This window comes from Rhinoraja longicauda, chromosome 12 (genome assembly GCF_053455715.1).
Source record: "Rhinoraja longicauda isolate Sanriku21f chromosome 12, sRhiLon1.1, whole genome shotgun sequence".
NCBI classification, from domain to species: Eukaryota; Metazoa; Chordata; class Chondrichthyes; order Rajiformes; family Arhynchobatidae; genus Rhinoraja; species Rhinoraja longicauda.
The window spans coordinates 5507653-5651831 of NC_135964.1; the positions used below are offsets into that span (position 1 = coordinate 5507653).

A 144179-nucleotide genomic window follows, 5' to 3' on the forward strand; every position below is an offset into this window, starting at 1 on the left:
AGCATGATTTTTTCACATTTTTAAGCGTGCGTGCTTACTGCTAGTCTATCTGAGGTCGATGGCTAGGAAAATAACTGCAGATGCTGGTTCAAATCGAAGGTAGACACAAAATGCTGGAGTAACTCAGTGGGTCAGGCAGCATCTCAGGAGAAAGATGGCTGGTTTCTTGACAGTGGAAGCACTTGTTTTCATGAGAGATTTTTGCCTCTGTCTCTCAATCTCTCTGCCTCCGAAAGAAGAAAACCCTTTGGAAACTCATTTCTACAGGTAGTAAAAGTGTTGTGAATTTTAACATTGATTTTTCCTACTTTCATTCAATGTTTCTTTCCCTGTTTGATTTGATTCCAATTAAATTGTTGTGTCTGTTTTCTTTTTGTTATCAAATGCTGTCAAATCAGCTTGTAATTATGTACTTCCAATATGGTTTTTTTGCCACCATATTTTGAGTAGAAGGAAGTGAGAAAAAAGGACAAAATGGTTGACATTGTAGACTCTGGACCATTGTATAATGTTTCTGTGTTAATGGATGGTCATATCGGATCAGCAGCACAATCATTCAATTAAGAGTTTTTTCATTTTATTCATGAAGTTACTAACATGATTAAAATTGCGGTCAGAATCTCCACTGCCTGTTCTTCTTTCCATGCACATACTTATTTTGTTCGCGTGCTGATAACTACATACTGAAATTGTGCAAAGGAAGATTACTATTTTCTGATCAGGAGGATCTTTAAATGGCGTATGTGGCTTTGTTTAGTTAGCAGGTGAAAGATCGAAAGGCTTAATTTCAGCCAAGATTAATAGAATAGCAACTTCCCATTGCAGCCACAAGTTCTCATTGTAGCATTGTCATCAAATGATCCCTGCTGCAACTTTAGCAAGGAAACAGGAATGTTTGACTCTCATTAGAATATTTGGCTCTATTTAAATTGCCAGACTAGCGATCCAGAGGCCTGGACTAACAATCCAGGTTTATGAATTCAATCTCGCCACAGCTGCTGTCGAATTTATATTTAATTAATAATATGAAAATTTGATATACACAACAACTTTGTGTAAAAAAATAATTTGGTTCACTACTGTCCTTACCTGGTCTGGCCTATGTATGACTTCACATTTCCCCCATTTTGATGTCCTTTGTAAAGGCAGAGTGAGCTACATAGTTGTGCTCAGCCCCTACATTGCGTTTCAAGAACATGGCAGACCATCACTTTCTGATGGGCAATTAGGGATGCTCAATAAAAGCTGGCTTTGCCCGTAGCTCTCTTGCGGCACAACTGTGCAGCAAGATAATGTACTCTATGTCGAAAGAGGAAACTGGGTTTTAAAAACACCGAGACTGAATGTTGATTGTTCACCTATTAATAGATTACGATTTATGTTTAATCAAGTATAAACAGGGAACTAGTTGCAATACCTGCCCTCCTTTGTAGAATATGCTCATTCCATCAATATATTGACCTTTGGAAGAAAAATCAATCTTTGTCAAAGTTGTGGCCAATGTCCACAAGAAAATATGAGCAGGCGTAAGCTACCAAAACCTTCAGGCCTGCTCTGCAATATGATCATCAAGTCAAGTCAAGTCGAATTTATTTGTCACATACACATACACGATGTGCAGTGAAATGAAAGTGGCAATGCCTGCGGATTGTGCACAAAAAAGAATTACAGTTACAGCATATAAATAAAGTTAATAAGTTACTCTAGTGTAGACAAAAATTTAGTCTCTGGGGTTATAAAAGTTGACAGTCCTGATGGCCTGTGGGAAGAAACTCCGTCTCATCCTCTCCGTTTTTACAGCGTGACAGCGGAGGCGTTTGCCTGATTGTAGCATCTGGAACAGTCCGTTGCTGGGGTGGCAGGGGTCCCTCATGATCTTGCTTGCTCTGGATCTGCACCTCCTGATGTATAGGTCCTGCAGGGGGACGAGTGTAGTTCCCATGGTGCATTCTGCCGAACGCACTACTTTCTGCAGGGCCTTCCTGTCCTGGGCAGAGCTGTTCCCAAACCAGACTGTAATGTTGCCGGACAGGATGCTCTCTACAGCCCCAGAGTAGAAGCAATGAAGGATCCTCAGAGACACTCTGAATTTCCTCAGTTGTCTAAGGTGGTAAAGGCGCTGCTTTGCCTTACCCACCAGTGCGGCAATGCGCGTTACGCACGTCAGATCCTCTGTGATGCGGACTCCCAAGTATTTAAAACTGCTCACCCTATCCACAGTAGACCCATTTATCTCCAGTGGCGTGTACGTCCTTGGATATTTAGCCCTTCTGAAGTCCACAATTAGCTCCTTCGTTTTAGTGACATTCAAGAGGAGGCTATTGTCCTGACAACAGAGTGCCAGATCAGCCACCTCCTCAAAGTCAACTTTATTGTCAATTTCCAGTTAGTTTACACAGACAGAAAATCGAAATACCGTTTCCCACAATCCCGAGGAATAAAGTGCATTAAATTAAGTTAAAATTAAAAAGGCACAGCAAACAATAATCAATATAAAATATAGTCACTTCAATGAAAAAAAGATGAAGATGAATATATTACAATAAAAAAATAATGAACAGTAGTGCAAAGCCTGTCCATAGCAGCGTTAAAAAAAAAATGTCTGGTGCTGGATGTGCGTGTGTGTGGGGTGTTAAAGTCCAGGTCCAATGGGGGCAGGGGAGAGAGGAGGGAGGGAGGGGAGAGAGTTCAGCATCCTGACAGCCTGGTGGAAAAAAACTGTTCCTTAGTCGGGTGGTGCTCGACCTCAGGCTGCGAAACCTTCTCCCTGAAGGCAGGAGGGTGAAGAGGTTGTTGGAGGGGTGGGAGGGGTCACCCACAATGCTCAATGCTTTGCGGGTGAGGCGGGTGGTGTAAAGGACCAGGAGTGTTGGGAGTGAGGCGCCAGTGATCCTCTCAGCAGTGTTCACTATGCGCTGCAGGGTCTTACGGCTGGAGGCTGTGCAGCTTCCGAACCACACAGTGATGCAGCTGCTGAGGATGCTCTCAATGGCGCCTCGGTAAAAAGTGTACATGATGGGTGTGGGGGCTCCCGCTCTCTTCAGTTTTCGGAGGAAGTAGAGGCGCTGCTGGGCTTTCTTGGCGATGGACGTGGTGTTGTTGCTCCAGGAGAGATCCTCGGTGATGTTCACCCCCAGGAATTTGGTGCTGCTCACCTGCTCCACAGCAGCACCATTGATGGTCAGTGGGTGGGGGTGTTGGGTGTGCGTTCTTCTGAAGTCGACAACAATCTCCTTTGTTTTCTCCACATTCAGGAAGAGATTGTTGTCTGTGCACCACGCGGCCAGCTGGTTCACCTCCTTCCTGTAGTGGGTCTCGTCGTTGTTGCTGATGAGACCCACCACGGTTGTGTCGTCCGCAAACTTGACGAAGTGGTTGGAGCTGTGGGTGGGTGTGCAGTCGTGGGTCAGCAAGGTGAAGAGCAGGGGGCTTAACACACATCCTTGTGGGGCCCCCGTACTCAGCGTGATGGTGTCCGATGTGTTGCTGCCGACCCGTACAGACTGGGGTCTGGCAGTGAGGAAGTCCAGCAGCCAGTTGCAGAGAAGGGGGCTGAGGCCCAGATTTGTTAGTTTACAAACCAGCTGCTGGGGGATGATGGTGTTGAATGCTGAGCTAAAGTCTATGAACAGCATCCTAACATATGAGTTTTTAGTGTCCAAGTGGGTGAGGGCTGGGTGTAGAGCAGAGGAGATGGCATCCTCAGTGGACCGCTTAGCTCGATATGCAAACTGAAACGGGTCCAGGGAGGGGGGGAGGTTGGATCTGATCTGCTTCATGACCAGCCTCTCGAAGCACTTCATGATGGTTGAAGTCAGCGCTAAAGGGCGGTAGTCGTTGAAGCAGGATGGAGAAGACTTCTAGGGCACAGGTATGATAGTGGTTTCTTTGAAGCACGAGGGAACAACAGCCTGGCTCAGGGAGATGTTGAAGATGTCTGTGAGGACATCTGTGAGCTCAGCTGCGCAGTCTTTTAGCACATGACCAGGAATGTTGTCAGGTCCAGAAGCTTTTCGGGTGTTAATCCTTAACAGTGTGCTCCTCACACTGCCTGGAGACAGACAAATAGCCTGGTCGTTGGGGGGTGTTGTTTTCTGCGCAGGTGTGTTGCTCTGTGCTTCAAAGCGTGCGAAGAAGCCGTTGAGGTCGTTCAGGAGAGAGGTGTCACTGTCACAGGTCTGTGGTAAGGGTTTGTAGTCCGTGATAGTCCTAATACCCTTCCACAGGCTCCGTGTATCTCTGCTGTCACTGAAGTGGGCTGTGATGCGCCGGGTGTAGTGTTGTTTGGCTTTCCTGATGCCACTGGAAAGGTTGGCCCTGGCTGCTCTGAGACCGGCTGGATTGCCCTCTCTGAAGGCAACGTTGCGGACCCTCAGCAGCCCATGGACCTCCCCTGTCAGCCATAATAATAATAATAATAATATATTTATTTTATATAGCGCCTTATCACATGCTCAAAGCGCTTTACAAATACATTTAACATAAAGACAAACAGACAAACTATCCTGACGGAAAAGCGGCGAATACTCAACGCCAGCGTCCTCTCACGTCAGGGTCCGGCAGCAGACATCAAAAAGCACAAGACACACAGATACAATTTTTTACACAAAACAGCCATCACAGTGATTGCTCTAGGCATACCCTCACTGTGATGGAAGGCAAAGTCTTATCTCCTCCTCATTCTTCTCCCGTGGCGCCACGAGGCAGTCGAGGCTCCCAACCCCTTGAAGCCCCCACCGGGCGATGTAAAGTCCCAGGGCCGAGCCACGCAGGGCGATGAGAGTCCTGAGCCCCCACCGGGCGATGTAAAGTGCTGCGGCCGAGCCACGCAGGGCGATGAAGGGCCTGCGGGCGGGTTGATTGTACCTCGCGCTTCGGGGCGGTCGAAGCTGCTACGGTTGGAGCTCCCAAAAGCCGGTCGCCAGCCAGGGACCTGCGAACTCCCGATGTTGCGGTCTGCAGGGCCCACGGCCGAAGCCTCCGAGATGGTAAGTCCAGGCCCTGCGACCGGAGTCTTCGAGGTCGATCCCAGCTGGAGGCCGCCGACTCCACGATGCTAGGCCGTAGCGCGAACGGAGATACGACACGGTAAAGGTCGCATCTCCGTTGAGGAGGAGATTGAAAAAAAGGTTTCCCCCAACCCCCCCACCACCCCCCCACCACCCCCCCACATACACAGAATTAATAATAAAACAAAACGTACATTTAAGAACGACAATGACAAAAAAACACAAAAAAAAAACGGAGAGACTGCCAGTGAGCCGCAGCTGCAGAACACAGCCGCGGCTTCTGGTTAACCCGGATGGTGATGGCTCTGGTGTGGGTCACATCATCAATGCATTTGGTGATGTAGCCTGTAACTGTCTCTGTGTATTCCTGAATGTTGGTTGTGTTGTTGTATGTTGCTGCCTGCTTGAACATGTCCCAGTCTGTAGTCTCAAAGCAGTTTTGGAGTGCAGCTGTGCTGTCCTCTGACCACACATGTACCTCTTTTGAAACCGGTTTGGTGACTTTCACCCGGGGTCTGTATGCCGGTTTCAGCAGAACGGTGAGGTGATCAGAGAGGCCGATGTGGGGGAGGGGGGAAGCCTTGTATGCTCCTTTGATGGTCGTGTAAACAAGGTCCAAGGTGTTGTTTTCTCGTGTTGGGAAATCAACATGCTGGTATACTTTAGGCATGACAGTTTTTAGGTTAGCATGGTTGAAGTCCCCAGCTACGATGAGAAAGCCATCTGGGTGTGCTGTCTGCTGCTCATAGATGGCCCGGTACAGTTCACAGAGTGCCTCCTCTCTGTCCTTGTTGTTGGAACTGGGAGGGATGTAAACAGCGACTAACAGGATAGCTGTTAGCTCCCTCGGGAGGTAGAAAGGCCGGCACTTCACAAACATAAACTCCGCCAGCGGTGAACAGTGTTTGTAGACCAACACAGCGTCCCGACACCAAGCATCACTGATGTAAACAATCACACCGCCGCCGCGAGTCTTCCCCCCGCTAACCGTAGCTCTGTCCGATCGGTAGCATGTTAGCCGGTCGAGCTGAACAGCGGAGTCCGGGATGTTGTCATTAAGCCATGTTTCCGTGAAAACGTAAACACAGCATTCCCTCACCTCACGCTGGGTCGACCGGAGAAGTCTTATAGTGTCCATTTTATTGTCCAGTGAGCGTACATTAGCCATTAGCATGCTCGGAATAGCCGGTCTGTGTGGGCTAGCCGCTAGCCTAGCCCGGATGCCTCCGCGCTTACCCCTCTTCTGCTTCCTCTCACACCGCCTGCGGCGTCCCCTCCCGGTAGGCCTTCTCATCATTGTTGGAGATCCGGCCCACCACCACAGTGTCATCAGCAAACTTGATGATGGAGTTTGAGCTGAACCTGGCCCCACAGTCATGTGTGTACAGGGAGTACAGTAGGGGGCTAAGGATGCAGCCCTGGGGGGATCCTATGTTCAGGGTGAGGGAGCTAGATGTGTGTTCCCCATCCTGACCACGGGGCCTGGCGGTGAGAAAGTCCAGGACCCAGGCACACAGAGGGGTGCTAAGCCCCAGTTCCAGCAGCTTCTCAACCAGTGTGCTGGGGACTATTGTGTTGAATGCTGAACTAAAGTCAATGAACAGCATCCTCACATAGCCCCCCTGGTTGTCCAGATGAGGGAGAGCGTTGTGCAGAACCTGGGAGACCGCATCATCCATGGACCTGTTCGGACGGTATGCGAACTGTATTGGGTCCATGTTGCGAGGAAGGAGGGCATAGATATGCTTCTTGACTAGCCTCTCAAAGCATTTCATGACAACCGAGGTGAGGGCCACCGATCATGACTGATTTACTGACCTCAACTTCTCTTTTTGCCCCAGTTCCCCATTAATTTCAAAATATGCATCTATCTCCACTTTAATTATATTTAAAGATATGGCCATCTTCACGCTCTGGGGCAGAAAATTCCAGAGATTCGCTACCCCCTGAGAAGAAACTTCTCTTCGCCTCTGTTTTAAACGGCCTGCCTCATCTCGTAGCTATATCCTCTTGTTGGTGACTCTCCAGGTCCAGTTCTGTAGAAGTGGATGATCTGGGAGAGTGATGAAAATAATCAGCTAGAAACAAGTAATAATTTAAAACACACTGTACAGTGGTGATTTAGTAGGACACTTTAAATCAAATATACAGAACATTTGGAGGTAGACACAAAACGCTGGAGTAATTCAGCGGGCCAGGTAGCATCTCTGGAGAGAAGAAATGGGTGACGTTTAGGATCTTGACTGCCTGTCCCGCTGAGTTACTCCAGCTTTTTATGTCTCTCTTCGGTTTAAACCAGCATCTGCAGTTCCTTCTTACACATACAGAAGACGTGTATGGCTTGAAACATTGTCATGGTATAGGCCAATCTGCAGAACACCTTCACGTGATACCTGAAATAATAAGAAGTAAGATGGATTAATATTTACAGAATGGAACAAGGAGCAGGAATAGAATGGAACAAGGTGTGGAGAGGCAGGTAGGTTGGTGGTATCTGGCCAAATGGTGAAACGTTCAGGAAGACCTGAACTGGCAAACGCAGTGTGACCTGGCACAATGTTGAAACTATTGCTTCCGCACAATACTAAGTTGTCAAGAGCAGTGAAATTCTACTAATATACGATTCAAGAAAGCTTTGTTTTCGAATTGAACCAAAAAACTTTGTTTTTGAATTGAACCATAGTCAATTTGATCATTGAACCATATTCTGGCTATTCTGCTGAGTTCATTCGGATCACCTGATTTCCTACGATCGTTTAATGTTGGAACTCAGTTGCTCTGCTTAACATTGTTCATACTTAGGTTTAACATTGTTCATACTTTTTTCCACTTCATCGTATCAACTAAAGTCTGGGCTGGTAGATTGTTTAGATGTTCATGTACGAGATTGTGAAGATTTCACCTATTAAGTATATTCTATGGAATAATTAAAAAATGAGAAATCAGATTTTCTCTCAGAGGGGTTGGCCTGATATAAATTAGATTTTGCAAACTCAAATAGTTTAAAATTGAACACAATACATAATTTAAAATACATTGATTAATATGTGATCTAACTACATGAACCCCTCCCCACCCCCACCCCTGTCTTGATGGATTTATTAAAGCCTGTTGCTACAAACAAACATACAATAGTTTATTAGGCAACTGAATTAGAACCAAAGATAATAGAGCAGAGCAAGATAAACCACTCGACCCTAAAAAACGTAGTATGTCATGGTGCCATTTTAGTAGGCAGAAACTTGCAGAAACTTGCAGAAACGTTTTTTAAAGAAAAATAACAAAAATCTGTGAATTGATAGATGAGATGTATTCTTCATTTTTATCGTGTCATCACACATACTGTTCCCCCAAAACACTGATTACACCACGAGAGGCATAGCGAACGGCGGGGTTTGCCTATTAAAATGGCGGACGTTACGCTCCTTTGCGTACTACACTTCAGTATAGCGATCTCAGCGGAGTGCTCCAATATCTTTGATTAGAACGGATGGGTGGGTACATTCTTGCGTTTGCTATTGTGCAATGTTTGTCAGAAAGATTCATGGAAGGACAGTTTACCTCTCTGCTGTCATTTGACTTGCCTCATTTGTACTTGATCATAGATATGCCACAAATAAGATCAACGATAAACTAGCAGCAGGATCCCTCCTCTTAATCTCCATTCCTGATTGCTGCACATGAACAAACATTGAGTTGAGATGGAAATACACCTGCGTTTCAGGGTCGACCTGGGATGAAAGGCTACGTTTCCAGTGAGGGCTCACGAGGAGAGTGGGGAGTGAGTGAGAAACTGAAAAGTAATCAGGCAACCCTGGAACTGAATCTAACCACAGACAGCTCTTCCATAAAACCTTATATTTCACATATGAAACACTACTCTTTAATTCTCGATTCTTGGCAGCAGATGTATTGCCCATCCCTTGTTAACCAGCAATGTTTGGCATTCTTCTTGATTTAACCTTGTAGGGGGTAATCATAGGGCAACCACATAGTTGAGGGATTGGGGTTAATTCACAGGATACTTTTACGATACAAAACCTGTGACCAGTGATATTCTGCAGGGATTAGAGTCATAGAGTGGTACAGTGCGGAAACATGCCCTTCGGCCCAACTTGTCCACACTGGCCAACATGTCCCAGCTACGCTAGTCCCACTTGCCTGCGCTTGGTCCATATCCCTCCAAACCTGTCCTATCCATGCACCTGTCTAACTGTTTCTTAAACGGTGAGATAGTCCCAGCCTCAGCTACCTCCTCTGGCAGCTTGTTCCACACACCCACCACCCTGTGTGTGAAAAAGTTACCCCTCGGATCCCTATTAAATCTTTTCTCCTTCACCATGAACCAATGTCCTCTGCTCCTCAACTCCCCTACTCTGGGCAAGAGACTCTGTGCATCTACCCGATCTATTCCTCTCATGATCTTATACATCTCGAAAAGATCTCCCCTCATCCTCCTGCGCTCCATGGAATAGAATCCCAGCTGGGACCCCTGCTGATTGTTATTTATAATTGGCAATGTGATGTAAATGCAGATAGTGTGATTAAGTTCACAGATGACACAAAATTTGAGGATATTGTTGGATAGCAGGGAGGATGGTCATAAAGTCACACAGCATGGACAAGGGCCTTTAGGCCTAACGTGCCCATCTACACCCATCCATGTACCTGCACAAAATGTTTTTAAAACATTGTAATAGTACCTGCCTCATCTACCTCCTCTGGCAGCTCGTTCCATGTACCCACAACCCTTTGTCCCTCGTGTTTCTATTAAATCTTCCCCCCCTCACCTTAAGCCTGTATCCTCTGGTTCTTGATTCCCCTACTCTGGCTGAAAGACTGCTTTTATCTTATCTATTCCTCACATGATCTTACACACCTCCGTAAGATAACCCCTCATTCTCTTGCGCTCCAAGGAATAAAGTCGTAGCCTTGGGCCCTCAAGTCCTGGCAACATCCTCGTAAATCTCCTCTGCACCGTTTTCAGCTTAACAACAGGGTGACCAAAACTCAATACAATACTCCAAATGTGGACTCACCGAAGTCTTGTACAATTGCCACATGGCCTCCCAACTTCTATACTCAACACTCTGACTGATGAAAGTCCATGGGCCAAGAGCCTTCTTGACCGCCCTATCTACTTATGCAGAGGGGATTTAGCAGGATTTTGCTCGGGATGGAACATTTCTGTTACGAGGAAAGTGTTTGTTTACCTTGGAGTGGAGAAGGCTGATGGGGGACCTGTGCATAAAAATGAGGATTGTGGATAGTGAGGAAGTTTTCCCCTTAGCAGAAGTATTTATACCTGGCAATGGGTGCAAGGTGAAGGGTAGGAGGTTTAGAGGGGATTTGAGGCAGAATCATTTCACCCAGTGGGTGGTTGAAACCTGGAAATCACTGCCTAACTGCCTAACCGGTGCAATCACAATATTGAAGTATTAAGAAAAGCACCAAGGCTTTGCGGGGAATGTTGGGAAATGGGGTTAATGCTGATTAGGTGGTCAATGGCTGACATGGACACTGGGCTGAAGTTCCTGTTTCTGTGCTGTATATCTCTGAGTAGCTTACTTCCCTGAAGAAAACAATTACAGACATTTGGGAATTCAACGCAGCAAAATTGCCTTCAGTCCGTCTGTCTTTGTGTTTTTATGTTGTTTTTTTTGTCTTCATTGTAGTGTAAATGTGATGTAGTTTTTTGGGGTTGTGTACTATGGGGGGAACGGGAACTGTAAATGTAAAATTGTCTCTTCCGAACGGAGACACGACCTTTTGTTCTGGGTGGTGTCTCCGTTCCCGCTGCGGCCTACCATCGGCCATGCACCTGGAACTGGTGGCCTCCACCTGGGACTCGCCAGTGGAGGCTTCGGCCGCGGGCCGCGTGGACGTCGGAAGCTCGCAGGCCCCTGCCCTGGGTGGGGGCCGACATCGGGAGCTCCGGCAGCGGCCGTGGACCTTTCACCGTCCGGCGCGGCCTGAAATAGGCCGCAGGATTTTCTCCGCCCGGCGGGGGCTTCAATGTCGGGAGCCACGACCGCCCCGACGTTCAGCGGCAGCGGCAGCGGTGGCGTCTATGCCCGCCCTGAATTGCGGGGCTTGGGTCGGCCTGCTGCGGACCTTTCACCGTCCGGCGCGGCCTGGAACATGGCAACTTCAACAGCCTGACTGCGGGAGAAGACAGCAGGGGAAGAGAAAAGACATTCTGGCCTTCCATCACAGTGAGGAGGGGACTGGAGGAGACCCACTGTGATGGATGTTTCTTTTTGTTTGGTGTTGGTTTATGATTGTGTGTGTTATTGGTTATTTTTATTGCTCTTATTGTTGGAATGTGGGTAATCTTTCATTTCACTGCACATTTATGTGTATGTGACAAACAAACTTGACTATTGATTATTTAGATTTAGATTTAGATTTAGAGATACAGCGCGGAAACAGGACCTTGGGCCCACCAAGCCCGCGCCGCCCAGCGATCCCCGCACATTAACACTATCCTACACACACTAGGGACAATTTTTACATATTACCCAGTCAATTAACCTACATACCTGCACGTCTTTGGAGTGTGGGAGGAAACCGAAGATCTCGGAGAAAACCCACGCAGGTCACGGGGAGAACGTACAAACTCCATACAGATGGCACCCGTGGTCAGGATCGAACCTGAGTCTCCAGCGCTGCATTTACTGATGGTTGGAGATGAGTTTGTTTTTCTGGGTTATTGAACGAGACCTCTCCATTATTGGGCTACAAATCATGATGCTTATGGAGTGAGAGTGCTACTGTTAAATTACTAACATAAGAAATCCATAAGCTGTTGCCAAGGGAGTCCGTATTCCCTCAGGGCCTAGATTAATGCATCCATATTTTTCCTCTCATATGCTAACTCCAGAGCACCATGGAGCTCTGCAAACATCCTGTTCCTTTTGATGTATATCATTAACTATTCCGCACCATTAATTGTTGGCAGGTTTTACCACATGTTGTTAATAAACAGTGAAATGATGTCCTTATTAACTAGCATGGAAATTCACTTTGACTACCTTGGCAGTCACCTCACCCCCTATGGATGTGAACTATACACCACTACCAATGGCCATGCCATGAAATAACGCAGAGTTGTGATCTTCTACAAGCCAATCTCAAGTGTACGACCAAAAATACTGTGAACACATCTGGTGACCCATCAGACACCCAAACACTCTTGACTTCTGCTATACAGCTGCGTAGCAGTAGAGTTGTTGCACAATGGCCCAAAACAATATTTTAAAAATAGATTAATTTGTTGATCGAGTAAACTACAGTTGTTTCTTGTGGGTATTGTATTTCATATTGGTCCTTTTTTATGGCTTCTCTATGACTTCATCGAATCACACAGGATCTTTGCTTGCAAGTAACCTGCAACTAAGTGAAACGTTTCTCTTTCTTCATTGCCCACGTCTGATCATTGGGCAATCCATGTATTCTCCAGCAAGCAGTTCACTGTGATTGGAGTCAATTACCTTGCTGCTCCTGAGCTGTTTTAACCTAATTATGTTTAAGATTAATCTACTGGGTCTCACTTCATAAAGCACCTGCTTATGAGATTTTTGCAAATCGTCCCAATATTAAAGACAATCTTCTCCTAAGGAAGGGCTGCAACATGAGAAAGTGGTCGAGTAGGCGGCACGATTAATGAATGCAAAGTTCACACGGACTCTCATGGCCTTAAAGTGATTTATAGCAATGACTTATTAAAAACAATGTACAGATATTTATTGGTATTTTGAAATCTGCTTTGCTGTCCATTCGGTGCCATTTATCCATGAACAGATAAATATCAGCTTTGAAACATTGTGCATTTTAAAAATGAGTTTAAAACTTTGCACGCAGAGGGGAGGTCCTCCATTGTTTGACATCCTCTCTCAAATCACTCGAACCATTTCCAATCCCCTTCGTGGGGCCTCTTGTTTGAGCACCTTACAAATTGCGAAGCTAGAAATTTATCCTGAGTTTCAGCGCTGGAATTAGCTCCAGGTTCCAGAGATTGAAATATGTAAAATGCATTGTTTGCATTGCTTGATGTTCCACCCATTTGGACGTTGTTGGTAAACAGATAGAATTTGCTGAACACCTTCGCTCGGTCCGCCTTGGCCTACGCGATCTCCTGGTTGTCAAACGCTTTAATTCCCCCTCACATTGACCTTTCTGTCCTGGGCCTCCTCCACTGTCAGAGTGAGGCTAAATGCAAATTGGAGGAACAGCACTTCATATTTCACTTGGGCAGCTCACCACCCAGGGATATTAATATTGATTTCTCTCACTTCAAATAACTCTCGCATCCCCTCTCTCCGTCCCTCCACCACCCTCGCCGTCATTCTAGTTTCACGGTCGTCCTGCTGAGTTTCACTGTTTGTATTACTTGCCTCCCCCACAGCCAACAATGGACCATTATGGGCTCCACCTTTCCTTGATCATCATTGCTGGCTTGGATCTGTCTTTTTGTATATCTTTCTTTAATTTGTTCTATATACTCTCATATCTCTCAGTTCCCTCTCCCCTGACGCTCAGTCTGAAGAAGGGTCTCGACCTGAAACGCTACCTTTTTCTTTTCTCCAGAGATGCTGCCTGACCCGCTGAGTTACTCCAGCTTTTTGTGTCTACCTTCAGTGTCAACCTTTACAATCTTTGATTGTTTGCCTCTCCGCTGCACCTCCAAGCCACCCCGAGCCCCAACATTTACTTGGCTTCTCTGGGCTACCCTGATGCGCCTAAAGATTAAGCAATATTTATATCTCAAGATTTTTTTACTGGAAAGCAAGATTTTGGTGCAGAATTGCCTCAACCCCTATACAATAGCTATCTTTAAAGAAAGGAAATAATGCTAAGGTGCTAGTTAATCCAAGAAGAATAAGAAGAGCTACACAGGAAGGGAATTGCCAATTAAGAATCAGTTAGACAGGTACATAGACAGGACACGTTTGGAAGGATGTAGGCCAAACGACAGGCAGGTGGGACTAGTGTAGCTGGGACATGTTGGCCGGTGTGGGCAAGTTAGACCAAAGGGCCTGTTTCCACACTGTACCACTCTAATGATCTTCAGATGCCAGGCAATGACTAAGATCAAAGAGCGATGAATATGTTATCAAAGACACGGAATGTTTGGGAAGCAGAAAGGCCTCACTTTCAGTGCCTGCGTTTAAGTGCAATAAATTGGAATCTAGAGTTCAAATGTTCAGTTGTGATCATCTGCCCTGTAGTAAATGCATTGGAAACTTTTAAAAAATGGATAATAATATTCTTTGTGTTATTATTTGGCAGTTGAAGCTGTTCAGGATCTGTATCCAAAACCGGCTAATTTTACATTTAATGTCTGAAATTCAAAGTTGTTCTAACATTGTTTTTGTTAAAGCTTAACAACTTTAATAAGTGTAAATACGTGAGTGGGGAAAACAATTAGATGCCAGCAACCAGTTCACTTAAGCAATGGATCTTCAAAGTCCAGACCAAAGTCAAAGTAGATAAATGTTAATTATTTAATATGCATTCAATTGTGACTTACAGGAAATGCCTTCAGTCTCAGTAAAGGTCACACTTCCACTCTTGGATCAGTGAATCCATTCTTCCCTTCATTAATGAGAACTGGTTTCTCAGTTCGAGTATGCCAAACGAGGATCTGCAAAATGATCACATATAACAATAGCAATGTCAACTCTTTTTCTTTTGTACTCAATGATTCAAACCACTGCGCTGGCCAGCCGTTTGCTGGATTAACCTTGTTCGAGGGCAAAGGAAGTTTAGTGAGTGTGACCACAAGTGTTTTGCTCAAAGTGAAGCTACCCGTCCTGTGACAATGGTTTGACTCCCTGTCAGAGTCAGAGAGACCACTGTTTAGTTTCATTTATTACTAGACAAAGTGGACCCGTTGGGCCCAAACCTCTCCTGCATTGGTGCAGCACCCTGTCCTCCCCCCCTCCCCTCTCTCCTCAACCCCCCCTCCCTTCTCTCCCACTCCCCCATTCCCCCTCCCTCCTCCCCTCCTTTTAAAATTTAAAATGTGAATAACGTAAATAATATAGCACCGATTTCAATAAAAGTACTTGCAATATCACTAAAGTGACAATGGTGAGTAAGGTGGGCCTAAAATTGTTGCGCTATCGTGTACCGTTTTGGCTGAAGTTCAGTCACAAACAAGATAACAAATGAGTTTTAGTATATAGATTGTCGAGTGTACCGAGGTACAGTGAAAAGCTTTTGTTGTGTGCTCTCCAGGCTGCAGAAAGACAATACATGATTACAATCGAGCCAATTGCAATGTATAGATACATGATAAGGGAATAACGTTTAGTGCAAGGTAAAGCCAGCAAAGTTGGATCAAGGATAGTCCGAGGGTCATCAAAGAAGTGGATAGTAGTTCAGCACAGCTCTCTGCTTGCATCATGAATTTAAAATCTTCAGTTGTTGAATTAGCAAGGGTTTTATTCTATTTTATTTCTCACTCTACAATATTTGATTCGTAGCTAAGAAATTGCAATGTAATATTTAAAACTAATTCTGCATAACTTACATTGAAAACCATCAGTTTATTGGCTAATAACTTTATTCCCACCTCAAACCCAATTAGAAATTTGCATCATAAAATCTTTTGTGTAAAATACTGGAATATGAACCCAAGAGTTGTCCATGAACTCAGCATTTGCGTCTGATCTGCCAAATCATAAAGTCATAGAAACGGACAGCACAGAAATGGGCCTTTCAGCCCAACACATCCATGCTGACCTAATACTATTTGCCCACATTAGGACCTGAAAACTGTGACCACCACGATCATGAATAGCTTCTTCCCAGCAACCATCAGGCTCTTGAACACGCCACAACACTGACCTGAGCAGATAGGATCTTCAATGGACTGTGTCTTTAATTGAACTACAGACTCCATTTTATTTTGTACTTGACCAAGTGGACCCATTGGGCCCTAACCTCTCCTGCATTGGTGCAGCACCCTCCCCCTCTCCCCTCTCCCCTCTCCCCTCCCCTCTCCCCTCTCCCCTCTCCCCTCTCCCCTCTCCCCTCTCCCCTCTCCCCTCTCCCCTCTCCCCTCCCCTCTCCCCTCCCCTCTCCCCTCTCTCCTCTCCTCTCTCCTCTCCCCTACCCCCCTCCTCCCCTCCCCCCTCCTCCCTCCCTGCTCCCTCCCTCCACCTTCCTCCCCCCTCTCCCCCCTCCCCCCACTGCATCCCCAACCCACCTTATCCTTTATCCTCCATCCTCCCCCTCCCTCCCTCCCCCTCCCTCCCTAGGAGATAAGATTTAAACTTTAAAACGTGAATAACTTTAAAAATATAACACCGATTTCGATGAAACTTCTTTCATTAGCACCAAAGGGACGACGGTGGGTAAGGTGGGCCTAAAATGTTTGCGCTATCATGTACCGTTTTGGCTGTAGTTCAGGAACAAACAAATGTGAGTTTTAGTATATGGATTATAATGGTGAGCTAGTATTACAATTAGTTTACTAAATCTTTGATTATTACAGGCACACCATGGATTTTCCGGCACCCTTGGGCCCAGAGCCTTGCCGGTTTATCCATTTTGCCGGGACAACAGAGGTCACGTAATAATAATTCAACAATACACCTCTGATCCACTAATTAGGAGCCAGCGCTGCCGTCGCAGCTGCGGCTTGCCTGCAGTCCGTCTGTCTTTTGTGTTTTTTGTTGTTTTTGTCTGAATTGTAGTTTTAATATGATGTAGTGTTGTATGTTATGTTTTGGGGGGGGGGGGGTGGGAGGGAACGGGAACTGTAACATTCTCTCTCCAGAACGGAGACGCGACCTTTGTTCTGTGTCGTGTCTCCGTTCCCGCTGCGGCCTACCACCGGCCATGCACCTGGGACCACCTGGGTCTCTGGTTCGCAAAGCCCGCGGTCCGGACTCACCACCTGCGGCGCTGGCTGCCTGCGAATGCTGCGGGAACAGCTGCGACTCGTCTCCGGAGGCTCCGGCGCGGGCCGCGTGGACGTCGGAAGCCCGCAGGCCCCTGGGTGGGGGCCGACATCGGGAGCTCCGGCAGCGGCAGAGGCAACGTGTTCGCCCGCCCCGAATCGCGGGGCTTGGGTCGGCCCGCCACGGACCTTTCACCATCCGGCGCGGCCTGAAATAGGCCGCGGGATTTTTCACCGCCCAGCGGGGGCTTCAATATCGGGAGCCCCGACCGCCCCGACGTGGCAACTCCAACAGCCTGACCACGGGACAAGACGGCAGGGAAGAGAAAAAAACATTCTGGCCTTCCATCACAGTGAGGAGGGACTGGAGGAGACTCACTGTGATGGATGTTTCTTTTTGTTTGGTGTTAGTTGTGATTGTATGTGTTATTGCATTTTTATTGATTAATCTTATTGGTCTTATTGTTCAACTGCGGGTAATGTTTCATTTTACTACACATTTATGTGTATGTAACAAATAAACGACTATTGACTATTGACTATACCCCTCTCATGCCTCTAAAGTACCTTGGACTCTTAGAAACTTAAATAAAGAATTGACAATTAACAAAGAAGTAAACAATTAGCTCAGGACGGAGGCAAGCATCCTGAAAGAGCATGCACCATATGCAATTTTTCATATTTTTGTCTGGATTAAAGGAGGTGCCGAACCATCAGTTGCCGTAAAATCGGTGGTGGACCTGTATGAATCAGCTGTGTGCTATTGCATTTTCAGGCCTATTCAGTTGCAGCAAGTAACAATTTCATTATTCTTTTGTTGGTACATTTAACAAATGAACACTCTTGATTCTCAAATCATCCTATTCCTGATAGATAAACTGCAGGAGTTCATCAGGGCAGGGTCCTCAGACCCAACCACATCCAGCTACGTAATCTACGATGAAGGGGAAAGCATTAGGATGCCTTCCTCTCTTAGAATGAACATTTCCCCTCCCACCCGTGACCTAGCTGTCCCACTAGTCTGTTCATCTAAATTGGACTGCTTCCAACCCGTCACTCTATCCTCCCTTGCAAAGCTTGTCTCCGCTATGAAACCTGCAACCTGCCCCCTTGATCCTGCCCCCACTGCCCTTTTGAAGGATGTCATTGCAATAGCCGGTCCCAGCATCCTCTCTATTATCAACAGTTCTCTGGCCACTGACACTGTTCCAACCTGTTTCAAGCACGCGGTGGTCCAGCCCCTACTGAAAAAACCTAACCTAGACCCCACCTTGCCTAGCAACTACAGACCCATTTCCAAACTGCCATTCCTGTCAAAAGTCCTTGAAAAGGCAATTCTACACCAAAACACCATCCTGGAAAGTTTCCAGTCAGGTTTCAGAGCCCACCACAGCACAGAGTCTGCCTTGTTGAAGGTACACAACGACCTGCTTCTCGCCATCGACACCGGCGACTGTGCAATCCTGCTCCTTCTCGACCTCAGCGCAGCGTTCGATACAGTGGACCACACCATCCTTATTGACCGTCTCCGGTACGCGGTTGGCATTGATGGCACTGCCCTGAGCTGGTTCGTTTCCTACCTCAAAGATAGGAGTTTCGCCATCAACATAGGCAGTTATTCCTCTGCTCCAGCTAGCCTCTCCTGCGGAGTTCCACAAGGCTCCATCCTAGGCCCCATTCTCTTCTCTCTATACATGCTCCCCCTTGGCCAAATCATTCAAAGGCATGGCATTTCTTTCCACTGCTATGCCGATGACACACAGCTTTACCTCCCCCTGAAACCCAACAACCAGTCAAATTTAAACAGCCTCTCACACTGCCTTGAGGACATAAAATGTTAGATGGCACAGAACTTCCTCCAATTAAACGAGAGCAAGTCTGAGGTCATCCTATTCGCCCCCCCCCCCCCCCGACTCCATCAAATCGATAACAGGCAGTCTTGGAAGCCTATCCTGCCTAGTCAAACCGCATGTCAAAAACCTCGGCGTGATATTTGACTCTGCATTAAAATTTGACAAGCAAGTCAACGCTGTGGTAAAAGCCAGCTTCTTCCAACTTCGTATCATAGCTAAAATCAAATCTTTCCTCCAATTCGACGACACTGAAAAAATCATTCACGCTTTCATTTCCTCCCGCCTAGACTACTGCAACTCCCTATACACTGGGATCAGCCAATCTTCCCTGTCTCGCCTGCAACTGGTCCAAAACGCCGCAGCGAGACTCCTGACGGGTACCCGTAAAAGGGACCACATCACGCCGATTCTGGCCTCTCTCCACTGGCTCCCTGTACGGTACAGAATCAACTTCAAGCTCCTCCTATTCACATATAAAGCCCTAAATGGACATTCCCCCCTACATCAAAAATCTTCTAACCCACCTCTCTAACTCCAGGTCCCTCAGGTCGGCCGACTTGGGGCTACTCACTATCCCGCGGTCTAGGCTTAAGCTCAGGGGTGACCGCGCTTTTGCGGTTGCAGCTCCTAGACTGTGGAACAGCATCCCTCTCCCCATCAGAACTGCCCCCTCCATCGACTCCTTTAAGTCCAGGCTCAAAACCTATTTCTACTCCCTAGCATTTGAGGCTCATTGAGGAGGCGCTGTGAACTGTGTTTGTATGTGCTGTTATGTTTGCGTGCTACTGTATGTTTCATTTTTTTCCTTAGTACCTAATCAGATGTACAGCACTTTGGTCAACGTGGGTTGTTTTTAAATGTGCTATACAAAATAAAATTGACTTGACTTGACTTGACTTAATTCATCAGTCCGCTCTTTGCCAGAGATGCTGCCTGTCCTGCTGAGTTACTCCTGCATTTTATGTCTATCTTTACACAACGTTAGATTCTATTTGCAACTTCTTTGCAAATAAAGCAGTTCATGTTTGCGTGTGGCACAAACCAGGCAATAGCCATGATAGCAAATAATGTCTAAGCCGCAAAAGTGTAATGGAAACACAGAGGTGTGGACAAAGAAGAGCAAGAGTTGTCCAATCGGCACCGAGCCTGCTCTCCCATTCAGTGCAATCACAGATTAGCATCTACTTCAATACCATATTTCTTTTCTCCCACACTGCTTAGGGTGACTTTTGTGACCAGAAATCTCTTGCCCCCCCTTCTTGCGTGCATCCTCAACCTCCTACAGAAGAGGTTTACGCAGGTTAACCATCCTTGCAGGGAAGATGTTTCCCCTCATTTCAATCTAAAGCAACCTTCATGATTCACCATTCGAACCATTTATTTCCTATACCACCAGCACACATTGTCTGCCACGTGCACCGTTTACAAAATATGCTGTGGTTTTTGACAAGGAATCTCTCAGTCTCAAACTCACAATCACAACCACATAAGACAATTGGAGCAGGTGCACTTTCAGAGGTTCCCCTCCACGTCTCACATCAACCTGAATCAGGAATATATTACTGGTTCTTTATTGACAAGTCTGAATTCTCTCTCCCCCCCCTCTCTCCTCCCCCCTCTCTCTCCCCCCTCTCTCTCCCCCCTCTCTCTCCCCCTCTCTCTCCCCCCTCTCTCTCCCCCCTCTCTCTCCCCCCTCTCTCTCCCCCCTCTCTCTCCCCTCTCTCTCTCCCCCCCTTTCTCTCCCCCCTTTCTCTCCCCCACTCTCTCCCCCCTCTCTCTCCCCCCCTTTCTCTCTCTCTCACCCATCCCTTAACTAGAAGAGCTGCAGCAGTTCTAGACGCTGGCTCACCATCGCCTTCTCAAGACAATTAGAGCTGGGTGTCAAATACTGCCATTTACTGCTGGCCTTGCAAAGAAATTAATTTTTAAAAATGGCACTAAATGGCCAATGATTTGCAGGCTCCGACAATTCCTATCACCTACATTAATCCAACATTGCCTGGTGTTCTTGTAGATTTAGAGGTTTGTTTTGGTGGTCATGGGTTGGGCTGGTTGCAGTTCACTGTTCTCACCTGCTGTCATACATTGCTTATAGCAGGAGAGGACGTTTAAAGACCAAAACCCTAAGAGTTTCACCAGGTGAAGGTTAGGAAATTAGTAATGGACTACACCCCATAGGAATGGTACATTGATTGTGAACATTACAAACAACATACATTAACTTTAGATAGCTCCTCTGTCCCTCCCTTCCCCTTCCCCTTCCCATTTCTCACACTGACTTCCTGTCTCCACCTATTTATTCACAAAATGCTGGAGAAACTCAGCAGGTCAGGCAGCATCTCAGGAGAGAAGGAATGGACTCCTGTCTCTACCTATATCCTTTCTTTGTCCCACCCCCCCTGACATCAGTCTGAAGAAGGGTCTCGACCCGAAACGTCACCCATTCCTTCTTTCCTGAGACGCTGAGTTACTCCAGCATTTTGTGATACTTTACACTGGCAATGTCCCTGGGATAAAGGGATCCAAGAGTTCATTAACAATTGACCACTGTTTCTCAGTCATGCCTATTTTTGGACATGAGCTCAAAAGGTTGAGAATGAGTGGCTTGTCTCTACTGATTGACTTTCAATGTCATGGTTTGATTTGAGTTGATGGAGTGATACACATCATAGAGGTTTGCTTGAGAAAGAGTAAATGAGAGTAAAGGATGCTATTGTCAGGACAGTCGCCTCCTCTTGAATGTCAAAAAATCTAAGGAGCTGATTGTGGACTTTAGAAGGGCACAGCACCCAAGGACATACACGCCACTGGAGATAAATGGGTCTACTGTGGATAGGGTGAGCAGTTTTAAATACCTGGGAGTCCACATCACAGAGGATCTGACATGGACAACACACATTGCCGCACTTGTAGGTAAGGCAAGGCAGCGCCTTTACCACCTTAGACAGCTGAGGAAATTCAGAGTCTCTCTGAGGATCCTTCAATGCTTCTACTCTGGGGCTGTAGAGAGCATCCTGTCCGGGAACATCACAGTCTGGTTTGGGAACAGCTCTGCCCAGGACAGGATGACCCTGCAGAGAGTAGTGCGTGCGGCAGAACGCACCATGGGAACTACACTCGCCCCCCTGCGGGACCTATACATCAGGAGGTGCAGATCAAGAGCAAGCAAAATTATGAGGGACCCCTACCACCCCAGCAACGGACTGTTCCAGCTGCTACGGTCAGGCAAACGCCTCCGCTGTCAAGCTGTGAAAATGGAGAGGATGAGACGGAGTTTTTTCCCACAGGCCATCAGGACTGTTAACTATTATAACTCCAGGGACTACATTTTCTTTTCTGTATTAATTTTAATTTATATGCTGTTATTGTAATTTCTTTTTTTGCACAATCCGCAGGCATTGCCACTTTCATTTCACTGCACATCGTGTATGTGTATGTGACAAATAAACTTGACTTGACTTGAGACTTGGTTGGAACATTACTCTACTTTAGTGCAGTTTGAAGCTTTAGGTTCCAGCTCCCTTAACGTTACAAGTTCCCGCAACAGGCTGGTCTCCTGGTATCCTCCCTTGACACCATACAGCTGGAAGTTGGCTGAAGATTTCTCAAGTATTAGTTTAACATTGATTGCAAAGCCGGCCATGTCAATGGCGAAAGGTCGATTTGGATCAAAGACAGTTTTCCAACCGACGACTTTTCCTGCAGTGTTCACTTTGGGAGATTCGTACAGCAGTCCACCAACAAAAGACACAGGCCATACCGATACCTTTTTAGTGAATCGCATCTGAAAAATACGAAATAGAGGGAGTTAGGCTTATTATAAACTGCATGTCTTTACTTTTACAGCCTGACAAATATAAAACTGAAAACTTTATTTGACCATTTACTGCATTTGTTAACCAGCTTTATCTATTTGATTGTAGGGTTTCCCCCAAGACACACAGTAGCTATGGTCTGCTTTTTGCCTCTTCGACAACTTTTCAAATGCTTTTAGGTTTTCCACATGTCATTTTATGTATCCTAAAAAAAAAACCTGTTGGTTTACTTCTATAAAGTCACAGATTTCTGTTTTAATAAAATGTGTTTCATCTAACATCATTCCTAAAGTTTATCTCAAAAACACTGATTTCTGACCGTGAATATTTCAAGGCTTTACTGACAAAAACTAGCAAATAATATTTATTCTCTCCAGATTCTTTTGAATCCCCCACACATCCTTAAGCACAACTTTACCTCAGCCAACAATGGTCTTGCACAATCTTGGTCTTGTTTACCCAGATTAACTGATACTTAATTGCATATGTATTTGTTGTGTTGCATTTAATGTGCCTGTTATGGCGAGTCTGAAGGCTTGTACTTTGTTAAAGAAGTTTATTGCGGTAGCAATATTCAATTACAAAGGATAACAACCGAGATTACAGACGACCATTAACTCAAACTATTCACATCGAAGTTCTCTTCCCACTCCCTGGTTTTGGGCGCCAAAACCACCACGTGACCTTGCTGGCCAATCCGAGGGTTCGACTCTCAGGACCAATCCCTATGGTCGCTACATGACCCTCCCCAGAACCCGAGGTACGGAACCTAGCAGGGAGCCGGATTTCGCGACCAGAACGAGTAAGGAAGGGGGCTGCAGGAACCACAGGAGCAGGGGGTCCCGCGTCGGGGGGAACGGCAGGAGGACGGCCCCGTCGAGGGGGTTGACCGACCAGGACAGGGCGGTCCTGATCCAAGCGTGCAGGTTTGAGCCTGGACACAGAGACGAGCTCACTCCTGCCCCCAACATCCAAGGTAAAGGTGACCGTCCCTTTACGCAACACACGGAACGGTCCTTCATAGACCCTCTGCAATGGGGAACGATGGGCATCCATACGCAGAAACACAAACTCGCAGTCCTTCAAGGCAGGCGGTTCATGCACCATGGAACACCCGTGACGCGAAGTAAGAACCGGAGCCAGTGAACCCACTCGCGCCCGGAGTGATGCTAAAACCGACGGAACCGAGGGCTGCTGACCAGAGGACTCCGGAAGGAAATCCCTGGGCACTCTGAGTGGCGAGCCATATACCAGTTCCGCAGACGAAGTGCCGAGATCCTGCTTAGGAGCAGTACGGATGCCCAAAAGGACCCAGGGCAGCTGATCTGCCCAGTCAGGGCCGTCCAGCCGTGCATTGAGGGCAGCCTTAAGTTGTCGGTGAAACCTCTCCACGAGCCCATTAGCCTATGGGTGGTACGCCGTGGTCTGCTGCAACCTGGAACCGTACAGCTCCGCTAGCGTAGCCCAAAGGGTAGAGGTGAACTGGGACCCCCGGTCGGTGATGATGACGGACGGAACACCGAAACGGGCCACCCAATGGAGGGCCAGGGCCCGGGCACAAGAGGCGGCGGAGGTGTCGGACAACGGGAAGGCCTCCGGCCAACGGGTAAATCTGTCAACCACCGTGAGTAGCTGAGTGTAGCCCCTAGAGGAGGGTAAAGGCCCAACTAAATCAACGTGAATATGAACAAAACGGACCGCAGGAACCGCAAACTCCTGCACCGGAGGTTGGACATGCCGGTGAACTTTAGAGGTCGGGCAGGGCACACAGGATCGGGCCAAAGCGGCTACCTGCTTCCGCAGGCCATGCCACACAAACCTAGTGGCCACTAAGGCAGAGGTGGAGCGAATGGACGGGTGCGCCAGCCCATGAATGGCATCAAACACCCGACGCTGAAGGGCCGCCGGCACCACCGGCCTGGGGCGGGGAAGGGAAACATCACACCAGACTTTTGTACCCGCAGGCCTGCAAGCCACTTGGGTCAACTTCAACCCCGAAGTGGTGGAGTGATATGCTGAGGCAGTGTCTGCCAGTCGCTGTGCCTCCGCAAGCTCCTGGAAATCTACCTCGCATTCCACCGCTGAAATTGGGGGAATGGCTGGCCGGGACAGGGCATCAGCAACGGCATTAAGCTTACCAGCGACGTGTCGGACAATGGTAGTAAACTCTGAGATGGCAGTCAGGTGCCGCTGCTGGCGGGCCGAGCATGGGTCAGACACTTTCGAAAAAGCAAAAGTCAATAGTTTGTGGTTAGTAAAGGCCACGAATGGGCGGCCTTCCAGAAAATACCTAAAGTGGCGGACAGCTAAATAGAGAGCCAGAAGCTCTCGGTCAAAGGCGTTATATTTCAGCTCAGCCGGATTAAGCTGTCGGCTGAAAAACGCCAAGGGCTGCCAACTGCCATCAACATGCTGTTCTAAGACCCCTCCCACCGCCACATCCGACGCATCGACCGTCAGGGCCGTGGGGGTGGAGGTGCTCGGGTGGACGAGCATGGTGGCATCAGCCAGAGCCATTTTAGCTGCCTCAAAGGCCGTCTCCGTGGCCGCGGACCACTCCAACTTGACAGGTTTGCCTGCGAGACACTGGAAGAGCGGACGCATGATCCGTGCTGCTGCCGGCACGAACCTGTGATAGAAATTCACCATCCCCACAAACTCCTGCAACCCCTTTACCGTGGTGGGCCGCGGCCTCCACTTTTTCCGGCAAAGGAGTGGCACCGGCCGAGGTGATCCGGTGACCTAAGAAATCAATAGAGGGGAGACCAAATTGACACTTTGAGGGGTGAATGATGAGCCCGTGGTCTTGAAGCCGCCGGAACACAGTCCGTAAATGGACCAGGTGTTCTTGCTCCGAGCGACTGGCGACCAGGATATCATCCAAATAAATAAAAACAAAAGACAAATCCCGACCAACATGGTCCATAAGCCGCTGGAAAGCCTGCGCCGCGTTTTTCAAACCGAAAGGCATACGCAACCATTCGAACAACCCGAACGGAGTGATCATGGCAGTCTTTGGTACGTCTTCCGGACGCACAGGAATCTGGTGGTAGCCCCGCACCAAATCAATTTTGGAAAATACCGTAGCACCTTCCAGCCTAGACGAGAAGTCCTGGATGTGTGGTATGGGGTAGCGGTCTGCAGTGGTGACGGCGTTAAGATGCCGGTAATCTCCACATGGTCTCCACCCCCCAGATGCTTTGGAGACCATATGCAACGGAGAGGCCCACGGGCTGTCGGAACGACGGACAATGCCCATTCATTCTATCTTCTGAAATTCTTCACGCGCTACCATCAGTTTGTCCGGCGGCAACCTCCGGGCCCGAGCGAAAACGGGGGGGGCCCTCGGTGGAAATGTGATGGGCAATGCCGTGCTTTGCAGAAGGAGCGTCAAAACGCTGAATGAGCAGCTCCGGAAACTCAGCCAGGACCGCAGCATATGGGTCGGAGGCCGCAATGACGGCCTGGACAGTCGGGCTGGGCGGGGTGGCCGGCGGTGGAGCAGCGGGCTTATCGCTGCTAGCGGAGGGTCGAAGGCCTTTACCTCGGACAACGGCTACCAGCGAAAAGGCCCAGAGGATATCTGCGCCCAGGATCGCCTGACTGACTGCCGTGACGATAAAGGACCATTCGTACATGCGGGTGCCGAAAGATAGAGACATTCCCCGCGTGCCATACGTGCGGATGGGGCTACCGTTGTCCGCGATGAGGGTAGGCACTCTCTTACCCGATTGGGCTTCGAGGTCGGTCGGCGGTACGATGCTGACTATGGCTCCCGTGTCGACTAAGAACTCTGTGTCTGTGAATCGATCCACGACGTAGAGGCGTCGCTTCTGGCCAATCGCAACTGCCTCTATGTACGATCGGCCGAGGCATTTCCCGAGAAAGTGCAAGGTGAGCGGCAGTTGCGGGCTTCTCCACCACATCGCAGATGATAATAACACCAGCCGCGCTTGTGCGGATCTTTTTGGCGGGGTTTCGGAGAAATGGTGGGAGTCGCGGCGCCATCTTGGTGCCGCTGCGGGCTGCCCAATGGTGCCGAGACCCTGTTGATTGAACTGTGTTTTTTCGATTTCGACGCCATGAGCGCATCGGCTTTCTCCGCATATGCCACGGGGTCCTTAAAAGAACAATCCGTGAGCATAAGCCTAACATCTTCTGGAAGTTGCTCCCGGAATGCCTGCTCGAACATGAGGCAATCCTTGTGCTCACCTGCCAGCGCCAACATTTCAGCCATGAGGGAGGACGGCAACCGATCTCCGAGATCTGGTTGGTGCATAAGCCTCTCAGCTCGATCGTGCCTACTGAATCCGAAGGTTCGGAGCATGAGTACCTTCAGCGCCTCGTACTTGCCCTCTGCCGGAGGGGAGGTGATGAACTGCATCACCTGCGCAGACATCTCTGGCGGTAGGGCACTGACCAGGTAATAATACTTCGTATCATCCACCGAGATGTTTCTCAGGTGGAACTGAGCTTCAGCATGGGCAAACCAAAGGTGTGGTTGATGCGCCCAAAACGGAGGAAGATGAACATTGACCGCGTTTAGCTGCGGTACGCCGGGCGTTGGAACCGAAGCAGGGGCGCCGTGTCCCTGCGTGGTAGATGATCGGCTAGATCACGTCGGGGTCACCAATATGGCGAGTCTGAAGGCTTGTACTTTGTTAAAGAAGTTTATTGCGGTAGCAATATTCAATTACAAAGGATAACAACCGAGATTACGGACGACCATTAACTCAAACTATTCACATCGAAGTTCTCTTCCCACTGACTGGTTTTGGGCGCCATAACCACCACATGACCTTGCTGGCCAATCCGAGGGTTCGACTCTCAGGACCAATCCCTATGGTCGCTATACTGTAAAGCTGTGGCAAGCAAGAATCTCATTGTTCTCGCCCAAGTGCGTATGACTATTAAACACTCTTGATTCTCTTGGCTCCTGAAGTTGGTTGTCAGCATTCACAGGTCGACAATAAGGAGGTCAGTGTATCCATACATAAGACAGAACATGTCTTTAATATTCAACTCGGCGGGACCAAGCACAAGCTCGGCAATGGATAATAATAATAATAATAATCCATTTATTTTATATAGCGCCTTATCACATGCTCAAAGCGCTTTACAAAAACAATTAACATAGAAACAAACAGACAAACTATCCTGACGGAAAAGCGGCGAATACTCAACGCCAGCGTCCTCTCACGTCAGGGTCCGGCAGTAGACATTAAAAAGCACAAGACACAGATATAATTTTTTACACAAAACAGCCATCACAGTGATTGCTCTAGGCATACCCTCACTGTGATGGAAGGCAAAGTCTTATCTCCTCCTCATTCTTCTCCCGTGGTGCCACGAGGTGCACACCTCCGCACAGTCTGCCTAGGCCTACGTCATCTCCCGGTTGCTAAACACTTTAACTCCCCCTTCCCATTCCATTATGACCTCCTCCACCGTCAGAATGAGGCCCAATGCAATTTGGAGGAACAGCACCTCGTATTTCACTTGGGCAGCTTACAACCTATTACAATCAATATTGATTTGTTTTCACTTGGAGTAACCCTTGCTTTCCCTCTCTCTCTGTCCCTCCCCACCCTATCTCTCTGACTAGTTTCATCGTCCTCCTGATTAGTTTTACTGATTGTATGCTTCCTTGTCACCTTCCCCTCAGCCAACAATGAACCACTCTACATTTCCTTATCAACATCTGCTTTGATCTGTCGTTTTCACACCTTACCCTTCCCTATCTCATGACTCCCTCTCCCCTGACTCTCAGTCTGAAGAAGGGTCTTGACCCAAAACGGCACCTATTCCTTTTCTCCAGAGATGCTGCCTGTCCCTCTGAGTTACTCCAGTATTTTGGGTCTATCTCCAGAAATACATTTTGGAACGCGACAAAATTCTTGTTCTCACCTACAGGTTAAAACTAATGTGTCTCTCAGCCCAATGTACCAAATACCAGGTGAATCATTCACCAGGGTGCAATTTTCCTATTCAGAAGCTCAAAACCCAGTATGATTCTGATTAAGCTAATATTAATTCCAAAAAAATAGAAGGAAATATTTTTTTAAGTATCTTTGCAGGAATTAGAGGATCATCGATTTGTATGAACTACCAGGTGTGATTAAATTGTAAGAAAATAACTGCAGATGCTGGTACAAATCGAAGGTATTTATTCACAAAATGCTGGAGTAACTCAGCGGGTCAGGCAACATTTCAGGAGAGAAGGAATGGGTGACGTTTCGGGTCGAGACCCTTCTTCAGACTGAGAGTCTGATTAAATGTGATTAAATGCTCATTATGTTGGTGCCTACTGAAATTTAAAAAATCAATAATGGAGCATGTAGAGTGGGCCAAAGGGTCTAAATTTGTAAAATGTAACATTTCAATGTTAATACAAAGATTATTTTTGATTAGCAGCGAACACTTCCTCAAAGAGTTCCAAACTGTAGGTGTTATCATCATCGGCAAAGTAAACAACACCCTCCAATGAGTCATTTGGGGTCAGTCTGTCTCTCAGCCAGCAGAGACCCAGGTTCCTCTGCAAGGTGCCCCTTGGAGCGCGCGATGATGATTTAGTGAGGCCCAACCTCACACTTTTTGGACTTTGAACGTTCAAATGGGTGAAATTCAGTCCACTCTTCTCCAGAAGCAGCGCAACCAGACCGGTCCTCCGGGGCGAGTCCTCCACCATAATCCAGTGCAGGTTCTGTATGTGGAGGAAGGTATTAGCCAGCCTGGTCAGCTCTGCTTTCTGCACAGGTCTGGTGTAGGTTGGTGTTACCACATAAATGGTTGGTATGGACTGAGACCACTGGGGTGGCCTGGTGTAAACATACTCCAGCTTGATGTAGGTCTGAATGCTCTCTGCCTGCTGGTGAATACAGACTCTCTGCTCTTCTTTGCTTTGTGAACTTTTGACGAGTGCTCTTTTTGTTCCATTGTCTGGCTCCTCTGAAAAGAAGGGGGAAGAAGGTATTCATTATGGCCTTGGCTCGATCAGTTAACAGCATCATCGATGAAATATCATTCATGATCCAAAACTGAGCAAATGTGAGCTGATCTTTCTCATGCTAACTTGCAATCGGTAGAAAATTGGACATCAGTTCTTTTATTTTTTGTTTTTATTTTACATATACAGCATAAAACTAAAAACGGATCCATGATCTAATGAGAGATATTACCTATTTTCCATGGCAATATCAAAAGAGTGAGCATCAGGGGCCATGGGCAAAAAAAGTATACATTTGTAAAAGTGTCTTCCATGAAACTCCAAGGGCATTCTTAGGTACATTTAGAAGTTTACTGATGTAATGCAATAGCCAATTAATGAACTGGCTAGTTTAAATTTCCCTTTAATATGGGTAAGTGGCAGAAGAGGTACGAGAGAGAATAAGTTGCAGGTATAATGGGAAGAGGAGAAATGGGTTGACTTGCTGTGAGCCAGTATGGACCTGAAGGGAAGAATAGCCTCAATCTGTGTTATGACAAGTATGTAAAATGTCCTTCAGCTCTTGCATATTTCTTTGTGTCCATTTCTAACTACCGGTGAGAACCTTGGAAAGTGGTTTGGGAGTTTATGCCCATCGAAACAAATAGATTAAAAAATTAAGTTCTCGAGAAGTGGAATAAGCTACAGCCAATCTTTCTGAGAGCTGGGTGCACAGATTAGGCAGAGGTTCACTTGCACCTCCTCCAACCTCATATACTGTATCCATTGTTCAAGATGTGGACTCTTATACATCAGGGAGACCAAACGCAGACTGGGCGATCATTTCGCGGAACACCTTCGCTTAGCCCGCCTGAACCTACCTGATCTCCTGGTTGCTGGACACTTTAATTCCCCTTCCCATTCCTACACAGACCTTCCTGTCCTTGGTCTACTCCATTGTCAGAGTGAGGCTAAACGCAAATTGGAGGAACAGCATCTCATATTTTGCTTGGGCAGCTTATAGCCCAGTGGTATGAATATTGATTTCTCTCACTTCAGGTAGCCCCGGCATTCCCTCTCTCTCTATTCCTCCCCCACCCAAGTTGCACCAGCTTCTCATTTTCACCCTACAAACAGCTAACAATGGCCTGTTTCCTTTATCATCGATCCTTTTTTTGCATAACTTTCATTCATTGTTCTTTATTTCTCCACATCACTGTCTATATCTCTAGTTTGCCTTATCCCTAATCAGTCTGAAGAAGGGTCTCAACCCAAAACGTCACCCATTCCTTCTCTCCAGGGATGCTCCCTGAATCCGCTGAGTTACTCCAACTTTTTGTGTCTATCTTCAGTTTAAACCAGCATCTGCAGTTCCTTCTTACAAATTATATTTACTCATCTGTCAGTCTCTGATTTAATGACAAGTTTAAACCTGACTTGCTTTGCTTACAAGCCTCATCAAACCTTCCACAACTATGGGGGAGGGGGAGGATGTGTGGTCTTCAGCCGGGTGCTGGGATACCGAGGGGTTCATGTTGTATTTCTTCTTGGTCCCCATTCTTGGTCTCATCGCCTCAAATACAAAGCCTCTTCAGCATAGTCAATGGAACCTCAATGGGAGTGCCCCAACCACAGGAATTTTAAACAGCAAATTGACTTTAAAATAAATAAATGCAAGATGATGCATGTTGGAAACAAAAACAAAGATCGCCTACACAGAAAAAAAGATATTAATTAGATTATAGAGAAAATAATCAACGATACCGTAGAACAGATCAATAAAACCTGTACAAGACTCTCCTTGGCAAAGTCCGTGGTCCCTGCATGCTTCAAAAGATCCATCATTGTACCGGTGCCAAAGAATGCCTCTCCAGCGTGTTTAAATGACTACCGACCGGTGGCCCTCACCTCGGTTGTCATGAAACGCTTTGAGAGGCTAGTCAAGAAGCACATCTGCGCCCTCCTTCCTCGCAACATGGACCCACTACAGTTCGCATACCGTCCGAACAGGTCCACGGATGATGCGGTCTCCCAGGTTCTACACACCGCTCTCTCTCATCTGGACAGCCAGGGGGGCTATGTGAGGATGCTGTTCATTGACTTTAGTTCAGCATTCAACACAATAGTCCCCAGCAGACTGGTTGAGAACCTGCTGGAACTGGGGCTTAGCACCCCTCTGTGTGCCTGGGTCCTGGACTTTCTCACTGCCAGGCCCCAAGTGGTCAGGATGGGGGAACACACATCTAGCTCCCTCACCCTGAACATAGGATCCCCCCAGGGCTGCGTCCTTAGCCCCCTACTGTACTCCCTGTACACACATGACTGTGGGGCCAGGTTCAGCTCAAACTCCATCATCAAGTTTGCTGATGACACTGTGGTGGTGGGCCGGATCTCCAACAACGATGAGAAGGCCTACCGGGAGGAGGTGGCTGATCTGGCATTCTGGTGTCAGGACAATAGCCTCCTCTTGAATGTCACTAAAACAAAGGAGCTGATTGTGGACTTCAGAAGGGCTAAACATCCAAGGACGTACACGCCACTGGAGATAAATGGGTCTATTGTGGATAGGGTGAGCAGTTTCAAATACTTGGGAGTCCGCATCGCAGAGGATCTGACGTGGGCAACGCACATTGCCGCACTGGTGGGTAAGGCTAAGCAGCGCCTTTACCACCTTAGACAACTGAGGAAATTCAGAGTGTCTCTGAGGATCCTTCATTGCTTCTACTCTGGGGCTGTAGAGAGCATCCTGTCCGGCAACATTACAGTCTGGTTTGGGAACAGCTCTGCCCAGGACAGGATAGCCCTGCAGAGAGTAGTGCGTTCGGCAGAACGCACCATGGGAACTACACTCGTCCCCCTGCAGGACCTATACATCAGGAGGTGCAGATCCAGAGCAAGCAAGATCATGAGGGACCCCTGCCACCCCAGTAACGGACTGTTCCAGATGCTACGATCAGGCAAACGCCTCCGCTGACACGCTGTGAAAACGGAGAGGATGAGACGGAGCTTCTTCCCACAGGCCATCAGGACTGTCAACTTTTATAACCCCAGAGACTAAATTTTTGTCGACACTAATAGTAACTTATTAACTTTATTTATATGCTGTAACTGTAATTCTTTTTGTGCACAACCCACAGGCATTGCCACTTTCATTTCACTGCACATCGTGTATGTGTATGTGACAAATAAATTTGACTTGACTTGACTTGAAATTGCTGCAGTAACTCAGCAGGACAGGCAGCATCTCTAGAGAAAAGGAATAGATGATGTTTCGGGTCGAGACCGTTCTTCAGCCAGAGAGTCAGGGAAGAGGGAGATCAGTCCAGAGCTGATCCTGCACCTTCTGTATTATTCCCAGAAATACCTGCCATTGTTGTTCCACTGTCTTCCCTGCTAGGGTCTCTTTCCAGTCAACTCTTGCCAGCTCCTCCCTCATGCCTCCATAGTCCCCCTTGCTCAAATGTAGTGCTGACACTTCCGATTTTCCCTTCTCTCTCTCAAATTGTAAATTAAAACTAATCATATTATGATCACTACCTCCTAATGGCTCTTTTACCTTGTGTTCCCTTATCAAATCTGGTTCATTACACAACACTAAATCCCGAACTGCCTTCTCCCTGGTAGGCTCCAGTACAAGCTGCTCAAAGAAACAATCTCAGAGGCACTCCACAAACTCCCTTTCTTGGGGTCCATTACCAACCTGATTTTCCCAGTCTACCTGCATGTTGAAATCTCCCATAACCATTGTAGCATTACATTTGTGACATGCCAATTTTAACTCTTGATTCAACTTGCACCCTATGTCCAGGCTATTGTTTGGGGGCCTGTAGATAACTCCCATTAGGGTCCTTTTACCCTTACAATTCCTCATTTCTATCCATACTGATTCTACAGCTCCTGATTCTATGTCACCCCTTGCAAGGGACTGAATATCATTCCTAACCAACAGAGCGACCCCACTCCCTCTGCCTCCCTGTCTGTCTTTTCGATAGATACCCCTGAATATTCCGTTCCCAGCCCTGGTCCTCGTGTAGCCATGTCTCTGTGATTCCCACAACATCATACTTGCCAATATCTAACTGAGCCTCAAGCTTTATTTTTTATATTTTGCACATTCAAATACAACACTTTAACTTCGGCATTCACCTCCCCTCTCACACCGGTCACCATTGGCCCTGACCTTACTCTCTTATCCCTTCTAGAACTTTCCTTCCCATTAATTCGGGAGTCCTTTACAGTTTCTCCTGTATTCGCTTCCCCTTTAACTCCATCTTTATATTCCCAATTTGTCAACCCCTCCCCCCACTACTTAGTTTAAACCCACACGCGTAACACTAGCAAACCTGCCTGCCAGAATGTTGGTCCCCCTGCTGTTAAGGTGTAACCCGTCCCTTTTGTACAGGCCACCCCTACCCCAGAAGAGATCCCAGTGGTCCAGAAATCTAAACCCTACTCCCTCCACCAGCCCCTCAGCCATACATTCATATCCCCTATCTCCCTGTTCCTGCCCTTACCAGCACGAGGTACAGGCAGCAATCCAGAGAGAACCACCCGAGAAGTCCTGCTTTTCAGTTTTCTTCCGAACTCTCTAAACTCGCGATGCAGAACCTCCTTCCTCTTCCTCCCGATGTCGTTTGTGCCCACGTGCACAACTACTTCCGGCTGTTCATCTTCCATCTCGAGGATATTCTGAAGTCGGTCCGTGACATCTTGAACCCTGGCACCAGGGAGGTAACAGACCATCCTCTATGGCTCTGCCCGACGTCGGTCTCACCGGTCGAGTCTCATCGTTGGTATTGGAGCCACCGACCTGTCCGCCATTCGGACTGGAAGCATCTTCTGCCCCGACAGCTCCCAAGAGGTTGTACCTGTTTGCATTAGGCACAGCCACCAAGGTCTCTTACACTCCATTCTTGTACTGGCCTTTCTCACAGTCAACCATCTTCGCTCTTCCTGTATCCGTGGCACGACAACCTCACTGTAGGTCCTGTCCAGGAAACTCTCGTCTTCCCGGATGGCCCTGTGGTCATCCAGCTGCTTCTCCAGTTGCCCAACACTTTCATTCAAGAGCTGCACCTGGACACAGTTCTTGCAGGTGTGGCTCCCTGAAGTTCCAGCGGTGTCCCTACCTTCCCACATCCTGCAGGAAACACACTGCACCAACTTGTCTGCCATCTCTGTGCGTCACCTTCTTTTGTAACAAACCTTCCAGCCAATTAACTCTTCGAATGCATTCTGAATGCATTCAAGAGAGAGCTAGATAGAGCTCTTAAGGATAGCGGAGTCAGGGGGTATGGGGAGAAGGCAGGAACAGGGTACTGATTGAGAATGATCAGCCATGATCACATTGAATGGCGGTGCTGGCTCGAAGGGCCGAATGGCCTCCTCCTGCACCTATTTTCTGTGTTTCTATGCTTCTCTGGGCTCCACGCAAGTACAGCATAGATACTGACCTCATTAGCATTTGAGCACAAATTGATTTATGATATTAAATTATCCTCTGTGTTCACAATCGACATCGACAGGAGAATTTATTTCCAAAGTTAAAGCTGGAAAAGCACAAAATACCTTTCTCTTTATTTTTTGAATTGTTGCGCCCTGTTTAACTCAAACAAGCTCAGGAAAGATTTTGTCTAAAATGTCAATTATTTTATCTGTGAAATCAAGCACTGTCGAATGATTGCGATCAGATAGGATGTTAGCACAATTGACTCTGTGCTTTTATGCAAACACATTTGCTTTAGAGTTGTAGAATTTTATATGATACAAAATAAGTAGACGGTGATGTAAACAGTCCAGGAAGGAATGCATAGACACAAAAAGCTGGAGTAACTCAGCGGGATCGGCAGCATCTCTGGAGAGGAATGAGTAACGTTTTGGGTCGGGACCCTTCTTCAGACTGGTTAGGGATAAGGGAAACTAGAGATATAGACGATGATGTGGAAAGATAAAGAACAATGAATGAAAGATATGCAAAAAGGTAACAATAAAGGAAACGGGCCATTGTTAGCTGTTTGTAGGGTGAAAAGAAGCTGGTGTGACTTGGGTGGGGGCGAGATAGAGAGGGAGGGAATGCCAGGGTTACTTCAAATTAGAGAAATCAATATTCATACCACTGGGTTGTAAGCTGCCCAATATGAGATGCTGTATGAGATGAGATGAGTTAACCAGGGAGTTGCGGAGGGAACTGTCTCTGCTGAAGGCGGAAAGGGGTGGAGATGGGAAAACGTGACTAGTGGTGGGATCCTGTTGGAGATGGCAAAGATTTTGGAGGATTATGTGTTGTATGCGACGGCTGATGGGGTGGAAGGTAAGGACTAGGGGGACTCCGTATCTGTTGCAACTAGGGGGAGGGTGAGCAAGGGCAGAGCTGCGGGGTACTGAGGAGACATGAACGAGGGCCTCATCTATGATGGCAGAGGGGAACCCCTGTTCCCTGAAGCATGAGGACTTCTCGGATGTCCTGGTATGGAACACCTCATCCTGGGCACAGGTGCAGCGTAGAAGGAGGAATTGGGAGTAGAGGATAAAGTCTTTGCAGGTAACTGGCTAGGAAGTAGTGCAGTCGAGATAGTTGCTGGAGTCAGTGGGTTTGTAATAGACTTCAGTCGATAGTCTATTTCCTGTGATGGAGACAGTGAGATCAAGAAAGGGGAGGGAGGTGTCAGAGATGATCCATCTGACTCCCACAATTATCTTGACTGCACCGACTCCCACAACTATCTTGATCCCACTTCCATGTAAATAGCTGGAAATGGCAAAGATGCTCCTATTTATTGTTTGAAATCGAAGGGGGTGCACCAGTGATTTCCAGGCATTTGCTCCTAATGTTTGTGGCTGAGTACATTTGAGAAGGGGAGGCATTCAGACTGGAGCCAAGACAGTATAAGAAAATAACTGCAGATGCTGGTACAAATCGATTTATTCACAAAATGCTGGAGTAACTCAGCAGGTCAGGCAGCATCTCGGGAGAGAAGGAATGGGTGACGTTTCGGGTCGAGACCCTTCTTCAGACTGATGTCGGGGGTGGGACAAAGGAAGGATATAGGTGGAGACAGGAAGATAGAGGGAGATCTGGGAAGGAGGAGGGGAAGAGAGGGACAGAGGAGCTATCTGAAGTTGGAGAAGTCGACGTTCATACCACCGGGCCGCAAACTGCCCAGGCGAAATATGAGGTGCTGCTCCTCCAATTTCCGGCGGGCCTCACTATGGCACTGGAGGAGGCCTATGACAGAGAGGTCAGACTGGGAATGGGAGGGGGAGTTAAAGTGCTGGGCCACCGGGAGATCAGTTGCGTTAATGCGGACCGAGCGCAGGTGTTCAGCGAAGCGATCGCCGAGCCTGCGCTTGGTTTCGCCTATATAGATAAGTTGACATCTAGAGCAGCGGATGCAATAGATGAGGTTGGAGGAGGTGCAGGTGAACCTCTGTCTCACCTGGAAAGAATGTTTGGGTCCTTTGATGGAGTTGAGGGGGGAGGTAAAGGGACAGGTGTTGCATCTCGTGCGGTTGCAAGGGAAAGTGCCCGGGGTTAGGGTGGTTTGGGTAGGAAGGGACGAGTGGACCAGGGAGTTGCGGAGGGAACGGTCTCTGCGGAACGCAGAGAGGGGAGGGGATGGGAAGATATGGCCAGTGGTGGGGTCCTGTTGTAGGTGACGGAAATGTTGGTGGATGATATGTTGGATCCGCTGGCTGGTGGGGTGGAAGGTGAGAACGAGGGGGATCCTGTCCTTGTTGCGAGTGGGGGGATAGGGAGCAAGAGCGGAGCTGCGGGATGTAGAAGAGACCCTAGTGAGAGCCTCATCTATAATGGAGGAGGGGAAGCCCCGTTTTCTGAAGAACGAGGACATCTCTGAAGCCCTAGTGTGAAACACCTCATCCCGGGCGCAGATGCGGCGTAGACGGAGGAATTGGGAGTAGGGGATAGACTTTTTGCAGGGGACCGGGTGGGAAGAAGTGTAGTCCAGATAGCTGTGCGAGTCAGTGGGTTTATAGTAAATGTCCGTCACTAGTCTGTCTCCTGTGATGGAGATGGTGAGGTCCAGAAACAGGAGGGAGATGTCGGAGATAGTCCAGGTATATTTAAGGGCAGGATGGAAATTGGTGGTGAAGTGTATGAAGTCAGTGAGTTCTGCATGGGTGCAAGAGGTAGCACCAATGCAGTCGTCGATGTAGCGGAGGTAGAGTTCGGGGATGGGGCCAGTGTACGTCTGGAACAGGGATTGTTCGACGTACCCGACAAAGAGGCAGGCGTAGCTAGGGCCCATGCGAGTGCCCATAGCTACGCCTCTGGTTTGGAGGAAGTGGGAGGAGTCAAAGGAGAAGTTGTTGAGGGTAAGAACCAGCTCTGCTCGGCGGAGGAGAGTGTTGGTCGATGGGGATTGGCTGGTTCTACGGTCGAGGAAGAAACGGAGGGCTTCGAGACCATCCTTGTGGGGGATGGAAGTGTAGAGTGACTGGACATCCATGGTGAAAATGAGGGAGTGGGGGCCTGTGAACCGGAAGTTATCCAGGAGATGGAGAGCGTGTGAGGTGGCTTGGACGTAGGTGGGGAGGGATTTGACCAGGGGGGATAGGATGGAGTTGAGGTAGGTAGAGCCAAGACAGGCCTGAAGAAAGATCTTGACCCAAAACATCACTCATTCCTCTTCTCCAGAGATGCTGCCTGACCCGCTGAGTTACTCCAGCTTTTTATGTCTATCTTCTACATCAAATATGTTTATTTCAAATATGGTCTGCAGCATAAATGTCAGGAATATGAAAGGCAGCATTGATTCATAGCTAATGAATTCATGAACAATGAAAAGTCACGCAGGGCCACAAATGGTTCACCTACTTCTCTTAACGGCAAAATTAAAATCTCTTGCGTTCTGATGCCAAATAGTCAGCAGTATGGTCCAGGGTAAAACAATGAGGATTGCAGTGAGAAGATTTCTTCGTCTTGGCATTTTGTTGGGAACTCACAGTCAGAAAGGTGCCTCATTTCTTCATCTATACATTCAAGCAGAACAGAAAAATAATATCACAGATCCAGATCAGAAACGGAGATATATTTGTGTATGGTGTAAATTCAACAAAATTAAATAATATGATAATTTAAATGGTGCATTTGCAAAATTAGAATGATTACTGGCCCAGAACTTAAGTAGTGTCATAATGTGTTTATGTTTATTGCATTCATATTACATTAATATTTATAGGTTGAAGAAAGAACTTGCATTTATATAACTCATTTCAAAACCCAGAGTCCTGAATGCAGTGCTATGAATGAATTACTGTAAAGCATATTTACCATCATAATAGACAATAGACAATAGGTGCAGGAGGAGGCCATTCGGCCCTTCGAGCCAGCACCACCATTTAATGTGATCATGGCTGATCATTCTCAATCAGTACCCCGTTCCTGCCTTCTCCCCATACCCCCTGACTCCGCTATCCTTAAGAGCTCTATCTAGCTCTCTCTTGAATGCATTCAGAGAATTGGCATAATGAAGGGAAACAGAACAGCCATACTTAGACAAAGCAATGTCCAGCATATAATTTAATGACAGATAAAAATGCTGGAGTAACTCAGCGGGACAGGCAGCATCACTGGAGAGAAGACCCACTGGAGACCCTTAAGGGTCTCAACCCCAAACGTCACCCATTCCTTCTCTCCAGTGATGCTGCCTGTCCCGCTGAGTTACTCCAGCATTTTGAGTCTATCTTTGGTGTAAACCAGCATCTGCAGTTGCTTCCTACACTATAATTTAGTTATGGCGATTGAAGCATCCCATGGATGGACATATCATGAAACACAGGACACAGATTCCAAGTGACTGAAAAAAGCTTTTCATGCATGGTAGAGCAATGACCTGGACTTCACTCCCTGTCAGGGCAGTGGACACAAATCAAGTCAGTGCATTCAACAGGGATTTGGAGTGGTGCGCGAGGAAGATTAAATTGCAGGGCAGGGGGGAAAAGCGTGGCAATGGTGCTGACCAGATTGTTCCACAAAGAGGCAGCATGGGCTTGAGGGGATGAATGGCCTCCTTCCCTGCTGCAATCATTCCACGATTTTGCTCAGCCCTGATTGATCCATGATTGTGATTAGCCCCAACTGTGGAAATAATGGGTCTAACACACTAAAACCAAAGATACTAAAGGAGCTAGATGGACCACTCCGTTGAAATCGCCTATACTGAAGTATAGCACGCAAAGGAGCGAAACGGCCGCCATATTAGTAAGCAAAACCCGCCGTTCGCTATGGCGCCTCTTGCAGTGTAATCAGTGCTTTGGGGGAACAGTATGTGTGATGATACCATAAAAATGCAGAATATACCTCATCTATCAATTCACAGGTTTTTGTTATTTTTCTTTTAAAATGTTTCTGCAAGTTTCTGCCTGCTAAAATGGCGCCTTGACATAAATTTAGTACGGTTTTTAGGGTCGAGTGGTCTATCTTGCTCTGCTCTATTATCTTTGACTAAATCTAACCAGGTAAAGAAAACATACAATAGATCATTAAGTATCGCATTAGTTTGGTGCAAAGAATAATCTGGAATCTAATTTGTGAAAAATAACACCGGAGGCAAAAGGGCTAAATGCTTGAGTGACTTGGAAAGGTTTGTGTCAGGGAAGGAGATTAGAAACACTAGTAACTGCAGATACTGGATTACAAAAAGGTCATAAATGCTGTGGTAACTCAACGGGTCAGATAGCATCTTTGGAGGACATGGATAGGCGACATTTCATGTCAGGTTCCAGTGAAAAGCTGGAAATGTGAAATATAAGGGAGGATGCAAGAAATCGCTGTCAGGGAGCATCTGAAGGGAAATAAAATCTAGTTCTTGTTTCAGGTTATTCTGGTGAATCAAAAGTCAGGAATGTTTTAAACAATAGACAATAAACATTAGGTGCAGAAGTAGGCCATTCAGTCCTTCGAGCCAGCACCGCCATTCAATGTGATCATGGCTGATCATTCTCAATCAGTACCCCATTTCTGCCTTCTCCCCATACCCCCTGACTCCGCTATCCGTAAGAGCTCTATCTAGCTCTCTCTTGAATGCATTCAGAGAATTGGCCTCCACTGCCTTCTGAGGCAGAGAATTCCACAGATTCACAACTCTCTGACTGAAAACGTTTTTCCTCATCTCCGGTCTAAATGGCCTACCCCTTATTGACATATGTCCCAGATAGAACAATAACTATCTTACTTGCAGCAGCACATCAGAATACGTAAACATAGTGCACTGTGAATAATATAATAAACGAGAAAAAAACTTCAGTGTGTGTATATATACACGTACCTGCCCATGCACATATATAAGGTAGACACAAAAAGCTGCAGTAACTCAGCGGGTCAGGCAGTATCTCAGGAGAGAAGGAATGGGTGACGTTTCGGGACACGACCCTTCTTCAGACTGATCCGCTGAGTTACTCCAGCATTTTGTGAATACATACATACATACATACATACATACACATATACATACATACATAAATACATACATACATACATACATACATACATACATACATACATACATACATACATACATACATACATACATACATACATACATACATACATACATACATACATACATACACACACACACACACACACACACACACACACACACACACATACATACATACATACATACATACATGCATGCATGCATGCATACATACATACATACATACATGCATACATACATACATACACACATACATACATACATAAATAAAGACACATATGCACACATAAAATAACAAACAAACAATAATAGTGCAATAATAGCAATAATCGTCTATGCAACTCAGAGCTTATTTGTAGTGTTTAACAGCATAATGGCTGCAGGGAAGAAACTGTTCCTGAACCTTGAATGGTTAAAAGGTGTGAAATGCTAAATCAACAGATTTCTTCTGAACTGTTGTATAAGAAAATAACTGCAGATGCTGGTACAAATCGAAGGTATTTATTCACAAAATGCTGGAGTAACTCAGCAGGTCAGGCAGCATCTCAGGAGAGAAGGAATGGGTGATGTTTCGGTTCGAGACCCTTCTTCAGAATGATGTCAGGGGGCGGGACAAAGGAAGGATATAGGTGGAGACAGGAAGATAGAGGGAGATCTGGGAAGGAGGAGGGGAAGAGAGGGACAGAGGAACTTTCTAAAGTTGGAGAAGTCGATGTTCATACCACTGGGCTGCAAGCTGCCCAGACGAAATATGAGGTGCTGTTCCTCCAATTTCCAGTGGGCCTCACTAAGGCACTGGAGGAGGCCCATGACAAAAAGGTCGGACTGGGAATGGGAGGGGGAGTTGAAGTGCTCGGCCACCGGGAGACCAGTTTGGCCAACGCGGACCGAGCGCAGGTGTTGAGCGAAGCGATCGCCGAGCCTGCGTTTGGTTTCGCCGATGTAAATAAGTTGACATCTAGAGCAGCGGATGCAATAGATGAGGTTGGAGGAGGTGCAGGTGAAACTCTGTCTCACCTGGAAAGATTGTTTGGGTCCTTGGATGGAGTTGAGGGGGGAGGTAAAGGGACAGGTGTTGCATCTCGTGCGGTTGCAGGGGAAAGTGCCCGGGGATGGGGTGGTTTGGGTAGGAAGGGACGAGTGGACTAGGGAGTTATGGAGTTGAATACTTCCAAAATTTTCTGATTTTCATTTTAAAAATGCACGGTAGCGCAGCGGTAGAGTTGCTGCTTTACAGCGAATGCAGCGCCGGAGACTCAGGTTCGATCCTGACTACGGGTGCTGTACCGTAAGGAGTTTGTACGTTCTCCCCGTGACCTGCGTGGGTTTTCTCCGAGTCTTCGGTTTCCTCCCACACTCCAAAGACGTACAGGTATGTAGGTTAATTGGCTGGGTAAATGTAAAAATTGTCCCTAGTGGGTGTAGGATAGTGTTAATGTACGGGGATCGCTGAGCGGCACGGACTTAGTGGGCCGAAAAGGCCTGTTTCCGGCTGTATATATATGATATGATATGATATGATATGATGATAAAAGGTGGTCCTACATGATCATTGTATTCGTTTTTTGATGTCTTGGTAATCCTACTGTGAGATGGATTTCCACCACAGCTGCACTTTACTCAAGTGCCTTAGTTGAATGCTGTCTTAGTTGTTGGTTGTAGGTAGGATATTTCAACACAAACCAAATAGGGAGCTATTTAAACTTAGATATTGAATAATCAATTTTGTGTTCCGACAAGCATGCAGACAGTTTAATATCACACCATTTCCTAGTTAATCGATTTTGTCGAATTACATCAGAAAAAACGATGAATGATTCTATCTTTCATCAATCCAATCGGAATGCATCCCGCTGTCAGTGAGGGTTTAGTCTTCACAAATGCTTTGGCATCCATAAAGATGACAAAAATGAAGTGTGGTTTACTTTAGTCATCTTTCTAAGTCATACTTAGAGTGAAACATGCGTACATATTTAACATGTCGGAAGGAACCGCAAATGCTGGTTTACACCAAGGGTAGACACAAAATGCTGGGGTAACTCAGTGGGACAGGCAGCACACTAAAACTCAGATCTTGTATATATATATATATATTTATTTATATATCCGTACCTACCTATCAGTGATTTCGCCAAAACGGTAAACCGTAGTGCCACAATTTTTGCACTATCTTAATCACCACTCTCACCGCCACTACCTATAACATTTTTATTTAAATTGGTCGTATATTTTTTAAGTCACAGAGGTTTTTAAGTTAAAACATTTCATTTCTAACCGATTTCTTGAAGGTCTTCAGCGTGTGACGTCACAATGAGAACCATACGTCTTCAAGAGATGAGCTCCCCCCCTCCCCCCCCCGGACCTTTAACTAATGCCCCCCCGGACTTTTAACTAATGCGCTCCCCCCCCCCGGACCTTTAACTAATCCCCCCCCAGACTTTTAACTAATGCACTCCCCCCCCCCCCCGACTTTTAACTAATGCGCTCCTCCCCCGACCTTTAAGTGATGTGCTCCCCCCCGCCAATCTTCAATATATTCTTAATATCCGGAAAGGAAGTAGTGAGCTTTCTTAATATCAAAATCAACTAGATTTTAACCGAGCACCAAGGACATTCCAATGCGCTGAAAACAACAAAGAGTAATCGCATAGGAAAATAACTGCAGATGCTGGTACAAATCGAAGGTATCACAAAATGCTGTAGAAGGGTCTCGACCCGAAACGTCACCCATTCCTTCTCTCCTGAGATGCTGCCTGACCTGCTGAGTTACTCCAGTATTTTGTGTCTATCTTTGAATTAAACCAGCATTCAATGTGATCATGGCTGATCATTTTCAATCAGTACCCCGTTCCTGCCTTCTCCCCATACCCCCTGAGACCGCTATCCTTAAGAGCTCTATCTAGCTCTCTCTTGAATGCATTCAGAGAATTGGCCTCCACTGCCTTCTGAGTCAGTGAATTACACAGATTTACAACTCTCTGACTGGCCCCTGCTTCTGGACTCCCCCAACATTGGGAACATGTTTCCTGCCTCTAACGTGTCCAACCCCTTAATAATCTTATATGTTTCGATAAAATCCCCTCTCGTCCTTCTAAATTCCAGTGTATACAAGCCTAGCCGCTCCAGTCTTTCAACATATCACAGTCCCGCCATTCCAGGAATTAACCTAGTAAACCTTCGCTGCACGCCGTTAATAGCAAGAATATCCTTCCTCAAATTTGGAGATCAAAACTGCACACAATACTCCAGGTGTGGTCTCACTAGGGCCCTGTACAACTGCAGAAGGACCTCTTTGCTCCTATACTCAACTCCTCTTGTTATGAAGGCCAACATTCCATTGGGTTTCTTCACTGCCTGCTGTACCTGCATGCTTCCTTTCAGTGACTGATGCACTAGGACACCCAGATCTCGTTGTATGTCCCCTTTTCCTAACTTGACACCATTCAGATAATAATCTGCCTTCTTATTCTTACCACCAAAGTGGATAACCTCACACTTATCCACATTAAACTGCATCTGCCATGCATCCGCCCACTCACACAACCTGTCCAAGTCACCCTGCAAACTCATAGCAACTTCCACACAGCTCGCACTACCACCCAGCTTTGTATCATCTTCAAATTTGCTAATGGTACTTTTAATCCCTTCATCCAAGTCATTAATGTATATTGTAAATAGCTGCGATCCCAGCACCGAGCCGTGCGGTACCCCACTAGTCACTGCCTGCCATTCTGAAAAGGACCCATTTATCCCCACTCTTTGCTTTCTGTCTGTCAACCAATTTTCTATTCATGTCAGTACCCTACCCCCAATACCATGTGCTCTAATCTTGCCCACTAATCTCCTATGTGGGTCCTTGTCGAAGGCTTTCTGAAAGTCGAGGTACACTACATCCACTGGCTCTCCCCTGTCAATTTTCCTAGTGACATCCTCAAATAATTCCAGAAGATTAGTCAAGCATGAATTCCCCTTCGTAAATCCATGCTGACTCGGAACGATCCTGTTACTGCTCTCCAAATGCTCCACAATTTTGTCTTTTATAATTGACTCCAGCATCATCCCCACCACTGATGTCAGACTAACTGGTCTATAATTTCCCGTTTTCTCTCTCCCTCCTTTCTTAAAAAGTGGGATAACATTAGCTACCCTCCAATCCACAGGAACTGATCCTGAATCTATAGAACATTGGAAAATGATCACCAATGCATCCACAACTTCTAGAGCCACCTCCTTAAGTACCCTGGGATGCAGACCATCAGGCCCTGGGGATTTATCAGCCTTCAGTCCCATCAGTCTACCCAACACCATTTCCTGCCTAATGTGAATCTCCTTCAGTTCCTCCGTCACCCTAGGAACTCTGGCCGCTAGAACATCTGGGAGATTGTTTGTATAGTTAGTGAAGACAGATCCAAAGTACCGGTTCAACTCATCTGCCATTTCCTTGTTCCCCATAATAAATTCCCCCGCTTCTGTCTTCAAGGGACCCACATTTGCCTTGACTATTTTTTTCCTCTTCACATACCTAAAAAAGCTTTTACTATCCTCCTTTATATTATTGGCTAGTTTACCCTCGTACCTCATCTTTTCTCCCCGTATTGCCTTTTTAGTTATCTTCTGTTGCTCTTTAAAAGAGTCCCAATCCTCTGGCTTCTCACTCTTCTTTGCTATGTTATACTTCTTCCCTTTTATTTTTATGCTGTCCTTGACTTCCCTTGTCAGCCATGGGTGCCTCTTACTCCCCTTAGAGTCTTTCCTCCTCTTTGGGATAAATTGATCCTGCAACTTCTGCATTATTCCCAGGAACACCTGCCATTGCTGTTCCACCGTCTTCCCTGCTAGGGCCTCCTTCCAGTCGAATCTGGCCAGCTCCTGCCTCATGCCTCTGTAATCCCCTTTGCTATACTGTAATACTGACACTTCCGATTTTCCCTTCTCCCTCTCAATTTGTAGAGTAAAACTTATCATATTGTGATCAATGCATCCTAATGGCTCTTTTACCTCGAGTCCCCTTATCAGATCAGGTTCATTGCACAACACTAAATCCAAAATTGCCTTCTCCCTGGTAGGCTCCAGTACAAGCTGTTCTAATAATCCATCTAGGAGGCACTCCACAAACTCTATTTCCTGGGGTCCATTACCAACCTGATTTTCCCAGTCTACCTGCATGTTGAAATCTCCCATAACCACCGTAGCATTACATTTGCGACATGCCAATTTTAGCTCTTGATTCAACTTGCACCCTATATCCAGGCTACTGTTTGGGGGCCTGCAGATAACTCCCATTAGGGTATTTTTACCCTTACAATTCCTCATTTCTATCCATACTGATTCTACATCTCCTGATTCTATGTCATCCCTTGCAAGGGAGTGAATATCATTCCTTACCAGCAGAGCGACCCCACCCCCTCTGCCCACCTGTTTGTCTTTTCTGACCTTAGTTCCACAGTTATCGAAGCTGAAGAAAAAGCAAAAGAATGGAAGAAACATCGATTTAACAAGGTCAGTGCAGAGAGTTCATAACCTCTAGATTGTGGGAAGAAGCAAATACTGGTTGAAACATAGATAGAAACATAGAAAATAGGTGCAGGATGAGGCCATTCGGCCCTTCGAGCAAGCACCGCCATTCATTGTGATCATGGCTGATCATCCACAATCAGTAACCTGTGCTTATCCATATCTAGATTATCTGAGGTATCAGATATCTGAGGTAAATAATTCTGGGAAAGTTGTACAAGATGGTACATGGAGTACAATTTCTCCTCTTCTTGTCTATTCCTGTTCACATGACAGTCCTATTCTTCATTAATGTAGAATTTACGGTATTGAAAGGGCGGCACAGTGGTGCAGCGGTAGAGTTGCTGCCTTACAGCGCTTGCAGCGCCGGAGATCCCGACTATGGGTGCTGTCTATACGGAGTTTGTACGTTCTCCCCGTGACTGCGTGGGTTTTCTCAGAGATTTTCTGTTTCTTCCCACACTCCAAAGATGTACATGTTTGTAGGCTAATTGGCTTTGTGTCTGTGTAAATTGTTCCTCGTGTGTGTAGGATAGTGTTAACGTGCGGTCGGTGCGGACTCGGTGGGCCGAAGGGCCTGTTTCCGCGCTGTATCTACAAAAATTAAAACCTAAAATTAAATCGGGCATTCAGTCTAACTGGTCACTTTGACCTTTTATACTCCAAATGGACTTATCCACATCCTTGTGTTCCCTTCTCCCTCATGTTTATCTACTTCCCTTTAAGGAACTGGTTTAGCAAACCGGTTAAACAGCCATTGTGTGCTTGAGAAGTGCATGCATACCATTGCTATTGCAACCTTGACAACATAATAATATTACTAAATCAAAAGTGGGTGTTACTGGAAATGTTTAGTAGATTTCAAGGCAGCATCTAGTCTGATGGAAGCACAGGTAATGCTTCGGATCAGTGATGTTTCATTGGAGGTTCAGAATCGTTCATTCTTTTTCATTCTCTGTTGATGTTTTTGATCATGTTTATTGAGAGCTGCAGATAATAAACATACACTTCCTTCAATCTCTCTCATATTTCCCATGGATTCACCGGAAGGTAGTTTCCGTCATTCTTATTTCTTCTATAATCCTTGTTTTTATTTTTTTCAAAATCACTGGCGAAGTTAACGCCTTAGTTGTGTGGAATCTGTGGAATTTGTTGCCACAGACGGCTGTGGAGGACAACGTCAGTTGATATATTTAAGGCAGAGAATGGGGTTAGGAGGGACAGATACATCAGCTATGATTGAATAGCATAGGCGATGGGCTGAATGACCTAATTCTGCTCCTATTGTGTATGATCTTATGACAGTTCCACAGTTATTAAAGCTGAATAAAAAGCAAGAGGAAATGAAAGAAGCATTGATTTAACATGGTCAGTGCAGAGAGTTCATAACCTCTAGATTCTGGGAAGAAGCAAATACTGGTTGAGGTAAATAATTCTGGGAAAGTTGTACAAGATGGTACATGGAGTACAATTTCTCCTCTTGTCTATTCCTGTTCACATGACAGTCCTATTCTTCATTAATGTAGAATTTACAGTATTGAAAAGGCGGCACGGTGGCGCAGCGGTAGAGTTGCTGCCTTACAGCGCTTGCAGCGCCAGAGACTCAGGTTCGATCCTGACTACGGGCGCTGTCTGTACGGAGTTTGTATGTTCTCCCCGTGACCGCATGAGCTTTCTCAAAAACTTTCTGTTTCCCCCCACACTCTAAAGACGTACAGGTTTGTAGGTTAATTGGCTTGGTGTAAGTGTAAATTGTACCTCGTGTGTGTAGGATAGTGTTAATGTGCAGGGATCGCTGGTCGGTGCGGACTTGGTGGGCCGAAGGGCCAGTTTCCACGCTGCATCTCCAAAAATTAAAAACAAAAATTAAATCAAGCATTCGGTTTAACTGGTCACTTCCACCTTTTATACTCCAAATGAACTTATGTTCCTTGTGTTCCTTTCTCCATCATGCTTATCAACTTCCCTTTAAAGCACTGGTTTCCCATCTCCACCCCTGCGGACCAAAATTGGGTGGCGAAGGATTAAAACAGGGCCAACAAATTTTTATTTTATGCCTTAATTTAGTTTTCAATTATTTAATATGACTTTTATTAAATGGTTTAGCTCTGTGATTAATAAGCTGCAAAGCTAAAATTTTGAAAACTCAAATTGTTTTCACAGAATTATTAATTCATCAATCATGTTATCTTAAAATATGGGCCGTAAATACAAATGTCTAATCAAGTTTCACCCACAGATGAAACGGGTTGGGAGCCACTGTTTTAAACACTTCCCTGAGTCACCACCAGAGGGAAGGCTGTGCACACTGTATGGGAGGGTGGAGAGGTAAACTCACCATGGACATGTCAGTGCACTTCATTCCCTGTTTAGTTTAGTTTAGTGTAGTTTAGAGATACAGCGCAGAAACAGTCCCGAGTCCACACCGACCAGTGATCCCCGCACACTAACACTATCCTCCACACGCAAGGGAAAATTTACACTTATACCAAGCCAATTAACCTACAAACCTGTACATCTTTGGAGTGTGGGAGGAAACCTAAGATCTCGGAGAAAACCCACGTGGTCACGGGGAGAACGTACAGACTCCGTACAGACAGCACCCGTAGTCTGGATCGAACCCGGGTCTCCGGCGCTGCAAGCGCTGTAAGGCAGCAACTCTACCGCTGCGCCACCGTTATAATGACCGTATTGTGACATGCTGCAATGGATTCAGCTGCATTTGCTTCAATTGCTATTGTCAGTTCCCATTTGTCCTTATTCAAACTTTATGGTGATGTATTATGTTTTATTGAAGTTAAGTGATGTTGGGTCACAGTCCTGGTACAACCTTCAGAAGGCCATCAAGAAAGCAAAAAATACTTTCAGTCTAAACTGGAGGATTAGATAGACTCTCAACAATTGGGGCAGGGCTTTTACGCCATCACTTCCTTCAAGGTGAATCCAAGTAGCGCAAGGGTGGTCAGGGGTTTTGGGGAGAAGGCAGGAGAATGGGGTTAGGAGGGAAAGATAGATCAGCCATGATTGAATGGCGGAGTAGACTTGATAGGCCGAATGGCCTAATTCTTCTCCTAGCACAAGAACACAAACATGTGAAGTGACCGTGAAGCATCACACCTGAACGAGCACACTGCTTTCTGTCTGTGCTTCGAATGGGAAAACAACGATGTACCCTCGGGAACCCACAGAGTCCCCGACTCTATGATCACAATCTCGGAGGCTGACCTCAGAAGATCCTTCACGAGGGTGAATCCTTGGCAAGTGCCCGGTTCTGATGGTATTCCGATGGCCGTGTTCTTAAAGCCTGCGAGACCCGACTGTCTGGAATCTTCGCAGCCTACTCTCACTACCACAGTCTGATGCCCCACCTGCTTTACAAGAATATTCATAAATTGGAGTCCAAGAAGAGCGTGGTGATTTGTCTCGACCTCTGCCGACCGGTGACACTCCGGTCCACGGTGACGGAGAGCTTGGATAGATTGGTTATGATGCATATCTGCTCCTGCCTCAGCAAGGACCTGGACCCACTGCAACCTGCCGACCACCACAACAGATCAACAGCAGATGCCACCTCACAAGCTCTGTGCTGGGCCACGAGCAACAAAACCACATACATCAGGCTGTCGATACTTCATCGATTACAGCTTGGCGTTCAACAGGTTCATAACCTCTGAACGTATCGTCAAATGCAGGAAACCGGGTCTCTGTCCGTCCCTGTGCAGCGGGAGTCTTGGCTTCCTCATCGATAGACCTCAATCAGTAGGAACTGGCAACAACACGTCCTCCTCAGGGACCATCAGCACAGGAGCACCTCCACGCCGCATTGTGTCGGAAGGAACTGCAGATGCTGATTTAAACCAAAGATAGACACAAAGTGCTGGAGTAACACAGCGGGACAGGCAGCATCTCTGGAGACAAGGAATGGGTGACGTTTATGGTCGAGATCCTTCTTCAGACTTGTCAGGGGAAAGGGAAATGAGAGATATAGACGACGATGTGGAGAGATAAAGAACAATGAATGAAAGATATGCAAAAAAGTAACGATAATAAGGAAAACAGGCCGTTGTTAGCTGAAGGGTTGGGTGAAAATGAGAAGCTGGTGCGACTTGGGTGGGGGAGGGATGGAGAGAGAGGGAATGCCAGGGTTACTTGAGGTTAGAGTCGAAGGATGAGAGGAGATCTTATCGACATGTATAAGATTATTAAGGGGTTGGACACATTAGAGGCAGGAAACATGTTCCCAATGTTGGGGGAGTCCAGAACAAGGGGCCACAGTTTAAGAATAAGGGGTAGGCCATTTAGAACTGAGATGAGGAATAACTTTTTCAGTCAGAGAGTTGTGAATCTGTGGAATTCTCTGCCTCAGAAGGCAGTGGAGGCCAATTCTCTGAATGCATTCAAGAGAGAGCTAGATAGAGCTCTTAAGGATAGAAGAGTCAGGGGGTATGGGGAGAAGGCAGGAACGGGGTACTGATTGAGAATGATCAGCCATGATCACATTGAATGGCTCGAAGGGCTGAATGGCCTCCTGCACCTATTGTCTATTGTCTATTGTCTAGAGAATTCAATATTCATACCACTGGGCTGTAAGCTGCCCAAGCGAAATATGAGATGGTGTTCTTCCAATTTGTGTTAATTCCCCTTCCCATCCCCACACTGACCTTTCTGCCCTAGACCTCCTCCATTGCCAGAGTGAGGCTAAACCCTAATTGGAGGAACAGCACCTCATATTTATCAGTGCCACCGTGCCTCCCCAATTTGTGTCTCGAGACAGCCAAGTTGAAGGACAATGAGACATGGGAAATAAGGTCCCGTGATGTCATACGCTGCGATCAAAGGAATACAAAATATTAACGGTAGCTGTGGGCCACTCTGTGTTAAAGAGTCTTTTTGTGTGATTCCCCTTTTCAGCACAACTTCTCTTACCATCTGACATGATAAGTATTGGGATGCTCGGCATAGATGGTGAGAATATGAAGGCTTTTGGAGATGATGTGTGGTACTCGTGAGGTAAAGAGGGCAATTGGTGGAACTGGAGGATGGGGATGCAAAGAACTGGGCTCAGCCAGATGAAGGATCCACCATTTTGGTGACCCTTGGACGATCCTTGATTGGACTTTGCTGGCTTTACCTTGCCCTAAACGTTATTCCCTTATCATCCAGTTCCACCAATTGCCCACTTTATCTCACTAGCATTACACAGCTTCACCGAATGCCTCCTTATCGTGTACCTATACACTGTAAATGGATCGATGGTAATCATGCATTATCTTTCTGCTGACTGGTTAGCACGCAAACAAAGTTTTTCACTGTACCTCAGTACACGTGACAATAAACTCAACTGAAGATGAAGTTCTCTTAATTTTGCCTTGCTGTCATTCACAGTCGGAATCACAAAAGAAATATAAAACATTTTGTGTCAGTTATCCTTAGGGCTTTTCTGCTCAAATAAAATCTGACTCTGCAGTTGATCAGTGCTTAATTAGTGGCAGTTCTGTGCTGTATTACTGTGCCTGCTACTAATTGCCTGTGGTCTTAAAAATTAATTTTAATTGGAATCCTTTCCACCAGTCCCCATCAATCTTTGACGACTCCCCTGTGTGCTAACTTACTTTGAAAATCAGCTCCAACTCTTTGTGATTTTGTTATATATAATTTTCTATGTATAACCATATAACATAAAGTTGGCTGGGTCTCTGGGTATCTGAATAAGTCCCAATATGACTAATTGCTCACTTTAGCCGATAATCTGTTTTTCCGAGGCCACTTATCATATCATATCATATATATACAGCCGGAAACAGGCCTTTTCGGCCCTCCAAGTCCGTGCCGCCCAGTGATCCCCGTACATTAACACTATCCTACACCCACTAGGGACAATTTTTACATTTACCCAGCCAATTAACCTACATACCTGTACGTCTTTGGAGTGTGGGAGGAAACCGAAGATCTCGGAGAAAACCCACGCAGGTCACGGGGAGAACGTACAAACTCCTTACAGTGCAGCACCCGTAGTCAGGATCGAACCTGAGTCTCCGGCGCTGCATTCGCTGTAAAGCAACTTCTTAATTTGTAGGATGTAGGTCAAATAATTCAGAGATTGTGACACAGGCCCCACTGGTATTGGTGTCGGCTGTGATAAATGTGTGGTTTCAATATTATAAGCTAACTTTAAACAAGTCCATATCATGCATTGTCTTTCTGCTGACTGGTTGGCATGCAACCAAAGTTTATCACTGTACCTCAGTACATGTGACAGTACACGTCCATGCGGCCCTTCACCTTTACAATTAATACTGATTTTATTGCAGGTGATATCGAAGCAATCCTCAAGATATCAAACGTTTGTGTAAGCTGCACAGTCGTTCTGTGCCGCCTCCACTACCGTTTGCTGTCTCGACATGTTGCATGTTACATGGACATTGGCATGGGCATTTGATGGTCGTCAGCAAAGGCGTGCACAATGCTTGTATAATGTTTCTCTTGTCCCTTTCCAAATAATAGGGTTATGGTCTGAGAGCAGGTAGATGAGACTAGGTCAGAGAAAGTGATCGGCGTGGACTGGTAGGGCCGAACGGGCCTGTTTCCGTGCTGTAATTGTTATATGGTTATATGGTTATATGGTTATATCTCAACGTGTTACATTCTGCAAAGTGCTTTTGAAATACGCTGAGTGTGGCAAATCTCGAGCTGCAGTGGACAATTTGCTCACAACAAGCTCCTCACAAACATCACGGAGAAGCCGCAGCACTGTGGCCTCTGAGTCCAAACACCAAGCTCACATTTACACTCATCCCACTTTCATAAGATCAGGAGATCATAAGAGGAAAGATTGGAAAGAGTGGGCTTGTATTCACTGGAGTTTAGAAGGATGAGAGGGGATCTTATAGAAATGTGTAAAATTATAAAAGGACTGGACAAGCTAGATGCAGGAAAAATGTTCCCAATGTTGGGGGAGTCCAGAACCAGGGGACACAGTCTAAGAATAAAGGGGAGGCCATTTAAAACTGAGGTGAGAAGAAACTTTTTCACCCAGAGAGTTGTGAATTTGTGGAATTCTCTGCCACAGAGGGCAGTGGAGACCAATTCACTGGATGAATTTAAAAGAGAGTTAGATAGAGCTCTAGGGACTAGTGGAATCAAGGGATATGGGGAGAAGGCAGGCACGGGTTACTGGATGATCAGCCATTATCACAATGAATGGTGGTGCTGGCTCGAAGGGCTAAATGGCCTCCTCCTGCACCTATTTTTCTATGTTTCTATGTTTCTACTCCTCCATTCATTCATGGCTGATCCATCTCTCCCTCCTAACCCCATTCTCCTGCCTTCTCCCCATAACCTCTACAATCAAGATTCTCCCCACTTCCCCCCCCCTTTATTCTCCCCACTTTATTTTCCCCACTTTCCCATCCACACCCCTGCCCAAGATTCTACAACTCACCTACACCAAGGGGCCATTTTGCGGTTTACTTACCACCTACCACGTGTTTGGCATGGGAGCACCCAGAGGAAGCCCAGGCAGCCAGTGGGAGAATGTGCAATTTCCGCACATGCAGGACACGAGAGGATTAACCGTGGGTCTCTGGAGCTGTGAGGCAGCGGCTCTACTGTTTGTGCCATCATGTTGTATCCTCCTGTGCTCAGTTTCTGGAGAAAGATTGGAACCATCTGCCTTTCAAACCTTGCTCACGAGTGCCACCTGCTGAGTCAGAGCAGAACTGCAGCTCCCTCCGAAGGCAGAGCAAACATCAAAATGGTATTTATTCACAAAATGCTGGAGTAACTCAGCAGATCAGGCAGCATCTCAGGAGAGAAGGAATGGGCGACGTTTCGGGTCGAGACCCTTCTTCAGGGTGTTTAGTGTAGTGACCCTTCTTCAGGGTCTCGACCCGAAACGTCACCCATTCCTTCTCTCCTGAGATGCTGTTTAACCCGCTGAGTTACTCCAGCATTTTGTGAATAAATACCTTCGATTTGTACCATCATCTGCAGTTATTTTCAAACATCAAAATGGATATTTTATATCGAATGCTAAGCAACGAAAGTTAATTCATACCTAGACCTAGTGACATAATATCTCCATGAAACAATATTTAACTTAACTTCGCCACATGAGTGGCACAGTGGCGCAGCGGTAGAGTTGCTGCTTTACAGCGCCGGAGATCCGGGTTCGATCCTGACTACGGGTACGGTGTTTGTACGTTCTCCCTGTGTCTGCGTGGGTTTTCTCCAGGAACTCCGGTTTCTTCCCACATTCCAAAGATGTACGGGATCGTAGGTTAATTGCTTTGGTGTCAGTGTAAATTGTCCCTAGTGTGTGTTGGATAGTGTTATTGTGCGGGGATCGCTGGTCGGTGCAGACTCGGTGGGCCGAAGGGCCTACGTCCACGCTGTGCCTACACTACACTAAACACATCTGCTACTATTGGAAATACTTGATTGAGACTTGGATGTTTACCACTACGTAATCTCTCACCATGCAACATATTTGAGACATATTGAGTACAGGGCCCTGGTGAGACCACACCTGGAGCATTATGTGCAGTTTTGGTCTCCGAATTTGAGGAAGAATATTATTACTAGTGAATGAGTGCAGCGTAGGTTCACCAGGTTAATTCCCGGGATGGCGGGACTGACATATGATCGACTGGGCTTGTATTCGTTGGAATTTAGAAGGATGAGAGGGGATCTTATAGAAACATCTAAAATTCTTAAAGGATTGGACAGGCTAAATGCAGGATTAATGTTCCCAATGTTGGGGGAGTCCAGAACTAGGGGTCACAGTTTAAGAATAAGGGGTAGGCCATTTGGGACTGAGATGAGGAAAAACGTTTTCACCCAGAGAGTTGTGAATCTGTGGAATTCTCTGCCACAGAAGGCAGTGGATGTTAATTCACTGGATGTTTTCAAGAGAGAGTTGGATTTAGCCCTTAGGGCTAAAGGAATCAAGGGATAGACAATAGACAATAGGTGCAGGAGGAGGCCATTCAGCCCTTCGAGCCAGCACCGCCATTCAATGTGATCATGGCTGATCATTCTCAATCAGTACCCTGTTCCTGTCTTCTCCCCATACCCCCTGACTCCGCTATCCTTAAGAGCTCTATCTAGCTCTCTCTTGAATGCATCCAGAGAATTGGCCTCCACAGCCTTCTGAGGCAGAGAATTCCACAGATTCACAACTCTCTGCCTGAAAACGTTTTTCCTCATCTCCGTTCTAAATGGCCTACCCCTTATTCTTAAACTGTGGCCCCTGGTTCTGGACTCCCCCAACATTGGGAACATGTTTCCTGCCTCTAACGTGTCCAACCCCTTAATAATCTTATACGTTTCGATAAGATCTCCTCTCTTTCTTCTAAATTCCAGTGTATACAAGCCTAGTCGCTCCAGTCTTTCAATATATGACAGTCCTGCCATTCCGGGAATTAACCTAGTAAACCTATGCTGCACACCCTCAATAGCAATATGGGGAAAAAGCAGGGATGGAGTACTGATTTTGGATGTTCAGCCATGATCATATTGAATGGCGGTGCTAGCTCGAAGGACCGAATGGCCTACTCTTGCACCTATTTTCTATGTTTCTATGTTTCTATATTTGAGCTACAATGGTTGTTGAAGAGAAGGAGGGCAGTGGCTGACTTTCTCCATAATTAGAGGCCCCTTTGTGAACACAGGGTGATGGAGGCTGCAACACCTACAGTTTTGGGGATTGATTTCTCTAATTTCAAGAAACCCTAGCATTCCCTCCCTCTACATCCCTCCCCCACCCTAGTCCTCCTGCTAGTTTCACTGTGGTCCTGCTTAGTTTCACTGTTTGTATCTACACGTTAGCACTTTTTTCACTGCCAACAATGGGCCGTTGTGGGCTCCACCTTTCCTTGATCATCGTTGCTGGCTTTGATTTGTTCTTCTCCTGCCTTTCATTCTTTTGTCCTTTGTACCTTTCCATACCTCAACTTTCCCTCTCCCCTGACTCTCGGTCCGAGGAAGGGTCTCGACCCAAAACGCCACCTATTTATTCCCTGCCTCCAGAGATGCTGCTGGACCCGTTGAGTTACTCCAGCATTTTGTGTTGATCTTTGGAGATTATGACTTCCTTGGCAGGCCCTTGATTAGAAAAGGAAATATAAAATCTCTCACCCTTCATTATAAAAGAAGTATGTTTTCCAGTCATTTATTGCTTTCACAGGCAGGGGCCCATGAGGCTATGAAGCTGAGCGAGAAAAGCCATTTAATGAGGAGTGCTTATGTAAGTATCGCTTCTTCACATAGAGCTGTAATCTCCACAGTTTGACAGATTTGAAAAGTGCACGTCTTTCTTTCCAGAATGGATTGGCACAAAGCATTGTGCAGCAGTCATTAGTCTGAATGATTTATTTCATAAAGAATGTAAGATTTACATCAGGCTTTTAAAATTAATATTTATCTGTCAAGTGCCTTCAGAGGCTGGCAATGAAATGTCCACCGACCTCATTAATCTAGAAGGAGCAAAATTGTGAGATTAAGTAAGTGTTTTCTAACTAATTGTGGTCACTTTTCATTTTCACATATTTAAAATTAAATTGAATTCTAAAACTAAATGTGTGCTGAATTTTCAGTCAGATAGGGTCTATGTATTGCAAAACCTTGTGGTGGGGCTGGGTCTCAAGGTCTCTCCTTGACTTCCTCATCAGCACAGCACAATCTGTACGAATTGGCAGCAACACTTGATCCTCAACAACCATCAGTTCGGGAGCACCTCAGGGCTGTGTGCTCAGCCCCCCTGCTCTGCTCTCTCAGTACTCACGACCCGGACACAGTGCGAACTCCATCTTCAAGTCGCCAACTTGGACGAATTACAGATGACAAATGGTCGGAGTGTCAGAGGGAGATCGACTGATTCATCAAATGGTGCCAGAATAACAGCCTTGCTCTCATCGTCAGTAAGACCAAGGAACTGATTGTGGATTCTGGACGGGGAAGGGCGAGGATCCACACACCTGTCTTCATTGGCGGGTCAGAGGTGGAGAGTCAAAAGTTTCAATCTCCTGGGAGTGCACATCCCTGAAGATCTGTCCTGGATCCAGCACATTAGACAATAGACAATAGGTGCAGGAGGAGGCCATTCGGCCCTTCGATCCAGCACGAATCCCATTCAATGTGATCATGGCTGATCATTCTCAATCAGTACCCCGTTCCTGCCTTCTCCCCCATACCTCCTGACTTCGCTATCCTTAAGAGCTCTATCTAGCTCTCTACTTGAATGCATTCAGAGAATCGGCCTCCACTACCTTCTGAGGCAGAGAGTTCCACAGATTTACAACTCTGTGACTTGAAAAGTTTTTCCTCATCTCTGTTCTAAATGGCTTACCCCTTATTCTTAAACTGTGGCCCCTGGTTCTGGACTCCCCCAACATTGGGAACATGCTTCCTGCCTCTAACGTGTCCAACCCCTTAATAATCTTATATGTTTCGATAAGATCCCCTCTCATCCTTCTAAATTCCAGTGTATACAAGCCTAGTCGCTCCAGTCTTTCAACATACGACAGTTCCGCCATTCCGGAATTAACCTAGTAAACCTACGCTGCACGCCCTCAATAGCAAGAATATCCTTCCTCAAATTTGGAGACCAAAGCTGCACACGGTACTCCAGGTGCGGTCTCACTAGGTACAACTGCAGAAGGACCTCTTTGCTCCTACACTCAACTTCTCTTGTTATGAAGGCCAACATTCCATTGGCTTTCTTCACTGCCTGCTGTACCTGCATGCTTCCTTTCAGTGACTGATGCACTAGGACACCCAGATCTCGTTGTACGTCCCCTTTTCCTAACTTGACACCATTCAGATAATAATCTGCCCTCCTATTCTTACCACCAAAGTGGATAACTTCACACTTATCCACATTAAACTGCATCTGCCGTGCATCCGCCCACTCACACAACCTGTCCAAGTCACCCTGCAACCTCATAGCATCTTCCTCACAGTTCACACTACCACCCAGCTTTGTATCATCTGCAAATTTGCTAATGGTACTTTTAATCCCTTCATCCAAGTCATTAATGAATATTGATGCAATCATAAACAACACCTCTACTTCCTTGGCAGACTGGGGACTGGGGAGATTCAGTATGTCAATGAATACTCTCTTGAACTTAATGGAGAAGCAGCTGTCCTCTTACTAAAATGAATGTACCTTTAACATGGGGGCATGTAAGAGTGCTGCCAGGAGCTGGATAATTGGAAGACCTTAGAACACAGTCGTCGGACTTAAATCATACAGAAGAATTTGTCTGTAACTTTACATTGAAACATACACAGGCAGTTGAAGACAAAATATCTGAAATATCTGATCAGTCTAAAGAAGGGTCTTGACCCGAAATGTCACCCATTCCTTCTGTCCTGAGATGCTGCCTGACCCGCTGAGTTACTCCAGCATTTTGTGATACCTTCGATTTGTACCAGCATCTGCAGTTATTTTCCTACACAAATATCTGAAATATATTTGCTTCTTCTTTCAAGCTTTAAGAACAGCTGAAGACATTGTCAAATCTTGAAAGTTCAGACCTGTAAACGAAGGAAGAATAACTGATGCTGTCAGAGGGGATTTCAAATGAAGTGCCTCGTTTATAGTAAGGGCATTGGTGTTGAGATGAGGTTAGTGTGCGCGTTCTAGGAAGTTAAGAATGAAATATCAAATGTCAGATTTGTTGACCTTACATGCTGGTCTAGCAATGATTTATATTCACCAGAAGGCTTTAACAAAGCATTTCATAAAGAGCTAAGTGATAAACATATGTTCACGTGGGTTTAAGGAGAAAGTAACAAATTCACCACATGATTTATACCTCGAAAGCTTCATGGCCGTCAGGTAAACCCATGGGTCATTGGTATTAGTTTTAGTTTCATTTGGAGATACAGCACGGAAACAGGCCCTTCGGTCCACCGAGTCCGCACCGACCAGTGATCCTCGCACATTAACACTACCCTACACACACACTCACACGCGCACACCAGGGACAATTTTTACATTTTATATTTAGACCAAGCCATTTGACCTACAAATGTGTACATTTTGGATTGTGGGAGGAAACCGAAGATCTCGGGGAAAACCCATGCTGGTCACAGGGAGAACGTACAAACTCCGTACAGACGGCGCCCGTAGTCGGCTCTTCCGTTACCCAACAGTGCTGCCCTTAAAAAAGCTACAAGTTTTTAACGAACGGTATCATCTTAAAACATCAATAGTTATTCAATCCATCAGCATCTCTTTGTGATTTTTCTGTTGATAATTAAATGGAATAATTCAGTAAGAACTAAATGCAAGAGATCAAAATCAAGCAAGGGCATTATGAGGCATAATTAATCTTTGTTCTTTGTCTCTGTTCCGGGCAAATGTCAATTCATGCTCCCTGGAAGTTGGTATGATTATCCCCATCGTTAACCCTACAGTCTGTTCAGCAAAGGCCAAACATTCTGTACAGTTAACATTGTTCAAAGCCAGCCAGCACTTCTTAAAACCAGCTAGTAGTAGCTCTTAAAAGACGTGCATTATTGTTACACGAATGCCGGCTATTGTTCAGGGAGAGACATTGAAGAATGACACTGCACAGGGGAAAGCTCTCTGGTCTTCCAACTCTGCACTGAAGGCCATGATGTAGGAGGTGGAATAAAGGAGGCGTGTGATCCACAGGGGGCTGGAAAGTCCATACAACTCCCAGAGAGCAGTTGACCAGATGGCTGTGTTACTCAATGCCAGTTGCTAAGCCCTGAGGACCAGGATGTGGTGGCACAAGAAGTTCAACGTGAACTTGCTTGAGTGATTCAGATCATGAAATGTCAAATCCCAACAAGGGCATGGGAATCCCAACACTGCTCAATTCATCTCCCCTCCCCCCTCCCTAACTGATGGTCCTGGTCAACCAGGACTCGGAATCTGCATTCCTGTGCCCACTGACACTGCTTCATGCTTAACGCCCAGTTTTCATGGCTTGCCCAGACTGCAAACTGCGCCCACACAAACACCACACACTTGTGAGGGCAAGCAACCGAGGGTCACAGCCACACGTCCTTATGTCGGAGGTAGTGTTTGCCATCTCTGGAGTGGCCATTGTTAAGCTGTCGCCAAGCAGTGGGGCTGAAATAGTACATGATAGTCCGCAGTTTGAGTTAAAGTGACCATGCCAACATGATTCGGAACGTGGCTGGGCTTTTATTCTGCTTGTACAATTAGAGAAAGGCTGACATCCATTTCCCACATACATTACCAAAGGCTTCATTCTAAACTTTGACGTTTTGGTAAGGGTGGGCATTGAGCCTCCAGGATGCATGTTGGCGGTGGTCATGTGACACTGCGCAGGTGCTGAGCGGCCGGCACTGAACGCATGTGGTGCATTGTATTTGATGGACAAGGTCAATATATGCCTAAAGCCTTACTTAACCAATGCGAATTAAATCGATAAGCAGCTCATTTGCACCATCAATCTTTCTCCACTACGCCGAAATCATTCACAGCATCAGGCTGTTTGTGGGTTACGCAGTTTTGTAATATTGTTCACATGCAAGCTAACCGCACGCCAAGACAGACGGAGGGGCTCTTGTGTGGTCACTGCTGTTGGTCAGATTCCTCTTCCTACGATCACTGGAGATGCAAGTTTACAACCGATGCTCTTATGCTTTGACAGTTCAACATACCATTGGCATTTGATCATTTAACAAGTCATTTGCAAATGTGCACTAATTCATTGATTGGATGTGGCCGTTGTTGAACTGTTAACAGTCCATCAGCAAAGATTTATTTCATCGGAAAATGAGTCATATTTCAGGCTTGGGCGGGTAACTGGCACGATTCACTTTCAATATGCAAGTCCCAGGCAATGGCCACCGCTGATGAAAGAGAGAGGCCAACCATTCAGTCATTTCATGGTAGAACTGTTGCTGCGTTTCCCCCTCCCCTTCCCACCCCTCATTACCCCCCCCCCCCCCCCTGTCAACATCCAACAAGCTCACAACTGATCAGAAACTCGACTGGACCAGCCACACAAACATCGTGACCACAAGAACAGGGCAAATGTTGAGCTGCCAACAGACCTGGACACAGTGTGAACTCCATCTTCACGTCATCAACGGGTCAGGCAGCCCCTCAGGAGAACATGGGTACACAAAGTGCTGGGGTAACTCAGTGGGACAGGCAGCATCTCTGGAGAACATTGGTACACAAAGTGCTGGGGTAACTCAGTGGGACAGGCAGCCCCTCTGGAGAACATGGGTACACAAAGTGCTGGGGTAACTCAGTGGGTCAGGCAGCCCCTCTGGAGAACATGGGTACACAAAGTGCTGGGGTAACTCAGTGGGACAGGCAGCATCTCTGGAGAACATTGGTACACAAAGTGCTGGGGTAACTCAGTGGGTCAGGCAGCCCCTCTGGAGAACATGGGTACACAAAGTGCTGGGGTAACTCAGTGGGACAGGCAGCATCTTTGGAGAACATAAATACATAAGTACTGGAGTAACCTCAGCAGGCCAGGCAACATCTTCTGAAGGAGGGTCTCAACCCGTAACGTCACCTGAAGAAGGGCCTCGAACAGAAACGTCACCTATCCATGTCCTCCAGAGATGCTGCCTGACCCACTGAGTTACTCCGGCACTCTGTGAAACGTCATCTCTCCATGTCCTCCAGAGATGCTGCCTGACCCACTGAGTTACTCCAGCACTGTGAAACGTCATCTATCCATGTTCTCCACAGATGCTGCCTGACCCACTGAGTTACTCCAGCACTGTGAAACGTCACCTATCCATGTTCTCCACAGATGCTGCCTGACCCACTGAGTTACTCCAGCACTCTGTGAAACGTCACCTACCGCTTGACACACCAAGGCCTATCACCCATCCACAATCCAGCCAGCAGTGAGGTATACAGGTCACTTGCTGGCATGAGTGCAGCTCCAAAAGCCCGCTTGATTGGGCTTCATTGCCTCCATCACCACTGTTGTTGCACGGAATGACATATGTAAAGTGTACCACATAAGTAAAATGTAAAGGTGGTGCAGTGGTAGAGTTGCTGCCTTACAGCGCTTACAGCGCCAGAGACCCAGGTTCGATCCCGAAAAAACGGGCGCCGTCTATACGGAGTTTGTACGTTCTCCCCGTGACCTGCGTGGGTTTTCTCCGAGATCTTCGGTTTCCTCCCACACTCCAAAGACGTGCAGGTATGTAGGTTAATTGACTTGGTAAATGTAACAATTCTCCCTCGTGTGCGTCGGATGGTGTTAATGTGCGGGGATCGCTGGGCGGCGCGGACCCGGTGGGCCGAAAGGGCCTGCTTCTGCGCTGTAGCTCTAAAAACTAAAAATGACAATTACTCGTTGGAGTTATTCCAAAGTCCTTCTCATATCTGTGACCTCTTCCACTACGGAGGACAAGGGGAGCAGGCTCATGGTAGCTCCACCACATGCAGATTCCCCTCCAAACCTTCCACTTTACTGACTGGAAATATATCAAGATTCCCTCATTTATGCCTAACCAAAGATTTATAAATCTGCCACATGGCCACTGGACTCAATGCCCCAATGGTGAAGGCAAGCGTATCATTCCCTCTCCACCACTCCATTTATATTTATTGCCATGAACTTGGACCCTTGAAATAAGGATGAAACAGAGTGCAGGAAGTAGATAGAGAAGCTCGTAACCTGCAACCGCACGAGATGCAACACCTGTCCCTTTACCTCCCCCCTCAACTCCATCCAAGGACCCAAACAGTCTTTCCAGGTGAGACAGGCGTTCACCTGCACCTCTTCCAACCTCATCTATTGCATCAACTGCTCCAGATGTCAACCTATTTACATCGGCGAAACCAAACGCAGGCTCGGCGATCGCTTCGCTCAACGCCTGTGCTCGGTCCGCGTTGGCCAATCTGATCTCCCGGTGGCTGAGCACTTCAACTCCCCCTCCCACTCCCAGTCTGACCTTTCTGTCATGGGCCTCCTCCAGTGCCATAGTGAGGCCCACCGGAAATTGGAGGAACAGTACCTCATATTTCGCCTGGGCAGCTTGCAGCCAGTGGTATGAACATCAACTTCTCCAACTTTAGATAGTTCCTCTGTCCCTCTCTTCCCCTCCCCCTTACCAGAACTCCCTCTATCTTCCTGTCTCCACCTATATCCTTCCTTTGTCCCGCCCCCCTGACATCAGTCTGAAGAAGGGTCTCGACCCGAAACATCACCCATTCCCTCTCTCCTGAGATGCTGCCTGACCTGCTGAGTTACTCCAGCATTTTGTGAATAAAAACCTTTCCCAGAATGTCAGGAAGACTTTGTGCTCGACTTCAAGATGTCAAGCGGCACACAGACAGTGCCGAAGTAGAAATGGTTGAAATCTTTATGTTCCTGGGAGTAAATATCACCAGCAACTTGGCCTGGACCAGCCACACTGAAGCAATGGCCAAGAATGTACACCAATGCTCTACTTCCTTAGAAGGCTTCGGATGTTCGGCATGTCTCCAACAACTCTCACCAACGTCAACAGGTGAACCAGGGAAAGCATTTTATCCGGATGCATCACAGCTTGGTCTGGGACCAGTTCCATCCAAGACTGCATGAAATTGCAGACTACACTTCATGCTGCCTCGGCAAGGCCACCAGCATAATCTAGGAGCAGTCTCACCCCAGTCACATCCTCTTCTCAAGTCAAGTCGTCAAGTCAAGTCAAGTTTATTTGTCACATACACATACAAGATGTGCAGTGAAATGGAAAGTCACCCACAGTCCAGCAATAGAGCAATAAAAATAAACAATTCCACACACAATCACAAACCAACACAAACAACAAAAACAAAAGAAACATCCATCACAGTGAGTCTCCTCCAGTCACCTCCTCACTGTGATGGAAGGCCAGAATGTATTTTCTCTTCCCCTGCCGTCTTCTCTCGCGGTCAGGCTGTTGTAGTTGCCACGTTCCAGGCCGCGCCGGACGGTGAAAGGTCCGCAGCGGGCCGACCCAAGCCCCACGATTTAGGGCGGGCGAAGACGCTGCCGCTGCACGTCGGGGCGGTCGGGGCTCCTGACATTGAAGCCCCCGCAGCGGGAACGGAGACACCACCAAGAAAGAAAGGTCGGGTCTCCGTTCGGAAGAGACAATTTTACAATCCCCCCCCCCCACACATAGTACACAACCACAAAAAACACTACATCACATCTAAACACTACAATCAAGACAAAAAACAACATAAAACACAAAGACAGACGGACTGCAGGTGAGCTGCAGCTGCTAGGGCCACCTCTCTCCCATCAGGCAAGGGATCCAGATTCAGGGACAGTTTCTTCCCAGCTGTTATCAGGCAACTGAACCATCCTACCACCAACTAGAGAGTGGACCTGACCTACCATCTACCTCATTGGAGACCCTCAGACTATCTTTAATTGGACTTTATTGAAATGTGTTGATCTTGCACAAAATATTATTCCCTTTATCCTGTATCTGTACACTGTGGACAGCCTGATTGTAATCAACCTCGGTAAACATGACAATAAAGTAAACTGAACTAAACTAAACTAAACTAAACTAAACTTTGTGATCCTAGAATGCCCTAGCATACTAATATACCCCAGACTTATCTCTCTGTCCTCCATGTCCTTCTTGGTGGACACCAATGCAAAGTACTCATTTAATTCCTCCCCAACGTACTCTGGCTCCATGTATAAATTCCCCCCATTATCCCAAGTGATCCTACCCTCTCAACCATTAACCAGGTGACATTGTCCTTATTCTACCTCAAAGTAACACATATACTTGCAGATAGTGGCACAGGTATCGCGATGGCTCATCACAACCTTCTCTGAGGCAATTTCTGAAGAAGGGTCTCGACCTGAAACGTCACCCATTCCTTCTCTCCAGAGATGCTGCCTGTCTCGCTGAGTTACTCCAGCATTTTGTGTCTATCTTTGGTGTAAACCAACATCTGCAGTTCCTTCCTGCACAATTAATACTTGCCGTAGCAGTATCTTAGTCTTGCCTACGTCTTGAGAAAATGAAGAAATCTAAAAATATCTGAATCATCCCTGTTGTCATTATAGCATAAATTAAAATCCATTGAGGCTATTATTAGAAAAGTCATTATAGCTTGTGGAAATAAATTGTCAACAATGTCTGTTTAGACTTTTGCTCTTTTAATTTCAAGGTGTGGTTTGTCATTGTAAACTGTTGTTAGAGCCTGCATGGGGTTTAATGTCAGCTGGGCCTGCACCAGTTGGAGGTTGAGGCCTGTAGGCGGGAAGGCCATTGTCAGGTGCACACAATCCACTGGGAGCCAGCAGCTTTTGATCAATTGGCGCAAGGCCATGTGAACACAAACTTTCCTGAGCCTACAGTCTGACAGCCCCAATATCAAAGATAGACACAAATAGCTGGAGTAACTCAGCGGAACAGGCAGCGTCTCTGGAGAGAAGGAATGGGTGACGTTTTGGGTCGACCCCTTCTTCAGACCCCCAATATCAAGTCAGATCCAAGGGGCTCCCAGGTGTGATGTCCATTAGATACTGACCCATTAGATAGACGCAGAGACAAAGAACTGCAGATGCTGATTGCATGTTCACTTTGTGTCCTTTTGTGTGATTAATACACGAAAGGACAGAGTGCAGGAGTAACTCAACGGGTCAGGCAGCAACCCTGGAGAACATGCGTATAAAAAGTGCTGGGGTAACTCAGTGGGACAGGCAACATCTCTGGAGAACATAAATACATAAGTGCTGGAGTAACTCAGCAGGCCAGGCAACATCTGAAGGTGGGTCTCGACCCGGAACATCACCTCAAGGAGGGCCTCGACCCGAAATGTCACCCACCCATGTCCTCCACAGATGCATCCACTGAGTTACTCCAGCATTTGATGGCCTTTCCTGACCCATTAGAGAGTGTAGTGAAGGTAAGTGTACAAATTCATTAACCCTCTTAAATTGCAAAACAAATATACTTCTTAATATTTTTGAATTCAGGAAAAATGAAGGGGATGGCTCCATAGATCCACTCGTGTAGGAAGGAACTGCAGATGCTGGTTTAAAACATAGATAGATGCAAAATGCTGGAGTAACTCAGCAGGTCATGCAGCATCTCTGGAGAGAAGGAATGGGTGACGTTTTGGGTCGAGACCCTCCTTCGGACCTCTGGTCTTCAGAGACTAAAGAAGGGTGTCAACCCGAAACATCACCCATTCCTTCTCTCCAGAGATGCTGCCTGACCTGCAGGTGCGTTGGTGGTTAAGGTGCTGTAGATGCTGTCTATTTTGCTTTGGAAGAATGAAAGGAAATGTCCTCAGTGTTCTCTCCATGTCTCAAAGGATCTGTTCTTTGTTAATATTACCCACTCCAATTGCTCACCCACTTCTGATGATTCACCGCCGTGCTGCCCCAGCACATTCACCGGCTCTGTGCCACGTGCCCGGTCTTTGGCATCTTTGTGCACATTGGACAGGCACACACATACACCCATGCACACAGTTGGACCGAAGGGCCTGTTTCCACACTGTGTGAATTCAAAAATCGGAGGTGCAAAGGGAGTTCTGGTGCAGGATTCCCAAAAAGGTTCATGTGCAAGTCTTATCGGTAGTGAGGAAGGCAAATGCAATGGTAGCATTTATTTTGGGAGGACTAGAATGTAAAAACAGGGATGTAATGCTGAGGCTTTATAAAGCACTGGTCAGATGGCATTTGGAATATTGTGAGCAGATTTGGATCCAACATCTGAGGAAGGATGTGCTGACTCTGGAGAGAGTCCAGAGGAAATTTACAAGAATGATCCCAGGAATGAGTGGGTTAGCATATGATGAGCGTTTGTCGGCACTGGGCCTGTACTCACTAGAGTTTAGAAGGATGAGGAGGGACCTCATTGAAACTTACCGAATAGTGAAAGGCCTGGATAGAACGAATGTGGAGAGGATGTTTCCATTAGTGGGAGAGTCTACGACCAGAGGTCATAGCATCAGAATAAAAGGATGTACCTTTAGAAAGATGAGGAGGAATTTCTTTATTGAGAGGGTGGTGAATCTGTGGAACTCATTGCCACAGACGGATGTGGAAGCCAAGTCAATGGGTATTTTTAAGGTGAAGAAGGCAGGAGAATGGGGTTGAGAGGGAAAGATAGGTCAGTCATGATTGAATGGCGGAGGAGACTTTATGGGCCAAATGGCCCAATTCTGCTCCTAGAACTTATGAACTCATGACTGTATGATGATATGATCCAGAAAAGGAACCTCAGGTGAAATGACTTCAGGGTTCCAAACATTCCAGCAGGAAGGTGGACAGATCCAGTGTCTTTAGAGAGTCAGGGTGGGAGTTAGGATGTAAATCAGTGTGAAATCAGGGCACAATGTTTTAAGAAGCAACTGCAACCTGGTTGTGGCATTTGGCAATGTACCAAATACAAAGTACAACAGTAACACTGTTGATAAATGACTTGCCCCTGTGGTAGTTTTACGCTGTGACAGGTTAGTATGTATGGGTGATACAGAAGGACTGGAATCTGAGTTATGTGTCTATTAAATTGAAGCGGATTTGCAGAAGATGTGAAACCAGATATATGTGAGGGCTCTCTGAAGAATTACTTCAGAATTGCCAATACCTGGAGTGCATACTTCAGAGGTGTGGAGTGCCTCTTGCCATGAGCAATTCAGTGAAACGTAATGTAGAGAGAGAATGCAGTTGTGAAGTAGTGAACCAATTCTAGAATTTCATCTTGTAAACTGTTGTTAGGTTTTATGGATCTATCCCTTATTTTAAGGAGGGGGAGGGGGGGTAATGGAGTGAATGTAAGTGTCTGGGTCAACATGCCTGTGAGGCAGCTGCAAGCGAGATTTTCATTGTACCTGTATCTCACCGCACTTGTGCAGATGTCAACAAGCTCAACAACTTGACTGGACTTATTCACAAAGTGCTGGAGTAACTCAGCAGGTCAGGTAGCATCCCAGGAGAGAAGGAATGGGTGACGTTTCGGGTCAAGACCCTTCTGACTGGACTTATATCTTTAAAAATAACCACACTTTGTTGCTTGACCTTAATGTATTAATGTACCAAACATTGAATTTAACTCTGCCTGTCTTACTGCAGATTCTGCCTAATCTGCTGAGCGCTTCCACCATTTTCTGTTTTCTTTGTGTTGTGTTGCAGTTCTGGGGAGACACAGTCTTGGCTGAATTTGTTTTCCTGATAGCAGAGGACACTGAATGAGGACCTGTGTGAGATATGGAAAGTGTGAGAGGCATAATAATGGTGGGATTTGGATTTTCTTTTCTGTAGCAGATGTGTCCAATAACAAAGAGAAAGTGTAGGAGGTTAAAAGGAGATTTGAGGAAGGATTTTTTCACCCGGGGGGGCTGATAGAATTAGGAATGCACTGTCCGAGGGACTGGTGGAAGAAGAGATTCTCGTGGCATTTACTAAGGCCAAGTGCTGGTAAATGGGATTAACATGGAGATATTCTATGGTCGGCATGGACATACATGGTGCACAGAAGGCCCCATCTCCTTTCTGCTTGACTTGATAATTCTACGGCTGTTTATCTGAGGTATAGATTCATTGAAGATGCTGTTTATTGCTGTACCTGTTTGTTTCCTAAGACAATTAACAACAGAATATATAGAGAGAGCAAACTACGCCTCTACAACTAAGCAAAATCTTTGCTTTTACATAGAATGTAGCGCATTACAGCACAGGGACAGGCCCTTCGGCCCACAACGTCTGTGGCTACCACATTACCAATTTTGCCTGCACATGGTCTAAATGCCATTTCTTGCCTGTTCATATGTCTATCTAAATGCATCTTAAACAGTGCATCCTAAACAGTGCTTCCACCATGTCCCCTGGCAAGGAATTCCAAGCATTTGCTGTGAGAAAAATTAGCCTTGTAAACCTGCTTTAAACTTTCCCCATCTTACATTAAAGCTGTGCCCTCAAGTATTTGACATTTCCACTCCAGGAAAAAAACGCCAACTTTCCAACATGTCTATGCATCTCATAATTCTATAAACCTCAATTACATTGTCCTCCCCCTCCCCCTCCCCCTTCCCCCCCACCTCCCCCATTGCCCCACCCACCTCAATTAACAGAAAGCAATCCAGGATTGTCCAGAAGATCGACACAAAAAGCTGGAGTAACTCAACGGGACAGGCAGCATCTCTGGAGAGAAGGAATGGGTGACATTTCGGGTCGAGACCCTTCTTCAGATTGTACCAAGACTGTCCAGCCTCTCCTTATAACCAACTTGCAGACACGTTCTTTAATAGACTGGACTTGTGTCAAAATGAACAGAAGTGAAAGATTGCAAGGTGTCAATATGACATGCTGGACTCAATATGGAAAAATTGTCATCACAATTTCAGAGCATGGCGAAAGAAAACTGTGGAACTCTGGTTCAGAGACATTGCTTATTTACCCGATGTGCCTTCAACATGGTCACAGTTAGTCAGCAGGTGTGGGGAACCGGGAATCTATATTTTCTGTCTCGTGTCGAGAAAGCACTTCAAATCTATTTGGGTGACCTTTGTTTGGTGTTCAGTCCCATGAGTGGTAGATGGATCACTGTTGTATTAAAAGTAATTAATATTGATTAGTGAGACATTGATTAGTTCTAGCCATCTGTAATCATTCCAATCATCCCATGGAAGTGAAGCTTCACTCTGCAGTGAGAATGCAAGCGAATGCTTGGCTGCTGTGGCTTGCTAGCCTGTTACCTCTGTAGAATACTTTAAGCCAATGTGTAGGTTAGAAACTGGAAACATAAAAGGTATTGCAAATTTTGTGTAATGTAAACAGAATTTACAAAAGCAAATGTATGAGGCAATTTTTGTGTTCGTTCTGTACAAAAGTGATCATTCACTTGCACAGGTTTCCGACATTAAACACTGCCGCTGTTGGAACTTACATTGCATTGGAGGTAGGTTTAAAGTACTGATGTGAATGCCTTTATTTCAATAAACATTTTTGCTGTGTTTTTGCTTCTCATTAGTTCTACTTTTTTAAAAATGTGCTCCTTAAAGTAAAAGATCATCAACTTTTAATCAGTTATGGCATGACGAATCCAAATATTCTGTTTGATGTGAAGCTTGGCATTAGTTTAGTTTAGTTTAGTTTAGAAATACAGCATGGAGACAGGCCCAAGATAACACCAACCCATTCACATGAGCTCTGTGTCATCCCACTTCCCATCCACTCCCTCTACATGAGGGATAAGTTTATGGAGGCCAAGTAACCTACAAACTCACATTTCTTTGGGATTGAGGAAGAAACCAGGGCACCTAAAGAAACCCACACAGTCACATGGAGGACATGCAAACTCCACACAGACAGCATCGAACCTGGGTCTCTGGCGAGGTGAGGCAGCAGCCCGACCGTGTGTGCCACTGTGCCACTTGTTCACAATTATTGCTGTGATTTTAGGATTGGGTCACAGGACTGGCAACACTGGGTTGCAAGAGTGTTTAGTGTGTGATTTGACAGAAATTATCCATCTCTGTGGGAACAAAATAACCACGGAATGAAAATGCTGGCAGGACACTGCGGGGATTTTATTAATTCAATTGAATTTCTTTTTCAAAGCTTCAAACACTAACAGCTTTTCCAGCATCTTAGTGGGAGTCTCTGAAGCATTTGCTTCTTCTGCATAACTTTGCTTCAATTAAAAAAAATACTTTGGGATCTCATAAGTATGGATCCCATAAGGATCTCATGGGATCTCATCAATAAACTTCAATACATTCAAAACTCCACTGCCCGTCTACTCACACACACCTCGATCCGTGACCATATCACCCCCGTCCTTTATAAACTCCACTGGCTCCCCATCCCCCAGAGAATCCAGTACAAAATCCTCCTCATAACATACAAAGCCCTCCATAACCTGGCCCCATCCTACCTGACCGACCTCCTCCACAGGCACACTCCCACCTGCACCCTCCGCTCTGCCGCTGCCAATCTCCTATCCCCCCACATCCGGACCAAACTCAGATCCTGGGGGGACAGGGCTTTCTCCATCGCTGCTCCCACCCTATGGAACTCACTACCCCAAACCGTTAGAGACTCCTCCACACTCACCACATTCAAAACATCACTGAAGTCTCACCTGTTCAGTACTGCCTTCAACCACTGAAGGTCACCTCACCTTCTGTCTCCTTTCTCTGTTCATTTATTTATTTACTTATTTATCTATTTATTAATTTCCATATGTTCTCAAAATCTCTGTAAAGTGTCTTTGAGAATATGAAAAGCGCTATATAAATAAAATGCATTATTATTATTATTATAAGATTGTGAAAGATGCCGTGTGAATACAAGCTTCTTCATCCAACAATAGAACAGATCCCAACAGATCCTAACGGGTGCCAGGGGTTATGGGGAGAAGGCAGGAGGATGGGGTTAGGAGGGAGAGATGGATCAGCCATGATTGAATGGCGGAGTAGACCTGATGGGCCGAATGGCCTAATTCTCCTCCGACCTCTTTTGACCTTCTAACTTCAACAAGACAGAAATGATTCTTTCGTCTTTTACCGAAGAAAGATGAGTGTTTTCTCGTTACGTTCCTCAGAACTTTTATTATTGGTGTAGCTTCTATAATAATAATAATAATAAATGTTATTTGTCATGTGTAGGTTGGCACAGGGTCAACGGTACAATGAAATGTATTTGACAAGACAACGGGTCACCTCAGCAGTAATATTCCAAGGATAAATAAGATTAAAAAATGACATAAGTAAGGTAAAAAGACAACATTAAAAATAGGTAAAAAGACAATATTAAAAATAATCAACATATATGATGTGAAATGTGTTTATGAGTTCAGAAGCCTGATGGCCTGATGGTAGAAACTGTTCTTAAGTCTGGTGGTACGTGCAGCCATACTCCTGTATCGTCTGCCTGACGGTAACAAGGAGAACAGCCTGCGTGCTGGGTGGCTGTGGTCCTTGATGATGCTGCGTGCCTTCCGCAGGCACCGCCCGTAGAACATGTCCTGAATGGCCGGGAGACAGTTGCCAGTGATGTGCTGTGCCGTCTTCACCACTCTCTGTAGTGATTTGTGGCTGTGGGCAGAACAGTTCCCGTACCAGACTGTAATGCAGCCCGTCAGCAGGCTCTCGATGGTGCATCTGTAGAAGTTTGTGAGGATGCTGGCGTTCATGCCAAACTTCCTCAGTCTTCTCAGGGAAAAGAGCCGCTGGTGGGCCTTCTTTGTTATTGTGTCCGTGTGCAGTGTCCAGGAAAGGCCCTCAGTGATGTGCACACCGAGGAACTTAAAGCTGCTGACCCTTTCAACCTCAGCATCACCAATGTGGATGGGGAGGTGTCCACTCCCCTGCTGTCTCCTGTAGTCCACCATCATCTCTTTAGTTTTGCTGGCATTGAGAGAGAGGTTATTTTCCTGGCACCAGCTGTTTAGTGCCGTTACCTCCTCTCTGTAGGCCGTCTACAGATGGTCTCCAAGATGGACTGAACCGCATAAGTAAATCTGAAACCAGCTCTCTATTCTTGAGCTGATATCACAGCTGGATTAAATGAATTTTGAAACATTTACAACAGTTATTGGCTGGTTAGCTAATAATGACCTAATAAGGGACCATTGAATGAAGTGTGCCATGATTCGCTCCTTGTGTATTGGTAAGGCTAATGTAATTGGATTCTTATAAATGACACGTTTCAAAGCAATGAGTTTTTATACATTTGTTAGCAGATTGTAAATCACGGTTAAAAATCAGGCAAAGAGGAAGTTATGATGAAAAAAGCTTTGTTTAAAGATATACTGCAGAAATGCTAATCATGATTATGCTCTAAGTTCAGTTCAGTTTATTGTCACGTGTACCGAGGTACAGTGAAAAGCTTTTGTTGTGTGCTAACCATTCAGCAGAAAGACAATACATGATTACAATCGATCCATTTACAGTGTATAGGTACATGATAAGGGAAACACCTTTAGTGCAAGGTAAAGCCAGCAAAGTCCGGTCAAGGATAGTCTGAGGGTCACCAAAGAAGTAGATAGTAGTTCAGTACTGCTCTCTGGTTGTGGTAGGATGATTCAGTTGCCTGATAATGGCTGGGAAGAAACCGTCCCTGAATCTGGAGGTGTTTTGCCCGATGGGAATGGGGAGAAGAGGGAGTGGCCAGGGTGCGACTGGTCCTTGTTTATGCTGCTGGCCTTGCCAAGGCAGTGTGAGGTAAATCATACTTTATGTTGATCTGAATAGCATTTATGGGAACTGGATGATCGCAGTGCAGAGGGATTGTGGAAAGCCCATGGGACCTTTGAGTGCCATCGTTGAGAAGGTATAAGAAGTCAAAATTGCCTGAAAACTCCTTTATAGCACTATGATGAGAGTGTGTATATCACCAGACCACTCTCCTAGTGAATAGATTTCTATTCCAATTTGCAGGTAATCATATTAGGTAACTTCCATGAGAGCAGTAAGATGGTCTACTGAAAAAGAATTTCACAGAACTCCGTGAATTCTGGATAACTCTGTCTGAAGAAGAGTCCTGACCTGAAACATCATCTATTCATTACCTCCACAAATGCTGCCTGACCTGCTGAGTTCCTTCAGCACTTGGAGTTATATCAGGTGATTTGTTATCGAAGATCAAAATCTGGCCAGTGTTCAGAGACATGAAATAATAGAACATAAATAGAACTATTGTCCATTTAGTTTAGTTTAGTTTAGTTTAGTTTAGAGATACAGCATGGAAACAGGCCCTTCGGCCCACCGAGTCCACACCGACCAGCGATCCCCGCACACGGACACTATCCGACACACACTAGGAACAATTTACAATGATACCAAGCCAATTAATTGACAAAGCTATATGTATTTGGAGTGTGGGAGGAAACCGAAGATCTTGGAGAAATACCAGGCAGTCACGGAGAACCCGTAGTCAGGATCGAACCCGGGTCTCTGGCGCGGTAAGGCAACAACTCTAGCGTTGTGCCACCGTGCCGCCATTTATTTTTGCAAGGCAGGAGGAGGCCATTCAGCCTATCATGCCAGTGCTGGTTGAAAGAAATAACCTGATTCGATCTTCCAGCACTAAGTCTGCAGCCCTGCAGGTCACATCTCCTCTTGTACACATCATGGTATTGTTTAAATGTGATGTGGGTTGCATTCTCTACGTCGGTTTTGCTGGCGAATTCCTGAACCTGATCACAGTTTTGGTGAAGATCCATGACTTTAAAATCATGCCTTTATGACTGAGCTCTCTGCTTAGGGAAATAGTTCCTTCTTCATTCTTGTCATCTAAGACCCTCATACGTTTATATCTCCCAGTTAAACTCCCCTCAGTTTCTTCTGTTCGAAATAAGTCCATCTCAACCTATTCAATCTTTTTTCCAATTTACAACCTTCCAAGCCTGACCACGTCATTTTATTCCTCCCCAGTGCAATCCATCCATCTTGTAATGTGATAATCTTCCTGCAGTCTCAATCTTTCCTCTCCACTATCAATAACATTCAGAGCTTCAGCCGTTTCCTCCCTTATTTCGTTAACAGGTCAGATCTATGTCGACCTGATGATGTGCACATTTCCAAATCCGTTATCTTCGGTGCTTAGATTAGGGCTGAGAGATACAGCACTGAAACAGGTTCACACTCCACACCAACCATTCATCCCCATTCACACTATGTTATCTCATTCTTCCTCCACTCCCTTCACAGTCCAATCACCATTTATATATCACCATCTATATCTCTCATTTCCCTTTCCCCTGACTCTAAAGGAGGGTCTCGACCCAAAATGCCGCCCATTCCTTCTCTCCAGAGATGCTGTCTGACCCGCTGAGTTACTCCAGCTATTTGTGTCCGTCTTCAATTAACCTACAAAGCTGCACGTCTTTGAGATGTGGGAGGAAACAGGAACGCCTGGAGGAAACACGTGCCGTCACAGGGAGAATGTGCTGACTCCACACAGCCAGCTGCTGAGGTCAGGATCGAACCCGGGTCTCTGGCACGGGGTGACTGAAGCTCTAACAGCTGCCCCGTTGTGCCGCCCCGCTGTGCTGCCCCACTGTGCTGCCCCACTGTGCTGCCCCACTGTGCTGCCCCACTGTGCTGCCCCACTGTGCTGTGCTGCCCCACTGTGCTGTGCTGCCCCACTGTGCTGTGCTGCCCCACTGTGCTGCCCCACTGTGCTGCCCCACTGTGCTGCCCCACTGTGCTGCCCCTCTGTGCTGCCCCGCTGTGCTGCCCCTCTGTGCTGCCCCACTGTGCTGTGCTGCCCCACTGTGCTGTGCTGCCCCACTGTGCTGTGCTGCCCCGCTGTGCTGTGCTGCCCCACTGTGCTGTGCTGCCCTGCTGTGCTGCCCCACTGTGCTGTGTTGCCCCACTGTGCTGTGTTGCCCCACTGTGCTGTGCTGCCCCACTGTGCTGTGCTGCCCCACTGTGCTGTGCTGCCCCACTGTGCTGTGCTGCCCCACTGTGCTGTGCTGCCCCACTGTGCTGCCCCACTGTGCTGCCCCTCTTCCATCAACCTCCTTTACTATTACTTGCCCTTTTTACCATGTTGACCTCATGCAGTATTTCAGATTCATCTAAATACAAAAACTCTCGTTTGTTTGTTTGTTTGTTCCTGAACTACAGCCAAAACGGTACACGATAGCGCGACAATTTTAGGCCCACCTTACTCACCGTCGTCCCTTTGGTGCTAATGGAAGAAGTTTCATTGAAATCGGTGTCATATTTTTAAAGTTATTCACATTTTAAAGTTTAATTCTATCTCCTAGGGAGGGAGGGGGTGGGGGGAGGGAGGGGGAGGGAAGGGGGAAGAGGGAGGATAAAGGGGATTGAGAGGGATGGAGTGGGGGGAGAGGAAGGGGGGAGGGGAGGGGAGGAGGGAGGGGGAGGGAAGGGGGAGGGAAGGGGGGAGGGGGAAGGGGGAGGGGGGAGAGGGGAGGGGGGAGGGGGGAGAGGGGAGGGGGGAGGGGGAGAGGGGAGAGGGGAGGGGGGAAGGGGAGAGGGGAGGGGGGAGGAGAGGGTGCTGCACCAATGCAGTAGAGGTTTGGACCCAACGGGTCCACATGGTCTAGTTCAGCCTAAATGCAACATGAGTATCGTTCCGTTTTTTTAATGAAGATAGCCACAAATGTTCATTAAGAACCACCTAGTTTATCCTTTGCCTCCACACACAGAGTACTTTTCTTGGTCCCTAACCCCCATCTTTTTCCTGGTTCTTCTCATGTTCTTTACATAATTAAAAACTTCCAGTAACCCTTGCTTTCCCCCTCTCTCTCTCCACCCATCCCTGCCCTATCCTAGTTCTCCGACCAGTCTGACTGTCATTCTGATGAAATGTTATCTCTGTATGCCTCGTTGTCATCTTCCCCCTCGCTAACAATGATCTATTCTACACTTTCTTTGAAATTCGTCCCCTTTGATCTCTCGCTTTCACACCTTACCCTTCCATTTCGGTGTCTCCCTCTCCCCTGACTCTCAGTCTGAAGAAGGTCTTGACCCGAAACGTCACCCATTCCTTCTCTCCAGAGATGCTGCCTGACCCGCTGAGTTACTCCAGCATTTTGCGTCTATCTAAAACCCTTTACTCATGTCCTCTTTTTGATTTCTCAAATTTCCGTTTAATTTTGAGATGCTGTAGGGGTTTTAGACTCTTGCAACACTCTTCGTGTTTGGCATAGGCTTCCCTTTTTCCCTTTCTCCTGCCCTCTCAGCGTGTTGTTCCCAGGGAAGTTCCGGGAATGGCAGTCCCACTCTTTCTTTCTTCTATTTTCCCTGAACCCCTTTGAATGCTGCTCCTCATTCTGAATCTGGGTCTTATTTGTATTGTGCCTATGAAATAGTTCCTCCAGCATGAAATACAAATAATCTTCATTGTCATGTTTTACGACACAGGAGGCTACTCAGCCCATCACATGCGTGCTGTCTCCCAGAGCAATTCCATTGCTTCTCATTCCCTCATCTATTTCCCAGTGAATGATTCTGTCTCACTTGTGTAAGATTTGAGAAGTTTTCCCTCATTTGGAAAGCAACACCAAACCAAAGAGCTGCAGTTTGGACATTTTAAACGAGAGACTGGGGCCGATAGCGGAGAAAGGCTGCGGTCAGATTAACAAAGGATGTCACAATCCGTGGGTCCTAAAATGGCCGCAGGACCTCGTGACCAGCCACAAAAAGTAAAAACCTTACAACCCAGTCTCTAGGTTTCTGCAAAGCCACGGCCAGAACAAAGGATGGGTATTGGCCATGCAGAAACCTACGAAACCAGGTCGGAGTCCAGACACTGGGGCGCTGACATCAGCATACTCACAATGCCCCAAGCCGACCTAAACAGTCCATCTCGGTGAGGGGGCACAATAGCCCATAGAAAACTACCTGGTAGGTGATGGGAAACCAATTAACACCCATCACCTCGCAACGAAATACCAATTAACACCGTCTGGCCATCCCCGGTATCCCCGAACATAAGCGCAGATCAGAAGAAAACTAATACATATCTTTTTGAACAAAGAGATTCCAAGATCTGGCGGGAGATAGGACGGGTCAGAAATAGTATAACTGGCCACTACTTTTGGGTGAAAAAGTTAAGTCAACTGAAGTCAAGAAGAGAGTCAGAAGGAAGTCAAACGAATGCAGGAGGAAGAAACGACAGGCAAGAAGAACGGATGCAAGAGAGAGGAACAGGCACGCAACTCGAGGAGAAATACTGCAAAACAAACAGCCAGTAACCCCAGTAATAGCCCCATGGTGAGCATGTACTCCAAATCCTACATATCCTGGACATAGTTTAGTGTAGAGGGGAGGGTGGTTGTGAATAAACGTGGGGTGTGTATTACAATATGTGTTGGTCATTGTTGCGATGCGTCGTGCGTTCCCCATCTTATAGTCATGTATATGTCTTGTGGAACTGTGTGTTTAAGAATTCATAAGTAAAAAGGTATTCGTGTATATGTCTTGTGGAACTGTGTGTTTTTAATTATTCATAGTTATAAGTATTCGTGTGATTCGGTACGTGTTTAATAGGTATGTCATATAGCAATGTATAAATATTCATGGACAATAGTCCCAAGCGCTGAATAAAAGCCTTTTTCATTTAAACCCTGGTTTTCAAATCTGGTCTGGTGGAATTTTTCTGCACTATAAACGCTCCTGCATCTAAGTCCAGTGTCTAGAACCGTAAGGGGTGAGTGGGTCGAACCACTCACGGGGAACCAGTGTGCACGGCCTGGTCAAGGGATCAGAGCAAGGCACGGGGACCTTAGGTCGGGCGAAAGCTCGGCGCAGAAACCCCTTACAGATAATGGCGACCTAAGGGACACTGGCAGCAGGATGATAGTGTGCCGGAAAAAGATTTGAAAACTAGGGACATAATGGACGAGCGCATTGCGGACTATGTGTTTAGCAAGGTGAATATCACCAAACAATGGATGTGTGCGTTATTAGATGACAAGCGCCCACTGGATGCAGCGATCCGGTGGACGGCCAGTAAAGCCCATAAGAAAGCTGTGGAAAAGGCGGTCTGGCTGACCTGCTATAAAAGGCAGGTCCAGCTTTTGGACCGCGTGGTTGTGGCACAGGCAGCCCAGATCAGGGACCTTCAGGAGGAGGTAGAGGAGAAGGCTGCGGGTGGGAACCAGTTGATCGAGGCTCTGGACTCTTTAAACAAGGAGCGCCGGGTCGTGACCAACCGCCACGAAACCAGGGTAGAGCTGATGGAGTGTCAGGCCACTGAGGCTATGCTCAGTGAGGGCAGGCTCCGGGAGCAGTGCGCTTCCCTGAGCAACCAGCTGGAGACCCAGGAAGAGAACCTCAAGGGGGTTAGGGCAGCCTACAAAATGGTTTTAGAGGACAGGTCGGAAGGGGCCGACCACGGGGCCTGCCTGCAGGAGATAGAGGGTCTGCGGAGTGCTTTAAATAAAGCAAGCGGGCTGGTTTGTTTAATGAACCCCCCCGCGGGCCAGTCACTAGCGGGTGCGAAGGTCCTGGTTCAGGTCCCCAGAAAGACCGTGGTGGCTTCAGCCCCCAAACTCCGCGATCCCCCTAGCTACGAGGCATCCTGGAAAAGGGGTAGTGTAGGGGAAAGAGAGAGAGAGGAGCTCCCGGTCGAGGACTCGGCACCGGCGCCCATGTGCCCGGTCCGGGAAACCAGACGGGGACCCAACACGGAGAATGGGGACGTCGGACTCATTCAGAGCGAGATCGTGGTGCCCCACAACTCCCAGCATTTAAGAGCCATGATCGGGCATGTAACAAAATTGTCCGGATCAGGGGACCCCTCACTGCATTTCAGGGAGATAGAACTAGACCACCGCAATCAACGGTTGCGACGAGGGAGAACGGGCAAAAATGTTGCTGTTCTCCCTGGACAGCTCGATCCTCCAATGCCTCTCAGATGAGAGTAAAAGAGGGACCAGAACCTACGATCTCCTGCGGGACGAGGTCCTGGAAGTCTTGGGGGTGGGCAACGAGGGTCCATTTGCCCGATTAAGAAAGACCCTCCAGATGGAGGGAGAACCCCCAAGGGTTTTTGCGGCGTGACTGTGGACAGTATATCAGAGCAGTTGCCCGCACGTCCCCGCGCGGGATGACCTGGCCGGGAATGGGAGAGCCCAGTGGCTCCGATGCTTGGTGTCAAACAGCCTGGCAGCCGTCAGGGAACAGGCGAAAGCCTGGTTTGATCCCACAAATAGCACGGAGGAGGCAGTTTTAGACCGTCTCACGGTAGGGTACAGAAACACCCGGAGTACGACCACCCGGTTAGTAAAAGGGAAAGTGCACGTGGCGGAGGCTACTGCACTGGCCCAAAAGGGGTGGCGACAGGAGGGTAACCCTACCACACAGTCCAAGTGTTTCAGGTGCGGTAAGGTGGGACACTGGCGGACGGATTGCAGGGTCCACATCAAGGAAGATAGGGTTGGCACCACCCAGCGCGCCGATGTCCCAGTTAAGCCCGAGATCATCGAGACGATGATCGAGGTGATGCGGTCCCTCATGACAGCACAGGGGAAGGTGGCAGTCGCTACCGGCTCCCCGGGTGCGGGGGGGGCACTGGACATTCCCCAATGACGTCAGCCCGCGCAGCCCGCCTATCTGTGTCCTCTCCGCTACGATGCATGGAAGAGGCCACTTGTGGAGATGGTAGTGGAGAGGCAAAGGGGCAATTATCTGTTGGACACGGGGGCTTCATGCACCGTGGTCCACACAGAGGAACCCTTTGACTCTCCCCTGTCCACAGGGGTCCCTTTCGCACTGGCGGGGTTCACGGGGAAGGAACAGGCTGGCGCGCATTCCATCCCGCTGTCCGTTCATTTGGGGGCACTCCATTCCACATGGGAGTGTATCCTAATGAAGTGGACAGAAGGGGGTGGGAAGGGGATCATTGGATCAGATTTTTTAGTAAGCCATGGGATCCTCATGGACTTACGGAACCACTGCCTTTGGGTGGACAAGGGCGGTAAGGGTGAGATAATAGTGATTAGGGGAAAGGAGGGGAAAGGGTCTCTGTGCACCATGAAGCCGCCCGAGGGTTACGACCTCGAGTGCATGGTGGCGGAGGTCCCGGCCGAACTACAAGAGTGTGTGGGGAGCAACCTGAACACGTTTGCGACCCACAAACACGATTGTGGTAGGGTAGTGGGGTTCGAGGTCAGCATAGACGGGGACCCCATGACCAGACCCCAGAGGCAGTACAATTTCCCTAAGGAGGCAGAACCCGATTTGGAGATAGCCATATCTTCACTGGTGCAGCAGGGCGTACTGAGGCCAATAGCCACATACGTGAACTCTCCATTGTGGCCGGTTAGGAAACCGGATAACTCATGGAGGGCCATGGTGGACTACCGGGTCCTCAACAGTAATATCCCCGCCTGCGCACCCACGGTGGCAGCAGTTGCCGACCTCATCAGAAGTATCCCAGCGTCCGCGACCACGTTCACGGTGCTGGATATTTCCAATGGGTTTTGGTCCGTTCCGCTGCGGCGGGAGGACCAGTACAAGTTTGCCTTTACTTTTAAAGGGCAACAGTATACCTGGAACTGCTTACCACAGGGTTTCCACAACAGCCCCAGCATTTTTCACCAGTGCATGGCGGATAGCCTGAGGGAGTTTAGCCAGCGCCACCAGGTCGTGCAGTATGTGGACGACCTCCTTTTGTTCACAGACACAAGGGAGGAGCACGGTCCACTGCTGGCCGAGCTGCTAGAGCTGCTGGATAGGAAGGGTTTTAAAATAAATCCGAAAAAGGCACGGATCGGTCTGCCAGAAGTAAAATTCTTGGGTCTGACCATCCTCGCTGGGGAAAGGGCTATAGATCAGGCTAGGAGGGAGTCAGTGCAGGAGTTGCCGATTCCCTGTACAGTAACGGGTGTGAGGTCTTTCCTGGGACTGACCGGGTATTGCAGAGACTTCATCGAGGACTACGCGGCCACCGCAGCCCCGCTACTCCGACTCCTACACAAGGGAGTGGAGTGGGCTTGGGATGAGGGTTGCCAGGCCGCGTTCGAGAAGTTGAAGGGGGATCTGCAAACCGCACCAGCCTTAGGAGCCATAGATGGGGAGAAAGGGTTTTCTCTGGAGGTGGCAGCCAGTGGGGACAGCCTGAGTGCCGTGCTGCTGCAGGAACGGCACGGTAGGCTGCGACCAGTGGTGTACTCCTCCAGGGTGCTCACCGATGTGGAGAGGAGTTTCTCCAATTGCGAGAGGCACCTTTTAGCCACGCATTGGGCTGTGAAGAGGGCTTTAATCTTCACAGGTACCTCTCCAATCACTCTCCTCACCCATCACACACCCACCCAGATGCTTCTGGATGGAAGGATCAAGGATGGGACTGTCAGCAGCGCTCGCATCGCACGCTGGACCCTCCTCCTGTCACAGATGAATCTAAAAATTGAAGGTCTTTGCGAGCCAAAGCTCGCGGCAAATTTAATTTATCCCGGAACGGCCCATCGGTGTTCCGTGGAGGGGGTCTGGGACGTCGACATAGGTCTACGGGCTGGGATCCATCCCACAGACCGGGAGATCTATGTGGACGGCTCCAGTACGGTGACAGCTGGCGAACGACTCACGGGGTGTGGAGTTTATGACCCCAAGGCAGGCATTGCCTTGGCAATTAAGCTCCCCAGTCTCATGAGCGCGCAGCAGGCTGAGCTGTCTGCGGTGGCGTATGTGATTACCCACCCAGAGAGGTTCCCAACCCCATACACAATCTGCTCGGACAGTATGTTCACCTGCAATTCGTGTACAGAGTACCTGGCCATCTGGTCCCGTCGCGGATACACTTCCTCAGACGGGAGGCCTTTAACTGTCAAACCCCTGCTAGAGCAGATTTTAGCAGCAGTTGGGGAGAAAGGGGAGGTTTACATCCATAAGGTGAAGGCTCATTCCGCCACAGAGCCCCGGTGGGAGGGCAACAAGCAGGCGGACGCCCTGGCCAAGGAGGGCGCCCGCAGTGGCATTTTTTGGGACCCCTATGGGCACAGGCAGATAGCAGCGATCCAGGGTAAGGAGGGTAACGTCGGGACCCCAAAGGTCACATTGCCTCTGGACCTGAGGACCGTCCAAGCTCAGGATCCTGCTTTAAAAGCCGTCCTCAGAGCAGTTAGTGAGGGCGAGCAGGTAGAGGGTCTCTACGGTAAGGCGGCCCTCTCCGTAAAAGAAGGCATGCTCTTCCATGCCGAACAGTGGGTTGTGCCACAGCAGCACAGGAGGGAGTTCCTCCAGCTGGCACATGAGGGTCCAGGGGCAGGGCACCCCGGACCGGAGGTTACGTGGCAGCGGGTAGAGCAGGCGGGATGGTGGCCGGGGCTTAGGGACGAGGTCCGTGAGTTCTGTGCCAGCTGCCTCGTCTGTGCTGCCAATAACCCAGACCCCCAGAAAAGGAAAGCGCCCATGGGACACGTCAGGAGGGTGGAGGGACCATGGCAGTCGATCCAGATCGACTACATCAGGCCCTTGCCCACCACCCAAGGAGGCTATAAGTACTGCCTCGTCCTCGTTGACGTGTTCACTAAGTGGGTGGAGGCTTTCCCCTGTAAGGCAGCTACAGCACTGGGTACTGCTAAGATCCTGGTCCGGGAGGTGTTCTCACAGTGGGGGCTCCCTCGTTTTGTGGAGTCCGACTAAGGGAGTCATTTCACAGGGCAGGTAATGCAGAACACCCTCATGCTCCTGGGCATTGAGGGGAAGTGGCACGTAGCGCACAATCCTCAGTCATCAGGGATTGTGGAGCGCATGAACAGGACCCTGAAAGAAAGGCTGAGGAAGGAGGCTACGGGCTCGCCCCAAAAATGGGCGGAGGTCCTGCCCCTAGTCCTCATGGGGATCAGGGCCAGCCAGTCTAAGAGCACGGGATATTCCCCGTACGAGCTGATGACTGGCAGGGTTATGCGCACTCCCACCCATGTTCTGGCCCCGGTGCTCACGGAGGGTCAGCTCGAAGAGGTTAAGAGGGACAGGTTTGTCCAGACCTCTTCGAGCATCTAAAGCAGGTCCACGGGCAGGCGGCTGGGAACATGGGAAGGCAGCACCTGGGCAACAAGCTGTTGCTGGAGCCGCGCAAGCTGCAGGAGTGGGAGGTAGGAGAACTAGTGATGGTTCGGAACTACACTAGGGTAGGTAGTTTCGAACCACTCTACACGGGGCCCTACAGCATTGTAGATAAAGCCAGCCCCATGGTCTACGCCGTGAAGATGCCCCGGAGGAGTAAGTGGTTCCATGTCAATCAATGTAAATTGTACAGGCCGGGGGCACAGGGGTCAACCACAGGGGCCAGCCCTGTGAGTGGGGACTCAGAGCCAAGAATGAGGCAGGCCACGCAGACAGGTAAGGTTGCCTGCGTGAGGGGGGAGGACATTCTCCAGGAATGGAGGGTCTCCCGTTTTGGGTGGGATTCAGGTGAGGAAGAGCCTGATCAGCTCGACCAGGGGCTGGATCCCATTACGGAGGAAGAGGAGTCAGAGGGAGACGACAGTAACGTCCCCGACTCAAGCACCAGGAAGGCGGGGGTAGCGGGCGGAGGCTCACCACCTGTAGGTACAGGCAGAGTGAGTCCGGATGCCGCGGGTATACCCAGCACCAAGGGGGCAGAGCTGGATGGGGAGGGGCCAGGGTCGGCAGCTGCGGGGGGTACCCGAGCTGCGGCACGGCAGGAACCGGTCCTCAGCCAGGCTGTCCAGGGGGCAGTATCTAAGGTGATCCTCCGTAGGTCCAGCAGGGAACCCCAACCTAGAAAGTTTTGGCCAGAGGTCGATCACGCCCCGAGGTACGGGAGCCAAGTAAGGAGGAGGGAGCTTACGTCTCGGAGGGGACCTAGCCCCCGCCAGGCAGCGACAGGCTGCGGAGGATCAAAGGTGGGAGACAGCGTGGTGCAGCCGCAGGAGACGACCCGCTGCAGCCCTGACAGGGATTAGCTGAGCCGCCCGGGGAAGGCAGCACTGTATTATATTTTAGGTAAAATTAGATAAGGATAAGCTATTATAGATAAGGGTTAGGTAATATGGATATTTTAGGTAATATAGATAAGGATAGGTATTTTAGATAAGTTTAAGTATTTTTAGATAAGTTTTGTGGGGATAGTTTAGTTGATGCGTCCAGGATGTGTGGGTGTGGGGTGCAGGCTGGGGGTCAAGAGACCCGCCCGCAGGGGCGTTAACAAAGCCAAGCGCTCCCCAAGAGGCTGGCTATACCATTCTTCTTTATCTGTTTTCTGGAATGGAAGGAGGCACTCGTATGGTGGATCTTTGCCACAACGATCGGATGTGGGTGGGCCTATCAGGGCCGCACCAAGGACATCATCGTCTACGGCTGCTCCGGGGACACGGCTCCCATCGCGACCGATGGGACTGGAAGGAGAGAAGCGGAGGAGACCGCAGTTTACTTCCATGAATGCCGGTGGCCGGGGTGGCTGGGATCGAACTCTTCAGAGTATTCCAGCGCCCCTGGTTTTGCTTATCGGGACACCTCATTATTGTGCCCGAGAGTCAAGATCATCGCCCAAAAGATCAGCGCCACCGTTGGCAAAAGGATCTGCCTGGTATGCACGGGGAAGGTCCCCGCGAGCAGGCGGTGGTGGCTGAGGAAAACGAGCAGGACAATGGCCAACTCCACTGTTGAGTGGGAGAGACTTGATAATGACACTCACAGGACTATTTCTGGGACTAAAGAACAGTTGAGTGTGTGTTGGGACAAATGGTTGGAACCGGATGAGGGGATTTATATGTGTATGTGGGGTTCGAGGTATCGCTGCCCCACGGGCAACAGCATATTTTTCCAGAGACAGTGGCAGGATGACGGTAAGGGGATGAGGTGGGATGTTAGCTCGTGGGCTTGTGGGGTCCCCCTTTCCCCGATCCCGGTAAACGCCACTGAACTCATCACCAGACCACGCATTACACCTCCCACAGTTCCACTGGCAGTAGCACAGGAGGGTGAGTGCCCTAAAACCACTAAGGGGCCCGGGAATGGCCTGGTACTGATACCGACTGACCAGGTATTGTACCAGGGGGTGCACTACGCGGTAGCCTCGGTGATCTTAAACCTCACCGAGGTGCGGTTACCGGGGTGGTGCCCCAGGGAAACTGAAAAACTGTACCAGGTGCTACTAACCAACATGTTCCGGCAATTTTACGAGTTCGACCTTGCCAGTGTGGACAAGGAGAGCTTGTATAGCCAAGAGCCGGAGGACTGGAGTCAGACGGGGAGGCATAGGAGGGGTGTAGTAAATGATGTATTTACAGGCTTTAACACCGGGACATCTGTGGTCAACGCTCTAGATACCGTGGAGCTGCAGACCCAGATTAACAGGTTAAAGGCGCAGTTAAAAGGCATCCTCACGGATGAGAACAAGGTCGTCGGGTCCGAGCTACATGAGGACCAGGCAATGACACTACACCTGCGCGAGATAATTGCCGAGCTGGAAAGGCATGTCGGCACGGTGAACACACTGATTAGGGAAGATCGGAACGCGTCCGATCAGGCAGCGCAAAATGAGGTATGCATACTGTACGGGGCATGGTTGCTGGGCGAGGGCCGCAGCAACCTCGAGGACCTAAAGGGAGGATTGGTCCCGTCCTGGATCAGTAACAAGCACCTACAGGCGCTGCTACCCTTTCAGAATGCGCTCACCCCGTGCCAGCTCAGGTTAGCGTCGGAGGCATACCCTGTTCCCGTAGATTGTGGCCAGTCAAACCACACAGTCATGGGAATAGTGGTGCGGATGCCAGTGTTGGGCAAGACGACAAGGCCCGCACCAGTGTACAGGGTGGAGAACATTGGAGTCATTCAGGGGGAAGCCCATATTCGCTATGCAGCGGTCCCATCGCACGTCATCCGCTGGGAGCAGTCGATGACGGGTACTGACCTCTCGGGGTGTCGGAGCCAGGGAGCACATATCATATTGTGTCCTCAGCACTTGAATGCTTTTTCGGAACAACAATGCGGGTTCAGGACTGCTGGCGCGAAGCCTATGAATTGTACCATGGAGGCAATGGCACAGAGCCATGTGCCCCCACAGGTGGCATACATAGGGGGTGGTACCTATTGTGTTACCACTGCAACGCAGTACTATCGACACGGACAGCACGGTTCGTGTCCGGTAAGAGACAGCAGCTTCTGTTTTAAACCCAGGGCAGAGGTTCAAGTGGCACAGCAGCGAATTGTCCCCATTCCTGAACCCTCCACGGTTCACCTAACTGTACAGGAAAACTTCACCGACCTGCAGCGATTTGTAGCGCATTTCGGGTACGCCATTCCCCCTCTTCCCGAACATCTCACAACCCTGTTAAAGGCAGTCGCCATGTCACAAAGGCAATTTTACACCCTGGAGCAAAAGACAGTAGCGATAGGGTCCGAAATATTAGACATTGTGATTCCACCATGGTGGGACCTGTTCACCAATATCGAGGTCCCGTCTTGGGTTAGGATAGCGTCACACGCATTAGTTGTGATACAAGCAGGGATAGTCTTATATTTGATATGCGTAAAATGTAAAAGAGGGCAGCACCTCAATAACCGAGTACATCAAGGGGAATGGAGAGACCGTTACGTGCGGGTGGGCGAGCAGGACCCAGCCGCAAGCTGCTAGGAGGACGTGCCCCCCCCCCCCCTCCGCACCGAGTAGACTGTGTTTTATATTGTCCCCTTCGAATTTGTATAAACTGTGTTTTTGTATTTTCCTCTTCGAATTTGTATCAAGAGTGATTGTGAAGGAATGTAAAAAAATGTATCGTTTTGCTGTTGTGTTGTTTTCATGTCCTACATTAAAGCGGACACCAGTAGGAGGATGGCGGAGGCATCGGCCTGGGACAAGGTGTAAGTGTATATGTCTGACATGAAAATGTACATACTTGTAATATAGTTTTGCCCGGGACACGGGCAGTAAAGGTCAGCCTAAGATGGGGACTGTACGTTCGCAATGAAACACTAGTTTAGTTAAAACCTCAGGGGTCTGGATATGGAGAATCGGGAAAACATTGCTCAACCACATTATTTAATTGATTCGATAAGCTGGGGTTATGCAAATCAACAGGAGGGACTGTAAGATTTGAGAAGTTTTCCCTCATTTGGAAAGCAACACCAAACCAAAGAGCTGCAGTGTGGACATTTTAAACGAGAGACTGGGGCTGATAGCGGAGAAAGGCTGCGGTCAGATTAACAAAGGATGTCAACTATGGCGCGGTCCAGTCCAGTCGCCGTCGTGGTAGCTCTGCGGGAACTGTGCGTTTTAAACTGGTATGTTTACTTTAAAATTATCCCTAAGTGCTCTAGCGTGTGCTAGCACTTAGCATTAACCAATGTACGACCGGGAAACGCTCGTAAAATTAAACTCGAGCGCTACAGGAGCACTATTAAACAGAAATCTACTCACCGATATACCGATAGAGATCATCAAAGGAGCGCACCGCGGCAGCAGCAGTGGGAGCGCAGGTCAGTGGGAAAGTCGGAAAAAACACCGAGGGAAGCGAGGGGGGATTCGGAATAGGCTGAGAACCCAAGCCTTACGTCCACCTCTGCCCAGCATACTTCTGGCCAACGTCCAGTCCCTGGAGAACAAGCTGGATGACCTGAGGGCAAGGATCAGATTCCAGAGGGACATAAAGAACTGTAACATCCTTTGTCTGACCGAAACATGGCTGACCCCGCTGGTGCCTGACCAGGTGATCTGCCCATCCGAGTCCTTCACTGTTTTCCGGGCGGACAGAACGGAAGAATCCGGGAAATCCAAGGGCGGAGGAGTCTGCTTCTTGACCAATAATAACTGGTGTAATCCTGGGAATATTAAGACGCTTTCTCGTTCCTGCTCGCCGGACCTGGAACATCTAATTATCCTATGCCGACCATTCTACCTACCCCGGGAGTTCAGCTCGATGATCATCACAGCCGTCTATATCCCACCGCATGCGGACACCGACGTGGCACTGTCCACCCTACACGATGTGTTGTGTCAACACCAAAACAAGAACCCTGATGCGGCTGTGCTGGTGGCTGGAGACTTCAATAGGGGAAATCTCAAAAAGGTCATGCCCAACTTCTACCAACACATCACGTGTGTCACCAGGGGGGAAAGAACTTTGGACCACTGCTACACGCCGTTCAGGAAAGGCTACAAGGCCGTTTCTCTCCCTCCTTTTGGGAAATCTGACCACGCTGCCATTTTCCTGCTGCCGGAGTACAAACAACGGATAGTACGGGAAGCGACAGTGACGAGGGACGTAAAGCGGTGGGCTGACCATTCAGAGGCCATGCTGCAGGATGCACTGAGCGAAGTCGACTGGAACATGTTCCAAGAAAGTTCCAGAGACGTAAATGAGTTTGCGGAAGCGGTTACGGACTTCATTGCCACTATAGCCGATACCATCATCCCCACGGTAAGGGTCAGTATCTTCCCTAACCAAAAACCCTGGGTGGACAGGTCTATTCGCATGGCCTTGAATGCTCGCACCGCTGCTTACAACTCCGGCCTGGCATCCGGCAACATGGACGACTACAAGGGAGAGTCCTACCGACTGCGAAGGGCAGTGAAGGATGCAAAAAAGAGGTACCGGGACAAGATGGAGTCACAGATGGAGCAGCAGGACACCAGGCGCCTTTGGCAGGGGCTACGGACTATAACTAGCTACAGGTCCAGCACCCCCTCAACCGGAAGTGCCGGCTCCTCCTTAGCTGATGACCTGAACTCTTTTTACGCACGGTTCGAGACGGGTAACACCACCAGCTCGCCGTCTAAAAACAGCACCGAAGGGGCGCTGGCTAGCGAGGCTGGAGGGGGATCCACCGCCGGGGATGTGCACACATTCTCGGTGTCCGAGCACGAGGTGAGGTGGGCTCTGACGCGTGTGAACACGAGAAAAGCTGGAGGCCCAGATGGTATATCTGGGCGAGTACTAAAGTCTTGTGCTACTCAGCTTGCTCCAGTGCTCACCACAATATTCAACCTCTCCTTGGCAAAGTCCGTGGTCCCTGCATGCTTCAAAAGATCCATCATTGTACCGGTGCCAAAGAATGCCTCTCCAGCGTGTTTAAATGACTACCGACCGGTGGCCCTCACCTCGGTTGTCATGAAATGCTTGGAGAGGCTAGTCAAGAAGCACATCTGCGCCCTCCTTCCTCGCAACATGGACCCACTACAGTTCGCAAACCGTCCGAACAGGTCCACGGATGATGCGGTCTCCCAGGTTCTACACACCGCTCTCTCTCATCTGGACAGCCAGGGGGGCTATGTGAGGATGCTGTTCATTGACTTTAGTTCAGCATTCAACACAATAGTCCCCAGCAGACTGGTTGAAAAGCTGCTGGAACTGGGGCTTAGCACCCCTCTGTGTGCCTGGGTCCTGGACTTTCTCACTGCCAGGCCCCAAGTGGTCAGGATGGGGGAACACACATCTAGCTCCCTCACCCTGAACATAGGATCCCCCCAGGGCTGCGTCCTTAGCCCCCTACTGTACTCCCTGTACACACATGACTGTAGGGCCAGGTTCAGCTCAAACTCCATCATCAAGTTTGCTGATGACACTGTGGTGGTGGGCCGGATCTCCAACAACGATGAGAAGGCCTACCGGGAGGAGGTGGCTGATCTGGCACTCTGGTGTCAGGACAATAGCCTCCTCTTGAATGTCACTAAAACAAAGGAGCTGATTGTGGACTTCAGAAGGGCTAAACATCCAAGGACGTACACGCCACTGGAGATAAATGGGTCTATTGTGGATAGGGTGAGCAGTTTCAAATACTTGGGAGTCCGCATCGCAGAGGATCTGACGTGGGCAACGCACATTGCCGCACTGGTGGGTAAGGCTAAGCAGCGCCTTTACCACCTTAGACAACTGAGGAAATTCAGAGTGTCGCTGAAGATCCTTCATTGCTTCTACTCTGGGGCTGTAGAGAGCATCCTGTCCGGCAACATTACAGTCTGGTTTGGGAACAGCTCTGCCCAGGACAGGATGGCCCTGCAGAGAGTAGTGCGTTCGGCAGAACGCACCATGGGAACTACACTCATCCCCCTGCAGGACCTATACATCAGGAGGTGCAGATCCAGAGCAAGCAAGATCATGAGGGACCCCTGCCACCCCAGTAACGGACTGTTCCAGATGCTACGGTCAGGCAAACGCCTCCGCTGTCACACTGTGAAAACGGAGAGGATGAGACGGAGCTTCTTCCCACAGGCCATCAGGACTGTCAACTTTGATAACCCCAGAGACTAAATTTTTGTCGACACTTTTTGTGCTATGTTTAGTAACTTATTAACTTTATTTATATGCTGTAACTGTAATTCTTTTTGTGCACAACCCGCAGGCATTGCCACTTTCATTTCACTGCACATCGAGTATGTGTATGTGACAAATAAATTTGACTTGACTTGACTTGACTTGAATCTGTGGGTCCTAAAATGGCCGCAGGACCTCGTGACCAGCCACAAAAAGTAAAAACCTTACAACCCAGTCTCTAGGTTTCTGCAAAGCCACGGCCAGAACAATGGATGGGTATTGGCCATGCAGAAACCTACGAAACCAGGTCGGAGTCCAGACACTGGGGCGCTGACATCAGCATACTCACAATGCCCCAAGCCGACCTAAACAGTCCATCTCGGTGAGGGGGCACAATAGCCCATAGAAAACTACCTGGTAGGTGATGGGAAACCAATTAACACCCATCACCTCGCAACGAAATACCAATTAACACCGTCTGGCCATCCCCAGTATCCCCGAACATAAGCGCAGATCAGAAGAAAACTCATACATATCTTTTTGAACAAAGAGATTCCAAGATCTGGCGGGAGATAGGACGGGTCAGAAATAGTATAACCGGCCACTACTTTTGGGTGAAAAAGTTAAGTCAACTGAAGTCAAGAAGAGAGTCAGAAGGAAGTCAAACGAATGCAGGACGAAGAAACGACAGGCAAGAAGAACGGATGCAAGAGAGAGGAACAGGCACGCAACTGGAGAAGAAATACTGCAAAGCAAACAGCCAGTAACCCCAGTAATAGCCCCATGGTGAGCATGTACTCCAAATCCTACATATCCTGGACATAGTTTAGTGTAGAGGGGAGGGTGGTTGTGAATAAACGTTGGGTGTGTATTACAATATGTGTTGGTCAATGTTGCGATGCGTCGTGCGTTCCCCATCTTACAGTCGTGTATATGTCTTGTAGAACTGTGTGTTTAAGAATTCATAAGTAAAAGGTATTCGTGTATATGTCTTGTGGAACTGTGTGTGTTTAATGATTCATAGTTATAAGTATTCGTGTGATTCGGTACGTGTTTAATAGGTATGTCATATAGCAATATATAAATATTCATGGACAATAGTTCCAAGCGCTGAATAAAAGCCTTTTAATTTAAACCCTGGTTTTCAAATCTGGTCTGGTGGAATTTTTCTGCACTATAAACGCTCCTGCATCTAAGTCCAGTGTCTAGAACCGTAGGGGGTGAGTGGGTCGAACCACTCAGGGGGAACCAGTGTGCGCGGCCTGGTCAAGGGATCAGAGCAAGGCACGGGGACCTTAGGTCGGGCGAAAGCTCGGCGCAGAAACCCCTTACACTTGCCCATCTGCATCCGTATGATTCACCTACCACTGAACTACATTTTGGGAATTTAAAGTAGTGAGTTAACCAACAGTTCGACTCCAGACTGTCAAAGCAGCCACAGCCAGACATAAAAACAGCTTTTTTCCCCGAGTAGTAGCTCTACTCAATAACCAAAAGTCTGTAGTCTCTTTTTGCTCTGGTTTATTTCACTCACATGTTTAAACTGTAATGTTGTTTTCTTAATGTTTTAATGTTTTATGCTTTATTTCGTAATTGTTTACCGTATGTTGGTGTTGTTACTTGCGAGCGGAGCACCAAGGCACATTCCATGTATGTGTACATACTTGGCCAATAAACTTATTCATTCATTCATTCATTCATTCGTTCGTTCAAGACAATTTTGGGATATTGGAAACCAGAGCATCCAGGTGTGGAGATGAGGAACGCAGAGCCAGATCATTTCACTGCACATTTATGCGCATGTGACAACTAAATTGACTATTGATTATACTATTGACTTATTTGTTTGCTTGGGTCACTGGACTTTGCATGGGCTTTGCAACATTGTGTGCTAGGTTAAATCACATGCTTGAGTCTCTCTCTCTCTCTCTCTCTCTCTCTCTCTCTCTCTCTCTCTCTCTCTCTCTCTCTCTCTCTCTCTCTCTCTCTCTCTCTCTCTCTCTCTCTCTCTCTCTCTCTCTTCTCCCCCCCCCCCCCCCCTGCTTGAACCTTAATAGCATTTATTCACAAAATGCTGGAGTAACTCAGCAGGTCAGGCAGCATCTCGGGAGAGAAGGAATGGGTGATGTTTCGGGTCGAGACCCTTCTTCAGACTGATGTCCACTTGAATAATAGCATGTTCGGGCCTTAAAAGGGAAAACTGACTTTGTTCCAATATTGATTGGTTGTAATAACTGTAAATTTTGCGTTTTTTGGGAATAAAGTGGGCTTAATTCTAGGGGCTGGTGTGACACGTTTCCACTGGCCCCGGAGTCCACGACTCTGCGTGTGCTTTTAGAAACCTGTCTACGAGATCTCTAATAAACTACGGAGGAGTGAGGTTTGTGCCGACTCTCATTATTATCAACCAACTGACCGGGAACGCGAACCCGACACAGGGGAACCCACAAGTTCGCGAAGAGAACTTGCAAACTCCACACAGACAGCGCCAGAGGTCAGGAACAGAGGCAGGTAGTTGGACTTGTTGAGCCATAATTCAAGCTTAATGCTTTCATGTTGCCAAGATAGTTGGAAGCGTACAGCAGGTATCAAAAACAGACCGGTCACATGCAGCTATGAATCTCTCCACAGCGATGTTGTCTGACCCACTGAGTGCTTCCAGCATCCTCTGCTTTTGTTTCAGGTTTCCAGCATCTGCAGTTTTCTGTCTAATATTTTTGCCAGAGATATCAACAAAAATACACAAATACATTAATATTTGCTCTTAAATGGCAGAGGAACATAAACAAGTTGAACGTTCAAGCACATCACTGTCGTTAAAACGGCAACTCCTTGGCCTTTTTTTGCGGCCTGAATCAAGAAAAATATTCCATCATGAGTTCCTTAACATGAATGATAAAAATGCTAATACAGGTTGCACAATAATCAATTTAGACTGCACTTAATCTTGCCAACAGCAATGAATAATAATCAGCTAATCCATTTTGTTGTAATGCTGTTTTGAGGGATAAAAATAGACTGCACACTGCAAATAATTCCCCTGTTCTTCATTGAACTTTAAAGGCTTTGGGTCTCATGCTCATCCAAAAGACATCACCTTCGACAAAGCAGCACTCTCTAGGTTCAGCGCTAAAACACTAGCCCAGACGTTTGCATTTCTACCTTTGAGTTGGTACTTCAAAGCTGAATCTTCTGACTCGGGTATGAATGCGTTACTGATAAAAAGCCCACGTCCATGACACCTGATGATGGTGTCACTAGTGGAAGCAGAGTTAAGTTATCGCAGTAACTAAAATTGCTTGATGCAAACTTAAGCTGGAGGGAAACTAATATGCGACGCACAACGTTGCTCTTTGTTTAAAATTTGTGGTAAAACTAGTAGTAAGATGATTCCACTTGAACCCACCAAACCCCCTGCTCAGAGAGCTTTTATCTGCATCACTGCCATTTATACAGTATTGTAGCTGTCAATTGACGACAGGCCAAAGTCATGAGTTTCCCACACTCCAAAGACGTACAGGTATGTAGGTTAATTGACTGGGTAAATGTAAAAATTGTCCCTAGTGGGTGTAGGATAGTGTTAATGTATGGGGATCGCTGGGCGGCACGGACTTGGAGGGCCGAAAAGGCCTGTTTCCGGCTGTATATATATGATATGATATGATAAGTGAGGCCATTGTGACAAAAATGGTTTCAAAGAAATTCTGGGCATTTAAGGACTTTGGTAGATATCAGTTGACTTCTCTTTCACGTTGAAAGGCATTTTCTTGGTGACCCTAAAGTCCAAACTTAAGGGAAATATTAAGAGAATATGTACACGTCAAAACACTATTACACCCCCCCACCTCTCTTGCGCCTTTCTCCTGCCACCACAATTAGTCTGAAGAAAGTTCCCAGCTGGAAACATGGCCTGTCTGTGTCCTCCAGAGATGCTGCCTGATCCATTGGGTTACCTCAGCATTTTGAAGCCCCTTGTTTTTGTAAACCATCATCTGTAGTTCTGATTGGATATTGTGAAAACATTCAAGATTGTGAGCTTTTTAGGCTTTTGTTTTGAAGCCTTCTGCTGTTGATCGGCACCACTGGATCATCATGTTCTCCTGATTTTACATATGACTTCATTAGCATTCATCAGATGAGTTAAAACCATACTCTTCAAACCTACGTCTTTAGATGAGCACAGTGGAATTGTACGACCTTAAACCATACTGTGCTTTTGCGAATAGGTTATTTTAACTATTCCATTTAGAAAGAACACTTTTCGATCCCCACTCGATAAAAGTAGTTGTTGTGATAAATGGATTCAGATTTAGGTCATTTGATGTTGGATGTATATTTTTTTTCTGTTTGGACTCAGTATAATACAGGCTTCTAAATATTCATCATTGTTTCTTTTATAAAATGATTGAGCAAAGTGAAGTGAAAATGCAATGTAAGCTTGATATTTTTTAATCTTAAGTCCAGCATACATATTTCAATAAAAGTTTACTGCTCATCACAAAATAGGCACTGTATTATTATTATTTTTTTAACCCATTATGTGCCATGTAACTGGTCTATTTGTTCTTATTGAAGAATGCAATCTCATTTAAAAAATCAGGGTGCTGTAGGGACATACGGATTAGCGGGGGGGTCTCGAACCCTCGGTTGGGCTAACGAGTCACGGGATGCGGGAGCGCGAGGTATAGTTGTGTCTGGCGACCAGCTGGAGAGATGAGATTAGATTGTATTGGCTAGTTAAGTAGTGTGTGTCCAAAGTAAGCAGTTGCAGTTTGTTACGGTTACCTACGAATAAAGACATTTGAACAATAACGCTCGTTTTGGACTCACTACATTGGTGACCTCGACGTGATCCGAACACGCGAAGAACACGCAGAATGTCGCAAGTGGGAGCGAGCGCGGGCGAGGTGCACCTACCGCCGTTCTGGGCCCATCAGCCGCACCTGTGGTTTGTACAGGCGGAGTCGCAGTTCCATATTAAAAAGGTGGATAGCGAACTGGAGAAGTTCCACCACCTCGTGAGCTGTCTGCAGGCGGAGGTGGCGGCGAGGGTCAGCCCGGTTTGTCTGGCACGGCCTGCGGAAGCAGGTGGCAGCCTGGGCACGGGCCTGTATTCCGTGCCAAACCTCCATAGTTCATCGCCATGTCCAGCCCCCATACCAGAGTTTCGAGGTTCCCCCAGTCCATTTTTTCCACATCCACGTGGATTTGGTGGGTCCATTGCCCTATTCCAGTGGTTATACTCATCTCCTGACGGTGGTGGATCGGCTTACTCGTTGGCCGGAGGCGCTCCTATTGTCGGACACCTCGGCGGCCTCCTGTGCACGGGCCCTGGCGTTGCATTGGGTGGCCCATTTCGGCGTACCGGCTATCATCACCACAGATCGGGGAGCCCAGTTCAACTCCTCCCTCTGGGCCGCGCTGGCAGAGTTGTATGGGTCTTGCTTATAGCAGACCACCGCCTACCATCCCCAATCCAATGGGATGGTTGAGCGCTTCCATCGGCAGCTTAAAGCGTCCCTCTGTGCCCGACTGACCGGTCACGATTGGGCTGACCAGCTGCCTTGGGTCTTCCTCGGCATTCGTACGGCCCCGAAGGCCGAGCTAGGCACATCCTCGGCTGAGCTCATCTACGGTTCGCCCCTGCGGGTACCAGGTGACATCCTCCCTTCCGCCCCCGCTTTGCCACCACCCGTTACGTCGGTGTTGGGTTCCCTCCGGGCACGTGTAGGTTCTCTGGCTCCAGTCCCGACCTCCTGGCACGGAAGCGCGGCGGTCCACGTCCCGTCGGACTTGCGGGACTGTGATTTCGTGTTCCTGCGGAAAGATTCCCAGCGCCCCCCTCTTCGGCCGGTTTATCAGGGCCCGTTTCAGGTACTGAAGAGAGGGGCTGTCACTTTTACCTTACAGGTGGGTAATCGCCAGGAACTCGTTTCGGTATCCCGGCTCAAGCCGGCCCATTTGGACCAGGACCTCCCTGTGTCGGTGGCCCAGCTGCCGCGCAGGGGCCGGCCTATGGCCGCCCCCCTGGTGCTGCCAGCGTCGCCTTGTTTGCCACCCCTCAGCCCCCCGCCGCCTATGGTTGGGCCCGGGCCCCCGTTCCCGATCAAGCGCTCTCCGTCGCCTACGCCCTCCGCTTCCGGGGCCCCTCCAACGCCTCCGGCGACGGCGACCTCCCCGCCTCCCGTCACATTGGCGGTATCGGTTTCCCCCCTCCGGACGCGTTCCGGGAGGGAGGTCCGGGCACCCGTGAGGTACGGTTTCGAGGGTTCTGGGGGGGGTCATGTAGGGACATACGGATTAGCGGGGGGGTCTCGAACCCTCGGTTGGGCTAACGAGTCACGGGATGCGGGAGCGCGAGGTATAGTTGTGTCTGGCGACCAGCTAGAGAGATGAGATTAGATTGTATTGGCTAGTTAAGTAGTGTGTGTCCAAAGTAAGCAGTTGCAGTTTGTTACGGTTACCTACGAATAAAGACATTTGAACAATAACGCTCGGTTTGGACTCACTACAGTGCCACTTTTATGTATTCAGAAGGAATTTCTTTTGCTAAGATTTGCAAAGATCCATTGTATTTCAGTCGGTGACAATAAGGCTTCTTAAGTATTTAAGGGCTCTTTGTTGGCAAAGGAAATGCAAATGTCAAATATTTCATGTAAGACATTCTCCAAATTATGCTGTGAGAATGTAACTCATCGCTGCCAGTATTCTGCAGGTATTCACGATGCAGCAAAAGTAAAATGGTTGAATGCATAATTCATAACCTCAGCCTAATTGTTCGGGGGGGGGGGGGGGTTGGTGTGATTCAGCTTTATTCTGATGTGCCCTCTCATAAAAGGTTGACAACAATAACCTACATTTATTGTTAGACAGTAAATTGTCCGAGATAGCTCTCGTTTGCAGCAGCCTAGACAAACAAAGTTTGTCCGAGCCGCATAAAGGAACATCAGGCTGCTTATTAATAGTTAGAAAGTTAGACCAACGCATTAAGCTTGGATGAGAACAATCTAGTGAGATAGGGGAAGAAAGTGTCGGAGAAGTTTTAGGCTAGGTTTTCTTCGGTGTGGTTGTGAATAGTCTCGGCTGTCATGGTGGCGCAGAGGTAGAGTTGCTGCCTTACAGCGAATGCCGGAGACCCGGGTTCAATCCCGACTACAGGTGCTGTCTGTATGGAGTTTGTACGTTCTCCCAGTGACCTGCGTGGGTTTTCTCCGAGATCTTCGGTTTCCTCCCACACTCCAAAGACGTACAGGTTAATTGGCTTGGTAAATGTAGAAATTGTCCCTCGTGGTGTAGGATAGTGTTAATGTGCGGGGATCGCTGGGCGGTGTGGATCCGGTGGGCCGAAGGGCCTGTTTCCTAAACTAAAGAGAGTGATTGAACTCAAGAGCAACCAAGGAGTCGGAATTGAAAGGGCTTAGTTCCATTGCAGAAGAAATTACAGAGGTAGATACAAAGTGCTGGAGTAACTCAGTGGGTCAGGCAGCATCTCTGGAGAACATGAATAGGTAACATTTCAGATCAGGACCTGCCTTTAGATTCAGTCTTCGGAGATTAAGTCTGAAGAAGGGTCCCAACCTGTAACGTCACCTCTCCATGTTCCCCAGAGATGCTGCCTGACCCAATGAGTTACTCCAGCACATTGTATCTTTTTTTGCAAACGGCATCTGCAGTTCCTTATTTCTGCAAATTAGGAACTGCCAAGGCGCAGTTTGAAGGAAATGTTGGGAATCTCATTATTGAGCTTTATCTTAATTGTGGGTCCTAAACAAGACTTGGTGTGAGGTAGAATTTGAAGAGAAGAGTATTGGTGAGATACTCACTTCAAGTGGTATAGTCATTTCAAGAGGCAGCAAAGGATTGGATGAGATCACACCAGTAGCTCAGCTGTAATGTAATGGTGAAAATACTTAGGTTGAAACTTAAATTGTCAAATTGAGCAGCACGGTGTGGCTGCTGGTGGGGCAGCTGGTGGGGCAGCTGGTGGGGCTGCTGGTGGGGCTGCTGGTGGGGCTGCTGGTGGGGCAGCTGGTGGGGCAGCACGGTGGGGCAGCACAGTGGGGCTGCGGATGGGGCTGCTGGTGGGGCTGCTGGTGGGGGAGCTGGTGGAGCTGCTGGTGGGGCTGCTGGTGGGGCAGCACGGTGGGGCTGCACGGTGGGGCAGCACGGTGGGGCAGCACAGTGGGGCTGCTGGTGGGGGAGCTGGTGGGGCTGCTGGTGGGGCTGCTGGTGGGGCAGCACGGTGGGGCAGCTGGTGGGGCAGCACGGTGGGGGAGCTGGTGGAGCAGCACGGTGGGGCTGCTGGTGGGGCAGCACGGTGAGGCAGCACGGTGGGGCAGCTGGTGGGGCAGCACGGTGGGGGAGCTGGTGGAGCAGCACGGTGGGGCTGCTGGTGGAGCAGCACGGTGGGGCAGCACGGTGGGGCAGCTGGTGGGGGAGCTGGTGGGGCTGCTGGTGGGGCAGCATGGTGGGGCAGCACGGTGGGGCAGCACGGTGGGGCTGCTGGTGGAGCAGCTGGTGGGGGAGCTGGTGGGGCTGCTGGTGGGGCTGCTGGTGGGGCTGCTGGTGGGGCAGCACGGTGGGGCAGCACGGTGGGAGAGCTGGTGAGGCTGCTGGTGGGGCTGTTGGTGGGGCTGCTGGTGGGGCTGCTGCCTCACAGCGCCAGAGTCCTGAGTTCGATCCTGACCTTGCAAGATTTGCATGCTCTCCCTGTTGTCCGCGTGTGGGTTTTCTCTGTCTCCGTTTTCCTCCCACGTCCCAAAGGCATGTGGGTGTGTATGGTAGGGGAAAAAACTGCAGTGCTGGTTTAAATCGAAGGTAGACACAAAACGCTAGAGTAACTCAGCGGGACAGGCAGCATCTCTGGAGAGAAGGAATGGGTGATGTTTCGGGTCGAGACCCTTCTTCAATCAGACTGTACGGTAATTGGCCACTGTAAATTGCCCCCCAGTGTGTGGGGAGTTTGAAAGTGGTACAGCACGGAACAAACGTGAACGGGTGATCGATGGGCAGCATGGACTCAGTGGGCCGAAGGGCCTGTTTCTGTGCTGTATCTCTTAACTAAACCTCAGAATTAATATTGACACCAGAACTGTAGATAGTCTGGGCAGTATCTTCCACCTGCTTTATTGCACAGTTCAATGTCATTAAGCATGCAGCTCGTTTTCAGTGTTGGAAGATCTGGGACCCAATTGCAAGGAAGTGAGTGGGTCTGGTTAAATGATGCCATGGGGATCATGTGTGGGTGGTACGCACAGTTGGTACTCCAAGTGACAATGCAGATTGAGTATTTTTGACATTTATAATTTTTTGGAAGAAAAGAAAGAGTCAAATTTGAAATTTCATTTGAAGAATATAAAACAGTGTTACGACTGACAAAATTGGAAGTGTTTTTTTGTTCTGCTGCAATTCAGGATATGTTGACGGAAGAATTTGATTACTTCAACATCACACTATCATGGCAATGATTGTCCCGCATGTGGCTGAGAGAAGGTTGTGTTACGCAATCTTAAAAAAATCAGGAATTCTGTTTAGACAATAGACAATAGGTGCAGGATGAGGCCATTCGGCCCTTCGAGCCAGCACCGCCATTCAATGTGATCATGGCTGATCATTCTCAATCAGTACCCCGTTCCTGCCTTCTCCCCATACCCCCTGACTCCACTATCCTTAAGAGCTCTATCTAGCTCTCTCTTGAATGCATTCAGAGAATTGGCCTCCACTGCCTTCTGAGGCAGAGAATTCCACAGATTCACAACTCTCTGACTGAAAAAGTTTTTCCTCATCTCAGTTCTAAATGGCCTACCCCTTATTCTTAAACTGTGGCCCCTTGTTCTGGACTCCCCCAACATTGGGAACATGTTTCCTGCCTCTAACGTGTCCAACCCCTTAATAATCTTATACGTTTCGATAAGATCTCTTCTCATCCTTCTAAATTCCAGTGTATACAAGCCTAGTCGCTCCAGTCTTTCAACATATGATAGTCCCGCCATTCCGGGAATTAACGTAGTAAACCTACGCTGCACGCCCTCAATAGCAAGAATAATCACAACTCCACTCCTACTCCAACAACCCTAGTTTGAGGTCTCAGTGATTGCACCATGTTGTAACCCTTTACACTGAATTCACATCACTGATGGTACTAAGAAATGTTGAGTAAAATAATTGGTCCAAATAAACTCTTAAAACGTTAAGGTATGTCAAAAAGCTGGAGTAACTCAGCGGGTCAGGCAGCATCTCAGGAGAGAAGGAGTGGGTGACATTTCAGGTCGAGACCCTTCTTCAGACTGATGTCAGGGGAGGGGGTGGGACAAAGACAGGATGTAGTTGGAGACAGGAAGACAGTGGGAGAACTGGGAAGGGGGAGGGGAAAGAGAGGGACAGAGGAGCTATCTGAAGTTGGAGAAATCAATCTTAAAACGTTAACATAAGCGACTCTAAATGACACATCAGCTTGGGATAGATGCCATGGGTTATCAAGGGCAAGGAATTTGAAAAATTTGAGGGCAGCACGGTGGCGCAGCGGTAGTGTTGCTGCCTTACAGCGAATGCAGCGCCGGAGACTCAGGTTCGATCCTGACTACAGGCGCCGTCTGTACGGAGTTTGTACGTTCTCCCCGTGACCTGCGTGGATTTTCTCTGAGATCTTCGGTTTCCTCCCACACTCCAAAGACGTACAGGTATGTAGGTTAATTGACTGGGTAAATGTAAAAATTGTCCCTAGTGTGTGTAGGATAATGTTAGTGTGCGGGGATCGCTGGGCGGCGCGGACTCGTTGGGCCGAAGGGCCTGTTTCCGTGCTGTATCTCTAAAAAAAAGACATACATTTCTTCCTTGTCATTAGGTAACTACACTTGAATGGTGAGAGAAATGTTAAATAAAGAGAGAGAAAGGATAAATAAATTCACAGGAAAATGCACTATAAACAATTGACAGGAATTTGAAGAAAAACTCAGAAAAAGAATGTTGTGCAAAACATGTGATACATTACCTGAATACAGAAGTTACAAGATCATAAAAGATTGTAAGCACTTGTTTTGATTTTCTCAAGAAATTGCGATACAAGGAGGATTTTGTGGACTGATTGTTAATGGTGGCATTTAGTCAGCATCTGCTAGAACATTCTCGTAGAGGAACAAAGGACAACCACTTGACAATGATTGTTCCTTTCATTGACAGTATCTGTCAGACACCCAGAACAAGGCAAAGGGCTGTCAGAATGTATAACAATATTAGCAAGATGGTTCCTGCCATGTGACCTGAAACTACAGGCAAAAATTATTGCATATTAGACCAGAGGAACCAGCAAAGTATAGGCACTGGAAAAGGAAGATGTTCTGGAAGGAACTGATGTTGGCCTCAGTTCAACATTCTCGTTTCTCTGTCCCCCAAAAATCAAAAGATCAATAAGCTAGTCAACCATTGTACACCCTTGGCAGGTAAATAAAAATTGATTATAATGTTGTTTTAGAAATAGTATTATAACTTTGGATTGCTAATTAAAGCTTTTTTGGGGGGAGAAATTCAACTACCAATGCCATTTTGCTGTTTGGTTTTTGGAAAAGGCTCAATAAATAAATGGTCTACTTTCTTTATTCTACGGATGGCTAAAAATGCATGACAGGCAATGAGCCTCTCCAACTAGAGAGAGTGCAATCACCTAACCCTGATGTAAGGGCAGGTGATAATGAGAAACAAGAGAGGGTTAGATTTAGCTCTTAGGGCTAAAGGAATCAAGGGATCTGGGGAAAAAGCAGGAACGGGGTACTGATTTTGGATGATCAGCCATGATCATATTGAATGGCGGTGCTGACTCTAGGGCCAAATGGCCTACTCCTGCACCTGTTTTCGATGTTTCTATGTTTCTATTTTCTATGTTAACAGGAGCAGGAGTAGGCCACTTGGCCCTCAAGCCTGCTCTGCTGTTCAATAAGATCATGGGTCATTTTTCCCTCAGTCCCATTTATCCGCACTAATCCCACATCACTTGATTCTATTAATATTGAAAGATCTTGAATGTAACTCAGCAACCGAGTATATTCGCACATCTCCTGGATATTAAGTTCAAAAGATTTACAGCCTACTGGGTTAAGATATTTCTTCTCATCTCTGAAAAGAATGGCCAGTCCCTTGTTTTGAGTTTGTGACCTCAGTCCTAAAACCCTGGCCAGTGAAAACACCAACTGAGCATCGACTATAACCAACTCCTTACTTTGTCTGTTCCTGCGTGTTTCATTGAGATCACCCACCATTCGTACAGCCTGAAGAGAGTGCAAGTCTAGTCTACTTAATTTCTCCCGGCATTGCAAATTATAGAACAGCACTACTCTCACTGAATCACCTTACGTCAATACCCTGAGGGCCAAATTGATCAAAAGATTAATCAGACAAATTGCATGAATAGTTGCTAGAACATGAATTTCCAATGTCTTTCGAACACAATAGCGCACAGTTCAAGGCTTCTGGAGGAGAACGCTCGTCTTGGCTGGTAAGTGCAGGTGGAAACTACCTGGAATAATAATAATAACTCCCAGGGTAAAGCTTCCTGCCTGAAAGGCATCACCTAAACATCCATTCCCTCTATTTGCAATTGCATGGGAGCCATTCACCAGGGCTTCTTTGACTTTGTCTCCCAATTCAACTCCCTGGAAAGGTAAAGGTAATAGGTGCAAGGGGATGCCACTACCCACAAGATGCCTGGATCCTGTAAATAAATAAAAGGTAAATACAAGTTGCCGTTGCCATAATCTCCAAGCTGGTAACTGATGTGACACGCAAACTTCTAACGTGTCATTTGGAATATCACATATCGCAACTTCAAAAGAAATAGCCACCATGTACTCTTGTCAATAGACAATAGACAATAGGTACAGGAATAGGCCATTCGGTCCTTCGAGCCAGCACTGCCATTCAATGTGATCATGGCTGATCATTCTCAATCCATACCCTGTTCCTGCCTTCTCCCCATACCCCCTGACTCCGCTATCCTTAAGAGCTCTATCTAGCTCTCTCTTGAATGCATTCAGAGAATTGGCCTCCACTGCCTTCTGAGGCAGAGAATTCCACAGATTCACAACTCTGACTGAAAAAGTTTTTCCTCAACTCCGTTCTAAATGGCCTACCCCTTATTCTTAAACTGTGGGCCCTGGTTCTGAAGTCCTTCAACATTGCAAACATGTTTCCTGCCTCTAACGTGTCCAACCCCTTAATAATCTTATACGTTTCGATAAGATCCCCTCTCATCCTTCTAAGTCCAAGTCCAAGGACATCATTCACAACGTTACTGTGGGACTACCTTCACGATAAAGATTGCTGCACTTCAAGAAAGTGGCTCATGACTACATTCACAAGAGTAATTACACATAGAAAATATTAGCTGCTCTCAGCAGTGATGCCTGGACCCTGTAAATGAATAAAAGGTAAACATCAGTCACTGGTGTCATTATTTCCAAGCTGGTAACTGATGCAACATTCCACCTTCTAATGTGTTCATATATAATATTGTGTAAAGGGCAATCAATTTTACTTCCCCACTGTATGACTTGCAATCATGGTCTTTATAGTTTTCTTTCATTCCTGGCACCCCAGTCCTCAGGCAAAACTCCATTATTTATGTAGCTCAGAAAATATCAACTTGAGTATCTCCATCTAATATTATTATGACTCTCAAATATATTCCATCTGGCCAAGGGCTTTCTAAATATCTCATTCTTCCAGCTTGTGCACAATACATTCTAAAAGCAAAAAAAACATTGGACGCAAAGCAGGATGAATAGTGTAATATTGTTACCATAGAGCGCATGTATTGTGAGCAATTTTTAAATTAACTTTAGAGTCATAGAGTCATAGTCGTACAGTGTGGAAAAAGGCCCTTCGGCCCAACGTGCCCACATCGACCTACATGACCCGTCTACACTAATCCCACCTGCCCGCTTTGACCCATATCCATCCAAACCTACCCTATCCATGTACCTGTCTAAACATTACAATAGTGTATGTGCCTCAACTATCTCTTCTATCAGCTCCTTCCGTACACCCACCACCCTTTGCAATAAAAAGCTACTCTGTTTGTATTAGATCTCCCCCCCCTCCCCCCCCCCCCCCCCCCCCCTCCCTCCCTCCCTCCACCCACCTCCCCCCTCACTTTAAGCCTAGGTCATCAGGTTCTCGATTTCCCTACTCTGGGCAAGAGACTCTGTGCATTTATCCGATCTATTCCACTCGGGAATTTGTCCACCTGCAGTCCAAGGAATAAAGTCCTACCCTGGTCAACATCACCCTATCGCTTGACAACATCTTTCCTATAAAGGGCATCGACAGAGTTACAAAGTATCGCACGTCTGGTCCTCCTTTCTTCCGCCCCCCCTCCCTTCCCCATCCCGTCCTCTTCTCCATTGCCAGGTATCTTTCTCAATTATTAACCTTTATCTCAACCTTTTTCAATTATCTGTCCACTTTGTATTGGCATTCTAAAATAGCAACAGAAAAGCACAGCTACGTGCATGAGTTGATGCTCATAGACTCAGATGGTGTGAAAATGGCTGGAGCTTGTGTAAAGTCAAAATAGCAACAAAAAATCAATTGACTGAATGGCCTATTTTCTGCACTATAAGCTCTGTCACAATGAACAATCAATAATCAATTTGAGGAAGGATATTCTTGCTATTGAGGGCGTGCAGCGTAGGTTTGCTAGGTTAATTCCCGGAATGGCGGGACTATCATATGTTGAAAGACTGGAGCGACTAGGCTTGTATACACTGGAATTTAGAAGGATGAGAGGGGATCTTATCGAAACATATAAGATTATTAAGGGGTTGGACACGTTAGAGGCAGGAAGCATGTTCCCAATGTTGGGGGAGTCCAGAACAAGGGGCCACAGTATAAGAATAAGGAGTAGGCCATTTAGAACGGAGATGAGGAAAAACTTTTTCAGTCAGAGAGTTGTGAATCTGTGGAATTCTCTGCCTCAGAAGGCAGTGGAGGCCAATTCTCTGAATGCATTCAAGAGAGAGCTAGATAGAGCTCTTAAGGATAGCGGAGTCAGGGGGTATGGGGAGAAGGCAGGAACGGGGTACTGATTGAGATTGATCAGCCATGATCACATTGAATGGCGGTGCTGGCTCGAAGGGCCGAATGGCCTCCTCCTGCACCTATTGTCTATTGTCTATAATCTGCCACTAATATTCACTTCCATCAAAATGTTTAACCCTTAATCCTTTCTATTTCCAGCTTGATCACTTCTTGTGAATAACACAGTTCCTCGCCTCTGATCCTGCGCCTGTTGTTTCCAAGTAATTTCCATCCTCTCAGCTTTGACATTTTGTTTCCTTTGGTTGTCATCCATGTTCCGAGATGCCTCCGGTATCAGTACTCTCATTGGCATGTGCACCTGACACTAGTGAAGGTGACCAAGGCCCAACTACATTTACTGCCGCTCCCATCCAGATTTCAATGGGGTGCAGGCAAATGGGGAGTGTCAGGATTGGATTATTCCTCTGGCGTAGGCTGAATATCCTCTTACGTCATCATAAGAAATAATATTTCAGCAAAATTCTCACAAGTCAAGGAAAATTTCACTCGTCCAAACTGCCGTGAGAGGGAAGGAGTCATTGTTTCCTCCTCATATATCACTCATGGATCTATAGGTATAAATGAAACAATAACACCTCCTCTAGAATATTAATGTTGGACTGAAGCAACAAATGAGTCACAAATATTTCTGATGCCACATACTCTCTGTGGTCTGAACCACAATATGTTGTGGTCTACTTGAAAACATTTAGAAGTGTTTGCATATTTCTTAGTTAGTACTAGGTAGGCACAAAATGCTGGAGTAACTCAGCGGGTCAGGCAGCATCTCAGGAGAGAAGGAATGGGTGACGTTTCGGATCAAGACCCTTCTTCAGACTTAGTTACTACTGACTTCTTCAGACTACAGACTTTTTCCATTCTGACGAAGTGACAAAGTATAGGAAGTATAGATTTTAGGATTTATAGAATGGATTTATTGTAGCAGGAAACTATTAAATATTTTTCAGGGTGCGGAGATCTCCCTGAGGTAATAACTTCACCGTTGAAAACTTGATTTAAATTCCTGCTAACTGTTTTCCAACTGTCTCTTGTACATTTCAAAAAATTCAAAGTGCAGTTGAGATTTTACAAGCTGAAATGTCTTTCTTCGTGTGGATATCTGTGTAGTGAATCAGAAATTTAAACAGGCAGTATCTTTACTGGAGATCTTTAAAGATAATGGTCGTGACACATATGGTGCAAGAGGCCATCAGCAACTTGTGGAAGAGAGTGATTTTAATTTCTGCGTCTTTAGACTCTGCAAGGAGATGAACCAACTCGGGATTCTTTCACCGTTTATTTTTCAGGTTTGCTCATTGTTTTGTGTTCTCTGAAATTCCCTTAAAGGGCCTGTCCCACTTAGGCGATTTTAAGGCGACTGCCAGCGACTAGGCTGTCGCCGACAGTTCGCCGGGTGTCGCGGGCATGATCGTGAGGAGTCTTCCAAGAATCGTAGTGGATCTCGGCGCGTCGCTGAGAAATCATCCGGTATGAAATTTCTCAGCGACAGCTGGTTTGTCGCCAGGTATCGTTGCTTAATATGGGCGTTGTCGCATGCTGTCCCCAGGTTTGCTAGGTTCTCTTAGATGCATTTAGAAGCACGTAATATTAAATTAAGTAAAGTCATTTGAAGATACCATAAAATACTTGTGTTAAACCAATGTATTTACTGTCAGGACATTTGACAGGTAGATTGGAGGCGACAGTTTGACGGTCAGGTAAGCGTGGGAATTTTTGCGATGTTTATGGCCATCAGCGATTACATTTAAAGGGGGCTCCCAACCCAGATATGCAACCCAGAAACCAGATATGCATCTCCCGTACATTTTCAAGGAATGCCCACATTCCACACAAAAATCCATTTAACCACTTTTAAAATTAAATTTCTTAATACTGCTATTAGTAAACTGGAAGTCAATCCAGTTTATGCCTTGTTACCGTGAAGCTTGGTTTTTAAGTAACCCATACAAGATGTTATATTTCAAAACTCTCAAGTACTTACCGACTTGTCAGTGATTTCAGCGAAAATTAGGACGCCGGAGAAGCATTGACAGCGTGGGAATTTCGCGATGTTTCCAAAGACGCTGTAATCTCAACCTGACTCGGCATTGTCGTGGTCATTGTCGTCGGGTAAAAGAAAATGTTGGCGATCTGCTACGACTTTGACAGTCGCCGACAGTCGCCTAAAAAATTGCCTAAGTGGGACAGGCCCTTTTATTCTACAATGCTTGTCCCACAATTATGTACTGTAAGACAAGCCTTAGCAGGCCAGTAATTGGCATTTGAGTCTTATGCATCAACCTTTCATAGTAATATCACTGAATATCAGACTGAGAGATGGTCAGATGAAGCAAGATAACATTTTCTCAATTGTCAGCGATCAGACTGACTTGGGATATTTTCCTGAGGTATCGGGAGAAGTTGGACAAGCTAGGACGTTATCCCTTTGGGAGCAGGAGGATGAAGGGTGATCTATCGAGGTGTAGAAGACCATGACAAAAATTGATAGGGTGAATGCATTGAGTCTTTTATCCAGAATAGGGGAATCAGGAACCAGAGGACATAGGTTTAAAGTGAGAGGGATAAGATTTAATAGGAACCTGAGGGGCAACTTTATAATAGAGTGTGGTGGGTATGTGGAATGAGCTGCCTGAGGAAGTTGTTGAGGCAGGGACTATAACAACATTTAAAAGGCATTTGGACAGGTACTTAATAGGAAAGGTTTAGATGGATGTGGGCCAAACACAGGCAGGTTGGAGTATTGTAGCTGGAAGCATTTTGGTCTGCATGGGCATGTTGAGCTGGAGGACCTGTTTCTGTGCCGCATGACTCTAAATTTTCCTTACAGTAGGTCCTTATGGTTAGGTTGGTGGTTAAATAAGATGAGTCTCTTGACTTCCATTAATCTCCATTAACAACGGAGTCCTCAGAACCAAAGTAATTATAGAACAACTTTGAGAACCTTCTCACCAACATCAATTGCCATTTCAAATGACCAAACCATGCCACATCTTTCTTTCAACTTAATTCTACCTTTGAGTAGTTTTATCCCATTTCGGTCGGATGAAAGTGATATGAGGTGAGTTACAGAGGCAGCGGAAATACTGCAGAGTTTTGCGGCATCCTCCTTGGTTTTAACTCATTGGTCAGTCAGCGTCACAGATTGGCTTGTTGGCTCTGATCCGTTGTTGCTTGAGGAGAGTCCTGGTCTCCTAATCTGAGGAAAGACATTCTTGCCATAGAGGGAGTACAGAGAAGGTTCACCAGATTGATTCCTAGGATGGCAGGACTTTCATATGAAGAAAGACTGGATAGACTCGGCTTGTACTCGTTGGAATTTAGAAGATTGAGGGGGGATCTTATAGAAACGTACAAAATTCTTAAGGGGTTGGACAGGCTAGATGCAGGAAGATTGTTCCCGATGTTGGGGAAGTCCAGAACAAGGGGTCACAGTTTAAGGATAAGGGGGAAGTCTTTTAGGACCGAGATGAGAAAGTTTTTTTTCACACAGAGAGTGGTGAATCTGTGGAATTCTCTGCCACAGAAGGTAGTTGAGGCCAGTTCATTGGCTATATTTAAGAGGGGGTTAGATGTGGCCCTTGTGGCTAAAGGGATCAGGGGGTATGGAGAGAAGGCAGGTACAGGATACTGAGTTGGATGATCAGCTATGATCATATTGAATGGCGGTGCAGGCTTGAAGGGCCGAATGGCCTACTCCTGCACCTATTTTCTATGTTTCTATGTTTCTATGTCATGGCTTCTTTGTAAAAGGAACATCTGGTTTCTGTGTCACGTTAGAGCTCAGTTGCCCTCTGTGTAGATCTGTCCATTGCTTGTGCATGGGTACCTTCTCAGTGAAGGGAGCCTGGCAACTAATGTCAACTCTATGTTCAAAGGAATTCTAAGGCACCCTTGAGTTTCAGGGAGCCAACCCAAGAAACCGCTGTCATCTGCATGCCCCAAGCCGATCTAACAGGTCGACTGAAAGTTCGATACTCTCTTAATCATTTTGTGATCAATAGTTTTGCCAATAACTTTTCCAATCTCGACGATCCACGCAGAATTCTTGATAATGCATGACCATTTTCGTTTTGGGAATTTCTGTTCTGACAGTCTCTGGGTAAGAGAGCTTTAAAAGATGTGTTCCACAAGCAGGTCAAACAGTACATGTAATGTCTGGGCTTATATCGTATGCTCAGCCAAAATTAAAATAATAACCATGGTTTTAAACTTTGAATATACATCACTGACATTAGTCTGAATCATAAGCTCTTTGCAGATATGAGAAGTTTGAACATTTTCCGCAAGCCTGCCCAGCTTTGGAAATAGTACCATAAAATTGGTGAAATATTATCTCGAAAACAAGCAACAAAATGTCTCTATTTTCAATTGTAGACAATTATCGATTATAAACCCAAAGACTGCTAAGTATTGTGCCTTCTGAGATTTTCTCTGGAATCAGCTGAAATTGAGAATTAGGCAGTTGTGCAGGGAATGTCACAAAAACGGAGCAAAATATAAATACTGTAGAGTAAAAGGCATAATTACTCACCGGAGAGACTGCCGTACTGTCCTGTCATGAATTCATCAGCATCCTTCCAACCAGATGAATAAAGTTCAGGAGGAAACCCAATGGACACGAGTTTCTTCAATTATTATTCGGCAAAGGCCAAGAAGCAGAGAATAACTGGAAGAAGTTTCGGCAGGTCTGCTCATCAGGAAAATGGGTAGTGTGTGCCCTGTCTTCTTACGACTGAAGTACTGAGCAAGCAGAATTCTGCAGGCTGCAAAAGCAGGCTCTGCAAACGACTGTTACGCCTGTGCAGATGCCTCTTAAAGCCGCACTGCTAAAGACATGCTGACAGCCAGAAGCATTTCCTCACTACCTATTTTACATTAGCACGGATTGAGATGCAAAATGTGGTGACAGAGTTAGGTTTGGGCTTTGCAAAGGCGTCCATTTCATTTTCTTTTTAAGATTCCAGTCTTTGAAACTGGACCAGTTTGGCATTTTTTTAAAATCACATTTGCTTAATCCAGAATAAATGAGCTCATATCATAGCTGCACTCTTCACGCACTCGCACCAGAATATAAGCCGCACAAAGGAAGCAGTGTATTCACATGAAAATGTGCTCTTCCAATACAATGTGCACATTTACATATAAATAACAATTCAACTTGCACTCGTATCTGAACCTGTAGAACAAATTTGATTTTAGCTTCACTGCACATAGATTGTCAAGTCTACACTGGAGGGGTGCACCAGACGACAGCTCGTAGACCAGTGCATGGAAGATTTCTGGCCACAATAGGCAGGCACGGGTTACTGATTGTGGATGATCAGCCATGATCACAATGAATGGCGGTGCTGGCTCGAAGGGCCAAATGGCCTCCTCCTGCACCTATTTTCTATGTTTCTATGTTGAGCTACTACTTCTGAGAACCTGGCACCAGCGCTAACGCACATTTCTGGTGGAGGGTCTCATTGTCTAGGCCTCACCAGCAGCATTTCCTCCCGCCTAGACTACTGCGACTCCCTGTACACTGGGATCAGCCAATCATCTCTGTCCCGCCTGCAATTGGTCCAAAACGCCGCAGCGAGACTCCTGACGGGTACCCGTAAAAGGGACCACATCACCCCGATTCTGGCCTCTCTCCACTGGCTCCCAGTACAGTACAGAATCAACTTCAAGCTCCTCCTATTCACATACAAAGCCCTAAACGGGCTTGCCCCCCTCCTATATCAAAAATCTTCTAACCCACCATTCTATCTCCAGGTCTCTCAGGTCGGCCGACTTGGGGCTACTCACTATAATAATAATAATAATAATGCATTTTATTTATATAGCGCTTTTCATATACTCAAAGACGCTTTACAGAGATTTTGAGAACATAGGGAAATGAATAAATAGATAAATAAGTAAATAAATAAATGAACAGAGAAAGGAGACAGAAGGTGAGGTGACCTTCAGTGGTTGAAGGCAGTACTGAACAGGTGAGACTTCAGCGATGTTTTGAATGTGGTGAGTGTGGAGGAGTCTCTAACGGTTTGGGGTAGTGAGTTCCATAGGGTGGGAGCAGCGATGGAGAAAGCCCTGTCCCCCCAGGATCTGAGTTTAGTCCGGATGTGGGGGGATAGGAGATTGGCAGCGGCAGAGCGGAGGGTGCAGGTGGGAGTGTGCCTGTGGAGGAGGTCGGTCAGGTAGGATGGGGCCAGGTTATGGAGGGCTTTGTAGGTTATGAGGAGGATTTTGTACTGGATTCTCTGGGGGATGGGGAGCCAGTGGAGTTTATAAAGGACGGGGGTGATATGGTCACGGATCGAGGTGTGTGTGAGTAGACGGGCAGCGGAGTTTTGAATGTGTTGAAGTTTATTGATGATTTTTGAGGGTGCGCCATAGAGGAGGCTGTTGCAGTAGTCCAGACGGGAGGTGATGAAGGCGTGGATGAGGGTTTCTGCAGCTGTGGAGGAGAGGGATGGACGGAGACGGGCAATGTTTTTGAGGTGGAAGAAGGCTGTCTTTGTGATGTGTTTGATGTGTTTGTCGAAGGAGAGGGTTTGATCAAAGATGATTCCAAGATTCCGGATGTGAGGTGAGGTGTAGGCTCCCGCGGTCTAGGCTTAAGCTCAGGGTTGACCGTTCTTTTGCGGTTGCAGCTCCTAGACTGTGGAACAGCATCCCTCTCCCCATCAGAACTGCCCCCTCCATCGACTCCTTTAAGTCCAGGCTCAAAACCTATTTCTACTCCCTAGCGTTTGAGGCCCTCTGAGGGGGCGCTGTGAACTGTTTATGCTTGTGAAGCTGTTATGTTTGTGTGCCATTGTATGTTCGTTTCTTAGTACCTGAACTGATGTACAGCACTTTGGTCAATGTGGGTTGTTTTTAAATGTGCTACACAAATAAAATTGACTTGACTTGACTTGACTTCCTTGGTGCCTGCACCTCTGGCTGGATGCCTAAAATGCAATCGAGCAGCGCGATAGAATGGCCCGAAACGAAGGAATGGGAGAACTCAGCTCCGAGAAGCAAGGAAAATAAAGATCAGAGCCTCTTGCCCAGAGTAGGTGAATCGAGGACCAGAGGACATAGGTTCAAGGTGAAGGGGAAAAGTTTAACAGGAATCTGAGGGGTAGCTTTTTCATGGTGGGTGTATGGAATGAGCTTCCAGAGGAGGTAATTGAGGCTGGGACTATCCCATCGTATAAGAAACAGTTAGACAGGTACATGGATAAGACAGATTTGGAGGGATAGGGGCCAAACATGGGCAGGTGGGACTAGCGTAGCTGGGACATGTTGGCCGGTGTGGGCAAGTTGGGCGGCAGGGCCTGTTTCCACACTGTATCACTCTCTGACTCTATGAGATTTTATTATATATCTGAAAATATTTGTTTGGATGTTTTGAGGTTGTTTTTAGTGTATGCACGTAGATGTTTTATTACCTTCACTTGAAAAAGTTGTTCATTTGGATGTTTTTACACCAACCCTATATTCTGCGCAGTCCCAATAGATTTTGAATGTTTGTGAAGGTCAGAGATAACGATGCTCGTCTGGCTGCAGTGAGACAGCCCCTGTGCTGAACTCAGCCACACCAGAGAGCTGGTAATGGGGCCCGCTGTGGGAGACTATCCCCCTGAACCTTCCAGAACAAACAGTACAGCCCAGGGGCAGGTGTTCAATGATCTCAGGACACCAAAGCTCCACTATACAACCACTGAGCACAAATGCCCAGGACAAACAGGAACAGGGGAGGGGCAGGAAGAACTGCAGATGCTGGCTTACAGCAGGTCGGGCAGCATCTCTTGAGAAAAAGGGTGGGTGATGTTTTGGCTGGGAAACAAATGAATGGGAGATCTCAGCTCCGAGAAGAATGGAAAATAAAGATCAGAGTCTCTTGGCCAGAGTAGGCGAATCGAGGACCAAAGAACATAGGTTTAAGGTGAAGGGGAAAAGATTTAATAGGAATCTGAGGGGCAGCTTCTTCACACAAAGGGGGTATGGGGAGAAGGCAGGAACGGGGTACTGATTGAGAATGATCAGCCATGATCACATTGAATGGTGGTGCTGGCTCGAAGGGCCGAATGGCATCCTCCTGCACCTATTGTCTATTGTTTTGTTTTGTTTTGTTCTTGAAAACGTTTAATTTTCCTTCAGACTGAAGAAGGGTTCCGACCCGAAACGTCATCTATTCTTTACCTCTATTGATGCTGCCCGACCTGCTGGGTTACTCCAGCACTAAGGAACAGGGAAGATTTGGGCCAAGGGCACTTTGCACCCAGACTGACTTCAGACCCTCGGTTACATTGAAATGACCCCCATTAATTCTAATAGGTAAAACCATGTCATAGAAGTAGAAATGCTTGCAAGAAATGCTTACAAGAAACACTATGTTTGTGTCATCGTGAACAAAAAAAGTAAAACAAGCATCTTTGTCCCCTTCCGGCTACTGTCCGAATATTTTCTTTTATTTCATATATCTTTCCCATTCCTTGTTTCAATCATTCTCAGCACTGCAGTAGTCTATCTCCAAAAACTTACAGTATAATAGGAGTTATTCTGGTTTAGAGTTTAGTGATGATTCCAAATTATCCCTCGTTGGTGATTCTGTAACTGAAGGACATAGTATTTCTCTACTCAAGCTGAAAACATCCTTCATAATTTTGAAGGTTTTTATTCATTCTCATCCATCTTCTCCACTTGAGTTGAAACAGTCTCAGGTGGGCACTTCTAGTGAACAAATTTGGGACTTGATTTCTTGAGTAATCTGAAATATTAGTTCTTGATATTTGGCAGTGTACAGCTTTGAAGTGCACAGATCAGCCTAGCATTTTGTGTTCACCTTCGTTCTGAACCAGCATCTGCAGTTATTTTCATACACAACTTTCTGCTCCACTGCGAATTGTCCTCAAGGTATGTGTACTTTGAAGAAGTTCTCCTCCTCTCTTCGATGAGAGTTCGGCAACATCCTCTCTCGCTGCTCCCCCTCTGTGATTCCTCCTGCCCTCCGACTCTCTCCGACTTCATCCTATCTTGTCACGCCCCCCTGACATCAGTCTGAAGAAGGGTCTCGACCCGAAACGTCACCCATTCCTTCTCTCCTGAGATGCTGCCTGTCCCGCTGAGTTACTCCAGCATTTTGTGTCGACCTAAACATAGCTATGAGGTCCTCTGAACACGATAATTGTGCAAGTCTTCCCATCTCCATCTCCATCCCAGCCACTCTTGTTAGATTCCAATACCTCTGCAGTTCCCATCCAAATCGTCCACTGCCCATGTTCTTACCCCTGCAACCGCAGGAGATGTAACCTGTCCCCACATCTCCATCCAAGTACCCCAGAAGCCCTTCCAGGTGACACAGAGCTTCATATGCACCTCTTCTAACCTTGCCTGCTGTACTTGGTATTCACAATATGGCGTCCTTTACATTGGTGAGACCAAGCATAAAGACTAGGCGGCCGGTTCACCGACCATTCATGAGAAGAATAGATTGGGTAGATGCACAGAGTCTCTTGCCCAGAGTAAGGGAATCGAGGGCCAGAGGACATAGGTTTAAGGTGAAGGGAGAAGATGTAATAGGAATCTGAGCGGTAGCTTTTTCACACAAAAGGTGATGGGTGTGTGAAACAACCTGCATAGGACATAGTTGAGGCTGGGACTATCCCAATGTTTAAGAAACAGATAGACAGGTAAATGGATAGGACAGGTTTGGAGGATATGGACTAAACGCAGGCAGGTGGGACGAGTGTAGCTGGGACATGTTGGTCGGTGTGGGCAAGTTGGGCCGAAGGGCCTGTTTCCACACCTTCTCACTCTTTGACTCTATGAAGGTGGGTGGGGGTGGGTGGGTGGGGGGAGGGGACTCAGTCTACCCCATGACAGAAGGGGGCGGAGTTGTACAGTTTGATAGCCGCGGCAATAATGTATAGCACACCTTTGCATCTCCAGCCTATGTCCACAGAATCTGCCAAACCCCTCCCCCCCCCCCCCCATCTGTAACCACCTTTCATTTGCCAGGCTTTGCCCGGCTCCACCCCTTTTCTAGATTTCTCCCCCTTTCTACAATCAGTCTGAAGAAGGGTCTTGACCCAATGGACAACCTATCCATTCCCTTGCCAGAAGCTGCCTGACCCACTGACTTACTTCAGCACTTTGCCTTTCAACCAAGTGCTGATGTTGTTTTCGGACCACACCATTAGAATTTGTGTGGGAAGGAACTGCAGATGCTGGTTTACACTGAAGATAGACACAAAGTGCTGGAGTAATTCAACAGGACAAGCAGCATCTCTGGAGAGAAGGAATAGGTGACGTTTCCGGTCGAGACCCTCCTTCAGACTCTGAAGGAGGGTCTCAACCCGAAACATCACCCATTCCTTCTATCCAGAGATGCTGCCTGTCCCATTGAGTTACTCCAGCACTTTGCGTCTATCGTCACCATTAGAACTTGTTTGGAACTGGATGGAACATGTACCATGGATATTCCTGTAGATATTCCACTTCTGTCGTGGTCTTACCGAATAACAAATCCATTTTTGTGTTGGGTTCTTTAATACAACTGCGGTACTAAGAGGTTAGTTCCTCACTGCCGCCCCACAACTCCTGAGATGTTGCCTGACCTGCTGAGTTACTCCAGCATTTTGTGAATAAATACCTTCTGTTTTTTTTAAGTGATGTCTATTTAGTTTTAAGTTGATATTGAAGCACAGCTTTTACTTTGGCAAATCTGCACCATTCACTTATCAAAATGCTGTTTATACCGGGCGGCACGGTAGCGCAGCGGTAGAGTTGCTGCTTTACAGCGAATGCAGCGCCGGAGACTCAGGTTCGATCCTGACTACGGGTGCTGCACTGTAAGGAGTTTGTACGTTCTCCCCGTGACCTGCGTGGGTTTACTCCGAGATCTTCGGTTTCCTCCCACACTCCAAAGAGTACAGGTATGTAGGTTAATTGGCTGGGTAAATGTAAAAAAAATTGTCCCTAGTGGGTGTAGGATAGTGTTAATGTACGGGGATCACTGGGCGGCACGGACTTGGAGGGCCGAAAAGGCCTGTTTCCGGCTGTATATATATGATATGATATGATATGATATGATAAGACATTGTGTGGATACAGTATAGACCTTCATGAACGCCTATCTGCTTAATTTCCTAAATACTTGCCTGCAAGAAAAATCAATGAAGCTGCCCAAAGTCTGTCAGCATCTCACTCCACTTATACTTTGAATGTGATACCACAGCACCTAATAAGAAATAAATGTAACACACCATGAAAATCTTATTAGTTGCACTTGATGGAACAGGATTGATGCCCGTACTCAGGTATTGTAAAAAATTAATCTTTTTTTTTCCTGCTGCTTTTCTGTGATATATGGGAATACAGTGGCAGGATTATGATTTATGTTTCCTAAATTGATAATGATTTCACAGTTTAAATGTGAATTCCTGCAGAGAGCTGGATTATTCCATGTGTAGGAAAATAACTGCAGATGCTGGTACAAATCGAAGGTACCACAAAATGCTGGAGTAACTCAGCGGGTCAGGCAGCATCTTTGGAGAGAAGGAAAGGGTGACGTTTTGGGTCTCGACCTGAAACGTCACCCATTCCTTCTCTCCAGAGATGCTGCCTGACCCGCTGAGTTACTCCAGCATTTTGTGATACCTTCGATTATTCCATGTGTACTTTAACTCATTGCTCCCTCCAAATTTCCCATTCCTCACAGGTCGATTGACCCTTTCAACATGAACGGTCCGGTAAAAGTGATAACAATGTAGGTGGAAGGGTTTCTCCAAGGCAAAGGGTACAAGAATAGCATTGTAATCGAGTCACGGGATGTGGAAGTAGCCCCTTGAGCCCGTTGAGTCTGTCCCAATCATCAAATGCCCAGTTACACTAAACCTCTGCTAACTCCACTTTATTCCAGCCACATTTCCATCAACCTCTCCCAGATTCCACTACTCACTTACGTACCAGGAGCAGGTTCACCTACCAATTTGCACGTCTTTGAGATATGGAAGGATGCAGGTGCACGCGGAAGATACCCATGCGGGCACAGAGAGAACGAGCAACCTCCGCACAAATGGTACCTAAGGCCAGGATCGAACTCTAGGCGGCAACTCTGCTCATTTCCCGTCGCTGGAAACCTGAAAGGAAAATCAATGGGGCATATTATCCAGGTGTGGATGGAAAGATTTATTACTATTTCAATGAAAAGGGATTGTCTTGCCATTCAACCCAATATTGTTCAGGTGCTGGTAAAATAAACATCATTCAATGACTATGAAATGTTTGAACCTAACTAAGGATGCAAAAGGTCTGCCTTTTGTCTAACCCGTGACCGATGTGACTTGGGATTCTTTAAGTATAAGAAAATAACTGCAGATGCTGGTACAAATCGAAGGTATTTACTCACAAAATGCTGGAGTAACTCAGCAGGTCAGGCAGCATCTCAGGAGAGAAGGAATGGGTGACGTTTCAGGTCGAGACCCTTCTTCAGTCTCGACCCGAAACGTCACCCATTCCTTCTTTCCTGAGATGCTGCCTGACCTGCTGAGTTTCTCCAGCATTTTGTGAATAAATACCTGGGATTCTTTAAGTGTCTGTGTCAAAAACATTTACAAAATAACTTGAACCCCTCATTTCAAAGTGGTCGTAAATGTTGTAAAATGCTGATTCTGGGTTGCAGTGCTGGATCAAGTGTGGAAGCAAAGGAAATAATTCTATATCTCTATCTTAGAGACATGGAAGCTATTTGAGCGGGTTCATGACTTTCACTGATGGATGGTGTAGTTGATGACCTGAATATAATACCCCTCAAGGGAAAAACCCAGGAAAGTCTCTCTGCCTCTTCTCACCTTATTCATCTGCATGAAATTTGTCAAACCAATCGACCGACCAAGTCACAACTCACATTGCCAGCCCGATAGCAGAATCCTTTGTCCAATGTGCCTCCAATCGGTTAGAATGTGTAGGAAGGAACTGCAGATGCTGGTTTAAACCGAAGATAGACAGACACATAAAGCTGGAGTAACTCAGCGGGACAGGCAGCATCTCGGGAGAGAAGGAATGGGTGACGTTTCGGGTCGAGACACTTCTCCAGTCTGAAGAATGGTCTCAACCCGGAAACATCACCCATTCCTTCTCTCCAGAGATGCTGCCTGTCCCGCTGAGTTACTCCAGCATTTTGTGTCCATCTCCAATCAGTTGGAGACAGATTCATATCCTAAATAAGTCCTTCATCACTTTTAGACATGGAATTCCCGTTCCTCGCTGTGATGTTATGTTGCTTCAATGGTCCAATATAACAATGAGTTTTTAAATTTATGTCCAGCTATGACAACACAATTTGCAGTATGTTTGCACCTCTGCTTGGCAGATGTTTAATTACTTCTGTCAGGTTTGTGAGAACGTCCTGTCATTCCACCCTTTCAGTGCTCAAAAAATACATTATTAACCTGACAGGTGTTGCCACTGCATTGCACTTAAACACAATGTACTGCATAGTAACCAGACTCTTACCATTTTTATACCATCAATGAGCTATGCGGGTCAGCTTGACACAGGGCATGGAGAATAAAGCAATTTGAACTGAGGTCTGCAGAGTTTGCAGCACCGGAGACCCGGGTTCGATCCCCACTACGGGTGCTGTCTGTAAAGAGTTTGTACGTTCTCCCCCTGGCCACAAGGGTTTTCTCCCAGATCTTCAGTTTCCTCCCACACTCCAAAGACATACGTGTCTGTAGGTAAATTGGCCTGGTATAAGTGCAAATTGTCCCTCGTGTGTAGGATAGTGTTAATAGACAATAGACAATAGACAATAGGTGCAGGAGGAGGTCATTTGGCCCTTTGAGCCAGCACCGCCATTCAATGTGATCATGGCTGATCATTCTCAATCAGTACCCCGTTCCTGCCTTCTCCCCATACCCCTGACTCCGCTATCCTTAAGAGCTCTATCCAGCTCTCTCTTGAATGCATTCAGAGAATTGGCCTCCACTGCCTTCTGAGGCAGAGAATTCCACAGATTCACAACTCTCTGACTGAAAAAGTTTTTCCTCATATCCGTTCTAAATGGCCTACCCCTTATTCTTAAACTGTGGCCCCTTGTTCTGGACTCCCCCAACATTGGGAACATGTCTCCTGCCTCTAACGTGTCCATGTGTGGGGATCACTGGTCGATGCAGACTCGGTGGGCTGAAGGGCCTGTTTCCTGGCTGTATCTCAAAATTAAACTAAGCTAAAAACTCCACAGTTGCTTCCCAACCAGCTGAGTTACTCCAGCACTTTCCGTCAATCTTCAATTAAAGTAATTTCACACCATTGTGATAGAGGTGAAGGAAGCCTCCAGACCAGATTTATTTTGTCACTTGGCACATCAGACATGGTCAGACATAGTTGTCTGTCTATCAATAATGGGGCGCTTGTGTACTCATGAGAATCAGCCCTCACACTAATTTGTGATGTCTGGTTGTCTGTCCTTAGAAGTTTTTAGACCATCCCTGTGAATTACTATGAATCAGCGGTGTAGGAACATTCACAGGTCTCTTGTCAGTTGCTTTGTAAATGGGTAATTCAATTGAACCCATTGTAAAAATCAAAAACAAAACAAAACACAATACCATTGTAACTATTGAAATTGTGTTAAATCGCCTGCTGTTATCTTTGATCTTATGAGTGTAAAGCCTTGATGTTCTTTGAGTTTGGGAGATTCTACGGAGAGGATCTCCGAGACAAATGTCTGTTTCTCTTGATGAGTAAAGACTTTTATATTAACCAGCTTCAGACACCAGCTTAGGGTGGCCATAGTGGCGTAGCAGTAGAGTTGCTGCCATACAGCGCTTTCAGCGCCAGAGACACGGGTTCGATCCCGACTACGGGCGCTGTCTGTACGGAGTTTGTACGTTCTCTCCATGACCGCGTGGGTTTTCTCCGAGATCTTCGGTTTCCTCCCACACTCCAAAGACGTAGAGGTATGTAGGCTAATTGGCTTGGTGTATGTGTAAAATTATCCCTAGTGTGCGTAGGATGATGTTAGTGTGCGGGGATCACTGGTCGGCACGGACTCGGTGGGCTGAAGGGCCTGTTTCCGCGCTGTATCTCTAAACTCTGAGTGTCTTCCTTCAAAAGGTGACAACAAGAGGCCACAGCAGATCATTGGTAGGGAACACGCACAGGCACGGGACTGTAATTGCTTGGGCGAGATGGCACTTCCCCATCGCTGGTCGGCTGGTGAAGGGGCTGTAGTCAACAGCAGGACTGCAGCGATGGAGAGTGGTGGAAGCTGGAAGTATCCTCACGAACTGCCAATGTAGACTTTGGATGCAGAGTCAATGGGGTCTTCCCAGATGTTGCAATGTACATCCATCTATCCTCCCAGCTGGATACCAAACCTGGTGAGGTACGGCCTCTGGAAAGGCTACAGAGAAGATTTACGAGGATGTTGCCAGGACTTGAGAGTCAGAACTATAGGGAGAGGTTGAATAGGCTGGGTCTCTATTCCTTGGAGCGCAGGAGGATGAGGGTTGGTCTTGCACAGGTGTATAAAATCATGAGAGGAATAGATCGGGCAGATGCTGAGAGTCTCTTGCCCAGAGCAGGGGAATCGAGGACCAGAGGACATAGGTTTAAAGTGAAGGGGAAAAGAGTTAATAGTAATCTGAGGGGTAACTTTTTCACACAAAGGGTGGTGGGTGTATGGAACAAGCTATCAAAGGAGGTAGTTGAGGAAGGGACTATCCCAACATTTAAGAAACAGTTAGACAGGTACATGGATAGGGCAGGTTCGGAGGGAGATGGGCCATACCTGTGCAGGTGGGACTAATGTGGCTGGGACATGTTGGCCGGTGTGGGCAAATCGGGCCGAAGGGCCTGGTTCCCCACTGTATCACTCTATCACTCTCTGATGCTTGGTGTCCGCTTGTGGGGAGAGTGGGCAGGGAGTGCAGAGTGGATAGGAAAGCCCGCAAGGTGAAAATATTGATCAATTTACAATTTTAAGCCCGTTTTTTCAGTTTAGTTCAGAGATACAGAGCAGAAACAGGCCCTTCGACCCACTGGGTCCGTGCCGACCAGCGATCCCCGCATATTAACATTATCCTACATCCATTAGGGACAATTTTTACATTTACCAAGCCAATTAACCTACATACCTGTACGTCTTTGGAGGAGACCGAAGATCTCGGAGAAAACCCACGCAGGTCACGGGGAGAACGTACAAACTCCGTACAGACGGCACCTGTAGTTGGGATCGAACCCGACTCTCCGGCGCTGCATTCGCTGTAAGGCAGCAAATCTACTGCTGCGCCACCGTGACCGCCCTTAGATGCTTCTAATACCTTTTGTCAATATAATGCATAACAATGTATTCATAGTAAACTTAGAACAAGATAAATTGACCTCGTAGACATTAACATCCTTTCCTGGGGAGCAGGAAGATTAGCTGCCATCTGGGTACTTGAACTAAATGCTTTGGATTGATTTTAAGGTAGTAATTCCTCTTATTGAAATGCAAAGGAGGGCGCACAACAGCAGTGTCCACATGACAACACTGTGTATACTGATGTCCCCATTCTCTCAGCAAACAAGTTATTGTGACTGCCAGTGAAAGGGTCAAGGTGTTGGAGGATCAAGTCTCGTTGAACAAAAGGCTCAAAGACGAATCAGGCAGTGTCACTTTGCAGTCATTTTCTAATGATAATATCCTACTGATCCAAATTGATAGGGCGGCACGGTGGGGCAGCGGTAGAGTTGCTGCCTTACAGCGAATGCAGCGCCGGAGACTCAGGTTCGATCCTGACTACGGGCGCCGTCTGTACGGGGTTTGTACGTTCTCCCCGTGACCTGCGTGGGTTTTCTCCGAGATCTTCGGTCTCCTCCCACACTCCAAAGACGTACAGGTATATAGGTTAATTGACTGGGTAAATGTAAAAATTGTCCCTAGTGTGTGTAGGATAGTGTTAATGTGCGGGGATCGCTGGGCAGCGCGGACTCGGTGGGCCGAAGGGCCTGTTTCCGCGCTGTATCTCTAAATCTAAAATCTAAAATGGTCAAAAGAAGGTTGACCCTAAATGCTGGAGTAACTCAGGGGGACAGGCAGCCTCTCATAGAAACATAGAAAATAGATGCACAGCCATTCAATATAATCATGGCTGATCATCCAAAATCAATACCCCGTTCCGGCTTTTTCCCCATATCCCATGATTCCCTTAGCCTTAAGAACTAAATCTAACTCCCTCTTGAAAACATCCTGTGAATTGGCCTCCACTGCCTTCTGTGGCAGAGAATTCCACAGATTCACAACTCTCTGGGTGAAAAATGTTATCCTCATCTCAATCCTAGAAGGCCTACCCCTTATTCTTAAACTGTGAGCCCTGGTTCTGGACTCCCCCAACATCAGGAACATTTTTCCTGCATCTACCCTGTCCAGTCCTCTAAGAATTTTATATGTTTCTATAAGATCCCCTCTCATCCTTCTAAATTCCAGCTATTACCAGCCCAGTAGACCTATTCTTTCATGATACCTCAGTCCTGCCATCCCGGGAATTAACCTGGTGAACCTACGCTGCACTCCCTCAATAGCAATAAAAGTCCCTCAATAGCAAGAAGGGTCTCGACCCAAAACGTCACCCATTCCTTCTCTCCAGAGATGCTGCCTGTCCCGCTGAGTTACTCCAGCATTTTGTGTCTGTCTTCAGTTTAAACCAGCATCTGCAGTTCCTTCCTACACATTCTATAGCTCTAACACGTTTGGTCTGGCTGAGAGAGTTCCTCTTGGTTGCGAAAGAAGGTTGACAACTCATCTTAACCGTAGCCTCAGGGCTCAAACACAAAGCTATCGGATCATGGAACAAATCTCCTTTTTGATTCCTGATCATTACAATGTATTTGTTTTTAAATGAACAGCTGATGAAGCACAAGTTGGAGGTGAGATTTAACTGTTTGACCACAGTACAGGTTTTAAGAAGGGCATCCTTCTTTTTCATGTGGGTAAGATTAAAACGTTTGCAGCAGAACACAATTCAGGTTTTATTGCTGCAATCATTCACCACGACATTATTAAACCACAGAATCAAGATTAATTAGTTCAAAGCGGCCCCATGGAGAGCTTGGAGGCAGCAGCTGCAGTGTGCTGAGCTACCAATAAATCTGGATTGGAATTGAGGATGTTCTGCTGCATCTTCTTTGCGAATGTAACAATTTTCTGTCAAATTCAGCATGTTGTTCCAGCCCTAAACTGAAGCCTGACTCACATACTGCAATTAGGGTTGCCAACTGTCCCATATTAACCGGGACATTCCGTACATCGGGCTAAATTGGTTGGTCCCGTATGGGACTGCGCTTGTCCCATATTAGACCCAGACGGCCCTGTAGGCCCAGACACTGTAGGCCCGGGCACTGTAGGTCCAGATGGCGCTGTAGGCCCGGACACTGTAGGCCCGGACACTGTAGGCCCGGACATTGTAGGCCCAGACGGCGCTGTAGGCCCGGACACTGTAGGCCCGGACATTGTAGGCCCGGACACTGTAGGCCCGGGCGCCACCTAACGAAGGTTGCATAGCAACCCGACCCACCCCACCCGACCCGAAAAGTCGCCCATTCCTTCTCTCCGGAGATGCTGCCTGACCTGCTGAGTTACTCCAGTACTTTGTGTCGACCTTCGATTTAAACCGGCATCTGCAGTTTTGTTCCTACACAACCCGCCTCCCGGCCCGGGCGGCCACCGTTGGTGGAGCGGGAACACATGGCCGCTGGCTGGGTGAGGTCACATGGGGTGCGGGGCGGTGACGTCACCTTTTGTCCCTTATTTGGGAGTGAGAAAGTTGGCAACCCTAACTGCAATTCATGCGCATACAACAAAATAGTTCATGTCTGCTTGTGGATATTACACCAGTGGATGGCTTTCCCTAAAAATGTGAACATTTCCAATCATATATTTGTTTCTTTCACAGTATGGAAACCCAAGACCACAGTGCACAGAACAAATTAATATGGTAGACACAAAATGCTGGAGTAACTTAGAGGGACAGGCAGCATTTCTGGAGAGAAGGAATGGGTGACGTTTCGGGTCGAGACCCTTCTTCAGACCCGCCAGCATTTACTCTAGCATTTTGTGTCTACCTTCGATTTAAACCAGCATCTGCAGTTCTTTCCTACACAAATTAATATGGTATATCCAGAAGGGTTTCTGGGCAATTCAGTCAAGCTTTGAAAGTGGTTGAAAATAAAATGTGATTGGTATCACACAATTGAAACCCTGGGCTATGCCAAGGAAAGGGAACAAGTGACTATGTCACTCCAAAGACGTACAGGTATGTAGGTTAATTGGCTGGGTAAATGTAAAAATTGTCCCTAGTGGGTGTAGGATAGTGTTAATGTACGGGGATCGCTGGGCGGCACGGACTTGGAGGGCCGAAAAGGCCTGTTTCCGGCTGTATATATATGATGATATGATGATGATGTTGTGATGGTGAAGCATGCAGACCAACAAAATCCTTTGTCAACTAGAATAACATGTCTCAGGTGTGTGTGTAAATTGGTCACTTTTCCTGGGTAGTCTTGTTGTAAAAATGTGCTGTAGATTATCAGAACTCCCGAAGAGCTTTTGCCTTTCTCTGGATAACGTGGATTGTGGATCCTTGTGGATTGTGTCGAATTCATTAATAAATCTGTTGATTTGCTAACTGCTGCCAGGACAAATGTACTTCACTGTCTGCAAGGTAGATTCAGCAGAAGCACCAGGTTAAAGCGTGAAATCAGGGATCAATGCATTGAACGCATCAATTCAATGAATTTCTCCACGTGAGATTTTCCCCCCCTCCCCTCCCCATTTCCAACTGGATCTCTAGATGAGTGCTAACAAAAACTAGAGAATACGTGACATTTGCAGGGCCAATGGTCTTCTGAGCATGTATCCAGAAGATAAGGAGGTCCAGGAGTAAATCTCTGATACACTGGAATTTAGAAGGATGAGAGGAGATCTTATCGAAACGTATAAGATTATTAAGGGGTTGGACACGTTAGAGGCAGGAAACATGTTCCCAATGTTGGGGGAGTCCAGAACAAGGGGGCACTGTTTAAGAATAAGGGGTAGGCCATTTAGAACTGAGATGAGGAAAAACTTTTTCAGTCAGAGAGTTGTGAATCTGTGGAATTCTCTGCCTCAGAAGGCAGTGGAGGCCAATTCTCTGAATGCATCCAAGAGAGAGCTAGATAGAGCTCTTAAGGATAGCGGAGTCAGGGGGTATGGGGAGAAGGCAGGAACGGGGTACTGATTGAGAATGATTAGCCATGATCACATTGAATGGCGGTGCTGGCTCGAAGGGGCGAATGGTCTCCTCCTGCACCTATTGTCTATTGTCAAATCTGAACTTGTTCACGATTTTAGTCTGCAATTTTTATTTTCACCCAAGAGATATCATGGCTTCAAGTAGGGGCAGAGTGTATTTATTGAGAATGTGGAATTCTTTCGACTGTTGATGATCCAGTGTTCATTTATTGCAAGCAGGTTAATCTTCAGGGATGGTTCCAGTTGTACTTTCAATTAAGCAAAGTCCCCAGGTTACATTGTACCCAGACTTAAAAATGACGCTTACTGAAATGGATACATCCCACATTATAAATAACACTAACATAGTTTAAAAGAGGTGTGAAGAACAAAATTCAAGTTGAAACTTTCATTTTCATAAGCACTTTCATTTTATACTTAAAAATTTTAAAGGAACTTCAGATGCAGGAAATCTGAAATAAAAATTAAAAAATGCTGCAAACATTCAGCAGGTTCGACAGCATCTGTGAAAAGAGAAACATAGTCAACATTTCAAGTTAATCTGCTTTCTCCACATTACTCCTTGCATTGAAATAAATAAATCCTTTTCTCCAGGACAAGGGGTGAAAGCAGAGGTCCAATAAATAACTGAAATTGGTCAAGATTCTGGGGAATGCACAGTTTAGGAAGAAATGAAACATTTTAAAGGCACCTATGTTGAAAGTCTCAACATCAGACATCGTGGGCCAAAGGGCCTTTTCGTGTGCTGTGCTGTTCTTCGTTCAATCAAGCAAAATATCAAGGAGACAGAGGAGCTGGGAGAACAGGGTGACATCCTTGTAGAATATCATATCAAAATGGCGGCGCTGCGCAGCAGCTGTGGCTTACCTGCAGTCCGTTTGTCTTTTGTGTTTTTTGTCTTAATTGTAGTGTTTAGATGTGATGTAGTGTTTTTTGTGGTTGTGTATTATGTGTGGGGGGGGGGGGGAGAAACTGTAAAATTGTCTCTTCCGAACAGAGCCCCGCCCTTTGTTTTCTGGGTGGTGTCTCCGTTCCCGCTGCGGCCTACCATCGGCCAAACACCTGGAGCTGGCGGCCTCCAGCTGGGACCACCTGGGCTCTGGTTCACAGAGCCCGCGGACCGGACTTACCATCTGCGGAGCTGGCTGCCTTCGGAGGCTGTAGTGGCGCTGCAAGAGTGGCTGCGACTCGCCTTCGAAGGCTCCGGAGGCTTCGGCTGCGGGCCACGGGTATATCGGAAGCTCGCTGGCCCTTGAGTGGGGGCCAACATCGGGAGCTCTGGCAGAGGCAGCGTCTTCGACCGCCCAGAATCGCGGGGCTTGGGTCGGCCCGCCGCGGACCTTTCACCATCCGGCGCGGCCTGAAACAGGCCGCGGGATTTTCTTTCTTCAATGTCGGGATCCCCGGCCGCCCCGACGTGGCAACTCCAACAGCCTGAACGCGGGAGAAGACGGCAGGGGAAGAGAAAAGACATTCTGGCCTTCCATCACAGTGAGGAGGGGACTGGAGGAGACTCACTGTGATGGATGTTTCTTTTTTTTTGGTTTTGTGTTGGTTTGTGAATGTGTGTGTTATTGCTTATTTTTATTGCTCTTATTGTTGGACTGTGGGTAATGGAATTTCGTCCAAAAGACTTGTTTTTTTGATGACAATTAAGGTCATTCTGATCTGATTCTGAGAAAACAGGGTGGAGAATTATAGTCAAGGTAGTTGGGGGAGTCTGGAGGCTTGTAATGGATGATAGTGGTTATGACTAACTATTACATTTATTGTTAAGACTGGATGGCAAATGAAGTTCCTCGTATGTTGCAAAACATACTTGGCTAATGAAGTATTATTGTGATTGTGTGATTGTGGATGTGATTGTGATTGGCTCGGCTACCTTCTCGAAATGGGGGCATGAGATCCACAGGGAGAAGGAAAGAGTCCCAGATGGACCAGGTGAAGGGGAGAGCAGGGTGGAAACTGGCAGCAAAGCATACGAGGAACTCCATTTGCCATCCAGTCATAACAATAAACGCAATAGTTAGTCATAACCACTGTCATCCATTATAAGCCTCCAGACTCCCCCAACTACCTTGACTATAATTCCCCACCCTGTCTGCTATAAAGATGTCACTTTGTTCTCCTAGCTCCTCTGTCTCCTTGATAATTTGCTTGATTTAACATAGAAAAGCACAGCACACGAAAAGGCCCTTTGGCCCACGATGTCTGATGTTGAGAGTTTCAGCAGAGGTGCCTTTAAAATGTTTCATTTCTTCCTAAACTGTGCCTTCCCCAGTATCTTGACCGATTTCAGTTATTTATTGAAGGGATATGGGGAGAAGGCAGGAACGGGGTATTGATTGTGGATGACCAGCCATGATCACGGTGAATGGCGGTGCTGGCTCGAAGGGCCGAATGGCCTACTCCTGCACCTATCGTCTATTGTCTATTGAAACTGGCAGCGAAAGTAAGATATTTTTTGACACTGGAACTGAAGCGCTCAAAAAAACTCAGCCAGTGAAGCATTTGTGGAAAGGGAAGTCAGACATGGTTGATTTCTGTTTAAGTGCAAGATCCTGACTCCTGACTATGGGTGCTGTCTGTACGGAGTTTGTACCTTCTCCCCATGAGCTGTGTGGGTTTTCTCCAGGATCTCTGGTTTCCTCCCACATTCCAAAGACTTACGTGTTTGAGGTTAATTGGCTTTGGTATAAGTGTAACTTGTCCCTAGTGTGCGTAGGATAGTTTTAATGTGCGGGGATCGCTGGTCGGCGTGGACCGAAGGGCCTGTTTCCGCGCTGTATCTCTAAACTAAACTAAACATTTAAAGTCTCCCACCTGCCATCATATCGCAGGCCTTCCTATTGATATCCCTCTACCTCTCTCTTTACATCTTATGACTTATTTCATTTCCAACTCATCCTGGTTCTGAGGAAGGGTCAGCCCCTGATTCTTCCTCTTCAGGTGCTGGCTGATCGATTGAGTATTTCCAGTAGTTTCTATCTTTTTTCAACCATACTTTAGGTTGAATAATCCTCATGTTTCCCTAGTGGACAGCTAGGCCTCTTCTCAATTAGTTTTTTTTTCTATTAGCTGAAGCATAAGTAGCTGTAACTTCCTTCGGCTGTAATTGCTTTGAACACTGAGGGTGATATATATTTATAAGCAGAGTAGCTCCTGTAATGTGCTTTCAGTATGTTATTCTGGGTCTGACTGTGTAAGATAATGCCTGAGGCAATGGCAGCAGGTAGCAGCACAAAGTGATAGATGAGGCCCAGATGAAATTATACGTCAAGCCTGATGTTCTCATTCAATTAGAATTATATTGAAGTGAAACACTGACCTAAAAAGGATTATCAGTATCATTCATGCAGTCTACTTAATCTGAAGTTGTTCAACTATAAAGCAAAAATAGGACGCTTCAGAAAAAAAATCTAGGCTGTATCTTGGTAGGAAATGTAGACTATATTAAATTATAACCATTTGCATGATTCTAAAATAGATGAGTTAAGGGAAAGAAAATGATTGCATTCCAGGGCAAGGCTGATGCAGACGAGGGATATTTAAACCGGTATCGTTGTGATGTGGCCAGCGTTGCAAAGCTTGGATCACGCCCTGTTGGCTTCCTGGACTATCTAGACTGCTGCTCATCAACAATAATGGTACTTATATCACTATAATGAAAAAAAACTCAAGGACGAGTGGATAGAGTGGACCTAGAGAGGACCTTTCCACTAGGACCAGAGGGTAGAGCTACAAAATAAAAGGATGCACCTTTACAAAGGAGATGAGGAGGAATTTTCTTAGTCAGAGGGTGGTAAATCTGTGGAATTCATTGCCACAGATGGCTGTGGAGGCCAAGTCATTCTGTATTTCTATGCCATTCTGTATTACTATTCACAGTAACTGACCCGCTGAGTTACTGTGGAGATTGACAGATTCTTGATTAGTAATTGATTAGTGGCGGAGTAGACTTGGTGGGCCTACGTCTGCTCCCGTGACTTATCAACATAAGAATCTTACAATTGGGATATTGATGGAAGAAGTCTGCAAGGATAGGGAAGATGGGTCAGTGTATGGGGTGCTGGATTGACAGTCGAGATTGTTTAATACTGGCAGTTTGCTTAGAAACATGTAATACATCTAGAGTTGGAGCAGTCATCAAAGGGAATTGTTACAATTACTTTCGCCACCAGAAGTCATAATAAAAATCTCAAATTTCTTGTGGCCACTGATCCATGACACAAAATATTTATTCACAAAATGCTGGAGTAACTCAGCAGGTCAGGCAGCATCTCAGGAGAGAAGGAATGGGCGACGTTTCGGGTCGAGATCCTTCTTCAGACTGGCGGGACAAAGGAAGGATATAGGTGGAGACAGGAAGATAGAGAGAGATCTGGGAAGGGGGAGGGGAAGAGAGGGACAGAGGAACTATCTAAAGTTGGAGAAGTCAATGTTCATACCACTGGGCTGCAAGCTGCCCAAGCGAAATATGAGGTGCTGGGTGGGGGAGTTGAAGTGCTCGGCGATTGTTTCGCTCAACACCTGCACTCAGTCCGCATTAACCAACCTGATCTCCCGGTGGCTGAGCACTTCAACTCCCCCTCCCATTCCCAGTCCGACCTTTCTGTCATGGGCCTCCTCCAGTGCCATAGTGAGTCCCACCGGAAATTGGAGCAATAGCACCTCATATTTCGCCTGGGCAGCTTGCAACATGGCTCTCTGCTGTACTCTACTATGCTGCAAATCTCGAAAAGATAAAAGAAATCATCGACTGTTTTGAAGAAGAATCTGCTGCAGTCAGGATCGTCAGTGAAATCATGCAGAAAAAGTACCTCCACTGCGATCTTGTGTTTATTGCTTCCAGTTTTGCAAACTTCCCACAAGCTATCACTTCCCTTGAGAAACTTGGCAAAACATTAGTGAATAACCTGCAGGTTTTCAACAAAGTAACTGACGATATTCGTAAAGATCCTGGCGATGTAGGTAAAGACATACAAGGAAAATGGGAGAGAGTGATTTTAGGTGACAAAGATCTTGAAGAAATACAAAACATAGCTAAAGTTCTTAAAGGTAGTTATTATGCACAAGATATCGACATGAATATAGTCTGTAGTTTGTTTCGGGTATGCACCAGTGACCTCAGCTGGGGTAGAAAGAGGTTTTGCATAACTGAAGCATATTCTGCCTGACAGACGGCATAGTTTAACACCAGATAATTTGAAAAAAATGCTAGTATTTATGTGCAATCAGGCAACTTTAGTAATTTAATGTAGTATACCTTTATTTTTTTACCATATTTCGGTGGTGGAAATACATGCCTTTTTATGCCTTTTTTGTCAATAAATGCCTTTTTCGTGCATTTTGTAATTTTATTATGCCTATTTGCCTGCCTATTCCAGAGATTTTTCGCGCCTAAACATCCTGGCTCTACTTATGACCTTATGACATCAGTACACACTATTTACACTGTAAACCTTCCTGAATGTGTCACATTTAAATTAAAAAGACCAAAGGCAGAGTCTCACTGGTAAGGTGAACTTAGAGGCTGAGCCAATACCTAAGGGTAGAAGCAAAAGTGGCCGGAAGTGGACAACCAAGAGGAACTCTCTCAGCCAGACCAAACATGCTAGAGCTATAGAATGTGTAGGAAGGAACTGCAGACGCTGGTTTATACCGGAGATAGACACAAAATGCTGGAGTAACTCAGCAGGACAGGCGGCATCTCTGGATAGAAGGAATGGGTGACGTTTCGGGTCGAGACCCTTCTTCAGTCTATCTTATTGTTAGAGCCACAGGCGGTGGATGGAGGAGAAGGCCTTTACATCATCGGCATGGACTGCATTTGGGAAAATAGCACCAGGAAGTGAAAACAACATATGTTAATTCTGCTGCATACCTCGGATCACAAGTTGTTCTCATATCTGCTAGGAAAGGAAGAGGCATGTTTCACAGGTGATAAAATATGCAAACGCATCATTATTATGCACTAATTCACAGTCTTTTGTGAAAAAACATGATAAATCTACATTTAACTGTCAAAGTTTGACCCAGCATGATACCTCACAATTCTGCGTTGAAGTGAGTACTGAGGATTTGTAATTGTCATGGTAACTGCGAGAGTCCCAGTTGGAGTGTGGAACACACAGCGCAGGAACAGGCCCTTCAGCCTACAATGACTGTGCTGAACATAGAAACATAGACAATAGGTGCAGGCGTGGGCCATTCGGCCCTTCGAGCCAGCACCGCCATTCAATATGATCATGGCTGATCATCCAAAATCAGTACCCCGTTCCGGCTTTTTCCCCATATCCCTTGATTCCCTTAGCCCTAAGAGCTAAATCTAACTCTCTCTTGAAAACATCCCGTGAATTGGCCTCCACAATTCCACAGATTCACAACTCAGGGTGAAAAATGTTATCCTCATCTCAGGCCTACCCCTTATTCTTAAACTGTGACCCCTGGTTCTGGACTCCCCCAACATCGGTAACATTTTTCCTGCATCTAGCCTGTCCAATCCTCTAAGAATCTTATATGTTTCTATCAGATCCCCTCTCATCCTTCTAAATTCCAGCAAATACAAGCCCAGTCGACCCATTGTTTCATCATATGTCAGTCCCACCATCCTGGGAATTAACCTGGTGAACCTAATAGCAATAATGTCCTTCCTCAAATTAGGAAACCAAAATTGCACACAATACACCAGGGCCCTGTACAACTGCAGTAGGACCTCCTTGCTCCTAAACTCAAATCATCTCACAATGAAGGCCAACATGCCATTTGCTTTCTTCACTGCCTGCTGTGCCTGCATGCTTACTTTCAGTGACTGATGTACAAGCACACTCAGGTCTTGTTGCACCTCCCCTTCTCCTAATCTGATACCATTCAGATAATAATCTGCCTTCCTGTTCTTGCCACCAAAGTGGATAACCTCACATTTATCCACATTATACTGTATCTGCCATGCTTCTGCCCACTCACCCAACCTATCCAAGTCACCCTGCAGCCTCATAGCATCCTCCTCGCAGCTCACACTGCCACCCAGCTTTGTGTCATCCGCAAACTTGGAGATGTTGCATTTAATTCCCTCGTCTAAATTGTTAATATATATTGTAAACAACTGGGGTCCCAGCACAGAGCCTTGCAGCACCCCACTAGTTACTGCCAGCCATTCTGAAAAGGACTTGTTAATTCCTACTCTTTGCTTCCTGTCTGCCAACCAGTTCTCTATCCATGTCAATACCCAACCACCAATACCATGTGCTCTAAGTTTGCACACTAATCTCTTGTGTGGGACCTTGTCAAAGGCTTTTTGAAAGTCCAGATACACCACATCCACTGGCTCTCCCTTATCCATTCAACTTGTTACATCCTCAAAAAATTCCAAAAGATTAGTCAAGCATGATTTCCCCTTCATAAATCCATGCTGACTTTGACTGATCCTGTCACTGCTTTCCAAATGCGCTGCTATAACATCTTTAATAATCGACTCCAACATCTTCCCCTCTACTGATGTAAGGTTAACTGGTCTGTAATTCCCTGTTTTCCCTCTCCCTCCTTTCTTAAAAAGTGGAGTTACATTGGCTACCCTCCAGTCCACAGGAGCTGATCCAGAGTCTATAGAACATTGGAAAATGATCACCAATGCATCTACAATTTCTTGGGTCACCCCCTTGAGTACTCTGGGATGCAGACCATCAGGCCCTGGGGATTTATCTGCCTTCAGTCCCAACAGTTTACCTAATACCATTTTCTGACAAATGTGGATTCCCTTCAGTTCCTCCCTCCCACTAGATCCTAGTATTTCTGGAGTATTTATTCACAAAATGCTGGAGTAACTCAGCAGGTCAGGCAGCATCTCAGGAGAGAAGGAATGGGTGACGTTTCGGGTCGAGACCCGAATTTCTGGGAGATTGTTTGTGTCTTCCTTAGTGAAGACAGAACCAAAGTACTCGTTTAACTGTTGTGCCATTTCCTTGTTTCCCATTATAAATTCGCCTGTCTCTGACTCTAAGCGACCTACAATCGGCTTCACTAATCTTTTCCTTTTTACATTGCTGAAGAAACCTTTACAGTCAGTTTTTATATTCCCAGCAAGCTTTCTTTCATGCTCTTTTTTCCCCCTCTTAATTAACCCCTTTGTCCTCCTCTGTTGAGTTCTAAATTTCTCCCAGTCCTCCAGTTTGCTGCTTCCTCTGACCAATTTATATGCCTCTTCCTTGGATTTAACACTATCCTTGATTTCCCTCGTCAGCCACATTTTTTCGCCAGACAGGGATGAACAATTTTTAGAGTTCATCCATGCGATCTTTAAATCATTGTCTATCCTTCCTGAATATCGAATACCCCTGCATGGTTAGCTGCCAGCATTGGTCACCCTGGAGCAATGTCTCCGTAATTCCGACTATATCATATCCCTTAACTACCAACTGGGCATTCAATTCATCCACCTTATTGCGAATGCTCCTTGCATTAAGGCACAGAGCTTTCAGGTTAGATTTTCTTATCTCCCTTCTACCTTTTGCTTCTGTTATGTCCCTTTCCCTCCTTGCATTGGGTCCCAACCCCCTGCCCTGTTAGTTTAAACGTGACCTATCCTACACTCTCTTTCCCGTTAACCGCACGGATATGCGTCTACATTGTTGACTCCAGCCCCCCACTGTTTAGTTTAAACCCACCCGTGTAGCACTGGCAAACCTGCTTGTCAGTCCCCCTCCAATTAAGGTGCAACCTGTCCCTTTAGTGGTGCCAAGATGATACGATACGATATGATAGAACTTTATTTATCCCAGGAGGGAAATTGGTCTACCAACAGTCATAAAACACAACAAGATACATGAAGCATGCATCGGGGATGTGCAAAGATTGGGGAGAGGCGGGGAGAGGGGGGGGAGGGGAGTCAGTCTACCCCACGACAGAAAGGGGGCGGAGTTGTACAGTTTGATAGCCACAGGGAAAAATGATCTTCTGTGGCGTTCTGTGCTGCATCTTGGGGGAACCAGTCTGTTGCTGAAGGTGCTCCTCAGGTTGACCAGTGTGTCATGGAGGGGGTCTGTATTGTCTAAAGTGCTCCATAGTTCAAGGAGCATTCTCCCCTCCTACACCACCCCCAATGAATCGAACTCTACCCCCCAAGACGGAGCCATCCTTCCTGATGAGCTTGTTAATTCTGTTGGCGTCCGCGGCTTTCTGCTCCCACAGACCAACTCTGATCTGTCCGCACATAATCCATATCCCTCCATACCCAGCATATTAATGTGGCTTTCAAAACTCTCTTAAATACGACTGTACCTGCCTCCACTAGCCCTCTCTGCCCCCACAACAGTGTGTGCATGCACTCACCACCGTTGTTGTAGTGTAAGGGTTAGACTGACAATGTCAGCTGACATGTGAAATGGAGTTATCAGTTAAGTTAGCAGCCTTACATTCCATAGCCTCTCGAAAACAAGTTTATCTCCTCGCGCCTGTGGTCGTTGCCTGGGGTCGCAGTCTTCAAGGCCATTCTATGGGGATGGCAGCATTGGTGAACACAACACAACAGCAATAGTTGTGCCGACCACCCGCCCCCTCTGCCGCCAGTAACGCACAAACGCTGCAGACAAGGGGGGCTTATGATTGGCTCGGGCAGGGGGCCGTGACGCGGTCTGCTCTGATAAGAAATGCCATAAAGGACGGTGCTGGGCAGCCTCTCGGGGAGAGAATCTCAGCCTTGGACCGTGTCGCGAACGATGCCGGGTGATCTTGAACGAACCATCCAGTGGCGTGTGCTGATGAGTTTGCGAATGCGTGCGGGTTTACGTGAGTGTGTAGAATCGCCCTGCGGCGTGCTCTGCCGTGTTTGACAGTGCGTTCGGGGATACGCAAGGATACGCGAGTGTATCTGCCTTATTTAGTAGTGTAATAAATTACTGAGTGAATCAAAAATGTTATCTGAATCCAGTGATTTATCGAACACAACAGTTGTGTAAAAATCTTGCACCGACCATCTCCTTTAAACTTTGTCCCTCTCACCTTAAACCTATGCCCACTCGTATTTGATATTTCCATCTTCGGAAAAAAAGCTTTGACCGCCTACCTACCTATGCCTCTCATAATTTTCTATACTTCTATCAGGTCTCCCCTCAATCTCCTGTGATCCAGAGTAAAGAATCCAAGTCCGTCCAACTTCTCCCTGTACTGTAGCTAACAGCCTCCAATCCAGGCATCATTCTGGTAAAATGTAATAAAAAAGGAACTGCAGGTGCTGGTTTATACCAAAGATAGACACAAAATGTTGGAGTAACTCAACGGGTCAGGCAGCGTCTCTGGAGACAGTCTGAAGATGAGTCCCATCCCGAAATATCACCTATCCATTTTCTCCAGAGATGCTGCATTACCCACTGAGTTATTCCAGCACTTTGTGTCTATCATTCTGGCAAACCTCCTCTGCATCCTTTCCAAAGCTTCCTGTTATTGGGGCGACCAGAACTGCACTCAATACTCCAAATGAGGCCCAACCAGATACCCGGAGCATGGAGTATAATTTTGATTATTGTACACTACTGCGATCACCCCTGTTTGGAAATTATTATTGCAATGTTAGAACCTCAAGCTCCCTACATTACTGTTTCTGCACAGTGCAACGATGATTTCAGCAAACTAGCCACTATCATTCCCAAAAGAAAATTAACAGGAAACCAGAGATTAGAGAATGATGATGGATTAGGAAAGATGGGAGTCCACTGAGACAGTTCTGGATAACTGTAGCAGTTGCAGGTTTGAATTTAGTTGCTGTTTCAGATATTTTGCATTTTAATCTTTGCAGGAGCCACAGATTTTGGAGGTTAAGACTTGTTTATTACAGCCCGTTAATCCACATCTTGAAGCAATGCTTGAAGATTTCAAAACTACTTGCAAACAGCTGAGTGGACTTTGGTGGAGAGGTGATTAAGGATGTATGAGCCATAGTACAGCAGGGAGGACAAGAGATTGTTGACTGTTTTTGCGGAATGCATTTTGAGGTCACTTTACTTCTCTGTCAGAAGGGAGATAGTAGGAATTGCAGATGCTAGTTTAGACAAAACATCACCAAAACATCATCTATCCATGTTCTCCAGATATTCTGCCTAACCCACTGAGTACAGGCTGAAGAAGGGTCTCGACCTTAAACATCACCCATTCCTTCTCTCCAGAGATGCTGCCTGTCTTATTGACTTACTCTGGCATTTTGTGTCTATCTTTGAGTTACTCCAGCACTTTCAGGTCGAGACCCTTCTTCAGTCTGTACTCAGTGGGTTAGGCAGAATATCTGGGGAACATCGATAGGTGATGTTTCGGAGGTGGGGGTGGGTGGGGGGGGGGGGGGGGGGAGCCCTTCTCCAGGCCGATTAGGATAGGAAGCTGGGAAAGAGGTGGGATCAGGACAAAGCCTGGCAAGTGATAGGAAAGAACTGCAAATGCCGGTTTAAATCAAAGGTAGGCACAAAATGCTGGAGTAACTCAGCGGGTCAGGCAGCATCTCTGTCGAAAAGGAATGGGCGACATTTCGTGTCGACTCACTTCTTCAGTCTGAAGAAGGGTCTCGACCCGAAACGTCACCCATTCCCTCTCTCCAGAGATGCTGCCAGACCCGCCGAGTTACTCTAGCACTTTGTGTCTACCTGGCAAGTGATAGGTGGATACAGGTAAGGGGGATAATTCCTCATATTATTTTAAAGTTCATTTTAGTTTGCAATATTTGTATAACAGGGCAATACAACACTTGTACATTAAATCATTTTTTAAGGACCAGAAAGAAAGATCGCCAAGCAGAAATTGTGGTTCAGTGCACCATTAAAATATCCTCATATGATGAAGTGTGACACATTCAGGATGTTTTGCAATGTACATAGTGTGTACAGATGTGAACGCACCAGATCCCAAATTAATGGAAGTGAATAAGGAGACCACACCTGGAGTACTGTGTGCAGTTTTGGTCTCCAAATTTGAGGAAGGACATTCTTACTATTGAGGGAGTGCAGCGTAGGTTCACCAGGTTAATTCCCGGGATGGCGGGACTGTCGTATGTTGAAAGACTGGAGCGACTGGGCTTAATACTCTGGAATTTAGACGGATGAGAGGGGATCTTATTGAAACATATAAGATTATTAAGGGATTGGACACGCTAGAGGCAGGAAACATGTTCCCGATGTTGGGGGAGTCCAGAACCAGGGGCCACAGTTTAAGAATAAGGGGGAGGCCATTTAGAACGGAGATGAGGAAAAACCTTTTCACTCAGAGTTGTAAATCTGTGGAATTCTCTGCCGCAGAAGGCAGTGGAGGCCAGTTCCCTGGATGCTTTCAAGAGAGAGTTATATAGAGCTCTTAATGATAGTGGAGTCAGGGGGTATGGGGAGAAGGCAGGATCAGCCATGATCACATTGAATGGCGGTGCTGGCTCGAAGAACCAAATGGCCCACTCCTGCACCTATTGTCTATTGTCTATTGACTCCAGAGAAGGTTGCAGATCAGTGCGTTCCACAGAGCAACCAGGTATTACCACCAGTAAACGTCTGCATTGCTGCATCCACCCGTGCATGCCCACGCTCGCTTTGTCGCAGTTAGTTGCACGGTGTAGCTTCAGCAATACCTGGCAGTATTGCTGTCATTACAGCTGCAGAACGCAGGGCAGCATTGAGTGCAGATGGTGGTGCCCCTCATCGTACCACTCGTATTGCTGGTTGGGGGCCACGATGGGCGATTGCTTTGTTGCAACGAGCTGGCATGCCTCACTTTGTAATCTCGCCTCTCTTGTGAGGCCAGATGGCTGGTGAAACAAGTTCCACAACTGCCTGGTAATCAAACCCTATGATAAACGTTAGCTCTGCTGTGTAAGCATGTCTCAGCCAGCAGGTGCAGCGGCGCGGGGTTATTAACAAGCATTAGTCTTTCCTCCCCCTGAAGATTCATGCTCTTCGGAAAAATACCGTGCTGTGCTTTTGGTCAGAATGGAAGTTTGTGTTTGCAGTCATCATTAATTAACCCCCAGCAAACACTGCAGTACCAGCTGGTGCAAGCATGAAATTAGGTATTTGAGAGTTTATAACAAGTGTTTAAGCTGGAAAACACAGCCATGGGCACTTTAAGGCGCATGAGCACATCTCTGTTTAGTTTAGAGAGACAGCGCGGAAACGGCTCTTCAGCTAACCCAGCCCGCACTGAACAGTGATCCCCGCACATTAACACTATCCTGCATATTGCGGACAAGTTTACAATTTCACCGAAGCCAATTAGCCTACAGTCCATGTAGTGTAAGAAAATAACTGCAGATGCTGGTACAAATCAAAGGTATTTAGTCTGAAGAAGGGTCTCGACCCGAAACGTCGCCCATTCCCTCTTTCCTGAGATGCTGCCTGACCTGCTGAGTTACTCCAGCATTTTGTGAATAAATACAGTCCATGTATGTGTTTGGAATGTGGGAGGAAACCGGAGCACCCGGAGAAAACCCACGTGATCTCGGGGAAACCGGAGCAACCGGAGAAAATCCACGTGATCTTGGGGAAACCGTAGCACCTGGAGAAAACCCATGTGATCGCGGGGAAACCGGAGCACCTGGAGAAAACCCACGTGATCTCGGGGAAACCGGAGCACCCGGAGAAAACCCACGTGATCGCGGGGAGAATGTACGAAGTCGGTACAGATAGGCAGCAACTCTACTGCTGTGCCACCGTGCCACCCTGTGCTATTGCCTGCAAGGGTCAGGGTGTCTTACAACGTCCAACATACAATGGCCAGAGCATTATGGCAGCAGGGAGCCATCCAAGCTCACCAAAGCCAGATCTAGCTGCACAGCGAGAGGGTTTGTAGGCATCGCTGCCAGTCTGATTTAGAAATGTAGACACACCTTTGGCAGCCAACTAAGACCAGTAACATTTTAAACCATTTTTAATTAAAATTTAATAAATTCAATTATTTCAAAAATGGGCTGCAGGCATTTAGTACTTTCCCATTGGACTCCAAGAATGGATCAGTGGAATGTGGTGAACAAAACAACAGGGAACAACAGCCTTGGAAAGTTCAGGACCTGCGTTCATGTATGTGTGCAAAAGCTCCAAGTATTTGGGCACTCTTCCAGTTGTGTCATTTCAGGGAAGGTAAAGAGGTATTGCTGGCAAAGAGGTATTGCTGGTATCCAGCTTGTGATACTTCCTCCTTATCACAAGTTGGAACGTCTTCAGGCTTGCTCACAATGTGGGAAATTAGAGAAGACACTTAGTGCCCAGGAAATTCCCCACTCAGTCACAGCCCATGGAGAGCTACAGAGGCACACTGACGGCTCATCGTTAGAACCCGCCTCAGAAAGAAATGCCGAAGATAGGCACAAAATCTTCCATGTTGGAGTAACAGGCAGCATCTCTGGATCGAAGGAATGGTTCGCTGAGTTACTCCAGTATTTTGAGTCTAGATGCAGGAAAAATGTTCCCGATGTTGGGGGAGTACAGAACCAGGGGACACAGTCTAAGAATAAAGGGGAGGCCATTTAAAACTGAGATGAGAAGAAACTTTTTCACCCAGAGAGTTGCGAATTTGTGGAATTTTCTGCCACAGAGGGCAGTGGAGGCCAATTCACTGGATGAATTTTAAAAAGAGTTCTAGGGGCTAGTGGAATCAATGGATATGGGGAGAAGGCAGGCACATGTTACTGATTGTGGATGATCAGCCATGATCACAATGAATGGTGGTTCTGGCTCGAAGGGCCAAATGGCCTCCTCCTGCACCTATTTTCTATGTATCTAAAACATAACACAAAAAGTAAGGAAATTTGTGCTTGGTAGATCATTTCTTTGTTGTAACAATGCTTCTTGGCAATAAATCTTATACCGTTGGAAAGCCTGTTTATTTCCCTTTTAAATGGTGCCACATTTGTAAGGAACATGCATTTGTGGGATGAGCAGCAGAGCTGAGTATATGGGTTGCGCCCATGAAAAAATTGCCAAATCTTCTCTGCCAATGCCAAACAGCTTATTCTGCTGTTGCTATTGACTCTTGTTTTGAGCTTCTGGTACCCCCAGGTGCTGACAATCAGGTGCCTGATTGGCACCTGATTGGCAGCATCTATGAGCATGGGCCCTGCTACAGTGGTCAGTAGGTGTCTGCTCCAAGAATCGGCATGCCACGTTTGACTGATCTGGATAGGGCCCGTGCGATAGGGCAACTTCAAGCTGGTGTTCCGCAAAACCAAGTTGCGGCATTATTTGGAGTGAGCCCTAGTACCATCTCCAAAGTGAAGGCCAAGTTCCATATAATGGGGGATGTCAGAGACAGGCCGCGAAGTGGGCGTCCCAAGAAGACGACACCCGAAGAAGACCGTTTCCTCACCCTGTCAGCACTTAGGAACCGTAGGCTGTCTTCTACAGATTTGCAGTCAAGGTTTGCAGGACGATATGGCCGACGGCTCTCTGCCCAGACAATTCGGAACAGACTGCACGCAGCCGATCTCCGGTCTCATAGGGCTGCCAGGAGGCCTGCCATGACTGCCCTTCACCGTCAGGCCCGTTTGCGCTGGTGTCGGCAACACGTGCACTGGAACCTGAACATGTGGAGGAACGTTATGTTCAGCGATGAGTCCAGATTCTGCCTACGGCAGTTGGATCATAGGGTCAAAGTGTGGAGAAGACGCGGAGAACGCTATGCTGATTGTTGCACCGATAGAGTAACATCTTTTGGTGGAGGCAGTGTGATGGTGTGGGGCGGCATCTCCCTCACTGGAAAAACGAGGCTTGTCAAAAACGAGGCAATCTCAATGCAGAGAGATATCGAGATGAGATTCTGCAACCAGTGGCAATCCCGTATCTCCGCAGTCTGGGACCGAACTCTATCCTCCAAGATGACAATGCTCGCCCCCACAGAGCAGGGTTTCTCAGAGACTACCTCCAGAATTTGGGAGTGGAGAGGATGGAATGGCCTGCCAGCAGTCCTGACCTCAACCCCATTGAACACTTGTGGGATCAGCTTGGGCGTGCTGTTCGTGCCAGAGTGACCAACACAACCACGTTGGCTGACTTGCGACAAATGCTGGTTGAAGAATGGGATGCCATCCCACAACAGTGTGTGACCAGGCTGGTGACCAGCATGAGGAGGAGGTGCCAGGCTGTTGTGGCTGTGTATGGTTCTTCCACATGCTACTGAGGCTCCTGTTTATTAAATGAATAAATTGTTAAATTGCCAATATGTCTTGTTTCTTCAGACTTCAATCATCCAATACACCAAACAACACCGAACAAGAGTCAATGGCAGAATAAGCTGTTTGGCATTGGCAGAGAAGATTTGGCAGATTTTTCATGGGCGCAACCCACATACTCAGCTCTGCTGCTCATCCCACAAATGCATGTTCCTTACAAATGTGGCACCATTTAAAAGGGAAATAAACAGGCTTTCCAACGGTATAACATTTATTGCCAAGAAGCATTGTTACAACTAAGAAATAATCTACCAAACACAAATTTCCTTACTTTTTGTGCTATGTTTATGTTTCTATGTTTCGGTGTAAACCAGCATCTGCATTTCTTTCCTACACAAAAGGAAATGCCTTGTCCTCAGTATTGAAAAGAGAGCAAGGGAAGGAAGTCCCAGTCAGTCAATAGTTATTCCACGTGGAAACGGTGTAGTTTCTGTGAATGGCTTTGTAGGCTTAACACCAGATGACTGGATCACCTCAGGATCCAACTCGTGAACCATGGCACAGACTCTTCCCAAATCTAAGGAATGCCAGTGGTGTCAGTAAAATGGAAAGGGCGTGTCATCCTTTTTTAACTAGGTGGCAGCAAGAAAACAGTATCTTTCAGAAGAAAGGAGAGGAGGAAAGGATTTTTTTTAATGAAATGAAATCTTTGCTGGTTTACTGAGTAATTTTACTCTGAACATCAAAAAGCTGTAACATGTCAACGAGGTGATTAGAATAATTGGAGTTTTTTCTTTTTAAAGCTAGGTGGCTTGCAACTCATGATGACAGAGCAGCAGCAGAGACACTGATGGACTGCACAACTGAAAGAAGTCTTGGCCCATCTCAATTAATTGGCGCGAGTTAGACCTGCAGCGTTTTTTAGATTAAGCAGCAATGGCCATTGAAATCCTGTGGTGAATGTGGCCAGCATCTATTCAGTGAGTGAACGTGTGAATATTAAAAGGCGGCAGTAGGAGATGACAGGCTGGTTCGATTCCCACATGGGCTGCCTTCATACAATGGGCAGGAAGGAACTGCAGATGCTGGTTTACACCAAAGATAGGCACAAAATGCTGGAGTAACTCGGCGGGACAGGCAGCATCTCTGGAGAGAAGGAATGGGTGACGTTTTGGGTCGAGACTCTTCTTCTGAACCAGTCTTAGGAAGGGTCTCGACACGAAACATCACCCATTCCTTCCCTCCAGAGATGCTGCCTGTCCCGTTGAGTTACTCCAGCATTTTGTGTCTATCTTCATATAATGGGCTTTGGGAGGTCATTCAAAGAGAGTTGGAGTTATTTGCCAATAGGTCAACAGGTGATTAGTATTAAAACATTTACATCCAAGTAAATTGATGCAAATAAGACAAACTTTTAACTTTACTCTTGTAAAATAATCATTCGCACAGATAGAGGCTATTTAATATATTATGACTGTTGATCAAAGATACTAGAGGAACAAGATAGACCACTCGGCCCTCAAAACGGTAGTATGTCATGACGCCATTTTAGTAGGCCGAAACTTGCAGAAACATTTTAAAATAAAAATAAC

At 46.9% G+C, this 144179-nt stretch overlaps 1 protein-coding gene across 1 annotated transcript; it reads right to left on the reverse strand.

Annotated features, from left to right (window-relative positions):
- Positions 1-7129: 7129 nt before the first annotated feature.
- On the reverse strand, positions 7130-111165 carry LOC144598482 (galactosylgalactosylxylosylprotein 3-beta-glucuronosyltransferase 1-like). The gene is made up of 7 exons (XM_078408626.1): positions 110742-111165; positions 46391-46430; positions 38350-38504; positions 29010-29536; positions 22261-22557; positions 14542-14655; positions 7130-7402 (listed from the first exon to the last, which is right to left on the reverse strand). Exons 3-6 carry the CDS (start codon positions 38459-38461, stop codon positions 14569-14571), a joined length of 1023 nt encoding a protein of 340 aa, XP_078264752.1. The 5' UTR covers positions 38462-38504; positions 46391-46430; positions 110742-111165; the 3' UTR covers positions 7130-7402; positions 14542-14568.
- Positions 111166-144179: the final 33014 nt, after the last annotated feature.

What these genes read in the sequence shown, in the direction of transcription:
- LOC144598482 (XM_078408626.1), bottom strand. Translation starts at nt 38,461, where the DNA reads ATGCCAAGACGAAGAAATCTTCTCACTGCAATCCTCATTGTTTTACCC. An exon ending in TAATTTTGCCGTTAAGAGAA is followed by an intron (nt 29,537 to 38,349) that starts GTAGGTGAACCA and finishes CCTTCTTTTCAG; the next exon opens with AGGAGCCAGACAATGGAACA. An exon ending in GTTTGGAACTCTTTGAGGAA is followed by an intron (nt 22,558 to 29,009) that starts GTGTTCGCTGCT and finishes CGTATTTTTCAG; the next exon opens with ATGCGATTCACTAAAAAGGT.